The 144,179-nt window shown below is 37.8% G+C and overlaps 2 protein-coding genes across 2 annotated transcripts; one reads left to right on the top strand and one right to left on the bottom strand.

Moving 5' to 3' along the window:
* Nucleotides 1-30,813: 30,813 nt before the first annotated feature.
* On the top strand, nt 30,814-110,024 carry LOC126973065 (serine/arginine repetitive matrix protein 1). The gene is made up of 12 exons (XM_050820178.1): nt 30,814-30,885; nt 35,628-35,816; nt 36,177-36,340; nt 38,071-38,211; nt 40,468-40,564; nt 40,688-40,774; nt 41,904-42,331; nt 50,487-50,637; nt 53,835-54,020; nt 54,935-55,205; nt 101,179-101,252; nt 110,010-110,024. Exons 2-12 carry the CDS (start codon nt 35,673-35,675, stop codon nt 110,022-110,024), a joined length of 1,758 nt encoding a protein of 585 aa, XP_050676135.1. The 5' UTR covers nt 30,814-30,885; nt 35,628-35,672.
* A 6,634-nt stretch (nt 110,025-116,658) lies between these two features.
* LOC126973063 (ionotropic receptor 75a-like) lies at nt 116,659-139,635 on the bottom strand. The gene is made up of 13 exons (XM_050820177.1): nt 139,528-139,635; nt 137,970-138,123; nt 136,480-136,569; nt 136,324-136,403; nt 135,185-135,312; nt 134,501-134,558; nt 132,032-132,147; nt 131,234-131,442; nt 129,493-129,540; nt 126,531-126,715; nt 124,373-124,511; nt 119,418-119,580; nt 116,659-116,851 (listed from the first exon to the last, which is right to left on the bottom strand). Exons 1-13 carry the CDS (start codon nt 139,633-139,635, stop codon nt 116,659-116,661), a joined length of 1,671 nt encoding a protein of 556 aa, XP_050676134.1.
* Between the last annotated feature and the right edge of the window lie 4,544 nt (nt 139,636-144,179).

Here is a 144,179-nt window from a genome sequence, read left to right as displayed (position 1 = left end):
TATGTCGGTTACTTTTGTGTTATAATGATTCGCGCGCATTTTAAAATTTCATTCTCATGATTATTTCAAAACGCGTCTAAAGGAGTATAACTTCAAAAACATATATGCTTACAAGTACCTAATAATGGATAAATGATTTGGTATAAAATTATTATTATATAACACTAAGAAATATAATTATTATTACTACATTTGATTCCCTAAACTTACATACAAATATTTTACGAACTTTATGGACAGAAGACGTGAAATTAATATCGATGTAGGTTATCACAATAATATGTGTTAACCATTTTGCACAGCCTTGCACAGGTATAGGACAGTTCGCTCCAAATAAACATACATGAACCGGAGGAACTAGCGGAACAATTGACGACTCATATAGCCGAGGAGCTAGAGGTCCCGGGTTCGAATCCCGGTAGGTGCAATCATTTATATGATGAATAAGGATGTTTGTTTCCGAGTCATGGATGTTTATATATATTTATATGTTTAAGTAAGTATATTGTATTAAATATATCATTGTCTTGCACCCACAGTACAGGCTATGCCTAGTTTGGGGCAAGATAATTTGTGTAAAAGTGTGTCAATATTATTATTATTAATTTGCTTCCGGAGATACTAACTAGAGACACGAAAATTTATTTTATTCTGAAGTTCAGGACAGTCACTCTTGTCATTTAAAAGATTTAATACAAAGATAAGATCGATTAGACTTTTGATGTATAATTTTGATATTTATCGCATTTTTTTGACAATTATTCTTCAATATGTAGTAGGTACCGAACTCATATTAACACAATCAATTATAATAACTTGAAGGTTTACCTAATATTAAGAGGTGACAACCTGTTCTGAGCTAAACCTGTGACGCAGGACTCAATGAAGTCGACCGAGCCCAAATATGTCACTTCAACAGCAATGTCTACGAATATAGAGGAAACTCTTAGTATAATATTTTATCACTTTCCGTTAAACGACCTGATATAACTAAACCTACATATCCCTTTCTAAATTATTGACTGAAGGAAACTACAGTGTGTGGGGAGTCGGAGTTATATATTTTGTGTTCCTGTATTTAACAGTTAGTTATCGGCAATAGACTAAAAAAAAGGTCGCAAGGAGCAGCTTACATAACATAACATACGGTATCTCACTTTATCTGTCCACTTTGAATATGAGCGAAGTGTTACCATTAAAATATATAAATAGTTATTATTTATTCTCTATAACTCTCGCAAGATTTAAATTAAACTCTACTGTTTACAGTGAGTTAACGCCTCCGCGCCACACCTACATGTTGAAAATTAATTATTGTTCATCATATAATAGAATAATAGTATGCTAAATATGTGAGTTACGAGTAATTAAACGTCTAATGACATGGTAATTAGTAGTGTGTCAGTTTATCATCAGATACCGACTGTATACTACTAGTGTTGAGATTTTTCCAAGTAATTAATATTAATTGGATGTATGTGTGTGTACTCAGCTTTACCTAATAATACTTACATACCTAGAAGTATTATCTCGGTAGCGTGACGTTATAAAATAATTTGGTATGTTTTTAGGTGTTAATGGTTGCCTTAAAAATACTTGAGCATACTGTTTTGAATGGCTGATGAACATAACGTATTTAAATTTAATTTGTACATATATTAAAATTGATAATTTTAATTGGTTTAAATTTGATATAAATTAATGAATAAAAATATATTTTGTATTTTTTCATTGAACAACATTATAATCGTGTTCGGTTTTTCATTTTATCTTTCGTTGAAGAGGTCGGATTAGTTGACGAGAGTAGATACAAACACGATAGTGGCCGATCATAATAATAATATTGACACACTTTTTACACAAATTATCTTGCCCCAAGTTAAGCATATAATATAGCCTGTGTTGTTATTTAAGACAATGATATATTTAATACAATATACTTACTTAAAAATACATAAATTCATATAAACATACATAAATACATTTAAACGTCCATGACTCGGAAACAAACATCCATATTCATCATATAAATGCTTGCACCTACCGGGATTCGAACCCGGGACCTCCAGCTTAGTAGGTAGGATCGCTAACCACACGGCTATACAGGTCGTCATGGGCGAACTACCGCAGTCAACCTCAAATCTCAATTCACAAGTCACATTGAACTGTACCAGCCAATTGTCGGTTATTCAGTTGCTTATTTAATCGTCGTGGCAACTCCATTATTGTATAAACTAATTTCATAATTCACACCTTATCTAATTCATTGCATTTTTGGCTAAAACACGTGTACATGTTACGATGAATATAGAAGTAGGACATTTTTTTTTCTATTATCATTGGTTTCCGCTGCGCACACGATGACAGATTTTTTATTACAAATTTTTTCACACCCTGGGTTATATTATAGCATTTTTATTGGGGACTTCAGATGTTTTTTAAATGTTATATAGCCTATTTTACTCAGTAAAGATGGAGCTTTCTGATGATGAAAGAAATTTTGAAATCAGTCCTGTAGTTTTTGTGTGAAAACATTACAAATTCCTTGCTTTGATAATAGATAATATCTGTTACACTAAGTAAAAAGTTTGAGGTGAAACCTGCGAACAATTGCGTCGACAACAAAGCCTTAATTGAAATTTTCACATTGTGTGAGTCGAGGGCGGCGGGTGGCTTCTGTTGTGGATCACGTCGTCATAACTTTTGTTTCTCTTGTTTTCACCAACAACGGTGTAATTCACCGCCGTGAGATCTTGTTTATTGAATGTACAAAGTTAAACAACCGCGCTACATTTGATTGTTTTACTGATAATTTTTATAATCATAAAAACTCAACCTAGATCGTGTAAGAAATATAATCCATTTATCTGTAATTATGCAGGATCTAATTTAGGCTATTTCTCTCCCTTGAATAGAATTACCAGGGAATATAATAGTCATCACGATGAAGTCGACATATTTGATCACAACTTACACAAATTTAAAAAATATATTAAAACGGTTCTTACAAGGGAGGGATGACCTCAATCGTTATTATTCGATAATATTTTGTGTAAATTTATATTAAGATTGTATTCGTAGATATATAATGTATTATAGTTCTTATTTTATTTTGTGGCTTAATTTAATTGAATAACATGTCAATTTCGCCTATAATTGAGGCATCACTTACCTGTACCTTACATAAATACTGTTACAATGAAAAATAAACAACGTTTTACATTTGAATTTGGAATCTGTAATTTTTATATGATTGTTCATTGAGTTTTCTCATTTTAACGCCAATACATTGAACAATATTTTGCGATATTAAAATAGAGTGGGGTGATAAAGAGAACCGAATCGCTGTGATTGTATAACATAAAGTAGGTATTGAGCCAAATGCAATTTTTAAAACTCTCCATACTCTTATATGTAGTAAAATGTTTGTGTTAAAACCGGGCTAGGAGTTATAAAATTGGTGTCAGATTTCGTTCGAGTCTCAACATGGCGAAAGCACTAGTAAGATCTTACTAGTCGTAGTTGGGCTTTCTGACAGCGCTAGGTTTAGTGGTCACAATATTGTAGAACCTCTTCACATTATGTGTACAATATCTAAATATTTTCTATTATGTTATTAGGTACCTACTTGTACCTAGAAGCAGACAAACCAAAGTATTAGGTTGACGAAATGGTCCGGAAACAATATACGAAACACAACCTACTTCAATACTTTGAGCTCAAGCCCAAGCGCTGTCCGACTAAAGTGCAAATACGACTAGATAGTATAGTCCTTGCTAGAAAACTAATGCACGCCACTATATCTAGACATATCTATTAGTTAGCTCAAAACGCGAAAAGGTTGTTGTGCATTACTCTTTACGTCCACATCACTTTCTATGTATCTTTTGTAAGACTACTTTTTTATTTGTTTAGTAAAGAATATTCTAACTAGCGAAAATAAAGGCTTAATTTTAATTGACCAGGCATCATATTTCAACTGACAGATCCACGAGAGTGAATGTAAAATATTCCAAATATTAAAGGATCAAAACGGCTTAAGGCTGTAGCATGTTACAATATTATATAGCTACACGACATCTTCGGACTTTCGCACACACGCGACTACCTACCTTCCGTGTGTGTGTACCGTATTTTTTATATAAGGCCTCTTAATAACACGAACATTCCTACATTTAATAAATTAAATATTCGGAATCTATTATTAAATAAGAGTTCTGGTTTATTGAACACCCTACAGGTTTTGGTTTGCCTGCGGGTTTCCGTTCTCAGCCAAGGCAAAAGAGGGGTTGTGGTAGATATTTTTCGACCTGGTACCCATACGGCTGCAGCACAATGGCTGACAGTGATCATGAATCTTCACACATTATTATAAATTTCCTTTCCTCGAGAGAGGAGATCGTGTCCCATGAACCGGAATATGAAAATTCTGGGTACTTTTTCTTGGCAATTTCTTCCAGCTTTGGTAATTTTTCTTGTCCTCCAAAATTGGGGCGAGCATTATGAACCACCACTTAACGAGTTGACCAATAACAGCATATCTTCCGCTGTGGTCATTCGGCTCTGTCTGCCGGACGACGTAAGGGAGAACAACTGACAGGCTGTAGCTGTCTGGATATAGCAAGTGCGGGTCGCGAGTCGCGGGTCGCCTTAGAGCCTTACTGAGTGGAATTCGACTGCAGTAAATGCGCGTGCGCATGGGCGGGGCGCAACGTCGCGAGGGACCACGCCTCTTGGCAACCATGCTAACGATACTTGTGTGATGTGTATTTAGTATTAACCAATAAAAGCCTGTATGGGATATGCGGTGTTTAACTCAAGTTTAAAGTTAGTTCAGGATCCAGCACACTGAACCGAAATAGGAACCATGTTCACTTCACAGTCACATTTTTGTCAGGACTCGGGATGAGAGTTGATCGAGTCTCACTCTTCAAAATATAATTTATTTATTGTCCAATTAGCACGGTAGTGCCACTTACACTAATTAGGCGAAACAATAAAAGCAAAAATTACAAATAAAGAAAGGATATTAAAGAATAATTGAATTAACTATACAATTTCAATGCTCTCCGCGTACCCTAGTATTGCAGAAACTAGGGAAGTCCACCGATCATGAATGGATTCCATTGAGCATTATTGTCCAAGAGCGCGTTGAAAGATACCAATGAACGCGGTATAGGTGTCATGATGCGATGAAGCGGTAATACGAAAAGTTGGTTTTCGTGGTCGAAGATTATTGAATTTAGATATATATTGTATACGACACAATTGCTCATGAAGATCTGGAGCATCAACGTCTCCTCGTAGAATTCGACACATAATTTTTAGCTGGTCGCAATCATTATGTGAATACCATAGACTTACTAACGTACAGACAAACAAAGTGTGCGAGAAAGAAGAACATCTTTCAAGGAGATAAAGTGAGATAGAAAAGGTAAGCAAATCTTTTGTTACTGTAACCGATTTTGATTGACAAGTCGTAAACAGTCAGCCACGTTTGGCATTAGCTTCTTAGTATTTGGAATATTACTTAGTATTAAGGATTGGTCTCCGCTGCGCTCAAGCAAGATACCTAAAAATAATAGCTTTTTTATTACGACAACTATTAGTTGCTTGTGTGTGTGGCATCTTTCAAATTTTGTACCATACGCTTCGTGTTATTTTACATTGAAATTAATAAAATACAAAATGCTCACTGATGTTAAGAGATCCCAGTGGCCTTCATATTTCCTTTCGTATGTTTTTTACAAAGTCTAACTACGCAACCCGCATTTTCGTTTGAATTATCAGAAAAGTTTAACAGAACATGTGGCACGTCATCGTCACACATTGTCCGAGACTGGCTCGAGTACGCCCACCACGGCGTAGTATTAGTTGCCACACTTTGCAACTACACCTTCGGTATCTATTTGGAGCGAAGACCAATCGTTAATCTAAGAATCTAAGTCTATCGTAAATATACCCAATTAGCCATCACCGAACTTATTTTCACAAACAAATCCGTAACAGATTCCCTTCTACATAGTAAGTAGGTACCTAAACTTTTGTGTCTGAAAGATTTTTAATATCGTCTAGTCACACTTAGATACAAATCTTAATATATATAAATCTCGTGTCACAATGTTTGTCCTCAATGGACTCCTAAACTAATGAACGGATTTCAATGGGGATTACTTCATGGAGTGCAGTTTAGTCCAACTTAAGAGATTGGATAGTTTTTATTTCGATTTGGGACCCATAATTATTTTTATTTCCAATATTTGTTTTGTTTGGACATATTTTCTGTGAGAGTATTTTTGACGCACGGTTTGACAGTTCTGCTGTGAAACAATTTCATTATAACAACAAGGAGCATATTATTATGTTGAAAAATTATTGACAAATTCATCAAAAATGGTATTTTATTTATTATCTACAGAACAACGTCTGTCTTGTCAGCTAGTAATATTTATATTAATAATATTGATACACTCTTACACAAATTATCTTGCCCCAAACTAGGCAAAGCCTGTACTATGGGTACAACAAGACGACGATATATTTAATACAATATAGATACTTATACATGTAAACATCCATAACGCGGAAACAAACATCAATATTCATTTATTATAAATGTTTGCACCTACCGGGATTCGAGTCCGGGACCAATACCCGGCTGTATAGGTCGTATAATACAAGCCTCCTACTTAAATAGGAATACATAATAAATAGATACCTATTAATGTAGACATAAGTAGGTAAGTAGATACCTATTTCAATTTAGGTATAGGCAATATGAATTGAGTAGGTATTATTACGTACGTACCTATCTACTTTTAAAGTGATTGAGAATTGGGCTAGTAACATCTTATAAGGCGTAGAGTTGGTAATATAAAATGAAAATGAAAACTATCAACATTTAATAGAACTAGTTATTAATCTACTGATCAAGACTCGAGCATCAGAACAGGCGCCACGTGGCAGATATGTTCTACAAGCAATACCTAGATTAACTCTGATTTCAAAGAGGGTAAATAATTATTACAGATTTATTAAGGATGTTAGGTATTATTATTTCTATTTGAAAATTGTAATTTTCCTTCCACAACTTGTCACATTCATTTTATAATATTTTGATCGTTATAATAGGTTGGTAGCCGGCAGCCAGTATATTAGATCAGTAGAAGAAAGTCTTTTTTCTTCTTCTTCTTCTTGAGGTGCCATCTCCTACCGGAGGTCGGCTATCATTAGTGCTATTTTTTATCTATGACACAGCAGCTCGGATCAGGGATCCTGTGCTCAGGTTGAATTATGTCCGGAGATTCTTAAGCCACGAAGTACGCCTTCTTCCGGCTGGACGCTTTCCCATGATTTTCCCTTGCATGATGAGTTGGAGCAAGTCGTATTTAACATTACGTATTATGTGACCAAAAGACCTGCAGCTTGCGTTTCTTGACATTTTTCAAGATCTCTACCTTTTTGTTCATCATCTGCAAAACTCTTTCATTCGATATTCTATCCGTCCACGATATCTTCAGAATTCATCTATACACCCACATTTCAATGACCTCTAAGCGGTTGCTCATATTTTGAGTAAAGGTCCATGATTCCACACCGTACAAAAGAACCGAAAACGAGAAGAGCAACGTGCCATATGCACTCTAATAGATATCTTCAACGATCGATTGCAGAGAAGATGGCTTAGCTGAACTCTTTTTTGCGGCATGTTAATTAATAGTATTTTCTTTAATTAACGCGAGTGTTACACATTTAAATAAAACACTTTTAAAGGATTAAAACGCGTGTAATTGTAACGGTTTTACATTAGATGTTTGTGTACTCGTAAAAGTTACATTTTTAATTTAATTAACCCGACGTTTCAAGACCTTTCCAGATCTCGTTTTCAGGGGGACTGCAGATGAAGTGAGTCAAAGATAGTATTTGTCATAGTTGTCATTATGAAGATTAGCGACATTTATTTCCTCGGAGGTGGTATTTGTCTATCCATCTGTGTACAGCAAATGCCACCTCCGACCTCTAATGTAAAACCGTTACAATTACACGCGTTTTAATCCTTTAAAAGTGTTTTATTTAAATGTTAATTAATGGTCACGGCGGGCTAACAAGTCAGTGTAAGCACATAGATATTAACACAGATTAGGGAATTGTTTAAACTCTTTAAACTGTTCTGTGGGTATTAATGATGTATTTTATCGTAGCGTTCCTACAGATTATGTACTACAGTTAACTATTTCAATAAAATAGTGCACTAATAATACATTCATAATATATTCTAACTTCATTATAACAAATTGTATGTGTGGCGGTCCTCCACAGTGCGGTTTTCAAGGAGCTTTCTTCCACGTACTACAAAGCTGTGGAATGAGTTTCCTTGTACGGTGTTTCCGCGACGATATGACATGGGTACCTTCAAAAAATGCGCATACTCCTTCCTTAAAGGCCGGCAACGCTCTTGTGATTCCTCTGGTGTTGCAAGAGAATTCGGCGGTGATCACTTAAAAACAAGGGACCCGTACGCTCGTTTGTCCTCCTATTCCATAAAAAAAAAAATCGCACGTCGACTACCAATACGCTGCTGACGGCGACCGCTGTCGCGCTTAAATTTTTTGTACAGTTTTTTTCCAGTTTTAATTCCTCAGAAGTTATATAATATTATAACATTTTCTTGTACGTACCATACATAGTGGCACGTACCATACATTTAACAACACCCGACCGTACGGTCACCTGTTGTTAAGTGATCACCGCCGCCCACAATCTCTTGCAACACCAGAGGAATCACAGGAGCGTTGCCGGCCTTTAAGGCAGGTGTACGCGCTTTTTTTGAAGGTACCCATGTCGTATCGTCCCTGAAACACCGCACAAGGAAGCTCATTCCACAGCTTTGTAGTACGTGGAAGAAAGCTCCTTGAAAACCGCACTGTGGAGGACCGCCACACATCCAGATGGTGAGGATGATATCCTAACTTGTGGCGTGTCGTGCGAAGGTGGAATACGGCGGCAGGAATCAGGTTAAACAGCTCTCGGAAGCGACGTCTCTACGCAACGCCAAGTGATCCAGCCGTTCACAGAGCACTGGGTCCCCGACAATTCGAGCTGCTCTGCGTTGCACGCGGTCAAATGGATCGAGCTGATACTGGGGTGCGCCAGACCAGAGATGACAGCAATACTCCATGTGTAGCCGGACCTGCGCTTTGTATAGCGCTAGTATGTGGGCCGGCTTGAAGTATTGCCGTGCTCTATTAATGACGCCCAGTTTCTTTGAAGCCAATTTGGCTTTGCCTTCCAGATGACCACGAAATTAGTAATCGCTCGAGATTTCGAGACCCAGTATTCCGATACTAGGCGAGACTTTGAGGGAAGTGTTGTCGAAGAGCGGTGATACGACAAATGGGGTTTTTTTAGAGGTAAACGCGCAAACTTGAGTCTTCTGGGGGTTAAATTGGACAAGGTTCAATTTTCCCCGTTCCGCCACCTTCTCAAGAGAGGACTCGATAGAAGACACAAGTTTCTCCCGGCACTGGTCGACGATTTCCCGAGAGAGACCTGCATGGCCCGTGTATATGGCATCACCAGTGCTGTCGTCTGCATAGCAATGAATGTTGGAGGTGTCCAACATATCATTGATATGCAGAAGAAACAGCGTGGGAGACAGCACACAGCCTTGGGGCACTCCAGCATTCACGGGCTTCGGGTTCGAGCAATATCCGTCGAAAACGACCTGTATGCTACGCTCAGTGAGGAAGCTGGAGGTCCACTTGTACAAGCTCTCAGGAAGCCCAAATTATGGAAGTTTGGAGAGGAGCGCCTTTTGCCATACACGATCAAAGGCCTTCGCTATATCCAGGCTAACTGCCAGGCCTTCCCCCTTGCTTTCAATAGCCGCAGCCCATCTATGTGTCAGGTATACCAGAAGATCACCTGCCGACCGACCATGGCGAAACCCGTATTGTCGGTCATTGATCAACTGGTGACCCTCTTGGTATACCAAGAGCTGACGGCTAATTATGCTCTCCATGATTTTGGAGAGCAGGGAGGTAATAGCAATAGGCCTGTAGTTTGCCGGATCCGAACTGTCTCATTTTTTTGGATCGGATGGACAAGGGCAGACTTCCATGAGTCAGGGACTACGCCTTTAGAATAAGAGTGCCGGAATAAACGCTTATGAGAGATTGTGGGCGGCTAATGCTAACGCACCGGCGTCAACTCAGGGGCACACGTTCTAAGCACGATTGGAGAAATGCCATCCGGCCCGCTCGACTTCCTGACGTTCAACGAAAACAGAGCTCGCCTAACAGTTTTCTGTCTGAACCGTACTTCAGGCATAGAGCTCTGACACCGCGGGATGGTCGGCGGTGTTTTTCCGTTGTCGTCAAGAGTCGAGTTGGAGGCGAAAAGAGTGCACAAGAGATCGGCTTTCTCTTTTGCCGTATGGGCCAGGGTGTCATTCCTCATGTGCAACGGCGGCATGGACGGCTGGCTGAAGTTACCAAGAGCAGCTTTCGACAACGACCAGAACTTGCGTGTTCCGGTCGGGTAACTGGAAAGCTGCTCGCCGATTTTGACGACGTGTTTTGATTTTGCACGGGTGATTTGCCGCTTAAAAAATCTGGAGGCACGGTTGTATTTCCCCTTAAGAACTATGCAGTTCGGATCCTTTGTGCATGAACGCATCCTATCCCAATCTGCTGACTTGTAGTGCCAAACGCAGCGGGTCGCTGGTGGTCTGTGACGTTGGCGTCGGATAGGCACAACACTCCTGACCAGGTAATGGTCGGACGTTCCGAGAGGGGCGTCGACAAAGACCTGGTAACCATCGGGATGTGTAGTCAGCAGAAGATCCTATAAGGACGGCATGTGGCTATCCAAATCCAGGAGCCGCGTTGGCGACTCAACCAATTGGGACAGACCATACGCCAATGCAAAATTATGCACAGATCGCCCTGCGTGGTCTGTGGTACGTGATCCAAGCCATTCGGCATTGTGCCCGTTGAAATCACCCAAGACTACGATTTCAGCGGAGGGGATTTGTGCAAGTACGTCGTCAATTGCCGCTTGAACGCAGCCCATGAGATGATCGGTTTCTGCGTTACCACTATGGGACCTGTAGACACACGCATAGATGCGGACGCGGTCCTCTAAATCTACGCGGAGCCAGAGAGTGGACAGGTCCCTACCCTCAAAATTGCCGAGACGGTGACAGCAGATATCTTCCCTAACGTACACACATACCCCGGCATGAGGCAAAAAATTGTGCTCAATTTTGTACCCAGGGTACGTTAAATATGACGTATCGCTAGGTCGAGATATCTGCGTCTCAGTAAGGAAACACAAGGCCGGCTGCGCCGTCTCAAGGTGGTGGTGGACGGCGTTTAAATTGGAGTGAATTCCCCTGATATTGCAAAAGTCCACGTTGAGTGTGGAGCGGGGTGCCGTGGTGATACTGCCTCGTTTGTCCTTGGTCATGCGCGGTTCTGTGCCCACCCCAGAATACGAAGGGCAGCCCGAGCTAGAGTGCCCGGGAAGGGATTCTCCAACTCTGGTAGAGCCGGTACCCTCCTGGGGTAAAATCTTTTTTAGTACCGCTGTCATATTCGGGTGGAGGGGGTGGGGTGAATGTCACCGGTCCTCGACACTAACCTATGTGAAACATAGCGGCACTAGGCCGCTACTTCACGCCGGTATTCTGTGCGAGTGTGGTAATTAACCCGTACGAGTCTGGCCCGATTGTGCTGACGTCAAAAGACGGCAGCGTGACTCTCCCACTTCTAAAAAGCCCTTAGTCGCCTCTTACGACACCCATGGGCCTGGGACTCCCCTATTCTTTTTACGCCCCGGGAAAAGTACAGGGCATAAATGTAGAAATATTTATGTATGTAGAAATGAGAATCATCAAATGAAATATGCTAAGTATCAAGTGAACGCATGGCGACTCTATATTCTGCTAACACTACGCTGCCTCACCGCCGTCTGTACCTACTGTAGCGCCGGTCACAAGCTGCATACAAACTTATACCAGTGGGAGGCTCCTTTGCACAGGATGCCGGCTAGATTATGGGTACCACAACGGCGCCTATTTCTGCGGTGAGGCAGTACTGTATAAACATTACTGTGTTGCGGTCTGAAGGGCGCCGTAGCTAGTGAAATTACTGGGCAAATGAGACTTAACATCTTACGTCTCAAAGTGACGAGCGCAGTTGTAGTTCCGCTCAGAATTATTGGGTTTTTCAATAATGCTGAGCGGCACTGTATTGTAATGGGCAGAGAGTATCAATTACCAACAGCTGAACATGCTGCTCGTCTCGTCCATTATTTTCATAAAAAAAAACTAATTCATTACAAATGGGGCTTTTTATTTAGGTCGGAGCTTCGGTCTGGTCACGGGCCGGGTCAGCAGTTATACAACAATACCCCAAAAGACAGGTCGGAGTGCACATAACTTTTTAGATAATAGAAAGGTTACCTACCCATTTACGCCTGAAATTAATAATCAATCCTAATCCAGTGTTTGGTATCCGCGATTGATATTTTAATAAATATCTTGAGTTAAGCATGCTAGTAATTAATCCATAGGTAGAGATTTTAATCTTAACAATCACACAATCTCTTAGAGGACGGATCATAGATTAAAGATTGTCCTCTGTTCGAAAATGGCAGTTTTGCGTTGTCAATAAACAATCGGACTATTCTGACATGTGTTTTGATCGGTGAAAACATCGGTGCTAATCATGTGCCCCCAATACCACGCAGGTATTTATCTATCTACATGGCTCGTTATGCTCGCTCGTGTGCCATAAGTATTCTGTTTTTCAAATTCCGCGTGTTATCAACGGCTGCAGTTTATGTTTGGGATCGCAGTCGCCGAGCCGCGCGTACCACGTCGGAATCAGGTTAACAGCTCGTAAAGCTGTCACCGGCTATCACCGCGTCCGAGCTCGGTGATAAGAGGCGGTAGTCATCTGCTGTCGCCGATGATGACTCAACAACAACCAGGTTGCTCGTTAACGGGTCTTATCTAATCAGAGACATAAATAGGTACTATTTAATTTATGGGCCTCGTTCACGTTCCATTATAACATAGGTTCTTCGTAAAATTATTTAATTTTAGTTGTTTTTTACAACCGATATGAAACCGTTTGTTAACTTTCGAGCAGGGAAAGGAACTATTATGGCGACAGTGTTATATACCTGTCCTACAGATCATAGAGGAGCAGCCATGTCTCACTTCTGATTCCTAGATACCTCATTTTGTAATGATTAAAAATATTTTCATTAAAATTTTTTGATCTACCATCGTTGTGTCATTATATGAAACGTACGTGTTGTTTTAACTCCATTTAGATTTATTCCTCGTTGTTGTAAAATTGGTATCGGACTCGAATTTCTAGAGTTCTAGACTCGAGTCTTGGACTGGAGTCAATTCAAAAATTTGAGTACTGGGCTCGAACCGCGTATTCGAGTCATGATTCGAATACCGTATAAATCGACTCGATCCACTAAAACAGCGACTCGGCACATCACTAAAGATAACCGATGTAGGTGTCTATATAGTATACAGGTAGTAAATAAATATTTTTTAATCAAAAACTACAAATAGTAGGTACACTAGCAAAGAGGACGTAAATACTACCTACGTAATAACACTAGTAACAAGTTAAAGCTAATTCATTATCCGTTGTATATTTTGCTCAACGTAACGTTTAAGTACCTACCGGTCAAAATCTTTTTGTTTCAGTTGATAGACATTTGTTATTTCTCAAACCTGCCTTCCAAATGAGCTGTATGAATAAAAAAATTACATATTTCAAGTGTGATATGATTTACCTATGAAAGAAGATATTTTTGATTTGATTTGATTTTGATGACACAACATCAAACATAAACAATTTGTTATGTTTTTAAAGTGATAATCCTCACTTCTGGGATTAATACACAAATAAAATTTGAAAACAAAATTTTATGAAGGATGCGGGACTCGAACCCACGACCTCTCGCGTTCCGTGCGAGTGCTCTCCCAACTGAGCTAACCGTTCAATCTGTCATAAAATCTTGTAAGCTTTGTTCAACTCTCAGGTTGTGGTTTCATCTACAGGATCTACTTTACAATTGATTACATGTTCAACCCCAATATTTGCATATTAGGAAATTGACTTGAGATGTCGCTCTTGCAAATCTAAACAATTATTATTATTACACTTTAAAAACATCCAACTTGTGTGAAAAGCGAGTGTGAGTAAAGTTTGCAGTGTTAGCAGGAAGTTGTGACGATGCACGTTATCCTCAATTAATTAGACGAGGGTCCGTCCGGCGATCGGGCCACCCACGAGATCGCTAGGTTCCGCGTCTGACCTTTTTTTATACCCTAATTAAGCTAATTTATAGAGACAATAAGAGAAATTATCGGTGGCCGGGCCTCGGGCGGTTACTGCCCGCTTTATAGAGGTATTAAATTGTCGGGTTTAGGAGAGCTACCGCGCTACACCGGCCGGTGAAGCCCGAGGAACGTGTGCCGCGCCAACGGCCCAATAAATATAATACAGATTGTTGGAAGATAACGAGTTACTCGCCGCAGCTGGAATGTGTCTATGATGTGTAGAGATAGTGCAGTGCCGCGTGAGCTAATGCTCTCGTGAGCGCTCTCCGTACGGATCACGGCCAATACTTAGGTAATTTCCAAAAAGCGGAGACCAGACGTGCTGGCAGCGGGACTCTAAGCTGTTATCTGTACCTGCACGCACTACTCGCGATCCGACTTGCGCTCGGCAAGTTCGGCTTGAGATACGTGCCACGTGGACCTCTCAGCTAATAATTAGTCTATTGCTTTTAGTAAACAGTGTGTGTGTACTTATGTATGCACGCAAGAAGTTATATTTCTTTGGCCTAACAAAGCAAAAATCCTTAAAATTATATATTCCTCGTGCTATTCTACGTTTGTAGAAACAACAATAGTGTAAAAATCTTGCAACGACGGCTTTGACAATTAATTATTAAATAACGAATACGGCTGTACGGGCTTGAACCCTTTGCCTATCCTAATAATGGATGAGGAAACCAAAAAAAATAAAGAATGATGCAAACGTCAGAAAATTTTAGGAACCAACTTCATCCTGTTACTTATGTGTTACAGTGATGCGCGCGCATCTTAAAATTTCACTCTCATCATATTATATTCATAACGCGCCTAAAGAAGTATACCTAACTTTAAAAAGTTCTCGGGATAGCATCGACTAGAACCGGAAAGAACTTGTGTCTGAAATCATACTGTTAACACCAAGAACTAACACAAACTTGTTTTGTCTTCTACTTTTTAAGGTTGAGTTTTTAAGTCCTTTGTTGGGCGATGTATATGCTTTCACAACAACATAAATGTATTACGATTCAAAAAAATTGTTAGAAAATTTTGTGTGGTAAAGGTAAGATAATATATATAATAATAATAAATAAAATAAAAAGTCTTTTATTTATTGCCAGTTACAAAATTAAGATTACTTCACATTACACTTAAATTAAACAAATACAATAACAAAAAACTTAAGTTTACTTAGAGGCTGTTTCACAATGTCCAAGTAAAGTTAACTAGCAGGTAACGGCCATTTAAATGGGTTGGATGCAGTAGCAGCTATCATAGTTATCTGATGGATCGCCTGACAGAGTGACAAGCATTTAACAAAGAATAGCAATTTATTACAATGATATGGGAACCCAAGAGACTAAAATATAGGGATTTACTCGATCGTCGTGGGCACTTATTGAATTGTGTATGATGCTAAAAAGAAGAGAAGTTTATTTGATGTGTTACCTGTCACTGGTGGGGGGAGCGGGTACAACAATGTAAAAAAGCAGGCATAAAGAAATACTCAAGCGCTTCAGATATTAATAATGTAGGTGCCCCACATGTTACTGATAAGCAAAAAAATATTTAATCTGCCGGTTTGCATGGTGGCGATGGCCAAAAAAGGTGTAGAAAATAGGAATAAAAACTTATTTTATATAAAACATATTAAATCTCCCAATCTTGCCACCTCTGACAGGCCTATAATATCAGCTCGATCCATTTGACCGCGTGCAACGCAGAGCAGCTCGAATTGTCGGGGACCCAGTGCTCTGTGAACGGCTGGATCACTTGGCGTTGCGTAGAGACGTCGCTTCATTGTGTGTCTTGTACCGCATTTATCACGGGGAGTGTTCGGAAGAGCTGTTTAACCTGATTCCTGACGCCAAATTCCACCTTCGCACGACATGCCACAAATTAGGATATCATCTCCACCATCTGGATGTGTGGCGGTCCTCCACAGTGCGGTTTTCAAGGAGCTTTCTTCCACGTCCTACAAAGCTGTGGAATGAGCTTCCTTGTGCGGTGTTTCCGGGACGATACGACATGGGTACCTTCAAAAAAAGCGCGTACACCTTCCCTAAAGGCCGGCAACGCTCTTGTGATTCCTCTGGTGTTGCAAGAGAATGTGGGTGGCGGTGATCACTTAACACCAGGTGACCCGTACGCTCGTTTGCCCTCCTATTCCATAAAAGAAATATATAATTTTTATTGAAAAGTAATAACTCAAGTAGTCGTCCTGAGAGGAGAGACTCCTCACGTTATGTGTTATCATTTGGAGTGGTGGTCGCAAATCTCCGCAGTGACCAGCTGTATTGGAGATATTTTTATTTTATTTTATTTTATTTATTAGGAGCAACAAACAACTATACATGACATCTTACTTAATAATTACAATTCTTACAATATAAATACATGTATAATCAACTACGTTATCCACAGATTACTTATTTGTGTTGGAGAAACAAATTCACTAAACTCACCTTATCCCAAAGGTTTTAAAATACATACATATACACATACATAGAATCATACAAATATATATATATATTAAAACTTATCCACATTATATAACAATATTAGTCACAAAGATTACGAAAGTATTTTATGCAACTTCTTTTCTTATTCAATATCAGTTTCTTAAAGGTACCTCTTGTTTCTAGTATGTCAATGTCAAAAAAGTTTTGTGGTGTTATTAGTGGAGAAATTCGTGCTAGTTGCTATTTATTAGATGTTGTCTTCATCGAGTGTTTTTTGTTTGTGGTTTGGATATTTGTTGTTGTTTCATTTAATGTTGTATAGAATTTGGTTCATTTTCACTGATATCATAAGATAGTACTGGTTTTGCTTGTCGAAAAAGATAATTTTCCAAATTCCTATGATTTATAATTATAAAATCTAAAACGCATGTGTAAAGGCTCAAACAAGTCTCGGATGAGAGGCGACAGGCCTGCGCCACCGATGCTCGGTTTACCGGGAAACAAGTTAATGTGTAATCAATATAAACAGTTAAAGTGACGTGTGACGGTATGAGAAGTCATCGTAAACAGAAAGTGGCTCCACACGATACAGGTTTGAGCGGATTGTCTTCAACAAGCTCATGTCCCAATATGGACAGAGACTTAGATAACTTAGGTCACAGTCCTGTTGGTAATAGTCTACATATGTCCACCATTTTGCTGATAAATCATTCAAATTATATAACTCTCACTAGCTGACTCGACAGACGTCTTACATAATAAATAAAATACTGTTTTTTTTTTATTTGTCAATAATATTTCATAAAATGAAGAATAATTTGCTCCCTTAAAATGCTCCCTGTTGTTATAATGAATTTTTTTTACAGCAGTACTATCAAGCCGTGCATCTATAAATTATCATATAGAAAATATGTCCATACAAAATAAATATTGGAAGTAAAAAAATTATGGGTTCCAAATTGAAATAAAAACTATCCTATCTGTCAAGTTGGACTAAAGTGCACTCCATGAAGTAATCCCCAATAAAAACTGTAAATTTGGAGTTCAAATTAAACACACATTGGATTTATATATTTTAAAATATGAATATGATGATCATGTAGCCTACGTCTTTGTTGCTAGTATTGATCCAGTCATTAGGTATCCCCTACGTCCTGTTACCTCTACGTACCTACTATAGGGATTTCTATAATATATAAGGTGTAAGCCTGCACTTTTGAGGGAAGTCGAGAGTTCTAAGATAGACACGACTACATGGGCACCTGTTATCAACAAGGCCGAAGAACCAAGAGCGAAATTATCCCGGCACTATACCGAAATTGCTCCTCATATGATGTGATTTCCCCAAAACAGTAATGTTTTTTTTTTCATAATTAGGGATCCGTAATAAAATTGCTATATTGTAACACAAGGTGTAAAATCGAAAACCTATTTTTGCGTGCGCTGCAAAAACTATTGACAATAGAACAAAATGATGTACAGGCTATAATATAGGCAATATTTTATTACTTATAAAACTATCGCGTGAATTATACTTTATATGGCAAAACAACGTTTGCCGGGTCAGCTAGTGTATTATAAAAGGAGAAACAAAATATAAATTTAGAATTTAATAAAAATAATAATTAATAATAATAACAATTATAATAGTATAAATTTAGTAGCAACAATTTATTTTTTTACTGTGTTTGCGTTGAAGCAAGATTTACTTGGCTTGTGCAGACTTCCGAGGCGTGTCATAAATGGATTCCAAGTCCCTGTCGTACTCTTGAGGTCTATCTATGTATAAAGAAAATTCATTCTTACTAAGCACTAATCGTATAGTAAGCAATCTGTGAATTATTGACCAAGCAAAGCAAGATCTCCGAGTTTCCCAAACCAAATTGGGGTACACAAACCCCAATTTGGTTAATAATATTTGCACGTATGTTTGTTCTGTTGAAACGTGGTAAGTAGATGTATTCTGAAAACCGCATTAAGATTTTCACACAAAAATAGAAAAATAAAACCAATAAATTTTTCGGGTTCCCCATACTCAGAACTGTGGGATTTAAATGATGTTGAGGTTTCATATATTATATTTTTTTTCTAAACTGAATAGTTTGCGCGAGAGACACTTCTAAAGTGGTGAAATGTGACCCCCCCCCCCCCCCCCCCCCGAACCTCTAAAATAAGAGAATGATAAAACTAAAAAATATATGATGTACATTACCATGCAAACTCCCAACAAAAATTTTGGTTTGAACGAGATCTAGGAAGAAGTTTTTTTAATACGTCATCATAAATCGTAAACCGCAATTTAACTTTTATTGAATCAACTCAAGTATTGTTATTATTATTAGAGAAGTTTTATATTAAGTTACTTGCTGCTACGGAGCCCTTCATGGGCGAGTCCGACTCGCACTTGGCCACTTGTTTTATTCAACTATAGGTCAGCGTGTGACTACAATATCACCTAATGTTAAGTGACGATGCGATCGAATGTAGAAGCAGGTTGATCCAAGACGGCGGAAATAAATTCCAACCCTGGCTTTACTGAACGTCGTACCGGTACAAGAACCTTAATTAATCGTTTGGAGATACAAGTTTGTGCAGCCGTGTCAGTTTTTTGACAGCTCGACGACTGTTTATTATTAAAATAGACATGGTATAAAATTATTACACTCATATTATTTCAACATTCAGTGTTCAGTTGTCAACTCGTTACAGTAAAGACAATAATAATAATCACTTATTCAATATTAATAATATGGTTACAGAATGTTTTGCATCCCTCCCTCTGTAGTAGGATACCCTGAGTTGCAGAGGCTAGGTCCTTCCAAAAGCATAAGACATATTTATTAGCAAACTCACAAAAAAATTATACTCTTTGGTTGTCAGATGTCACTAATCGGTGATTTTCTACATATTATTATACTCTTTTACTGGTAAGATCGTTCAATGTTCAATGTTCGTTGAAATCCAAAACACTTTGTGTGTTTTGCAAATACCTCGGAACTAGCCGCCTACTTTTGTATTGTTCTATCTGTCTACGACTAGCTTAAACTTTAAAGTGCTCTGTGATTGTGGGTTACATTCTCTTTGGTTCATTGTTCATTGTTCGCTAGAGTAAAAAGTGTTCACTGTTCTGTGTTCATTGTATTGTTGATGATGATCTATATTTATTGAGTATTGTAACAATATTTTGTGAGAAAGTATGCAGTATACAAGAGTTCTCCGTATATTTTGTTTGTTCATAAGATGAGTTCATTAAATATAAGTGCATGGTCGCCAGACCAAGTCGTAGAATGGATGTCAGGTATAAAACAGTGCTATGCACATTCTTACAAAAAACCCTCTTTATTGGTGAGTCACATAGTGATAGTGGAATGTTTTGATGCAGGTTTGGGCCCGAAGGTTGCACAGTATTCGCCGGAATTCCAAAAAAACGGCGTCAACGGCTCGAAGCTACTGTCGCTGCGATGTGATGACTGTGAATATCTCGGTATTCACATTATTGGTCACCAGGAGCTGCTGCTGGAAGCTGTGGAGCTCCTGCGCAATTTCGTATGTTTAATGCAAATTTTATAGACAAAAAGACTACTTACGAACTGTCTTCCTATAATCATAATATTCCTAGCAAATTTTAACTAAATTACATCTTACTGGATTGCTTAAAATTTCAGTAACCAATAATTATTTCAGTCATTAGTTGTGATAGCAAAGTATCAGTCTATAATATATTTAGTGATGTGTGCTTTATGAAAGATAAGACTTGCTGCAACAGGATATGTTGATAGCTGACACCTGCCATATCTCTGTTACTGTGATACCCACTTTCATTGCTATTGTGAACATTAATGAAAATACAAGTTGTAACATTATAATACAAATGTATATATTATGTGCTGTGACATTTATGATAGGAGATAAGAATATTATTTGTTTCACTTTTGCCCACAATGCATATTATATTTATCACCACAATTAAGTTTATAGCCGCAATACCATAACATGAATGTTTGACAAGTTGTGCATTGTTCATTGATTTTGTTAAGTATTTGACTGAACAATTTTGAAGTAAGGAGTTAATACCTACTGGCAAAAGGTTGATGGGTTTATAATTATTTATGTAATTTTTTGCATAGAATTATTGTTTTTCAATCTGATAACTAGTAAAGAATGGTGTCTGTTAAATTATTGCGGTTTTATAGGAAGTATTAAGAAACTTCTTTGATGTTCAGAAAACTAAAATTAACTAAAAAGCATTCTAAGCCACCTTAAGTGACAAGACTATTACCAATGAGACTCCTAAAGAATACGAAACATATCTGAACCAAATAAATCAAGAAAATATCAAAGGAGCCAGTATGGTATCAATCTGTTAAGGTCGGATTGGTCAGCCGGTCCCCTGACACGGACCCACAAATGCTAGTATCACACAAGTCCCATGTTTATTATTATTTTTTAAATATATATATTTTATTCTTTACACTGTTTCTTCTGCATATTAATGATATGCTGCCATACAGCAGCATTGATTGCTCTGCTGGTAACAGGGTATGCATTTTAAACCGGCTGTGCTGACATCGCTCAGGGTAGTGTCTGACATCTGAGAGATATGCTGTGCAAAGTCTTGGAATGGGGCCTGCAAAATCCCTAAGAAGACAGGAGGCTGTGTGTTCACTGCTAAGAAGTCCTGCTTAGTCATATTCATAGATTTGAAAACATAATCTAAATCCTATAACTGCCACAGCTTGTATCTGCATAATCTGCATTAATGTATCGAGCAACATTCAAGCAACTCCCATGGTCACTTGGAAGACAAGCCAGATTGACCTCTAAAAAGCTTGAAGTATTCAGTAAGGTGAGAGAGTACTTCATTTCAAGCCAACACCTGCAACTATACACTGTGTTCAAATATTCCAGTACTATATTTCAAAATCAAAAATAGTTTATTGACATACAATCAAACAGATTGCTTGTTAATGTCAATCACTCAAAATATATATCAAGTACATACAATAATCTCACAAAAGTTTATAAATAATTTGTTTTCTAGAACAATATGTACACTATTGCAAAGCAGTCATGGGGAAAATAAAAATGGATTTTTTTTTTCTCAATTTAAAAATATTGACTATCAATGGAAATTGCTTGTGTTAGGAGCAATTCTTCAAAAAAAAACATTGATATTATTATATTTATTGATTTATGAATAGAGGTTAATTATATTGACTTTTATTTACATATTCAGTGTAAACTCTATATAACGACACTGAAGGGACTGCATTTTATGGCTTTACAGAGAGTCATTAAATGGAGGGAAGAAAAATCTGAATTAGAAAAAGAAAAAGTTTATTTCCAACTAGTGCTAGTAGTCATGTACATAAAAATAAATAAAAAATAATCCTATTCGAACGCTATTGTGTATAGTCTGTTATTTTTATCTGATGTCTTTTGCTGCACCAGTAATTTTGGTGTAGTTTTTTACTTATTTTATTCTTGCGATATTGAGGCATCTTGGTGATAAAGGAAGTAATTTCCCAATAATTTAGCTGCTTTCAGAGCTTCTTAAATGCTCGGCAGAGGCTCAGGCTCATCCATCTCGTCTTTTTCATCTCTTTGTTCTTGATTCTTAGTTTTTCTCACTGAATCCAAAATTTCTTTGTCTGTGAGTGAATACATTCTAAGCAGGCAGTCGTCTACTTCGATGTAGGTTTGATGATATACAGTATTTCCTGCCATGTTGAGCTGTTGAATCTACTCAGTTAATGGAAGGTTGTCGTTCCTATCAAACCTAGGTTCTGTTTCCACTTTCCGAGGCTTTAGGTAAAAATTTTACTGCATGCAGCATATTGACTGAAGTTTTACCCTCAAATTCGACTAGCTCCATCAATAATTTCCTTCTGTAGTGACCCTTTTGAGGCTTTTAATCACACTGGTCCATTGGCTGTTATACACTAGTCGTATTTGGAGGAAGAAATGCCAACTCTATGTTTTGAAGGTTTGATATAAACATGTGGGCATGGCAGTTATCGACAAGAAGTAAAAATTTTCGTCCCTTTAATTCTGCATCCCACTTTCACACTTCTTCAAAAAGTTGACTGGTCATTCAAGCTGATTTATTAGCTTTATATGTCACTGGCAATTTATTAATGTTTTTAAAACAGCGCGGACTTTTCGATTTGCCTATTACCATTAGCTTTTTTTTCTGTGCCATCCATATTAGCAGCCACATGCACCGTAATTTATTTTTATTTTATTTAATATTTTTAAGAAAGCCAACAGCTGGTTTTACATACATTAAAATAATTAACAAACATAATTCGTTCGAGCTAATAATAGGCTTCCACATGTACATAGGAACAAGTATAATATTATTAAATGTAACATATTAATTACAAACAAACAACACAAGTATAATTAAAAATTATTAAATAAAACTTCATAAAATTATTAAATAAAATCTTCTCGCACTCCTATCGCCAGTTGAGAGCATGATCAAAAAAGAGTAATTTCATTCCGAAAGTTAATTTGTTAATCACTGCTAAATTGTTTTACCAATTGGGCTCTAATTGAATTAATACTGGAGTTAAAGAGATCAATATTATCCGTGTCATAAAAATGATTGAATGACTGCATAGCTCTTAAAATAAATGTGTTCCTTCTATAATTTGTGCGACAGAATGGTACAGCAAAGATATGCTGTTGTCTTAACATTCTACTAGGGGCTGCCAGACAGACTTTGGTCAGTAATATAGAACAGTCAATCATACTTCTTAGTATTTTGATTAAGGTGATTATATCAGAAATATCTCTATGAGCTTTAAGTGGTAGAAGGTGGAAGCGCTTGCAGCGTTCTTCATAGCTTACATTAGGTATTTTAAACTTAAAGCCTAGATATCGTGTAAACTTCCGCTGAACCCTTTCAATTCGATTAATGTGTTCAGCATACATTGGGTTCCAAATTTGTGAACCATATTCAAGATGGCTGCGAACGAAAGAACAGTAGAGAATTTTTAATGTTTTCATACTTTTGAAAGGTTTGGCTGTACGTATTATGAAACCTAGTGCTTTAGACGCTTTAATGATAGCCTGATCAATATGTGGTACGAAAGTTATTTTGCTATCATGGAAAACACCTAGATCATTTGTTTCGTTTACCACAGATAGAGGTTCCTGTTTTAAAATATACGTATGAGGGAAAGGGGTAGGCTTAGTAGTGTAATGCATGTAGAAACATTTGGATACATTTAGGTCTAATTTGTACACGGTACAATAGTCATCCAGTCTATACAAATCTTCTTGAATGCGTAATGCATCTGTCTTATTATTTGCTATACCAAAAATTTTCATATCATCTGCAAACAAAAGGTAATTCGAATTTTTAATGAATCGTCCGATGTCATTTATGCAAATTATAAAAAGCAGAGGTCCTAGTAATGATCCTTGAGGGACCCCAGAGGGTATATTTTTCCAAGAAGAGCAGTAGCCATTGAGAACAACAGCCTGTTTTCTATCAGAGAGATAAGATTTAAACCAATTGTATAAATCGTCACGGATACCAAGTGCTGTAAGCTTTTTGAGAAGAATACAATGGTCAATTCGGTCGAATGCTTTCGTATAGTCCATGTATATAACATCAACTTGATTACCCTGTACCATTTGTTCAGATATGTAGCCATTTAGCACTGCTAAGTTTGTGACGGTAGAGCGTGCTTTTAAAAATCCATGTTGACATTGATCAAAAGCCGAACTAAATGTTTTGTAAACTTGCGTGAACACAAGTCTCTCAAGAACTTTTGCAAATAAGCTAAGTTTGGATATTGGCCTGTAATTTTCTACATTTTCCCTTGAACCTTTTTTATGTATTGGAGAGACATAAGCAGTTTTCCATTTGAGGGGAACCAAACCTTCGTTGAAGGATCGCTTAAACAATAATGATATTGGTAATGACAGCTCGAAGGCACATGCCACGATAAATTCAGCTGGTAAATGGTCAGGTCCTGAAGATTTTTTCAGATCTAATGACTTAAGGAGTTCATATACTTGTTTGCAACTGACTTCTAGGTTCCCCAATTCAAAGGCCGGATTTGATGATGGTGGAGGCATTTGAGAGCTAGGCGATGAGCTGGATAAAAAAGTAGTATAAAAATAGTCTGAGAACAGCTCACTAATATCATCTCCTTTAGTACAACTTTTGTCTTCAAATGTCATTATGGATGGAATGGTACCACGCTTACGCCTATCTAGGACGTATGAAAACATTTTTTTGGGATTAGTACATATGGATTGCTCAATGTTGTTCATATAATTATCATAACATTCCCTTTCAGTTGCATCAACACGTTCTCTGAGAACTCTGAAAGAGGCTTCGTCTGATTTGTTTCCATAGACTTTGAACTTTCTAAAGAATTTGAATTTTTCTTTAATCATTCTGATTAGAGATGAAGTATACCACGGGGGATATTTAACATTGCGCGACTTACATTTAGGGACAAACTCATCTCGCAATTTATATATTATTTTGTAAAAAGAGTCAAGTGCTTCATTAATGTCGCCTGAACAGACAATTTCCTCCCAGTCGACCTCTGACAATATTTTACGAATTTTGTCGTAGTTGGCACGCTTGAAACAGTAAAATTCGGTTTTTTGAGGTGATAAGGGCTTAAAATCCAGGGAAGGCACTACACATATAGCTTTGTGAGGCGAGTCCTCAGGTACAAGCGGAGTAGCACACTGGAATACTGATACAGAGTCATTTGAAAGTACGAGATCAAGTATACGGCCGATATTGTTTGTTACGTGATTATATTGTTTCAAACTACACATATTAATATTATCAGCAAAATCGAAGTAAATCTGTTTGGTTAGATTATGCGGAATAAGTCCATCCTCAGAAGATGAAGAAACCCACTGAATTTCACTTAGATTGAAGTCACCTAGTACTAGAAATTTGTCATCTTTGTAGGTGTTAATAAGTGTGAGTAGCTGGTTTTGAAAGTTTGCTAACTGAACATTAAAGGAATTACCTTCCGCCTGATTACAGAGGTAGACTGAACATAAGTGAATGTGGGTGGCTGTGGTTGTTCGAGTACGAGGTATAAATAACGTAACCCACAGATCTTCAGCTGATGAACTCCAGCTCGGGCTGCCCCGGGCATGTATTGTGTTCTTAACAGCAATGAGTACACCTCCACCCTTTGTTTGACGAGTGAGATCGTAGTTACGGTCGTTTCGCCACACATTATACGTTTCATTAAAAAGTTCACTGTCACAAAACATATCGTTGAGCCAAGATTCAGTTAAGACGATAATATCATAATCGCTCATACAGACGTTGCGATAAAAAACATCCGTCTTTGTCCGCAGTCCTCGAACATTTTGGTAATATATTTTTAAGTTACCCATTTTAATAGTAAATTATAATAGCTGTATGACACAAACTCAAATAAGGTGTTAATATAACAGACTAATGCAATAAAAGGAAATACAAATAATTTACTATAATAATAACAAAACTGGTCACTGACAACTAGGTAAATAGCACGATCGTTAGTCTTGAATGGTAAGTTGTTAACAAAATAAAAAGTCATCGTTAAGTGTAGTTTAAGTTCACTATCTGATTTATAATCTGACCGAGTGTTTACGACACACGAAAACTCACTCAATGAATATAATAGGTATAAAAGTAAATTCAGATTTAAATTATATTTACGGATAAACATCACATACACAAAGAAGCACCCAGAAAATAAATTAAGAATTGTTTGTATTAGTACGAAGTGATTAACAAATAAAGTGTCTATCGTTAGTGATTGAATAAAACTTCGATAGGAATGCGAGTAGTCATGAAGAAAAGAGTTACAATGTTGGTTATTGGTTACTATACACAGAATTAAATATACTAATTGATTTTTGATAAGTCTTTCTCTGATCTTATATGTAAAGGGGGAGAACTGTCGGTGAAACGCACCAGTATTTTGCCATGCTGTACCCAAATATACTTGTAGTTTTTTTCCTTTGCTAGTGCCTTGGTCTGTGAAAGGAGCTGTTTATTCCGAGCTGTAAGATGGTCGTTAATAAAGATGTGCTCCTTTCCTTCGAATCCTACGTCCGATATATTAAGACCCTTATAGGCACGCCCGGCTGCAACGAAGTCTTCTTTAGCATATCGGTTTATGAAAGAAATAATAATTGGTTTGTTTTTGGTGTTGTTTCCCTTGCGTACTGGTACTCTGGTTATAAAGTTAACTTTTTCTTTGGACACTGGATACAATATTTTAGTGCCAATTTTTCCTAATAAATCATAAAGATTTTCGTTCGGCTTTTGTGGGAGTCCTTTAATTTCCACATTATTGGTTCTTAGCCATTGCTCTTTGGAATTGAGATCTGTTTCCAATTGGAGAACCTTCTCCTTGAGGTCTTTGATCTCTGAATGAGATTTCTTCATATCGGAGATAGATTTCTCAACGGTCATGATCCTGCACTCAAGCCTATTTACTTTCTCAGTGTTATCATGGACAGTTTTTTTAATATCAGATATGTCCCCTTTGATGCTCTGAACCTCGGACAGAAGGGTAGTGAGTGGAACTAGTTGAAGCGCTAAGCCATCGAGACGTTCCATTATCTTCTCTAGACTTGGAGAACTAGGAGACGAACACATATTGGATTTGCAATCAGGGCAGCGCCAAGTCTGTTTTCTTTCCCCCAACTTCCTATATCCCGTTTCGGTTATTCCTGAGCATTGGAAATGAAAAGTTTTCTGACAAGCGCTGCACTTAGGTCCATCCGAAACATACTCGTCGCATCTTCCACAGTTAACCATTTTTGCGCTCGTTAAGCAAAAGCAAATAAAAAAAAGAGAAAATATATATTGGACTTTGGGTTTCAAACTACGGATCACTCGGTGATTTCAAGTGTATATTACTCGTACCCAGTTTGTAACGTGATCAGCTATAGCCGTAACACGTCAGGCATTTATTTTCTCAAAATTGATTCCTTTAGAATTCTTTTTGATGTCATTTCTTATACTACTAGATACTACTACCGCTTCGGAAACAAATGGCGCTCTGAGAGAGAAGAAGCGGCGCAAGAAACTCTCCCAGCATTCTTTTTTTTTGCGCTCTTTTCAATAAAAATATACAATATTGTACAGTTGCTATAAAATAATCACAATCTAGTCCCAGGCTGTCCGATCATTTAGATATTCAGCAGTGGAGTAATAGGATTTACGACAGAGCCATTTTTTTATAAAACATTTAAATTTATTTATAGACAGTGCCTGAACAGTGGCTGGGACTTTATTGTAGAAGTGTATACATTACTACGTCACTTATTACGTCACTATGCAATGTTACTAAAGTGAGAGTTACCCTCAATTTTATTTTATAATAATATCAGCTGTTATACACAAGAAACTAATTAGTTGTTCTGAATGTGAGATATTTAGTATTTGTGTGTTTACTTGTTGGAAAGTTATTGATATGTGTTATATTTGGATTTACACTCAAGGTTTGTAAAAAAATTTCATATCACTTACTGCCAGCCTATTGTTGTTTTTTATGAGAGTGGCGATGATAAGACTTTGAGATCACTTTAAGAACACAAATCTAGACTTTTTTATTAGCATAACAATTTCACGAATACTTTTAACACTAATCAACTTGTTTACAATAGTATATCGTAACTTTTCTCAATATAATTTAATTAATCAATAATAGAATAACGATTATGATGTTACTATGAGCAAGTACGAAAAAAAACTGAAATACATACGTTCCTTGGAAAGCTTTCCTCCCACACACTTTTCCCCTTTAAATTTAAGAGTTTGATCTGGAGTCAACTTATAGAAAATTCCAGCTTCATCAGCATTGACGGTATCACTTGGGGCGTATTTTTCTGGAAAAGGAGGACAAACGAGCGTACGTGTCACCTGTGGTAAGTGATCACCGCCGCCCACATTTTCTTGCAACACCAGAGGAATCACAGGAGCGTTGCCGGCCTTTAAGAAAGGTGTAAGCACTTTTTTTGAAGGTACCCTTTTCGTATCGTCCCGGAAACACCGCACAAGGAAGAAAGCTCCTTGAAAATCGCATTGTGGGGGACAGCCACACATCCAGATGGTGGGGATGATATCTCCTAATTTGTGGCGTGTCGTGCGAAGGTGGAATTCGGCGGCAGGAATCTGGTGAAACAGCTCTTCGGAACACTCCCCCTCATAAATGTGGACACACAATCAAGAGACGTCTCTACGCAACGCCAAGTTACTTGTTGAAGGTGTATCACAAAAAGAAATATTTGCTAAAGGCTGCTGAAGGCCTGCCAAGGAGGTGTAATGGAGCCTGTTCTGTTAGTTAGTGTTGTAACGTAATATTATTCCGTTCCAGCACTATGAGCTGACTCGCGAGTGCGTGCAGCAGCTGGCGCTGCGAGTGTCGACGGCGGCCGCGTCCCTGGCCCGCTCGCTGCGGCTGCACACGGACGCCCGGCTTGAGACCCAGATACTGGCTGACGTGGCGCGCACCGTGCAAGCCGTCAAGCCACTCGTGTGCTGGCTGGATAGGCACGTATTTAACTACATCATATAAGGCTATAATGCTTCGCTCCTAGACGATTTATTTTTACCATTACGCATGTTATTGCTCCAGCTAATCTAAATACAATCGTAAATTGAAACCGAATGTAGAATTTTGCGCATCTCGGTGTGTGAGTGATGAATTTTTGTGTTGGACGTCTTCCACAGTGATGTCTATATGATACCAATACAATTTACAGAAGTTGGTTTAAAGTGAGGGTTCATTAGCACACTTTTGTATTTCAAAAATCAACAACTGAGCGCGATTGTTATGTATATCAGCAAAATCGATAATGCTGTACTCATTACCCTAAAATGTTTTGGTCTTACGTTAAAGGCAATCGTTTGAGAGACAACTTTCCCTCACAAGTATCCATCCTATAGAACTTATGTTACAGACTCAGTACCTGAAATATGTGAACTTTTTTCTTCGTATTTTCAATCCACTTTTCTGCAGGCGACGAGCCCATTAAACATTTCGACTGAATGTACTATGTGATCTATATTCGATTGTGTTTAAGTCTGAACACTTGCTTAAACTGATTGTCTCACTATATCAAAGCAAATCTACCGGTCCAGATCTTTTGCCGCCGGTATTTCTGGTAAAATGCACTGCTGAGCTTGCCACTCCGGTGACACTATTATTCCAGAGATCCTTGAGTGTAGTTATCATGTCATCTTGTAGGAAAGCAGCTTTTATATTTCCAATCCATAAAAAAGGTCTTAAGGATAAAGTAGAAAACTCAAACCCAGACCGATCTCTAAGCTATGCTCGCTAACTAAAGTACTAGAACGTATAGTTGTTTAATATATGATAGCTTATCATCTTCTTTTAATGCACAGCTACATAGTTCTGAGAGGCAGGTTAACCACCATTAATCTCGTTTTTACTAACCATTTAACTGAAGCTATGGATATCAATACAGATTATAGCAAAGCATTTGATAGTATAGACCATAACATTTTACTCAACAAAATACTCTGTCATGGTATTAGAGGTGACCTGTATTATTGTCTGTCAGCCCCCTGGCCCCTAATATAATAGTATATTACGCACCTAGGGAGAAAAGTAGGTTAATCTCACCCGCGGAACATTCACAATCGCGGGTGGCAATGTCCTACTTATCTCGCGTGGTGCGTAATATATGGATCTCACTTGGATGAAAAGCTCGCTTTTAGTCCCTGGTACTGTCACGGTTCAACTGTAGTATAGTAGTCTAGTTCCGGAAATGTCATCTTGCTGGGAGAGAATTGGCCACTTTTTTCCCTCGTACCAGGGACTAAAAGACAGCTTTTTATCGAGGTGGGAAAATAATACATTTTGTTCGTGTTGTAGGATGCCGGTGAGCACGGGGTCGCGCGGCGCACTGAGCGAGCGCAAGGCGGCGCTGCTACAGCTGTCGCTGGAGGCGGCCACGTGCGCGCAGCGGGACCGGTTCGCGGAGGCGCCGGCGCGGGCCGTGGGCGCAGCGGCGGCAGCTGCGGCGGCCCTGGCCGACCACATCGTGCAGGTGGGACCGATCTACGAACGCGTCAACACGACACTAACATTCGCTTTCACAACTCGAACGCTATTTCATCTTTTGTCTGACTTGATGGAAACTTAAGTTAGCGGCAGCCCTTAAAATAACCAAAAGGTCTCGCTTACAATAACTAGAAGATCTTGGAGATTTCTACATGCCAATGTTTGTCGCGGAGTCAGACAAGTCCGCGTCGAGCCGGTAATAGTCCTCGCGACGTCGATGTCAACCGCACGATGATGAAGAACTTTTAAATTCTTTTGAAGGTCGCATAGTAAAATCTAACAATTTCAGTGATTTTTTCATTATGTTATCTAAATGTGGGATAAAACTTAAAGTGCTATTTAAATGATCCCGAGGTCTCTGATTTGGCTGACTTGCTGGAGAACATTCCAGTGAATACTATATTCAAAGTTAACATTTTTAACTTTATTTATTTATTTACTTAGAGACTTAAAAAAGTGAACACCATTTACACCATAATTTATAGACCAAAGCATTAGACTAAAACTTAAGGCTGGTGATTGCAACTGGCGCTGTCCAAAAATCCTCGACCTAATTGTTAAAAAATAAAATATTAAAGTTTTCTAATTGAATCTAAAATTTTAATCTTATGAATTATTTACCTAACTAAACTTAATTGTTATTAGTTTTATTTGGATTATCATACATATATAAGAAACAATAAGAAAAGTAATAAAAAAAAAATATTATATATAAAATATAAGTAATATTAGTGTACCAGTGTTATTGTATTAAGTTTGAATTATAGTTACTTGTACATAGTAAATATGATAAAGTGTCCGTGATAAATACAAATAGCATTAACATCAATAAATCTTATCATAAAGACATTTAAAGTTTTCAAAAGAGCAGACTAGCAAATATTTCTTCATATCCAACTTTAATTTTTTTTTTTCGAGAGGGGTTTCGAGCACATAGAATTACATTAGTTGCCTCCAGAGGGAGGTTGTTGAATAATTTTGGCGCCGCAGCTGAAAAACGTCTTTTTACGAATCCAGACGTTTGCAGTGGAACCAAACATCTTTGTTTTCTTCGCCTAAGGTCACTCTGAACTTGCTCAAGTGGAAAGTCATCAATATATTTTGCCATATATAATTGCTAATTGCCATACTTATTGCTAATTGCCATACATATAATTTTCTTGGAGTTAGTACTTTACTCAGTTTAATTAACTCTTCCATTGGAAACCTGCGATTCTTTTTAAGATAATTTTGAGGTTAAGTTTTTGAGCCTTATTAAGTTTTTCTAATATAGATGAGCCACATGAACCCCACGCTATAATGCCATACAAGATTAACGACTGAGTTAAGGAACTGTACACTCTTAATAATAGGTCAGTACTCAAAATATTTCTTTAGTTGTTGTATATATAGCTCAAGTTTCTAACTTTCTTTGTCAGCATTTCTACGTGCATAAGATGTTGGTCAACTATAATACCAAGATAAGTGGTGCTTTGGGTGCATGATAATGTTTTGCAGTTTATACAGTCAGACTTATTGAGACAGAAATGGACTTTAATTTTTTGAGTTTCAGTCGGAAGACCGGCTGTAGTAGGAGAGAAGCACATAAATACAGTTTTTTCTTCGTTTAGCGTTAACAAATGATTGTCATACCAGTCTTTAGCCAGACGAAGGCCACATTCCGCTTTTTGGATGGAATTATCCCATGTCGAGGCTGTGAATAACAAAACAGTATCATCGGCAAAACACAATGACTTAGAGTCTGTCTGTCTGTCCGTCAGTAAAGAACAGAAGTCGTTAAGATAAATATTAAACAAAATTGGGCCTAGCACGCTTCCCTAAGGGACACCAAATAATAATAATAATATAATAATAAAAATATTTTTTTTATTTGCGAAAAACTGCCACCAAATTTTTTACAAGTACAATAGATATGACAATTAACATTGTATAAAGAAAAGAAAAATAACAATACAAATGTTTAAAAAACAATAAAGAAAGAGATATTCATGCTTTAAAACTAACTATGTAGAATGATAACAAACCAGGCAGCAGCGCGATTCGCAAAAAGGAAAGTTCTCAGCAAACGTTAGGACGTATTTTCCTAACACTGATATTATGATACTACATTACATAATACAATTTCTGGTCCATTTTCAGCACTAACTTGATTTCCGATCCGTACAAATTGTTTTCGATTCTTAAGATAACTAGCAAACCATTTTAATGCATTTCCCATGAATCCGTATAACTCCAATTTTTTTAACAATAACTTATGTGAAATGGTGTCAAAAGCTTTAGCTAGAGCTGAACACGGCAAATGTTTTGTTTTTACTTTCATGATTCAAGACTATCTGTTTTGTTAAATCAGCAATAGCATCACTGGTTCCTATTCCCTCTCTAAATCCGTATTGATTATTATGCAAGACATCGGGGGTGTACGCGTTAATTCTAATTTTCATAATTTTTTCAACTATTTTTGAAGTAATAGGCAAAAGAGAAATAGGACGGTAATTTGACATAACGTTAACTGGCCCTTTTTTATGTAATGGCATAATTATGGCAGTTTTTAATGTCTGTGGAAATATTCCTGATTTAAATTAATCATGGTTGAGAGAGGAAAAGCAATTTCATTAATCAGTAATTTTAAGATTTTAGAAGTACCTAATGCCGTCGTGCCCACAAGATTATGTATTTTTAAGTGTTTTTATGCTTTTTGCTAACCTCTGCTGGGCTTGTAGATTTTAAATAAAAAGTTTTTTCTATACGGGGAGACTAATTTTGCTACATAGGGCTTTCTCTGTAGCTCTTACTTTATCTAGATGCTTTTGCGCAAAGTCATGTCCTATTGAGCAGTAAAATCCGTTAAGAGCGTTTGTTATTTTATTTGCCTCTGAAGAAAAATTTGCAACTTTATTATTTATTAAGTTCCAGAGAAACCAGGAGGTGGTTGAAATTTTTGTGAATACTTCTTATATTCAATGAAATTATTTTAAATGAATTTTTCACATTAATATATTCACTACATATAGTAAAGTTATCTGTACTAATACTGTATTAAAAGTATGCCATAATTTTAAGTGTGACAACCCTAGTATGATAAAAATAACAAGATGGTTTATTGATGCACATGCCATGTTATAATAATAATATAATATTATCAGTAAAACACTGTTGCACGGCTGATACTGTGTGAACGAACTTTTCTACTGAATGTTATATTGTTACATTTTAAATGATTTAAAATTAAATCTGTATGCCGAAAGTCTATCTAAATCTTGTTGTGCTTTTATAGAGTCAATGGTGTCTTCTATACTTTTATATATTTTAATATCATCAGCATATAATTTAAATTGACAGTGTTTGAAACACTCAGCTATATCATTTATAAAAAAATCCATACAATATTAGGCCAAGAGTGGATCCCTGTGGTACTCCTGAAGTAGCAATAAACGTTCGTGACTGATAATCTCCGACAACTACATTCATTTTACGATTTACCAAGCAATTTTCAAGCCCTTAATAAGATTGACAACGTAGCCACTACGTTTTGTGAAAAAACTATGGTGATCAACAATGTCAAATGCTTTGACCAAGTCTGTATAAACATAGTCTATTTGTTCAGAATTATAGAATGCCATCGACCAACAACTATCGCCAAATTCAACACGGTGGATCCGGTTTTGACAAAGCCATGTTAATTCTCTATCATTGCTGCTGATTTTATGTGCCATGTAAGCATCGGACAAATCAACGACTCAAATATTTCATAAAAGTCTGACAATATACAAATTTGCCGTTCATTCGATGTATGCTGTCTATAACTGTTTTTAAATGTAAGGACTACTCTACATACATGGACCCATAGTGATTTATTAATCCTTATTATTTATTCCTTGATTGGCCATATTTAGCCCGTTTTACATTGAATATAATTGGGGTTTGAGGCTTTTAAATTATATAACCAACTGGGCCAGCGAGTCATTGCTGTCTGATTACCTTTCTTGCAATCCTGAACATCGAAAATGATGTGATCCACTACAATATGTACACAACATATCATCAATATCTTCTCCCTCAAAAGCAACGTAATAATACTTTACGCGTTGACATTTCAACACAGCGATTACACCGTGCCGATAATAAGTAATTAGCCAGTCGATATAACCGGTCGCTAGCGCGCTCGACTGAAGACTGAATATTATATTTATTATTACACAGCCCGAGGGCGGTCGCTCCAGTTTCAATCTTTGGTATCATTAAGAAAGGCATTAATGTTATACTATAACTTTAACCTTAAACATACCATTGTTTTTTAACAATTCTTTTGAGTTTCGTTATGAGATTTGAACGTTTCCTGATATCGTTTTGTGAAAGTATGATTAATATAAAACGCCGAACAAAAGACTTAGTAACTCAAATTAACTGAATAGTAGGCATTACACGTTTATGTTTGTTACTTATGTTTACATTATGATTATCACAGTTTCTAACAAATTTGCTAATGTGCCGAAGAACATTCATAGCATTAACATGCAACAGTTAAAATGTTAATATCTTTAAATTTGTCTCTGAATTATTCTTTAGGACCAAGGCTATTCCAATAGTCGAATCTTAAGAATTACTCGTGCAGATCCAGATACATAAATACCTTGTCATTTTTACTATGTCGTCGATGTGAATTAGAATGGGTTGATGTTTGGTGGAGGCCGGGAAGGACGCGTCATGACCGCATGTACCTCGTGACAGGACGTGGCGGACCCGGCCGTGCTGCAGCCCGCGGCGCTGGAGACCATGTCGGTGCGCGGGGCGCCGCGCGGTGCGGCCGGCTTCCACGTGCTGGCCACCTTCTGTGGACACCTGCAGCTGGCGCACCCGCATTCGCCGCAGGCCGCCGCGCCCGCGCCGCTCGTGCGCTACGGAGATGAGATCGTTCAGGTACTGGCATGGCGAATACGGAAGGGTGACCTATAATTGACGTTGCTTGTCATACCTACTCTGTCGCCAATTGTAGCCATTGCCCTTTAACACGTACCGCAGCTGTGTCAATTCTGACTCTAGAAATTGGGAACACTACACTCACTGTAATTGAAAGATGTCCAAAGGGTCGGAAACTAGTACTAGGCACCAACACCGATCAACCGCGATTGAAGCCGATTTAAACAAATAAAGTTTAAGACGTTGCTAGAGCTAGCAATAGCTTGCTTTGAGTATATCTGCGATAGCAATTTCTAATGTATTCCGTTAGTCGGATCAGTGTCCGTGGTTCCGTATGCCAATGCCGGGTCGTGGTGGCAGGTGGGCGGCTGCTGTGTGATCGGCTGGAGCGCGGGTGAGGTTCAGCGCGCGTGCGAGCGGGGCGGCGCCCGCGGCGGCGAGCTGGTGCTGCGCGTGCGCCGCCGGGGGGCGCTGCCCCTCCCCGCGCCTGCCGCGCCCAACGTGCGCCCGCAGCGACCGCACAGGTACCCGCACTTTATATATTATATGAAAACAGATTCGAAACTAGTAACTTTTGATGTCATACATATCTTAACCGTTAAATCTTCAGAAAAATAGGGGTGTTATTCTGAGAACTTTCGCTTTCCTTTTGCATACTTTTAATAATAATAGCCTTATACAACTGTTACAACAATCAAAAGCGATGCACTTAAGCTACTGTTATTTAAAAATTTTAAAATAAAAGTATATGCAATATGAATGGTAGTGCCGTGTTGGGTAATTAACGGACACAGCCGAATTAAGCCAGGTCGCCTAGTGTCTCATTCGGTGTGTGGGCTATTATTGCTTTTAATACACCCAATCCCTAAGAAAGGCGTACCGTATCCGTCCAACTACTACTAATGGAGTCGATTATCAACCGCGAGCTCTTGGGATACCTGGAGGAGCACCAGCTGATCAGTGACTGCCAGTACAGTTTCCGTCGTTCAGCTGGTGATCTTCTTGCATATCTCAATCATAAATGGGCAAAAGCGGTTGAGTCGAAGGGAGAGGCGTTGGCGGTGAGTTTTCGACATGGTGAAGGCCTTGGATTGGGTGTGGCTAAACCCTTATAATGAAATTGCCATCATATGGACTTCCCGAGAGGTTGTACAAATGGGTCACTAGCTTCTTCCGATCGGAGCATCAAGGTTGTTATCAATGATGCATGCTTCGACTTAAAAGACATAAACGCTGGTGTCCCGCAAGGCTATATTCCCTATACTGTTTCTTCTGTATGTCAATGATATACTGCAAATCAGCAGTATTAATTGCTATGCAAACGGCAGCACTGGGTATGCTTCGTTCACCGGTCGTGCGAACATGCCCGGGATAGCATCGACGAGAACCGGAACAAACTTGTGTCTAAAATCTAAACTATGCTTTGCAAAGTCTCGGAATAGGGCCTACAAAATTTAGTCCAGTTCAACCTCAAGAAGACACAAGTTTGTGCGTTTGCCGCTAAAAAGTCACAGATTCAAGATCAGTCCCCTAGCTGCCATAGCCTGTATCGACATACTTGGCGTCGATATATCGAGCGACGTTCAGTTCCGTGGTCACTTGGAAGAGAAGGCCAAACAGACTTCTAAAAAGCTTGGTGTACTCAGTAAGCCGAGACAGCACTTCACTATAAGTCACTGCCTGCAACTATATAAGGCGCAAATCCGGCCTCACATGGAGAACTGTTCTCACTTCTGGGCGGGTGCGCCCCGGTACCAGCTTCTTCCATTTGACCGCATATAACGGCTCGAATCATCGACGATCAAGTCATCTCCGATCGGCATGATTCTCTCTGAAGGGTTCTCTATGCATCCTCTACAGCATTTATCACGGGGAGTGCTCATAGGAGCTGTTCGGGTTGATTCCAGCTGCTGAATTCCACCACCGGACATCGAGTCATAATGCAATACCACCCGCATCACGTTGACGTCTGTTATTTAACAACTGCACGTTTTTCAAGAAATTTCTTGCCACGCACAGCCAATTTGTGGAATCAATTACCGGCTGCTGTTTTACCGACCCGACACGACTTAGGACCTTCAAGAAAAGAGCATACTTCTCTCTCGTGAGCTTCTTGCCCGTTTGCCTCCTTGCCTTGTTTTTGCCAAAAAAATGCAAACGAATGAAAATAAATTTAGGTTATTTTAACTAATTGAAGTAAAAGAAGACATGAAACAATATGTAGCAAGCTCTTGAACTGAAGCGATGTGAACAGATACGAGGGTGAAGCGCCGCAGCCCAGGCAGCCCGCGCCGACGGCGGCCAAGGCCGACTCCTCGTCCGACGAGAGCGAGCCCATCTCGCCGCCCGCCTCGCCCACGACGCCCACCTCGCGGGCGCACCTCGACACGGCCAGGTGGGACAGGGACTGTAACACATGGGTAGCCTCATGTAACGTCCATGTTGGATATTGAGCACATATTACTACACTTCCGGCCAACTTTGGTTGTAAATTTTTATATAATTTATTTATTAATTTAATTCATATAGGAAGACCAACAGCGTACAATAGTTTTAAATAAAAATCTAATTGTGAGGAAAAGCCAATTAAAGGTCAGCTCATGGATAGCAAATTATGAGTTAAGTTAATACTGTCAACGATAGTGGTAGAAATAAATGGCTCTAAAAATTTAGTCAAACAATTCGTTACTCAACATCTGCCTGGCCGATGATATGCTTGTGCAGAATAGATCTAAGTCTGCTCGCTTATCAATTTTATTAAAGTTACTGCTCACTCGATATATGTAGGAATTTTGTTTGTTTTTGGATTTAACTAATGGTGTATTTATAAGAGGATTGAAACGCAAAAGACTAACAGGGGTATTTAATTTTATCACGCTTAATAGCTCGGGACAGTCCATTAAATTGGAAGTAATTTTAAAGAGAAAAGATATATCTCTTATTTCTCTTTTCATGGCGAATACTCCCTGTATATGAAATCGTTTGCAAAGATTATAATAGTTTTCTGATTTAAAATATAAATACTTAATAAATTTTAATTGTATTTTCTCAGTTCGTCTAATATATGTATCGTATTGTGGGTTCCACACCTGGGAAGCATATTGACTAGAATATGCTGCACATGTAGTTTACTTATACTGCGTACGAATGTGCAGTAAGGAATTTTAAATGTTTTTGAACGAAGCACAGGTGCGTTGTACAAATCCCAGGGCGCTCGAAGCTCTCTTAACTATATGTTCGATACGATCATCAAATAACAGTTTAGAATCTTATAAAACTCCAAGATCTTTTCAATTTATAAGCTGATGGTATAATGTTGTTATATTTACATGTAAAAGTAACCACAGATTTGGAGGGATTAAGATCAAGCTTATTGGTTTGGCAATAGTTGTCCAGTCGATCTAGGTCAGCTTGAAGTTTCTCATCATTAGAGTCGCAATGATATTAAATATTTTCATATCATCACCAAAACAGTGAGTGTTAATGGTTACTCAGCTCGAGATATAATCACTGATTACCACAGCTTGTCACTTTTGGTCAATATAAGATGCAAACCACCGAAGCAAATCCCCACCCATGACAAAACATTTGAATTTTTGATAAAAGAGTCTTATGGCCTATTCGTTCAAAGACTTTGCTATAATCGGTATATAGTACATCTACCTGACTACCATTGTCCATGGCTTATAAAAAATTTGGCTTAGAAAATATTATACTCTTTTTAGATAATTTTGAAAATTGTACCTAATAACTATAAGTTGTATACTTGAAAATTTTTCCTTTGTTGAAGCTGTATAGTACTCATTGTCTATAATAATTTTACCTGTATTATGTATATGTATAACTTGTTCAAGACCGTATGTTTGCTGAAAATAAATAAATAAATATTTTTTTGACTTAAAAATAGTGCGTACACATACTTACCTAAAAGTCCAGCCAATATCCTGTGATTAGGTATTGTGGTGTTGCATGAAGGTATAGTTGGCGGTGATAACTTACGTTCTTATAGTGTGCGCCTACGGCCTGCGCGATATTTCTTCTTAATTAGTCACTCTTGTCAGAGTGGTCGTGGTCGCTAAGATGATGCAACATTAGTCGCCGTTGGTGTCTTTAGTTATGGGTCGCCGCCTTCTCGATACACCTCCACTTTTGACGGTTTGTAGCATTACCGGAGCACTCCCATCACAAGTGTCTGGTCTGGCTTTGATAAGATCCGTCCCTCGGGTGGGTGAGCGTCCTCTCGCACTTTTTCCCCTCCATCTGGCCCTGCACTATCAACCGCTCAATCGATCCTACATTTCTGGAGATGTGACCAAAGAACTTCAGAATTCGTAGTTAGACAGTCGATGATAGCCTTTGTTTTATCGTCAGTTCTTTTTAAAAAGGGAATTGTTGGTTCGGAAAGCCGCCCAAGGGATCTTCAGGAGTCGCCTCCAATACCACATCTCTAAGGCATTGATTTTGCGGCGGTCTTGCAGTCTAGGGGACCAGGTTTCAGTCCCGTAGAGGAAGATTGGAAACACAAGGCACCTTATAAGTTGAACCTTGAAGGTTTTGGTGATCTTTCTGTCCTTCCAGTTCTTCTTGAGCGCGATAATAACTATTACAAGTATCCAGCCATGTCCTAACCGCAGTGGTTGGTCGCCAGCAGGTTGTACGGGCCACGGCCGCGCGTCTCGTCGCAGCGGCGCCACTCGGTGAGTTGCGGCACTCCGCGCGCCCGACGCTCGCACCTCGCCATACAGCAGGTACAGTCAGTACGCCGCGTATACAACTTTCTTCTCTGCCCTGTGTTTTGTGACAAAATATTAAATGTATGGATATCAGCTCTGCTATAATAATATTATATTTATTTTTGTGTGTGTGCACAGTTTTGGCAGGAGCTGCGGCAACACCGCGACCGCGGCACCACACCTGAGGACGAATCGGACGACGCGACCTTATACCGACGCGATAAGGTAGGTTTTTGATTACACACGCCCTTACTACACTGATAACATCAATTCTCGGATACTTCAGTAACATTCGCCATATATACGCTTAGGAATAGGTGTTTAAGGTTAAGTTTCAACACGTATCCTTACATTTATGTATCATATATACATACAATTTGTATGTTATTACAACTTATGTAATAATACAAACTACAAATATTACTCGTTATTAATTTAACTTTAATATGTAGATATTACCTAGTTTTGTTTGCACATAATATATGCCTTGTGGGAGAACTTTGTGTATCATGATTCAAGAAAATCTGTGAAGGCATATTGTATTGCTTCTTGAGAAAAAAATATTTGCCATATAAAAAATATCGGAAAATATGGTAGTCGGTAACCAGTTCCTGCGAGTACGTAAGATCTCAGGGGGTATCTAAGTACGGTAAGTAGTACGGCCCTGTACTAGAGTTCAATGATTTGTTGAGCCGTGTGAGGTTTTGGCTTATAAAGGAGCAATAATGTTAAAGATCGGTTCACGAGTCGGGACTGTCTCACTGAGCTTCGCCATCATTGCTAGAATTTTAAGTTCAGAACAACGGACATCTGCTGCAATTGCTTGATCTGGACCGGAGGAAGCTGTAGTAAATTACACCATGGTGTAACTGCCATACAATTATTTATCGATTTAGTGCAATTCAATTAGTCGTTCATTTTGTAGAGATTCATTCTACAAGATAAGGCAAGTTTTAACGCATACTTCTCTCTGAAGGTCAATTAAATTATGGAGCTCCAATATTTCAGTATTTTTTATTTCCGATTTGATGCAAATGGGTCATTATTGTGATTGTGCTAACATTACCCATGCTGCAGAGTTCTAGGTAGTATATCATCGCATTCAATTCTCCATTATTTACTTGATTAGTGGATCTTCCTCAGGGCTCATTCTTCAAGTCGAAGTTTTTTCTACGAAGGAACCGGAGCCATTCAAGGTCAAACAAAAACAAAAACTACTACAAAGCTGTGGAATGAACTTCTATGTGCGGTGTTTCCGGAACGATACGAGAAAATAGTCTTCAGGTCGTTCGATTGAATACGTGTCAATATTTTGTTGGTAGTTAAATATAATTTTGGGTATTTGTGTACGCAGGCGGTTTCGTGTAGCACGGGGCTGCAACTGTCTCCCCGACCTCGCACGTGCCTCGGAATGACGTCACCCGTACGCAACCATGTGCCCCCCTCGCCACCCACAGAGCCACCCAGGGGCAAACTTGACAAGAGTCACTCCACGCCCGCTTACGAGCTCGACACAAACTCAACACTCGCCCCCCTCACGGATCATCCCATCCCTGAGTCCCCCACGACTCCACCTGTGCATAAAAGTAATAGCAAGATTAAGAAAAGTGACGAAGTAGAACTGGCGTCAAATAGAGAAGTGCTCAGCGAGGTGGAAGGAGAGGCGGGGGGCGTGGAGACGACGAGTAAACTCGCCGACATCCGACATATCGACGACGATGACGTGCCCGAGACCGTCAACCTCGTGCTGGCGGCGGACGCGGCGCCGGACTGCGGCCGAAGGTAAACAATATGATAATGCATTATATACAAAACACACGTTAGCTGATTAATAGCATGATTTTTTCAACTTACTCGCACACATACAAAGTGACGCCAAGAAACGAAAGGTAAAAATCACTTACGTATGCTAACATAATAATAGTAATAATACTGATACACTCTTACACAAATTATTTTGCCTCAAATTAGGTATAGCCTGTAAGACAACTATTTATTATATTTAATACAATATACTTACTTAAGCATGCATAAATACATATAAATCTAAATATCCATGACTCTGAAATAAACATTCATATTCATCATATAAATGATTGCACTACTTGATTACCGGGATTCCAACCCGGGACCCCTAGACAAGCCGTGCGTACAATGCTCACGCCAGTTATTCCCACTTAGTAAAAGTAAATGATGACGAAACACTAGCGTAGTAACCACAGGAGCATTTTGTAATTGCGTTGCACCTTCACCAAATTTTTTTTATTTCCTAGACATAGATATACTGAAATATTTATTTATTACTTACAGAAACTTTATCATATAATATTACATCATATTTGGTTTACACTAGGTGCAGCATGTCCTGTAGGCGACCAATTTATATTCTATGACTAACAATAGGAATAGAAAGGTCAAAAAGTGCACTCTGTATGTGTGTGTGTGTTTTTTTTTTTCTGAGCGGAAAAATATTTTACTATAAGATCAAGATCGTATTGATCTCGTATGTCAAGCTCGGTTTGAAGGCCAATACCGACTAAAAACCGCCTCTTCTTCTATCTCCTTAGTCCCCATGGAATCACCGCAAGGCATTTCTTCACGGGGGGAGAATCTAGCTTTTGCTATTTCCAACTCAAAACTATAAATTTACTACAGTGGCTTTTCTTGCCCTCTCTAACCTACGCAAGTCTTTTAGTATTTCTGCAGCGTATGCACTAGTTGCATCCCATGCTACTTCAGAAGTAAGCATTACGCTGATAAGGTTATCAGGTGTAATGCTTGTACCTACTGTCTTCTCCCATTTGTCCCGAGCGGTTATGTATCGATGGCATTTAAAAAATACATGATTCGCATCTTCGATTGCGTCTGTGCAGTTTGGGCAATCTGGGGAGTCCTCGTGTTTCTAAATCTGTGGAGGTATTGTCTGTAACATCCGTGGCCAGAGATCATCTGGGTCAGGTAGTAGTTAACCTCCCCATGCTTGCGGTTGCAACCCATAGCGCAATTTCGGGTATCAGGCGGTAGGTCCAACGTCCCTTACTTGAAGTACTCCAGCGTTCTTGCCATCGTTGCAAACTCTTCTGTTTTTGTTTGCTTTTGAGTTCAGCTGGCAACATTGAGGTTTCCGTCTTCCTGTGATGAAACATCGCTCTACGTTCTTCAGCCAGTATGTCTGGGGGTAGGGTTCCAGCTATGACAAATGCAGCTTCGCCCGAGACTGTACGGAAAGCGCTCGCTACGCGGAGAGCACTCAGTCTGTAAACTGGTGTGACTTTGCGTTGTACCTCTTGCTTTGCTAGTGCTTCTGACCAGGTAGCTACTCCGTACATCAGTATTGACGTAACTACCGATGCAAGAACCCTTCTTCTTTTTTGTTTTGGACCACCTACATTTGGCATGAGCCTGGCTAGCTTTGGTACCACGGCAGACGCTTTGTCTGCAGCATACTCGGCCTGCTTCTTAAAATTTAGGCGTGTGTGTATCATCAACCCGAGGTATCGTATGAAAGGTTGAGAGGTGATCTCGTAGTTTCCTACTTTTAACGATACTGTTTCTTTTCTTTTTCTACTGGTGATGAGGACGGCTTCAGTTTTGTGCTTTGCGAGCTTAAGGCCTACTTGGTCCATCCATTTACGCACTACACCAAAGGTCTCATGAAATCTCCACTCAATTTCCTCCACGTGTTTTGATACGATGACAATAGCCAAGTCATCTGCAAAGGCAACAAGTTCTGTATCGAGTGGAAGATCCTTTTTAATAGCCCATCGTACATTATGTTCCAAAACAGCGGGCCCAACACAGAGCCTTGGGGGACGCCTCCTGTGATCTGGTATTGTAACAGTCCAGACTCGGTCTCATATTCAAGGACCCTGTTTGAGAAATAGCTGGCCACTATTCTTTGTAAATACATCGGGACATTCATTTCAGCGAGACGGTACATGATAACCTCCCAGCGGGCTGAATTGAATGCATTTTTGATGCCTAAGGTGGCTACAAGGCAGTATTTCTTAGTCCCTCCTGGAAAGGAGGGACTAAGAAACTCTAGGTGGAAACCTAGAGCCAGAGATTGCTTGTTTTGCTGTACTTACAATCCGGCAATCCGGTTAACAGCATCGTGGGTGGATCGACCTTACGGAAGCCATATTGGTTGTCTGTCAGTTGAGGCTCTGCTATGACATCGATTCTTTCGAGGATGATGCGTTCAAAAGTCTTCCCCAAAACTGTCCAGCACGCACAGTGGGCGGTACGAGGAAGGATCGTCTAACGGTTTGTTTCCTTTAGGATAAAAAGTGCGGGTGAAGATTTGATAGCACATTTAAGGGCTACGTTAGGGATGCCATCAGGCCCAGGAGCCTTTTCATTTCCAATCTTATGGCAAGCACGTAATACTTCGTCCTCTGTCACTGGCGGTATAGTTGAATCTCCCATTTGCATGTTGGTATACTCAAACCTGTACAGTTTCTGTTTGGGAAAAAGGGTAGTTACAATGTCACTGAGTAACTTCGGGCATTTCCGACTAGGCGACGGCTGTCTTTTCAACTGTGACATTACAATTTTATAGGATTTTCCCCACGGGTTCGTTTCGAGCTCCATCAGTTATTCGTCCCAAGACCTTCTCTTGCTCTCCTTGATTGCTCTATTCAAGCGTCTTTTTTTTTTCTGAGGGGAAAAATACTATTACGTATCGTGGGGTCAGGATGCCAGGGACCCCGTATGTCGGACTCGGTCTGGTGACCTAAACCGACTAAAAAACCGCCTCTTTCTTCTGTTTCCTCGTTGTTCCCCGCGGGATTGCCGTCAAGCATTTCTTCACAGGGAGGGACTTAGCTGTTAGCAGCTACTTCCACTCGATGCTTGACTTATTTGGGCTCTTTCTCTCTCTTGGGTGCGTAGCTCCTTTAGCACTTCGGTTGCATAGCCGTTTGTAGCGTCCCAAGCTTCCTGTGATTCCAGCAGTATGGTTATAATATTTTCTGGCTAAATCCTGGTTCTGCTTTTTATCGCCTCTTCCCATTTACTTCGGGCAGCTTCAAATCGTGGACAGACAAAGAATACGTGCTCCGCGTTTTCATTGGTCCCAGTGCACGTAGGGCATTCCGGAGAGTCGTCATGCTTAAACCGGTACAGGTATTCGCGAAAGCAACCATGTTCAGAAAGCATTTGTGTGAGGTAGTACCCAACTTCCCCGTGTTTGCGGTTTAACCATACTTCTACTTTTGGTAAAGGGCGATGAGTCCATCTCCCTTTACTTGAGGCGTCCCAGCGTGCCTGCAAATGACCCAGGCTCCTTTTTCCTTCCTTACACCTCAGTTCGGTTGGAGTCAGGTGGGAGCTATCTCTTCTGAGGTAGTAAAGAGACCTTCGTTCTTCGGCGAGTATTTGTAGAGGTAACATACCAGCAATGAGGACGCAGTGGGTATCACTGCGTCCTTGGAGACAGTTCGGAACGCACTTGCTACCCGCAATGCACTTAGTCTGTACACAGATGCAGCTTTAAGCCGAGATTCCTGATTAGTAAGTGCATTTGACCAGATAGGAGCGCCATACATCAGCACTGATGTAGCTACTGAGGTCAGCAAGAGTCGCCTTTTCTGTTTTGGTCCTCCGACGTTTGGCATTAGTCGTGACGGATTGGCCACCACTGCTGTTGACTTTGCTGTTATGCTTTCAAAATGTTTCTTGAAACTAAGACGGGCGTCAATCAGTACTCCAAGATACCTAATAAAAGGCTGTGTCGTAAGTGTAATATTTCCGACTCTGAGTTGCATTGTTTCGGTCTGTTTCCTGGATGTGATGAGGACGGCTTCCGTTTTGTGATCTGCAATGTTTAGCCCGACCTGCTTCATCCAGTTTCTAATGACTTCGTAAGTTTGGTCGAAAGCCCAGTTGATCTGTTCGATGTATTTAGCAACTATTACGATAGCCACATCGTCCGCGTAAGCAAAAAGTCCTGCTTTGGCTGGAAAGTCTTGTTTCAGTAATGCGGAAAATACATGATGTTCCAAAGCAGAGGGCCCAACGCTGACCCCTGTGGTACACCTCCATTTACTCTGTACTCTTTAGGTCCAATGTCGGTGTCATACTTAAGAATGCGGTCCGAGAAGTAGCTCGCTACTATATTCTGCAGATAGATAGGTACATTGAACTGGGCTAATGCTTCCATAATCACATCCCATTTGGCTGAATTGAAGGCATTTTTGATATCTAGCGTTGCAACCAGACAGTACTCTTTTGTGCCCCTTTTCCATCTGGCTCCAGAAGTTGCCCGCTGTGCAGTACTGATCACCAGGTCTATTGCATCTAGGGTAGATCGGCCCTTTCGGAATCCATACTGGTTATCAGCAAGTTACGGTTCTACAACGCTTTCTATGCGTCTGTGTATGATACGCTCCAGTACTTTTCCGGCGGTATCTAGCATGCGTAGTGGCCGGTATGATCATGGCTCACTTTTTGGCTTGTTTCCTTTATAGTGAAGCACTAGTCTTTGTGCTTTCCATCTTCTTGGGAAGGTTCCTTCACGGAGACAGGTGTTGTAGACGTTCAGGAAGAGTTCTGGGGCCGTTTTAATGGCAGTTCTTAATGCCACGTTTGGAATCCCATCTAAACCAGGGGCCTTAGTGTACCCTATTCTTGAACAAGCTTCAAGAAGTTCATCTTGTGTAATAGGTGGTATAGTGTTATGTTCCTGCCGCTCCACAATGTATTTTAGCTCGTTCTGCTGGGGAAAGAGCACTGTTACGATCGTTTGTAACAATTCAGGGTCAATTGGCGAACAAGGTGGTTGCCTCTTTAGTCGCAACATGACCATTTTTGTAGGGTTTTCCCCACGGGTCATGCTCAACTTCCTCCAGAAGATCATTCCAGCATTTCTTCTTGCTGTCTCGGATTGCATTCTTAAGCCTTCGACGAGCTTCTTTATATTTTTGCATCATCATGTCGAAGTAGGTGGTAGTCTTCTTTCGCGCGCGTTGTGCTTTTCTTCTAGCTTTGATACACTCTTTACGGTGCGTGGCTATCGTGTCATTCCACCAAAATACTGGTGGAAACCTGTTCGGACATCGTTTTCGCGGCATAGAAGTATAACAAAGCAGATATCATTCTCCTAGTGATGGAAGTTGCTTTTTCGTTGGCATTGCATATTTGACCCAATGGCTGACCATCGAATGCAATCTGAAATGTTCTTAAGTCAAAAGCGCCAGTTTTCCACCCCACTGGATTTGTCTTCCTGGATAGAGAAGTTAGAACATCCCAGTATATGGCTTGGTGATCACTGGCTGTGTAGACCTCAGTGGCCTTCCAGGAATAGTTACCTTTTGTCAGGTGGGTGCTTACAAACGTTAGATCTACAATAGAGATAGCTTCCCCTTTTTTGTATGTGGCTTCGTTATCAGTATTAAGTAGCACTACATCCAGTGACGCCATAATTTCCAAGACGAGCAGTCCCCTGGCATTTGTTTGCCTACTGCCCCAGTCAGTTCCCCACGCATTAAAATCTCCTGCAATGGCCACAGGAGCGTGGTCTTTGACATCTTCTGGGAGTCTTTCCAAGAAGTCCGTATATTCCTCCAATGTGAGACTGGGTGGTGCATAACAACTAAGTGTATGCCGCCTAGCTTTGCTCTTACAAATCCAGTGTTTACGCTCAATTCTTGGAAAGCCTGGGACTTGCAGGACCATGCGGCGGCTTTGCCGCAAGTGTCGGTAACCCATGAGCTGTTACATATATTCTTATATGGTTCCGAAATTAGAACCAAGTCTATTTGTATTTCATGTGCAGTCTGGGTAAGAAGATCATCTGCAACTTCGCAAATGTTAAGGTTGAGTTGAATGACCTTTACCATTTTTGTTTCTTTTAAACGATCTGGAGGGCAGCTCGAAAAACTGGGCATTTGCCATAACCCGCAACATGGGCGCAGTCTTTTTTGCTAATGTGATAGACACTATAAGAATAGCTTTCATGTCTGCATAAGTGAGTGTGTGTAACCATCTCTGTATTTTAAATTTGACCTGATGGACCGAGCAATTTTTAATAGAACATTTTTAATTTACCTTGTTATATATAATAATTCGTGTCGTCCAGAGCCCCCCGGCCGCGCATCACCGAGCGGTGGAGGGCAGGCGAGGTGCCCCCCGAGCCGCCCCCGCGCCGCCCCCGCGTCGCCCCCGCGCGCCATATATAATAATGTTATATATAACAATGTTCGTGTCGTCCAGAGCCCCCCGGCCGCTTTTCACCGAGCGGTGGAGGGCAGGCGAGGTGCCCCCGAGCTGCCCCCGCGCCGCCCCCGCGCCGCCCCCGCGCCGCCCCCGCGCGCCGAATTTAATAATGTTATATATAACAATGTTCGTGTCGTCCAGAGCCCCCCGGCCGCTCATCACCAAGCGGTGGACGGCAGGCGAGGTGCCCCCCGAGCCGCCCCCGCGCCGCCCCCGCGCGCCGTATATAATAATGTTGTATATAACAATGTTCGTGTCGTCCAGAGCCCCCCGGCCGCGCATCCCCGAGCGGTGGAGGGCCGGCGAGGTGCCCCCCGAGCCGCCCCCGCGCGCCGTATATAATAATGTTGTATATAACAATGTTCGTGTCGTCCAGAGCCCCCCGGCCGCGCATCACCGAGCGGTGGAGGGCCGGCGAGGTGCCCCCCGAGCCGCCCACGCGCGCCGTATATAATAATGTTGTATATAACAATGTTCGTGTCGTCCAGAGCCCCCCGGCCGCGCATCACCGAGCGGTGGAGGGCCGGCGAGGTGCCCCCCGAGCCGCCCCCGCGCACCGTATATAATAATGTTGTATATAACAATGTTCGTGTCGTCCAGAGCCCCCCGGCCGCGCATCACCGAGCGGTGGAGGTCCGGCGAGGTGCCCCCCGAGCCGCCCCCGCGCACCGTATATAATAATGTTGTATATAACAATGTTCGTGTCGTCCAGAGCCCCCCGGCCGCGCATCACCGAGCGGTGGAGGTCCGGCGAGGTGCCCCCCGAGCCGCCCCCGCGCACCGTATATAATAATGTTGTATATAACAATGTTCGTGTCGTCCAGAGCCCCCCGGCCGCGCATCACCGAGCGGTGGAGGGCCGGCGAGGTGCCCCCCGAGCCGCCCCCGCGCACCGTATATAATAATGTTGTATATAACAATGTTCGTGTCGTCCAGAGCCCCCCGGCCGCGCATCACCGAGCGGTGGAGGTCCGGCGAGGTGCCCCCCGAGCCGCCCCCGCGCACCGTATATAATAATGTTGTATATAACAATGTTCGTGTCGTCCAGAGCCCCCCGGCCGCGCATCACCGAGCGGTGGAGGGCCGGCGAGGTGCCCCCCGAGCCGCCCCCGCGCACCGTATATAATAATGTTGTATATAACAATGTTCGTGTCGTCCAGAGCCCCCCGGCCGCGCATCACCGAGCGGTGGAGGGCCGGCGAGGTGCCCCCCGAGCCGCCCCCGCGCGCCGTATATAATAATGTTGTATATAACAATGTTCGTGTCGTCCAGAGCCCCCCGGCCGCGCATCACCGAGCGGTGGAGGGCCGGCGAGGTGCCCCCCGAGCCGCCCCCGCGCACCGTATATAATAATGTTGTATATAACAATGTTCGTGTCGTCCAGAGCCCCCCGGCCGCGCATCACCGAGCGGTGGAGGGCCGGCGAGGTGCCCCCCGAGCCGCCCCCGCGCGCCGTATATAATAATGTTGTATATAACAATGTTCGTGTCGTCCAGAGCCCCCCGGCCGCGCATCACCGAGCGGTGGAGGGCCGGCGAGGTGCCCCCCGAGCCGCCCCCGCGCACCGTATATAATAATGTTGTCTATAACAATGTTCGTGTCGGCCAGAGCCCCCCGGCCGCGCATCACCGAGCGGTGGAGGGCCGGCGAGGTGCCCCCCGAGCCGCCCCCGCGCACCGTATATAATAATGTTGTATATAACAATGTTCGTGTCGTCCAGAGCCCCCCGGCCGCGCATCACCGAGCGGTGGAGGGCCGGCGAGGTGCCCCCCGAGCCGCCCCCACGCGCCCCGCCACGTGCAGCGCCCCCGCCGCCGCCCGACCGCGCTCGAGTCCCCCTGCCACGCCTCGCGTCCTCGCCCGACGCACAGGTAACAAAGAAAAAACTAAATTATTTTATTTGATGTGTGATCAAAAAAAAAACATCAGATCAGCTTAAAACACTAGAATGAAATTGACAAAAAATATAAACAATAAAACAATACTAATCATAGCAACAAATGAAGCAACCATAATTGTGGTATGTGAGCAAATACAGGTCTTTAACTCGGCATTGTGCTGGAGCAAGCTGCAGCGCTGGTTTGCAGTGGGAGCCTTACTTGGGTGTCATCACGGATACTGGCTGCCTGGTCAAGTTATCAAACAATCTCTCAATTACACTCATCTCGTGTTATAATAAATATCCGGACGACCGAGCCTTGCTCGGATATTTAAGAACGTACAAAACATAGACCAAGTATAGTAACTAGACTAATTGATAGCTTCCGTCTCACTCACACGAGAAAAAGAAAAACTCATGCGAGTCTTATGTAAAGAAATGAGATAGATATTGATTAGATTTTTGTTTAGCTTTATGTGCCGGTTTTTTTAAGGTCAGCACACCCGGTGTGCTAAACAAACTTGACAGCGCTGCACAGATATTTAAAATTTAAAATAAGCTATTATTGTTGTGAAACGTGTGAAATATCCACTATTTATTCAACATCAGTGACAATTTTAAGTAGATTCGAAGGAAATATGGTGTGTTGTTGTGTTTTACGATGTAAAAGTGATAGTGAAAGAACACTTGTGTTATATTATGTACCTATTGCGCCTATATTTATATATCATAAATAGGATATTATCTGTCTCATGTTGGCCACGCCAAACCGATGTCTAATAATTACTATACTTGGTCTATGGTACAATACTTTAACAAAAAAACTAAAAGGACATCTGAATTCGAACCGGGGTCTACTGCTTTCCGGATCACCCAATGTCCCATCTGGGCTATTATAGTCTGGTATATAGTGGCGAAATTTACCTTTGTATTCTAATGTTATGGTAGCTGTTTCTGATTAAAACAAGGATAAAACTACATTTTTTTTAAATTGAAGCCTTGCTAGATCGATTTATCGCCCCCGAAACCCTCTGTATTCTAAATTTTATGAAAATCGTTGGAACCGTTTCCGAGATTCACAATATATACAAAAATTGCTCGATTAAACATATAAGATATGTATAGGAAAACGCAGACCGACATTGATTATTTGATGTCTGTTTATTTTTAACCGACTTCAAAAAAGAAGGATGTTCTCTATTTGACTGATTTTTTATGCTTGTTAGCTCAGAAATTTCTACTGGGTGAACCGATTTTAATAATTATTTTTTTATTTGAAAGCTGGTGTTTCCCGTGTGGTTCCATTCAATTCACAGAGCTGTACATACCTGTGAGAAAGCTATTCTGTTCATAATGTTCGTTTTATATGTTTCTTATTTTTGTTTAGTTTAGAATAGCTTGTTGGTGTGTCTATTATAAATAAATAAATAAATTCGGTTCATTTCTCAAAATGGGATGTATGAGAAAATCATATACGTATTAAATTTGCATTAAGTATGTGCTCGACAAATGGATGAATAACTCAATATAATTTTTTCTAGTATAAAGATAAAAAAATTTCATGGATTTTTCACGTGCTTTTGAAACTTTAAATATAAATATCCTACTTTCCAAGCTAGCCTACTATAGTTTTAGTGAAAATAGTATTAAGTTGTTTGAAAGTTATCTCACTAATAGAACACAGACGGCCTCAGTGATAGATGAGCAGGGTTACATACATTTTTCAGAACGTGCCAATATAACTAGGGGAGTTCCCCAGGGCTCTATTTTAGGGCTCCTTATTATTATTCTATACATTGCTGACATAATTAAAAAAATAAAACACTGCAATTATCAGATTTACGCTGATGATATACAGCTTTATTTTTCTTTTCCGCCACACGAAGCCCAATAGGCAATGGATATTATAAATGCTGATGTTCGTGAAATATTCATGTGGTCTGAAAAAAACTCATTGATTTTAAACCCGGACAAAACAAAATTTATGATCTTCGGCAATTGTAATGGCTTAGAACTAATTATTGAATACAATATACGACCAGTCATTAATGATAAGCATATCGAACGCGTAAAAGAAGCTCGCTTGGGTTGATAATAGATGGAATCCCCAAGATTTGAGAAGCATATAGATAAAGTGATTTCCAACACTTTTTAACAGATTAAAAGTTTTGTACCAAATTAGTCCATTTATAACCACCGAATTGCGCATACGCTCTTGTTCTATCCAAGTTTAACTATACCGATACATTGTATGGTCCGAGGTTGCTTGGCAGAACAAGAAATTCATTACAAAGAGTACAGAATGCATGTGCTCGTTTTTGCTGGGATATGCCGGCCCGACAACACATTTCTCCATATCTCAAAGAAACAAATATTTTAAATATGGATGCTCGCATACGACTACATTTAGCCACGCATCTTTTTGGTATTATTATGACAAAAACGCCAAAATATTTATATAATAAATTGGAATGGCTAGTTCAGCGCAGTCAGTTAAATTTAGAAACAAGGTTCGCTTTCAATGTTCTGTCCTCTTTTAGTTTTAGCTACAGTGCTACCAAGTGTTGGAATGATAGACCACCACCGTTTCGCAGCTTGAAGAGTGTTGGGACTTTCCGGAAAAAAGTTAAAAACCTTATTCTTATGTTTATTTAAATTATTAAGTATCTTATTATTACATATTATGTCTATTAATAACACACAACAATTGGGATTGAACTTTTTGTTTTTTTCTGTTACTAATATTTCTAAAATTGCTATTATTTTTATATTTATGTACCTATATCAGTAGTACAAAATTTCAAATTATTATCTTTAAAAAAAATATTAATAGGAACCTTCAATAAAACAAAAAAAAATATTTAACAATTGTAGTTACACAATGGATCACCAGAGGGCTACTGAAAATCAGCGCTGTGTTGATATTATACCAACGCAGCATGACGCTGAGTTAGCTCCTTTTGATAGCAATAATTGCCACACAGTACTTTTAAATTGTGATAATTATTATAACATTATGCACATATTATTTGTATTTTCTAGTTTTTGTATTTTTTGTGTTATTTATACTTAATTATTTTTGTTTCCTCTGTCTTAAGTCTTTTTTACTTGTATTATTCGGTGTGGTTTGTCTTTGTTATTAATAAAGTTTTCATTCATTCATTCAAAATATTGTGTACAATGGGTTAGAGTCCGTCGAATTCAGCGGCAGTGCGTGCGACGTGGGAAGTGCTATCGTGTGGCGTGGTGGGGGGCGGGGGCGTGGGCCACGCCTCCCCCCCTCGTGAGGCTGCGGCACACTACCCCGCGCTGAGGATGATCCCGCGCCCACTCGACACACCGCTCAAACCGCTGCGGCTGCCAGACCCGACGCAGGTACACTGAAACACCACCCACTACTTATCATATCAAATTAATAATCTGTTAGTCATCGATAGCATGAACATGATTTCAAATGCTGAAATTGTTAACAACCTAGTTTGACGATCTGTATAGCCGAGTGGTTAGCGATCCTACCTATTAAGCTAGAGGTCCCGGGTTCGAATCCCGGTAGGTGCAAGCATTTATGTGATGAATATGCATGTTTGTTTCCGAGTCATGAATATTTAAGTGTATTTATGTATGTTTAAGTAAGTATATTGTATTAAATATATCATTGTCTTGTAACCCATAACACAGGCAATATAATATGCTTAACTTGGGGCAAGATAATTTGTGTAAAAAGTGTGTCAATATAAAAAAAAATTGGTTGTCTGTAAAGTCGGTTTACTGACGATAGTTGAACGTGAGAACGTCTTAAGAAAATAATGATGGAATGGTAGCATTTTTCAAAAGAAAATTTTAATTTCATTTGTTTAATAGATTTGTATGTATATAGAGAAGGAGGTAATTGGAAATCACAATGAAATTGATCAAGTTAGATTTATTTGTACGCACAAATACAATTATGTCAACTTTTTTTTACAATTTTATAGTTTTTACAAGTATAAATGTGCGTTGAGCAATTGTTTTACAACTTTTTAACATGTGTAATATTTAATTACTTACAATATGTGTTATTCTGATGTCGAACGCTGCCGAACGCAAAGGCCGATTGTGCTTCTTTGTCGCTCGTTCCGCGCTCTCGCTTGCACTTCAAGCCTTACATGGAACGCCTCAGAGCGAGGTAACGCCGCATGAGTCATGTTTTTTCGTGTGTGCAGCCGGCTCTATCGAATTATAAGACGTTGTCACGTCAAAATGTTCAACAACGTTAGCCCTCGTACTGCTGATGTAAGTTCCGTTTCCAGCTGTCGCCCGCGCGGTCCCTCACCAAGCACGACATCAAGGTGCTGGGCGCAGACCGCCGCGAGCTGCCCGCTATCAACGGTTCGCCCGAGCCGCCGTCCCCCGCGCCCCCCGCGGCCCCCGCGCCCCCCGCGCCCGCAGACATCGTGGCGTGCGCACGTGACGCGCAGGCGGCGGACGCGCTAGCACTGTCGCCCACTGCGAGCGCCGTCCGCGGCATCTTCCCCTCGTCCAAGTCCAGGAGTCTCAAAAAGAAGAACTCCATATTAGCGAGTGAGAACTACTTAGTACCTACTATCATCAAATGAAAAAATAAAACTCATTTATCCACTTAGTTACTTACTATAAGCCGGCGCATATTTCTGCCGCGAAGCAGTAATGTAGCTGTAGGTAGTGAAATTACTGGGCAAATGAGACGTAACATCTTATGTATCAAGATGACAAGCGTGGTTGTAGTGCCGCTCAGTATTTTTGGGGTTTAACAAGAGTCTTGATCGGTACTACATTATAATGGGCGTATCAATTACCTACAGCTGAACGTCCTGCTCGTCTCGTCCCTTATTTTCATAGAAAAAAACACCTTTGGTTTAAAATATTGGATATATATGGAATACATGCAGCATTGTATATGAAGAAGCAGTGTATACTTGCCATCTATTTACGGTCTGTGGTCTGTGTGAAATATGTCATCCAACACATAATGTGTCAATATGTCATTAAATGTCAATCCAGCTAGGACATGCGGAAAACCATTGTCACTTTGAATAGAATATTCTCAATGTTTTCCCTCTCGGCATATAATATCGCTTTTATTTCTGTGTACAACCGTTATATTGATGTGCCTCCGGAAAACATACAGCATTGTATATGAAGACGTGTTTTTTATCTGCTGGTGTATATGTCGCAGGTGTATGTCAAAGCTGTGATATAATTAAACGATAGATTGTCAATCGACTTCATTTCATACAATTTGACACCCTGGTCTTAGTGACATTGTATTTTTTGTACAATTTTACTGGTCGCTAGTTTATGAGGCCGTCTCTGATTGGTCTGTATTTATTCTATACTCATTATTTTTTAGTTATGCACAAGTGTAACCAACTAATTTTATGTAAGCAAATCAGCCTTTGTTTACTAGTAGGGCCCAGAAACAAATTTACACTGTTAGCACAACGCACGAGCCAAGCGTAGCGTGCCGCGGCAACGGCTGGCGAGATGCCAGAACCGAATCGGCACTTGTTCACTACTATTTCAAATACGAAAATTACATACACGCTAAAATGAATTCAATATTGTCAAAATACATATATCACTTTGATAGAGCCTCCTGAAAAAAATGTACTAGAATGCTTTGGCAAGTGCCATCAAAAGTTGGCGCTTTTAATTTTTCAAAATGGTACAAAACTGGGTTAATTCTAAAAATATGGGTAGGTAATAAATAAAAAAACTTGAAGTTATCCGATTTTATACCAATCCGGTTTACTTAGCTAAAATGTTTTTGATTTGCACGCACTCTTTGGTGATCCTTAATTTTACGGCAGAATGATTTGCGAATTTTGGTTGGCTATTGGCTAATTTGTTTGCTGATGGTGTTTTGAAATAATGCTGATTTATAATAAATAAAAATTTATAACTCTTCGGAATTTGTAAAAGTGAAACCTCTCATCAAATCTTTGATTTTGATGAAAATACAGAAATCTCACGGTGTTAGGTCGGGGGTATGTGCAGGATGGGTGTTGAGTTGTACTTTTTCGGAAGCTAAAAATGACCCAGCGGCTTTTTGGTCGTATTATGCGAACTTTTTTTTAACTCCCTGTGTAAACAAATGGTAGAATACCAATCAGCATTAAAACTCTTTTAATCTTCAAGTGAAATTGTGCAGATGGGACCGGTAGCTGAAAAAAAAAATAGGATCGTTTATTTCCCATCGTTTCTCGCCTGCCTTACTTTTGTTGGCCTGTTCTCATTTTGAAATACCCATTCATAAGATTGATGTTATTTTTTTCGGGTTCAAAACAATAAATCCATGTTTCGTCTCCTTTGATAATGTCATAAACAGCATTAGAATGTCCGTGGTCATACTTCATTATCATCTGTGAGCATCATCCACGCGAGTCCGCTTCTGCTCCGCTGTCAGTTCATGCGGGATCCAACGACACCAGAGTTTTCGAACTTTCAATTCTTTGTGTAAAATTTTCTGATTTTGCCTCATACTAATCCCCAATATTCCTCGAATTGTCTCATAGGTAATCCGCGGGTTTTCTTCAATTAGCCGCTTAACAGTAGTCATATTATTTTCGTTGATTGTAGTTGAAGGCCGCCCTTCATTCAATTCGTCTTGTAAAGAAACCCGACCTTATTTAAAGAGTGACATTTTTAATCAGTCCGTTAATATGAATCACGTGACCAGTTTTGTGTTCATAACTCAATTTCGACATCATTGTGGTTTGGAACGTTTTTCTGGGATTACGTGCAATTGATATAAGGTATTTAGTATTTTCTTTGATTAACGCGAGTGTTACACATTTAAATAAAACACTTTCAAAGGATTAAAACGCGTGTAATTCTAACGGTTTTACTTTAGATGTTTGCGTAAATCCTGGTAGGTGCAATCATTTATATGATGAATATGGATGTTTGTTTCCGTGTCATGGATGTTTATATGTATTTATGTATATTTAAGTAAGTATATTGTATTAAATATATTGTTGTCTTGTACCCATAGTACAGGCTATGCCTAGTTTGGGACAAGATAATTTGTATAAGAGTGTGTCAATATTATTATTATTATTTTATATAAAACTGTTACAATTATACGCGTTTTAATCCTTTAAAAGTGTTTTATTTAAATATATAGGCTAGGGTTACTATGGATGCGAGTTCTGACGAAAATTTGTTCTGACGAGTACGTCCGAAATCCTCGTCAGAACAAGGCGTTTACACTGTGTGCGTTTTCGCGTTTGTTAAATGGTGGAAAGACAAAGCATGTCAATGAATTATTTTCTATAAAAGACGACGAAGGAGAGTTCCAAATGTAGAGTGTTGAGTTCTGTAGCAACCTTCTCCCTCTTTTGCCGAGAAATATATCTGTAGTGATAATTTTTGTCTCTCATATCCCACAAACATCTGTTCACGTACACGAGATTGATCAATTTATCGTTGTCCATGGTGGAAACCAAATCACTCGAAATTCGCAGACGCAGGTCGTGCGAAAAAATCAAACTCGTTTGAACGCTCGAGTGGTACTGACGACGTCGTGTATGTTCTGACGCGTTCGTCGTTGCCAGTGTAAACACTGTCATTGGATACCAGGCGTTTGTTTCTTCTGACCAATCCGTCAGAACTCGTCAGAACAAATTTTCGTCAGAACTCGCATCCATAGTAACCCTAGCCTAAGGCGTTTGTTCGGTATCGTTCGCAGAGCGTCGCGCAGTGACAGCGCGCGCGGTGGCGGCGCGGGGCGCGGGCGGGTGGGTGTGGCAGCGCGTGCGCGCGGGCCCGGCGGCGGCGCCGCGCTGGGCCGCGCGCTACCTGCTGCTGGCGCAAAGCCTGCTGTACGCGTACCGCTCGCCCGAGGTGAGCGCCGACAGCCCAGAAGGCCTATTAGCGATTCAATTCCGATGCAATCGCGCACGCCACAAGTTAGGATATCATCCCCACCATCTGCATGTGTTGGGGTCCTCCACAGTGCGGTTTTCAAGGAGCTTCATTTCACGTACTACAAATCTGTGGAATGAACTTCCTTGTGCGGTGTTTCCGGGACGATTCGACATGGGTACCTTCAAAAAAAGCCGGCAACACTCTTGTGATTCCTCTGGAAGAGAATGTGGGCAGAGGTGATCACTTAACACCAGATGACCCGTACGCTCGTTTGTCCTGCTATTCCATAAAAAAAATCGCTAAGATTCGTACCACGTTGTGCCTATAACTGAATAGAGATTGAATCGCTTATGAACGAAACGAAATTTCTCTGTGGTCCGTGGTGTGAGAAAGGGATGACGCTGTACAGTCGTTGCATAAATCTCTCTCCTGAACCATATGCGTTGCGTTTCGAAACCTAAAATGATATGATTTAAGCGGTTTTTTTTGCGTAGAAATTACTATATATATATATAGTTCTTTGAATTACAAATTATAGTTTTGTTTAGGTGTTTTCATAAACTGATTAATACGAGTTATGAACGCATCTCCATTCATGTTTGATTTGCCAGGAGCACAAAGAAAATGTTTTTTAATTCGTTAAAAATTTCACTTTCCGCTAAGAAATAGCAACTTTTTTTGAATCACTCCGTTTGATACATAAGCTACCCAGTTTAGCTTGAAATATAACATTATGATACGAATAAATGAACAAACTAAAATAGCTTGCGATTCAATTTCCGACTTGATTTAACGTCAACCTAAATTGCATAGCTCTAATGGCGTCGTGGTATGAAATAGCATAGCAGTTCATTTTAGGTCGTCAAACGAATCGCAATAAAAGTTCATAATAGACCCGCAGTTCCCTGTACCCCGCCTGTTGACTCACTGGTTCGTGTTCCCAGAGCACCCGCGCTGACTGCATGATCTACCTGGAGGGCTTCACGGCGAGCGCGGCCACCGAGGTGAAGTCCCGCGCGCACTGCTTCAAGGTGTACCACACGGGGAACGCGTTCTACTTCGCTTGCGCCAGCCACGATGCCATGCTGGCGTGGATTCAGCTCGTCCACCGCGCCACGTTGCTGCCCGCAGTCACCATGGACAAGGCAAGACAAGATTTTTTTTAATGAAAATAAGGGACGATAATGCAGTGCCGCTCCGGATTGTTGATAAACCCAAAACACTGAGCAGCACTACAATTGCGCTCGTCACCTTGAGACATACGATGTTAAGTCTCATTTGCCCACATACACGAGCAAATGATACTTACTAATAATAAGATACACCATAACTCTAAACAAAAAGTATCTTAAGCATCGTGAGTAGCATCATAATTAGAAATTCAAAAGGTTACTTTTGGATCTGTCTTTTGTAAAAATAAATGTAAAAGTTAGCCTATGTGTGATAACAGATTACACTATTATAAAATGAAAGCTCTGAGTGCTCGTCGTAAGTTTTAGATTAAAATATATCCTTATTTGTACTGATGTGTGGTTTCCTGAATTGTGCGGAGCTGCGAAAAAAAAAATGCGTGGCCTTGTACAGTGTGTTTTTGTAAGTGTGAGACTTTTTTTTATTAAATTTGACAAACTGTTTCTGCCCATATTTCTTGTTCGTTTACAATGAAATGACAGTTTTTCTGTATGTTTTCTGGATAAAAATATCCACATACTGTCCCAGTATATAAAAGACACTGTATATAGATTTAACAACGGACTTTTTTGTAGGTAAAGATAATTCATTTATTATGTCTAGTGAAATAGTTGTTTAATGGAACAAAGGAACAAACATAAACTTGTTATGCCTACTACTCGGTTAAGTCGAGTTAGTAAGTCTTTTATTGGCGATGTATATGCTTCTACAATATGATCCCAGAAAATGTACAAAACAAATGTGTTACGAAATTTAAAAGAATTGTTAAAATACGTTTGTGTGGGAAAGCTAACTATAGCATAACGATTTTCTTAATGATACAGACTGGGAATGAAGCGGACACCCTCAGGCTCTTTAATTATAAATGTTTATTGTACGATATCAAATTCAAAATTGAAATAGTTTATTTCTTAAAATAGGATAACCGCATCACTTTTTGAAGTCACGAAAATATACAAATAATAGATTAATACAGTCCTACTGCTTATAAATTAAAATAGTATGCAGACCTTAAAATTATTTACATTGCTTTAAGCAGTGCATGCACTTTTATCTGTTATATAATCTTTAATTGTATAATAAGCTTTTTTTAAAAGTTTCTGTTTAATAAATATTTTAAACTTTTTAAATTGTAGTTTGCAAATTTCTTCAGGGATTTTATTATAAAAACGGACACATTGTCCTCTGAATGATTTGTCTATTTTCGTTAGCCTTGTGTGAATCAGAAAAGGATTATGTCTATTTCTAGTGTTGCAGTTATGAATGTCACTGTTTTTTTTAAACGATCTATATTTTTATGCACAAATATTAGGTTTTCAAATATGTATTGACATGGTACTGTTAATATGTTGATCTCCTTAAATTTATCTCTCAACGAATGTCTACTGGACAGATTGTAAATTGCTCGAACAGCTCATTTCTGCAGCACAAAAATCGTTTAAATATCACTTGTCCCCACGTGTCCCCACAGTAATATACCGTAAGACCGTAAGAGCTGGCGAATTTTCCTTACAGCAAATGCTGCAGAACTAAGTCTATTCGCCAAACCAGCTATACGTGGACGCCATTGGAGTTTTGCGTCTAAAGTAATACCCAAAAAAACTGTGGTGTCTACAAGTTCCAAGTACTCCCCATTCACAAGTACATTTGAATTCACCTGACTGACATTTGGGGTTATGAATTTAATACATTTAGTTTTCTTACTATTCAAAAGCAAATTATTAGCATTGAACCAATGAACAATTTTGGACAAAGCATTGTTTACATCATCCAAGACTGATTAACGTCTTTTAATCTTAAATAAAAGGGATGTGTCATCAGCGAATACAACAATTTCATGATTATCCTTAACAACATATGGCAAATCGTTTATATAGATCAAGAATAGAAATGGACCAAGAATTGAACCCTGTGGAACACCCATTTTTATGGTTGATCCAGGGGCGCGCATTCCATTTATATCAACAGTCTGAATTCTATTTTCTAAATAAGAACTAATAAGTGTCAGCGCATTGTTCCTGATGCCATAGTGTTGTAATTTCCTGATAAGAGTCTCGTGTTGGACGCAATCGAATGCCTTAGATAGATTACAAAAAACACCGAGAGCATCCATTGAATCCTCGCAGGCATCATAGATATGATGAATAAGCTCAACACCCGCATCAGTTGTTGAGCGACCTTTCGTAAATTCAAACTGTTTACACATCAGCAAAGTACTAAAGTGTGTCTTCATTTGATTTAAAATAAGTTTTTCAAAAATTTTACTGAAAACAGGCAATACAGATATAGGTCTAAAATTTGAGAGATCACTAGTATTACCTGATTTAAAAACAGGTATTGTCTTACTGTATTTCATCAGATCAGGAAAGGTACCTGAGTCAATACATTTATTAAATATTATTGCTAATTGTGGAGCTATGGCAGAGATTATAGTTTTAATTAAACTGAAAGAATGACCCCAGAGGTCGATTGTATTTTTTAATTTTAAAGAGTTATATACTTTAACGACCTCAGTATAGTGCACATATTGATATTAAGAACATTCTTCGACATTTTCTTTCAACAAAGTTTCAGCTATCACATTGTAATCCATATTTTTTATATAAAAAAGAAAAGCCCGCTAAGTTTCTTGCGCCCGTGTTTCTCAGGTCTGAGGTAGTCTATTTTGAGTGGGTGGTACTTTTTGACGTTCAATAAGTGATTTTGAATTCTATTTTGAATAAAAATATTTGAATTTTAATGGTTTTGCAGGCTGAAGTGCTGAAACAGTTCTCGGAGACGGATTATTCTGAGACCGAATCGGATCCCGAGAGTCCAGACAAACGGGATCGGGATAGAGACAGAGAGAAAGATAAGAGTAAATTCGGTTCATTGAAGAAGCTGACACACCGCGGAGGACGAAGTGACTCGCATGAAAACGTCAGCCACGTGGGACACGCGGCCGTCGCCCCGCCGGCAGCCTCCACCAGTCTGGACAGGAAGTATCTTAGGTTCTTCTCGAGGGCTAAGACGAAGGATGACTCCAAGAGTAAGGTTAGTATTCCTAATGCAGGGCTTGACTTTTATATTGAACGCACGAACGGGTGGCCCGAGATACAGGTCTAAGTTGATGATGACATTTTAGACTTTTTCCTTAAATATTATACGTCTGTCGTTCGTTGCTTAGACATCGTGTGAGTTGATTCGTGTCAACACATTGGGTCGAGATACTAATATCGTCGTTCTGAAAATCTTACGGATGGTGGAATAAAATTGGCTGTTCAAATGGTTTAAGAGAGTACAGCAATGCTTGAAGATGAATTGTGGACTTCCAGTTCTGCTCTGTTCGGTACACATATTATCTTGTGCAGGAGTCTTCATAACACGGCTTTTAGGTTAGACTAAGAGTGTGGATTTACTAGTTAAGCTGCAGCCGCTCCTTATGTAAAGAGATTCTCTGTACGAGTACGATATCTGGTGGTTGGTTTTTTTTATGAAAGTAAGGGACGAATCGAGCAGGCCGTTCAGTTGATGGTTTTTGATAAGCCCCGCCCATTACAATGCAGTGCCGCTCTGGATTCATGAAAAACACAAAAATTCTGAGGGGCTCTACAATTGCGCTCGTTACCTTGAGACATAAGATGTTAAGTCTCATACGCCCAGTAATTTCACTAGCTACAGCGCCCTTCGGATTGAAACCCAATAATGCTTATACATTAGAGCTTCACGGCAGAAATAGGCGCCGTTGTAGTACCCATAATCTAGTCGGCATCCTGTGCAAATGAGCCTCCCACTGGTGCATTTCTTCCTGATGGTGTTGCCAGTCGATGGGCTTAACTAATACTGACTCTTTTTTATTAGTTTTCAAGATCGGTCTATTTATATCGGTAGCCGGTTACCTTTGCCGATAGTTTTGCGAGCGCTATCTGTACAGCACATTGTCGCGGTGTCCACAGAGCAAGCAGCCCGTGCCGGTCGCGACGGAGCACTACCGCAGCTACCGGCGGGCGCCCCCCTCGCCCCCCGCGGCCGCCCCCTCCGCGGCCCCGCGCCGCCCCAGCCCCATCGACTACATGCACGCCTCCAACCCCAACCTGCTCGACTTCGAGAGCGAGTTCGTGACGAAGCCGGCACTCACGCCCCGCCCGCGGGACCGCGAGAAGGTGGTGGGCTTCGTGACGCTCGAGGAGTTCATGCTGCGCAAGCAGGCGGAGGAGAGGCGCGGGGCCGCCGCGGGGCTGGCGGCCGGGGGCGGGGGCGGGGGAGGGCGGGGCGAACTGCAGCGCCGCCTGGATCGCATCGTGCCGGACGTGATCTACGGAGAGCGCTCGCAAGCCGGCGACGGGTGGGTGTCACTTAGGCCTATTGCAGATGACACACTGTTTACTATATCTTGAATCAACATCGATACATCGATGTCTAGCGACATGATACACGTCAATTACTAGCTAGTGCAGACTACAGACTAGAATGAGCATCGTCTGCATTAGTTAACGCGAACGCTGTATTTTTTTGGCGCACTTTTTGTACGGCGCGGTCTGTCAGATCGACGAGGATGTTTTGTGTGTCAGACTTTTTGCGCGTTCTTTGCGATACTGCACATTATTTTTTGTTTTATTATCACAGACTAAAAAGTGTGTCACGGATAGTCTGTCGTCTGCGAGAGGCTTTATGAGACACGACTGACACGCGGCCCGCACCGCTCGTCATTCGATGAATACAAAAGAGAATGGTTTACTTATTTTATGTAAAAGCAGGACACAACTAACATACACATGATTATGGATCATCTGATGGTATGTGGTCACCGCGACCCATACTCCTCCAAAAGAATTTACTAACTGCCGAATAAAAGGGCTCAACCCATTACGCCATCGATGATTCTTCATTGCTTGCGCGAGCGAGTTGATACGGTGATCGGCTTTGACGGTTTTAAAATAACGTTATTTAATCTGTTGTCATTTGTTAAAACAAACTCAAGTTTTTAAAGACAATGAAAGATTTGGTTGTCATTTTTACGTATTAAAATCAGATTTTTTTTTATAAAAATCCCTTTTTTTACCGACATAACCCGACGTATTCCGAGCACTCTAATCCTATATAATATCCCATGAATACCAGGCGATTTATGCCCGCGTAGTTTTGCGAGCGACAGTGTATCTATGCGTATTATTTTCTAAAGAATCTCTAAAGGATGTAAATAAATGAAGACAGTAAATGTTCCTTACTGTGCTTATTTCAGAAGCCAACTTAAATATGCCTCAGATATATAGAATCCTCGCTATAATATATATAAACTAGCTGACCCAACAAACGTTGTATATATATTAAAATCGCGATACAAAAGTAACTGTTGATCATAGATGGGTGAAAATTTGAAGTTGTATGTATTTTTTAATGCTGACTCATAATCAAACAAATTTAAAAAAAAATGTCAAAAAAATTAAAAAAGAATCGTGTGGACCACCCTTAACATTTAGGGGGATGAAAAATATATGTTGTCCGATTCTCAGACCTACCCAATATGCACTCAAAATGCCATGAGAATCGCTCGTTTCGGAGGAGTTCAAAGTTTAACACCATGACACGAGAATTTTATATATTAGATAAACGCAATTGAACACATACACAAAAATAGTTTACCTGTTTTTTGATGTACACATTTCACTTGCCTGAACAAATTTTATCTAATTCCTTTGCACCTACGCCGTAATCTCGCTGACATCAGCTTTTGGAAACCGCCTCTGCTTCACATCCCTTAGCACCAAACGCAGTATCGATCAAATTGCTTTTATGTAGAACCTCTAATGTATGCAATATCTTGTACAATAGTGACAATATTGAAATTGATTTATTTGCTAGTAACATAAAACCGATCTGTATAGCCGAGTGGTTAGCGATCCTACCTACTATGCTAGAGGTCCTCGGTTCGAATCCCGGTAGGTGCAAGCATTTATATGATGAATATGGATGTTTGTTTCCGAGTCATGGATGTTTAAATGTATTTATGTATGTTTATATGAATTTATGTATTTTTAAGTAAGTATATTGTAATAAATATATCATTGTCTTGTAACCCATAACACAGGCTATAGATGCTTAATTTGGGGCAAGATAATTTGTGTAAAAAGAGTGTCAATATTATTATTATTGTAAAAAGTACTAGGTGTGCACTTAGTACATATTATCTGTTGACGCTAGATTATATTTATTTTATTATTCAGAATTATTATAGGTATAATAATAATAAGTTGAAATAGTTTTATATAGTCAGAAATATTTTTTCCATATGTGGTAGCTTTTAATTGGTCTTTTGTTAATTCACATGTTTTAACTGTATAGTGTTTGTGGCTGTAAGCTTCCCTCATAAAATAAAATGAAATAAAATATCTCTATCTCTAAAAGAAAGTGTGAATGTCACTGAACTCCTAGACGGCTGGACCGATTTTGATGATATTTTTGTGTGTTCCAGGGAATTTGAGATTGGTGTGTGTCTTCAGGTGGATTCGAGAATGGTTTAGATTCACAATTAAACTACCTCCTAAACGGCTGGACCGATTTTGATGATTTTTTTGTTTGTTTCAGTGAATTTGAGATTGGTTTAGATTCTCTATTCCGTCCATATAATATAATTCTCCTGCTCATGTGTATGTTAGTGAACTCCTAACGGCTGGACCGATTTTAGACGTGTGTACAGGACAACGTCTGTTGGGTCCACTAGTATCTTATATATCTTTTCTTATATAGCTTCCCGCACAATACACGCTATGAGCCCTCGGGTTTATAATAAACTCCCGGACTATAACACAAGCGTGTCAAATATTAAAACTTTTAAGTACAAACTTAAAGGGTGGCTCATTGAGCGCTCTTTCTACTCATACAACGAATTTATAAGTTAACTTGCTGACCCGGCAGCATTCGTACTGCCACAATCGATATATAAAAGACGTAAACTTTTGTATAAAATAAACTTAAAACAAACAAAAGGAACCTTTTTTTGAGTGTTATTTACCCGTGTTTTGGGGAAGTTTAATTTTTACCTCCTGAGAAAGTTAGAAAGATATGAAAATTGTAATTATTTATTCATTTTAAACTATTATTTTTATTTGATTTGACGACTTGATTTGATTGAACGACGGGACACATCCAAGGAAAATAAAAATTGTTGTTTTTATTTCATTCCGGGTATTTTCATATTTATTTAACCTTTTAAACCTTCTCTGGACTTCCACAAATAATTCAAGACCAAAATTATCCAAATCGGTCCAGCCGTTCTCGAGTTTTAGCGAGACTAAAAAAAATTTATATATATATATTGTTTTGTTAAGTATGTATGACGTGTAATATACGAATAATGTGCCCTCCTTTTTTCTTAAAGACGGATTATTAACAGTTATTAATTATTATTAATAGTTTTCTATTTATTTCAGATATGAGAAGATAGATTACCCGGAGGAGCGAGCGGAGAACACCAGGCTGGATGCGATCAAGAAGACAGAGCGGGTAGGTAGTGACGCCCTTTTAATAATTACAAATAATTGAATAAATGAAATAAATTCCGGCGGCCTGGCGTGGAAGCGCGCGTTTCCATTATTCTTACTTAGTATTATAGTATGCTAGTAGTGTCCCGTTGAATTCGCGTCTAAAGGTTTTATGTCAAATGTTTAAGGCGCGGTCATTCCTCAATATCCATAAAACTTGGTTTCTTAGAGATTCAATTGCAACATAACGCAATCAAAATATTCCAACGCAAAAAGTACAGTGCACAAAGAAGGACTTTAAGAAAAAATTAAACCGAATAGAATATTTATATAAAGTTTGAAATAACTAATTTGGAAGTTGCTTCCCAAAAATAAACTTTGGAGTAAAACATCTTTGAATTTTTAGCGATAACAACATTCTTTTTTTAAAGAATATGATAGAATTAGTACTTCTCTAAAACTTAAACCGAACAATAATTATTCAATTTCATATATAAATTTTGAATAAACAAAAAAAAACAAGTAAAATTAATGCCCATTTGCAGCATAGCCACATAATCAACACAATTATTGTACCGTTGGTTGTAGCGTTTACAATCCTAGTCAGTCCGCGCCTTAAATAGGGATAACAGAGAGAGTTTTCATACTGAAACATGCAGGGCAAGGCAACGATATCCCATTCTGCACGGACGCACCCCAAGAAATTGAAGATAGTAGTAGGATTCACAAGTTGCATGTTAAAAGCAAACTTTTCACGTTGTTAAAATCATCTCAATTCATATTTCGAATTCTTAACACGACCGTACCTAGTATAATATGAATAATTTTAATGTCAGGGTCACATTTTGATGTAATGAGTATTTCTTGAGTGTTGATTCCTCTAAGCTTTGTTTTTCACCAATTCGACACGTGTTTCGCCTCTACACGAGGCAGCTTCAGGAGATGTTCACTCATCGGATTCTGAAACGAGAAACCCAGTCTCGTGAAAGGCAATGCTCTTAGCGGAATTAACACTCAAGAAAAATTATAATATTTGGATAAAATTATGGATATAAAGTTTTTAAGGTGACTATATAAATAACACAATATGTTTGTGATACAGGAACAGCCGCGAGCGCCGCCGCCCGCTGACAGGTGAGACTAATAATTCGTGCATCATTTGTATGTTTTATTTATTTTTATGAAAATAATGGACGAGAGTAGCAGGACGGCCAGTTGATGGTAACCGAACCACCCTGCCCATTACAGTGCAGTCAGGATTCTTGAAAAACCCAAAAATTCTGAGCGGCACTATGAATGCGCTCGTCATAAGATGTTAAGTCTCATTTGCTCAGTAATTTCACTAGCTACGGCGCCCTTGCGACCGAAACACAATAATGTTTACACATTACTGCTTCACGGTAGAAATAGGCGCCGTTGTGGTGCCCATAATCTAGCCGGCATCCTGTGCCAAGGAGCCTCCCACTGGTATGTATAGGAATAAGTGACTAGTTGTCCACAGTAATCCAGATGATATCCGAGTCGTGACGTCCACACTCAGGTAACTTACGAGATATTGGCATGGCATTAGCATCCGCCACTTTTCCCTAATGGCCGTTAGCCCGGTACATTTGTTCAATGGACCGCACATAGCAGACTTAATTTGGTCGGTCCATCGCATGGGCGACCTTCCTCTCCCTCTGATGCCCTCCACTTTGCCCTGCACGACAAGGCGCTCAAGGGACTCACTCTCGCGCCGGGAGACGTATCCGAAGAACTTAAGAATGCGACTCTGTACTAACACCATTAGGCGTTGATTTATGCCAAGTTCTTGAAGAATAGAGACGTTGGTGCAAAAATTATGTAACCTTTTTTTTGGTAGTCTGAAGAAGTGTTACGTGTTTCCGTCAGTCTACGGAGATCCATCCATCAAAAATTGATAAATGACTTTAAACTGTTCAGTATAGTGACACCACGTCTCTCATGAACGTATTTTTGAATATGAATTTTGTTATCCACACTTACGTGTGACGTCATCCTTACAGAGGGGGCGTGGCTGGAGGCGGTGCCAGCGTGTCTCGTCTTCGGCTCATGTTCTCGGGCCGCCAGGTGAGTGATACTCCCAGTTGTCGGGTGATATTCAGTGCACTCGGTAAGAAGTGGTAAGGAAACATAAGTTGAAAAGGATGTGCAATAAGTACCTTCTCCTGTCTGTAATTTTAATAAAATTGCCACATTAACCTAGCTAAAATTTAAAGCTTCCTTATTACTTCCTACTCGTATTTGCAATCAATATTGTTTGCGGACGACACTTCACTGATTTTCAAAGTGAAAAGAAACCAAGCTATGTATGACAAAGTGAACGATATTTTATCTGACATCGTGTACTGGTTTTAGCGCTAATATCCTATTGTTAAATAGCAAGAAAACTAAATACATTAAATTTACCGTACCAAATGTCAAAAATATAAATGCAAATGTTTTGTTAAACGGAGAGGTGATAGAACCGGTGGAATCTGCTATATTTCTTGACATAATATATCTAGATTACAAATAACAATGGGGCCCCCATATTGAAGGATTGGCGAACAGACTTAGTTCTGCAGCATACGCGGTTAAAAAGATTAGACAATTAACTGACATAGATACGGCGCGACTAGTATACTTTAGTTATTTCCATAGTATTATGTCCTATGGTATATTGCTATGGGGCAACACTGCTGATATTAATACAATATTTGTGCTGCAGAAGAGGGCTATTCCCGCTATTTATAACCTAGGTCCTAGAGAATCATTGAGAGCAAAATTCAAAGAAATTAACATCTTGACTGTTGCTTCTCAATATATTCTTGATAATGTAATGTATGTTCATAGGCACATAAGTGAATTTACCAGAAACTGTCATAACCATAATGTTAACACCAGGAACAGACATAAACTGATGATGCCTACTACTCGGCTAAGTCGAGTTAGTAAGTCTTTTGTGGGTCGATGTATATGCTTTTACAACAAGATCCCAGAAAATGTTCAAAACAAAAGTATTACGTTATTCAAAAGAATTGTTAAAAAAACGTTTGTGTGGTAAGGGTTACTATGGCATGAATGACTTTCTTAATGATACCACAGATTGGGAATGGAGCGACCGCCCTCAGGCTATTAAATAATAAGTTTAATTGTACAATGTTACTTTGTTACTTTGTAAATGTTACTTTAATTGTAAAACATATTTTTGATGAAAAAAAAGGCCCGCTGAGTTTGTTGCGCCCATTCTTCTCTGGCCTGAGGCATTCATTTTGGAATGGGTGGTAGTTTTTTGACTTTCAATAAGTGATTTCACATCCTGTTTTGAATAAAAATATTTGAATTTGAATAAATTACAAATCTGTATTTACGTAGGACGTCCAGTAAAAACGCGGAAAGAAATCCTATACTTTCATGCAAACATTTTGGATCCAAAAGTGTAAATGGTGACTGGTAATGCTGGGGTACTGGTTGGGTCTTTGGTCACAGTTGATGCATGAATTTAAACTTGTAAAAAAAGGTTTCGATAATCGAAAAAAATGTCCCAAAGACTATATTGTAGGGAAAGTATTATAATATAACCCGCCCCATGGCAACACCATGTTTTATTTTATTTATTTATTTAGAGCTTTCTTTCCTTACTTTTATAAGATTTAGATATTCACTTATAAATTGTATTTTGTTAGTATGTGTTAGTATTTCACTATTTTAAATAAAAATACCTACTTTGTTAGTATAATTAGCAGGGGCGTGCATTGATTTTCTAGCAAGGTAGGCACTGTGGATCTAAGTAATCGTAATTTAGCTTTGGAATATAGGCTTACCGTAGGTATCTAGTATCTAATGGTAGGAAAAATTTATGAGTGGGTTTACAATAGAAGTTTGGTTATAAAATAACGGAACCAAATTAACTTAAATTAACTTCAACACTAGTGCTATATTTATTTAGGTTTATAACGAGGTAGGCACTGCCTAATTGCCTATATGACTCTGATAATTAGTAATTATTTTAGACATAAGGACTCAGAAGGAGTAAAAGCCTCCTCCATTTATTTTCACTCGTTCCTGTCTCTTGCAATTCTTGTCCACATCTTTCCTGCTGTTTCTACTATGTCACACCATGTATGCAATGTGTTAATATGATCGCGGTGCCAATACAACATAAAAAGATCGCTTTACATTAGAACCAATAATATGGAGAAAGTCGAGAATTTTAACTGAGTAAAGCAAAAAAATGGGTTAGTGTTGGAAAGATTTAAATTTTATGATATTAAGACGATAACGATGTATTATATTATTGTGTAGGGCAGTAATGCAGTCGCGAGCGCGTGTGAGCCGCGTGCGGCAGTGTATCCGCACCTGCAGTGTCCGCCCACCTTCCGTGCGGAGACCTACTCGCTCACACTGGCGCCCGACCGGGACCGCTCCTGAGCACTCAGGTAACTGACACAGCTAAACATCTAAGACTATGGTCTCCTATTTTATACCGTACGCGGCCTCTGGCGTTAGCGTCAACGTCCAATTACGTGGCTTCCAACGTCTGGACGCAACGCACAGCTTCGGAGGTCAATTATACGTCTGTCGTGAGTCGTGACGCAGGTGGCTCAGTGGCTACTCGCGGGCGGTCACGCGCGGTTGTGTTTTCGCGATGGATTTGGTGATATATTTGTTACTAGAAGAAGAGGCACGAGACGACCGTATAAGGAGAAAATTACTAAAAAAAACTAATTTTTTCCGAAACATTGATGCTTTTAAATATTGTTTTTAAGATTCTTGTCACTTTTATCATACACTGCATTATAACATTTTATTGATTCAATCAACATCTCGTCGTTTCCTTTACCAAACCTAATCATTTTGTGTGACGCGAGTGACGACCTTCACTCTGCAATGGTACGAAATGACTATGTTCGGATGCCGCGTACGGCGTCAACACGAAGTGTGAAAGAGACCACAACAGTACATTTATATAGTAAGGATTGTGACGCATCGTACGGCGTAACGAGACGTCGCGTACGGCGTTAAATAGGAGACCATAGCCTAACTGTAATTGACATCGAACAATGAGCGTAATCTACGATGTTAATATCTAAGTGATCCCACAGCCTTGTAATTACTGACTGTATAAATACTACTTGACAGGCTGCTCCATATGTTTGACAGCAAATAATGAAGCGCCACTCGCGAGCGTCCAGAGAACTAATTTTGACGTATAATACAAATGGCCGCGAAGGAACCTACAATACCCTGAAGTATTTTAGCATTTTTAATTAATTTCATTCGTTTTCCTTGTTATTTATTCTTCAAGAGTGGAGATGGGGTGGTGCTATTCTGGTGCGACACCACGCACAAAGTAGGGGCAGTAAAGTCCTCTATTGGCGTACCAGAAGACGCAGTGTTGGTAGGGCCCCCACAGGATGGACCGACGATCTGGTCAAGATCGCCGGAATACGTCGGATGAGGGCAGCGCAGGACCAATCGTCGTAGAAATCGTTGGGGGAGGGCTTTGTCCAGCAGTGGTCGTCTTCCAGATGATAATGATGAAATTAAAAGTGATAACTTGCAAGTTTATAATCAGTTTTTGATTTGATTTTCTAGAAACTTTCAGTTTGTAGCAAAAGCAAAAACTGTAGGTACCCATATTGTGATTATGTATTTACAATGATATTGTTTTGAATTGCAGCGAGGTGAGGCCGCCAGCAGTAGTATGGGGCTGTTATGCTGACCCGACGAGCTAAGCTCTCATCGTCCACTGTTATATTGTCAGATAATGTCGTGAGATGTACACAGTCACAGTCCTTGACTTAAACTGACGAATCAAAGAGGATGTAAATACTACGTAATAAGAGGCGGAACTGCCTAAGTAAACATTGAAATTTAGTTTAGTATGAAACGTGCAGTAATTTGACATAAGTTTGAAATAGTAGTAATGATAGTATGGCGATTGGCGACTAAGTATAATCCGGCTAAGTTTGAAAGCGATTTCGGCTATCTTCGTTCTTTACAAGATTATAGCCGTCATCTATCAATAACTGCACGTTTCATACAATCGAGTGAATCGCTTTCTTCTTAGAGAGTTTCTCTAGGCTGTTACGAATAATGAACACGTTCCTCGTCATATATTTTGTAATGCTCGGCGAACATTATAATATATTTATATAGTTTTTTCATTTTTAATTATATAGAGTTGACGTATAAGACAATTCTCCTGTATTATATTATAATATAATTTGCAAACGTGAGGCTTATAGTCAGTACTGATCTTTATTTATGATGGTCGGTCTTAAAGAAGTAAATCTTAATAAGAAGGTACTATAAGTGACATCGCCGCGTTAAACATGTCGCCTCACACGTGACTTATAGACCATCTACGAGTTAGTAGTGCAACGACACCACGCTAGTATGGTTTGCAATTCTTAATGTGTTCTTATCGCCGTCATTTTGTAGACTATTGCTGCTTAAGTCATTCAATATCCGGAGCGTTGTAAGTGTAATGTATATATGTATATGCCACAGTCGTGTCGCAGAAATAAGCATTTATATTACCTTCTCATTAAGAGCTGCTATTGTCGAAAGTGTACTTTTTTGATTGGCGATACTTGTATAAAGTTTTAATGTCTGAAGAATGACTCTACAAGTTATAGGTTCATTGTGTAAATAAATATATATCATAATATTAATAAGTAGTAATATGTCATCTGTTAATTGTTTTATCACGGGCCTATTTAAATTTGAGTGGCTGTGACTGTATCACTGACCTGTATAAATACCATTGGAAAGGCTTTTCCGTCTGTTTGACAGCAAATTTTTTGTGCCTATTTGAAGCGCCACTCGCGAGCGTCCAGAGAACTAATTTTGACGTTTAATACAAATGGCTGCGATGGATCGTACAATACTCTGAAGTATTTTTGCATTTTGAATTAAGTTCGTTCGTTTTCCGTCTTATTTATACTTCAAGAATCAACGTTATAAAGTTTCCCACTATCTATCGATGTTTTCTGAGGTTGTCATCACTAGTTTTAGTACCGCAAACTCTCGCTATGGCGAACAGAGCCAAAATGGCGAATATGAAACAGGCACAAAAGCACTTTGACAGCCTCCAGTAAAGTGGTATATAGTAGAGTGGACTGTATTCATCGTTGTGTACAGTAAAACACGCACACTAATCTCTGTCAGCTACGAGTAGCCGACTCCTTGTAATAAACTTTACATTCTCTATATTTAGCGTCCATTATTGTCCTAGTCGAGCCGTCAGTTCTGTTATATATAAAAATGTATTTATTTTTTTGCATATGCATCTTATATTAACAAAACGTATATGTACTTATTATATGATGTCTCGGCAATAAATAAAAATAATTATATTTGAAATAACTGCATTAGGCTTTTTTGCAGGTCTTTAATCTGTATGGCCACTATTAATTGGATTTAGAGACTTTGGCGTATTTATTTTATAGCTGGCCATGTCTCGTAAAAGTGACCATAATTTGTTATCTATAGGGGTTTAGGTCTGGGATTGGACATTGACTGCCAGCTAAGGTTGGATAGTACGTGCCTTGTGACCAGAATATATATGGCTACACTAGTTATAAGTACATAATAACTGTGTTTATAAATACTAACGTAATACCAGTTCATCTGTGGGAGGCTCCTTTGCAAAGGATGCCGGCTAGATTATGGGTACCACAACGGCGCCTATTTCTTCCCTGAAGCATTAATGTGTAAGCATTATTGTGTTTCAGTCTGAAGGCCGATGTATCTAGTCAAATTACTGGGCAAACGAGATTTAACATCTTATGTCTCAAGGTGACGAGCGCAATTGTGGCGGCGCTCAGAATATTTGGGGTTTTCAAGAATCCTGAGCAATACTTCATTGTAATGGGCAGGGCGTATTAAATACCATCAGCTGAAAGTCCTGTTCGGATAGTCCCTTGTTGTCATAAAAAAAAACTTCACGTAAACTCATACCCCCTTATTCATAATAGTAGCAGACTATTTTACTAACTACTTAAAGCATTGCTAATTCTCACTCTGTCTTCTTCTATTGACCTAAGTCAGAATGACAAAAAAACATAAGCGGCTGTTTAAAGTTAGCGGACCATTATGAATAAGGGGGTTAATTTCTTATTGCTGCTTGTGTCAATCGATTTCCTATAATTTCTTTATAAATATAATTTAAGTAATTATAGTTCTATTTACATTGTTAAATAAATCTATACAACGAATATTTTTTAATAAAAAAAATGAGTTTCAGTAAGTTTTAAAAATACTATTGTTGTGAAGCTCGGGGTGATGGGTGATGAGTGATGAATTATTGAATGTGTCCGTTAGGTTGTAACGTAGTTAGTGAAGGAAACGTAGATAGTGATCAATAATGTTTTTTTTTTATATATTAGAGCGGGCAAACGATTTAGTGGCTAATTTGATGTAAAGTATGCAGCCGCCTCTGGACATTAACTGACAGAGGCCGAGTGTGTGAGATGTGAGATGTAACGTGTGTGTGTGAGGCGTTTTATTGTGAAGCGCGCGGCTGTGGAATGACAAACAGTAACGTGATTTGGGTGGAATGTCGCATAATGACGTAATGACTGGTGTTGAGAATTGACTAAAGGTATGAACCTGAACAATTCCCCTGTGCACTCTTCGTGATATATGCGGTAGAAGATGCAGAGACTCCATATATCTCTACTCAACGCCAAAGAATCAATCTGATAGAAATAATTTGATCGTTGGTAATTCGAGCTTCTCGTCGTGCGGACTAATGGAAGGAGCTGCTGTTGAGCCCTCAGGGGTGATGACAGTACTCCCTGAGAGCCGCATTTGCGCCTTATCTTATCCTTAAAGCCACCGAGTTTTTTTGAGGCTAATTTCACCTTCTTATCTAAGAGACCAGCTAACTTCGCTCGATATACCGACGCCAAGTGTGCTAATATTGGCTGTGGCAATTGGGCGAGTATTCTCTAATCGAGGAGATATGAAACGATCTTTCTCGGGCGGAAGTTATAGATTACATCAGTAGGTTTGCTACTATTTTTTCTTTTCTTGAATTGTTCAGGCAAAAGCGCATATTACGAAGTTTCTGTTATTAATCATTGCAAACATATTGTGTTATATCCAGAAGTAGTAAATATTGGCGAAAATATAATAATACTAGCTGATCCGACAGACATTGTTCTGTACATAATCAATAATACAGTTTTTTTAGGAATTTGTCAATTATATTTCATAACATCAATAATTATTTCGTCAAATATGCTGCCTGTTGTTATAATGGAATTGTTTCACAGCAGAACTGTCAAACCGTGCGTCAATAAATTCTCTCATAGAAAATATGTCCATACAAAACAAATACTGGAAAAAAATTAAGTATGGGTCCCGAATCGAAATAAAAACTATCCTATCTCTCAAGTTGGACTAAACTGCACTCCAAGAAGTTAATTCCTATTAAAATCCGTTCATTAGTTTATTAGTTCACTGGGAAGAAACATCAGAACACTGGATTTATATTATACTAGCTGTCTCGGCGAAATTCGTTCCGCATAACAATCGATTCTTTAATTCAACGTAGCCTAAGTTACTCCTTGTCACATCAGCTACCTGCTAATAATAGTGCCGTCAAAATCGGTCCAGCTATTTCAGAGATTAGCCGGAACAAAGACAGACAGACAAAAATTGTAAAAAATGTTATTTTGGTGTATGAACCATACCTATATATATTCATATTCATGTAATAAAAAATGGTTGTTTCAATATTACAAACAGGCTCTCCAATTTTATCTATATGTATAGATTAAGATATTAAACGTACTCTAATACGCAGTTTTTAATGTATCGACGATGTTGACGTGAGCTTTATAACGCAAGAATTAAATATATGTCATAAAATGAACAGTATGTATGTAGCTCCGTATACTAAGGTAACATGTTAAGTTATAGTACTTGTTACACAAACCTTCGATCTCCTGAGGAGCCCACCAGTTACCATTTACACTAACGTTAGATAAACATTTACCCCCTTATTCATAATAGTCTGCTAACTTAAAGCATTGCTAATTCTCACTCTGTCTTCTTCTATTGACCTTAGTCAGAATGAGAAAAAACACTCTTAAGCAGCTGTTTAAAGTTAGCGGACCATTATGAATAAGGGGGTTACTCTCGAGGTTTGTCATTAGAAGGTATGCATTTTGTCCGCGTTGTACTGTAACACACCCCATGTTACCGGCGCCGGATCAAGAATAACCATTAAGATTCTGTTGGCGATTGTATTCGATTGGAAACTCTAACATACATATCTCTATCGTCAATCTTATATAATGTCGACAACCGCATCTACCCATCCGCCAGGTGAAGATATTTCAGATCGGGGCCGTGTGAGAATGTCGATATATATTGTAAAACTTGTTTTATATATCTCTTTATTTTAAATTTTCAACGGATTAATTGAATAAATTCGATTTTTATATGAAATGAGTTGATTTTTATTTGTTACCCTTTTCATAATATTTGCTTGGTCTACTCCCCCCTATCGTCACGACACGTGTTCGTTGCTGGAGTGGTGCCGGCACCGGAGGATGTGAGGTGCGGGTGCAATCCTTTAATTTGTGTACTTCGTCCGTACTCGGTTTATCAACATGTCGAACAGAACCCCTCGTGAAGGATGTTGCGTTCTCATGAGAGAACGAATCTCGCTGAGAAGCAAGCTGTCTGCTATACGAGGTATTTATTCCTTATCTGTTCCAGTCGATAAGGAATAAATACCTCGTATACAGTACGACTATAGGTACACGGTGTAACTAGCGGGGTGGATCAACCGTGTCCCAGGGATGGGGGACCTCAATACCTACCAAAATAACCCTTATTTATGTTCAGCATTGTAGTAGTTCTGGAGCTATTTGAGAAATTATGTTTATTTTTTTTATTTTAAATCAGATTCGCAGATAATCTGCTTTTTTTATAAATAAATCAGAATCTCAGAGAAAATTTGAAAATACAGCGTAACTGATAGGTCTACGGTCGTGATTTTTTGTCTCAACTTAACTCCACAGTAGGCCTTTTGTATCATCCAACCGCTGTAAATAATTGCTTTTATAAATGGATATAATTTTGAAACAATTCGCTGTTTTTGTAGAAATTCTAATAAGAATGTTGGCTTAGAGGGGTCGTAGAAGAAAACACAACCTTTTTTTTTCAACGCACCACCACACGCATAAAGACGTTAGACAAAGATACGTCGTTACGCACTGATGTCATTTAACTTTCTCCGAAGTATATCGTCGTAAGTCTAAGTTAAGATGTCACAAACTTATTTTAGAACAGGCACAAAGTCGTAATATTTATATAAACAGAAATATAGGCAAACTGTCGTATGATATCGTTCACGACCTGTGATTTGTTGGCACGCGGTCCAACCACACAACGCATAACATTGTAACTAGAGATCAGTTCCTTTGCGCAGGACTGTGTCCATGTTACGACTATCGGTGTTTCTATAAAATCGAAAAAAATGTAATTTATTTAGTAGAATTTATTTTGTCTTTTTTTCAGGAATGCTTTTAATCATTTAAGTAAAAAGATTATTTTAGTGTAGTTTAATTTTATTCAAAAAACGCGTTAAGACGTTTGTCGGGAGTATGGAAATAATGTCAGAAAATCGTTTGGCTAGCAGTACGACAACATGTAACACAAGTGGTCGAGTCTGAAAGCAGGCATTAAATCTTTTTAAGGAACGTTATCTATTCTCGAGAATCGTATTCTTGCGAAGTGTTTTGTTCAGATAATTAACGTTATTTGTTTTTATTGTCCGTTTACCAGTGGAAGGCTCCTTTGCACCGGATGCCGGCTAGATTATGGGTACCACGGCGCCTATATCTGCCGTGAAGCAGTAATGTGTAAGCATTATTGTGTTTCGGTCTGAAGGGCAACGTAGCTAGTGAAATTACTGGGCAAATGAGACTTAAGATCTGATATCTAAGTTTTTTAAGAATCGTGAGTGGTATTGTAGTGTTATGGATAGGGCGTATCAATTACCATCAGCTGAACGTCCTGCCCATCTCGTCCCTCGTTTACATAAAATAACAATTGTCGGTTTATGCTTAAAAAAGCGTAATCAGGGAATTGCAGGTATTATGGTTATGGCCAGCTCAATAAAACCCCGCCCGCTGCTTGAATGTATCGGGAGCAACTTGTTAGAAGAGGTGAGCCTCAACCCGAGGTTAACCCAGAACCCGTTTCTAACACGTACAAGACACGGTAGTAGAACATACCTACGCGCTGCTGTTTCAATTAGTGGATGAGTTGAAGCAAGGTGATCATAATTTACGCGGCATTTTTATTTAGTTCATTATAATATTATAATTGCACTTGAAATAATCTTATTTCAACTATTCAGACGAATAGCTTAGCATTGTCACTTAAACGCATACGTCGAAAAACATCTGTAGTAATATTGCGAAATTGAAATAAGGCATCACAACTTATGTTATCTCAACTAAATATCTAATAATTAATAATATTTAAAAAAAAAGCATCACCAATTTGAAGCAGTAAATTCTGATCATCGTAATGTTTATGGAGATATCTGAAGACGGGTGGTGGAAGTGTAAGTAGGTATCTATATGACTGGTACAAAAACTTCGATAACGTTTGTATGGAATTGTCCTCTACCTCACGGGAAATGTTTCGATTAGATGTATGTATGTCTAGATAGCTCAGTTTGTCATTTATTATTATTATGCACATCAGTCATGCATTATCAGTGAATAATAACTGGAGGAGGTTCTCAAATCAAATTTAAAATCAGGTTTTTAATAAAAAACAATACACTTGGTTCACTACCAATTTTCGAATACAAATTTTTAAGTGTCTGTGAATGAAGCAGGCATGTGTCAAAGGCAGTTCTTACATATTCGTATGTCTTTGGAGAGTAGTAAAAGTAAAAACTAGCAAGGCCGGTGAATATTTCTGTTCAAATAATGTCCCAGTGATTTCATTAAAAAAATAGAGAACGCTATAGAAACGAATAGAGAAACGCAAGTTAGTTTGCCACGTAGTTATTTAAGTCGTTTGGTGCGGAGATCATGAGTTTGAATGTCTTTTACCTGTTCTGTGGTTTGTATTATATACATAAATTATTCTAGCTGACCCGACCGACGCTGTTCTGTCAATACAAAAATATTATGTAAGTATTCGGGGATAATGTAGTCTAAAGCCATCGGAAATGTGTAATCAAAGTTATTTATTTAAAAATTTCTCAAAGGGTTCAGACAGCGTTTTTGATGAAAGCTCCCAGTCGTTATTTTTTCCGACACCTTAAACAAATGTCATTAATGTATACAAAACTTTAAATAAAAACTTAGCAAGTTGTATACTTCCTCCTTCCTCGAGAACCACGCTATCCATTGGTGAAAACAGCTTCAAAATCGGAGCAGTAATTTTTGAGTTTATCGCGAACAGACAGACGGACGCGGCGCATGGTTTTTTCTTATAATATTATGTAGTGAGATATTTCACGAAATAATTAATTTTTTTACAAAGAAACAAGTAAATCTTATTAAAACATTTTTAATGACGAAATGTTAACTAATATAGATTTATGGAAGAAGATAAGTTACTTTGCTTGTCCAATAAAATCTAATGTAAAACCACAGTTATAATTACACGCATTTTAATCCTTTGAAAGTGTTTTATTTAAATAATATATCATATTTATACATTTAGTAGTCTTTATCAGTGCAATCTCAAGTTGAATAACAATTATGTATTTAATTATTTGATCGTAGCGAGCTCGGGCGCGGGGCGACCACTCGGCTCCCCCAGGCAGTGCCAGGTGCACCCGTCATAATCCAATTACGTCGCTTGGATAGAATTAAAAACGATGTTCATTGGGAGCTTGGCGAGAACAAAGAAGTGCTTTATGACCTTATCTCGGCTCGTAATTAGCATAATTAATAAGGGGAAATAGGACACTGAGATTTAATTATCTGTGAGCTCTGCGGACGCTGGTGTGCTGCAATTGGCGGCGCGATGCCGCTTGCGAACTGCGGAAGTGTAATGATAACTTCCTTTACAGTAATTATTCTTTTGTCTCTATAATGTCCAAAAATCAATTTAAAATATTTAAAATAATATGATTGTGTTGTGTGGCGATTGCAAGTTTAATTCAAGTTTAATTATTATATTGTTCCGGAAAAAAATTAATTAAGTGCCGTAGTTTTAATTTTAGATCCTAGTTTCACAATTATTTGTGCTCTGTGCTCATAGATAATTAGTAGTTTGTAAGCCTTCGTGTGATAGGACTGCGCTCTCTGGGTTTCCACGGAAGACCAGCGTTGTGGATTCTTTCGAAACCACAACTATGCTGAGTTGGAGGCCCATTGGCGTCATTAGATCATAATTAGAATAGTATAACTTTAAGAATTATAATCAGAATGTATAATGACGTCAATAAACATTTTTTCTTTCTTTCTTTTATTACTTACAAATTTACTTAAAAATTATTAATACGAGCGCGCTGTGGTCTGAAAGAAGATGTCGTGACAAGGATAGAACACATGTTAAGAGAAAAACAATAAAAGTGGTCTAAAATAATAACAGATTGGTATCCTAGAGCTGGTAGTAGAAGAGAAGGGAGACAAAATAAAGATTGGTATGATGAAGTCAAAAGGGTCGCTGAGCCTAAATGAGCCCAAATAGCGAAAGACAGAGAGGCGTGGAAATATTTAGAGGAGGCCTTTTGTCGAAAGACAAGATGCTTAATAACGCCTATTATATAGATTTAAGTTTATATTTATATTAAAAATCATTTTATTATATTCGTGAATAGCAATGAAGACTTATTTTATAATGTAGCCTATACTTAAATCTATATTTCATAAAATACATGAGTCAGCGTTATGTTTTTTTATTCACAATAACTTTACAATTAATACGTCTACATAGACTGTGACAGCAGTGGACAAGTCGAAAAAATAGTGGCGAACTGTTAACCTCTATTTTCAGCAACGCAAAAACGAACAAAGTGACTAAAGTATCGTTAGTGTAAGATGTAGCTGTCATGCACATTAAAGTACTAAGCCTGGTCTAATATCATGCGTTGACTAACATAACATAACAACAGTAAGAGGCTCTATCCAGACGTTTAATTTTTTTATGACAATACGGGGTGAGACGAGCAGGACGTTCAAATGATGGTAATTGATACACCCTACTTACTAATGCAGTGCCGCTCAAGATTCTTGTAAAACCCAAAAATTCTGAGTGGCACTATAATTGCGCTCGTCACCTTGAGACATAAGATGTTAAGTCTCATTTGTCCAGAAATTTCACTAGCAACTGCGCCCTTCAGACCGAAATACAGTAATGCTTACACATGACTGCTTCACGGCAGAAATAGGCACCGTTGTAGTTCCCATAATCTAGCCGGCAACCTGTGCAAAGAAGCCTCCCACTGGTAAAAAAATATCTAAGCACAATTATACATTGTTGAGGTTACATCCTAGTTATGTAACTTCCGGGAGTCCCGTGGGCACAGGATGGCTCTAGACGCGGACTGCATCGCCGCATCTCTCACTCTGTAATAAAGTAATAAATTCGGTGTTCATTAATATTATGCAAGTGAGTTTGTTCAAGTTAAAACGTTTTGTGAAGTTTGCTGACTCGATGCTACTTTAAATTCAAAACAAGTATAAGTTGAACTACCAAGTTAGATACAACTCGGGAATTTATATTAAGCAACTAGCTACCTATGTGTGTAGGCAATGGTTTTGCAAACGACTATGTCGGTTAACTCACCAATTCAATAAATTTAAACAATCTGTATAGGAACATCTTCGATTTTCCAGTAAATTCATTGCGATCAAAAAAATAACTTGAAATAAAGCCAATTCTCGCAACACAGCTCTTCTACCGTAAAAAGTTGTGAGATCTATGTAATACCCTGTCTGTCAATTTATTTAGTTCTTACCTAAGGGTCCTTCTGTCTTAAGTGATTACATACAGCCAGGTTATTTATTAAAAACATAAAATATTCTCAATATTAATATGTCACTAAAAGATGTTGTTAGGTTTGCTAATTATGTAAACCAGAAGGACTCTAGACCTACATGGATCTCACAACTTTTTACGGTAGAAGAACTGATTTGCGATGGTATCTCATTTCTTTTAGTAGATAATCCAACTTATTCCTTTCTTGTACTTTCTACTTCTTGAATACCAACAACAGGATCTTCTTTAAGCCCACTGTCGGTCTTATGACCTTTTCTTATTTTTGTAGGTAGTCTTCCTGTTTTTCTTTTCCGGTGCTACTTATTGAGCTTCAAGCTAAAGTTTATCTCAAAGCCCGTCTCTGTGGGTTTTTCTTGGAGGACGTTCAGTTGATGGTAATTTATACGCCCTGCCCATTACAATGCAGTGCCGCTCAGATTCTTTGTGCCGCGTTTGCCGCGGTTCTTGAAAAACACAAATTCTGAGCGGCATTACAATTTCGCTCGTCAACTTGAGACATGTTAAGTCTCATTTGCCCAGTAAATTGACTAGCTACGGTGCCCTTCAGACCGAAACACAATAATGCTTACACATTACTGATTCACGGCGCCGTTAATCTAGTCGGCACTCTGTGCAAAGGAACCTCATCATTCCCACTGGTAATGGGAGTGATGTTACAATTTTTAACAATTTTGGACTGTAAATGCTTCTCAATCTATTATATTCACAAATTCAGAATTCCTGTGCCTTAATACTTCTAAACTCGACATTAGTGTGTTGTGACTGTGACTTTCGAAAGTGCCATATAAACTTGCAAAACAAACACCGACTGCATAAATAACGTTGTAATCACAGATGGTAAAGTAACTGTTTATGAGGAATTCAATATTTTTACGAAATCAATGCTATCGTTGGGTATGTATGTATGCAGTTACGTAGGTACGTAGCTGTTACTAAGTTTGCTGCGTTTCTTTGTAAAGACCTCATACGTAGGTACGCGCGCGGCGACACGTATTGTTAGCGCAGCCGCCTGCACGCACTCAAGCGCATAGGTCATGTCTGTAATACGAGCCATCTGTCTTCTAAACTCTGTACTGGAGGTAGCACTACAGTGTGATTTATTTGCCAGCTCGATGGGATGTTTGGTCACAGAATGTAAGAAAAGATTTGAGAGTGTGATGCCTGTAAGCTCTATAAAACAAGATAACAAGTTTATAATTTTGATTGTTTTCTTTCTTTAGAATAGTATCTTTGTAACGCGTTAGATTTAATCTGTCATGTTACATTGTATTTTAATAAATAAATAAATGTATTCGGCAATAAGTTTATAAAGTGGTACATATTGAATTTCGAACGATTAGAATAGAAATGTTGTTTTACATAGAAATAAATATTTTGGATACTGTAAGTGAAGAGGTGTTTGTATACTTACTCGTGTAAGGCATTGACTATTTGACGTTTGAGTATGTTTGTTGCATCCTTTACATAATATTGTAATTGAAATGATTTGTAAATCGATGAAAATGTAAATCTTCATATAAAAGAGTGGCAATGTGTTTCTTGCTACTTCTTATCATTCGCTCAACCCTTTACGAAGTAGCGGTAATTTCAATAAGAAAAATATTTTCATAGACATTCATAAGTGTCACTTCCGTCACCTACATGAATGAAGTGATTTTGATTTGATTTGATTTATACACGCTGTACGTGGCTGGTCCATTATTGAGAGTGAGTGCTCTACAATGGTCGGCTCTCTCTCGAGATGTCAGTGTTCGCTCGTCAGCCGTGAGCGGACGGCCTCGACCCGCCGGCCGCCCTTTGCCATTCGTGTTCGTGTCCGCTTCACGCACTCATTGTTCCGGCCCGTCCGCCTCAGCTACTGCGAGGCTGCTGCTTACATAAACAAAGCACCGAACATATTCTGTTATGCTAATGTTTCTGTGTTTCGATGAAATAATAGCCAATAATAATGGCGCCGTAGCTAGTAAAGTAGGCAAATGAGACTTAACATCTTATGTCTCAAGGTGACGAGCGCAGTTGTAATGCCGCTCAGAATTTTCGGGGTTTTCTAAGAATCCTGAGCGGCACTGCTGTATGGGCAGGGCGCATCAATTTCCATCAATTGAACGCCTTCTCGTCTCGTCCCTTATTTTCATAAAAAAAAAAATTAAGATCAATTATTAATCGAAATCCCGGCTTACAACTTTTTTGAATAGTCAATACGCCTACCCTAGTACTTTATTAAATCGAGGTTACCTCAAAAGTTCTGTATCCAAATGTTTGATCAATTATTTTTACAATGTATTAGTTTTAGACATATATATAAAACAATTTAAAATATAAAAAGCTTATTCGAAATGGTCTCCATTGGCTGCAATGAAGCACGCACTCCTTACATGGGAAAATTCTTCACTGCCAATTGTACGGATTGTTTTACTCTAAATTATTATGGCGATAGAGCAAGCCGTAATCTCTAAAACTGACCATAAATGATAATCCAGCGGATTAAGATCGGGCGAATCCAGCGGATGAAACGGGGCCAGTATTTCGACCCCCATACCGACTAAAAACCTCCCCTATGCTGGTACCCGAAAGCCTTTCCAGCGACACCTATGTCGGACACGGGGACTGTGGAACTACTACGCAAACTGGCTGTGTGCTGGGGGTAGAAGAGAAGATCGCTTACTATAATATGATTTGATAGTCTGATGGACTTTGATAAAAGAAATAACACACTTGGCAGCAAGTGCGGTGATGTATAGTGTAATATATGTCTGTGTATAAATGCTGTTGTCAAAATTCATACGTGATATGAAATTTCAGCCTCTCCTTGAGGAATAATCAACAAAAATGCACTATTTGGTTCATCGATTGCTCGACAGGTCATTTCTTTGCTATCGCACTGTGATACGAAAACGCGAATAAATTGTACAATTTTTGCGATTGCTTTTGCTTTTCCTTCTTGCGTAATAAGGCCGACGGACATGAGCATGTTTGCGAGGCTCTGCAGCTCGTCGATCTCGCACTGGGCGGCCTCGAATATGATGGCAATGGCGCCTTGCCTTCATTGACTGACGACGCGAGTGCCGTTGGTATCTAGCGGCACTAGTAGCACGGGTGCAGTCTCCTTGGAAGGAGACTTTTCCCGTGCACTCATCTTGGGTGGCGGGGCTGGAACGGAGGCCTCTGGCTTCTTGTTCAGCCCCTGAGCCTGAATTGACCCCTGCGGCGCAAGAAAGTCCCAGCATTCTTTTTTGCGCTCTTTTTAATGAAATATACAATATTGTACTGTTATTGCTACTGCTATAAAATAATCATAATCTAGTCCCAGGCTGTCGAATCACTTAGATATTCAGCTGTGGAGTAGTACGATTTACGACAGAGACATTTTTTTAATAAAACATTTAAATTTTTTAATAGAATATGCCTAAATAGTGGCTGGGACTTTATTATAAAAGTGTATCGATTTACCCTTAAAGCTATTATTGTAAACGTATATTAAATTTTCACAAATGTACACTGACAATGAACAGTCATAATATTTATTTCTTTAAATTTTTCTTTGAGAGACTATCTATAACCAAACTGTACATAGCGCATACAGCTCTCTTTTGCAGAGCAAACACTATATCAATGTCAGCAGCATGACCCCACAGTAAAATACCGTACATCATAATGCTGTGAAAATAACTGAAGTACACTAATCTAGCGGTCGCTACAGGTTTATCCGAAGACCGTTTGCCATTTACATCGACTAATATATTACGTGAACCCTTTCGCTTTAATATGATTTTAACAGATTTAGGGCTGTATGTTTTACTCCATAATGATTTATTTAGTTTTAGGAGTAATGTCTCATGATGGACGCAGTCAAATGCTTTCGACAAATCACAAAAAATGGGACCAGGCGTCAAAGATGTGTTCAATAAGTATAGTACCCGCATTAATTGTTGATAAGCCCCTAGTGAAACCAAATTGATTTTTGTTCAATAATTTAAAAATGCATTTGTAGCAGCTGAAGCAAAAGTTTTTCAAAAATTTTACTAAAACAGGCAGCACTGAAATAGGCCTGAAATTAGCAGGGTCAAAAGAACTGCCCGATTTAAACGAAGGTATAACTTTGCTGTATTTCATGAGGTCAGGGAACACACCCTCATCTATTCATTCGTTAAATATTATTGCTAATTCAAGTGCTATAATGTCAAGTATGTTTTTGACAATATAAGTCGAATGGCCCATTGGTCCTTTGTGAATTTTTTAGATTAATTGATTTGAAGATTTTCAGTATATCAATGGTCGTGATAATTGGGATTTCAGAGAAGTATTTATCAATTTCATTTGCAATTTCGATTTCCGAATTTTTAACGCGATTATGAATATTTAAACACATAGAAGTGTTACGGCAATTCGATCTACCAGTTTCATTATTAATTACATTTCAAGTTGCTTTTACTTTTACGTGACGTATTTAATTTTATCTGCAGTAAAATGTGTCTTCGCTTCATAACAAACTACTTTAAAGAGCTTGGAGTTTTTTTTTAATAATCATTAAAACAATGTTTGTTGTTTACTGTTACCGTTATTGGAGTAACAATCCCGCCAAATTCCTTACAGAAGGAATTGAAGACTATGTTATAGTGAAAATTAGCAGTTTCGCCACAGTGTAAAAATGGTGTGGTATTTACCAAATTGTTTCTAAACCCCTCAAGACGGGTACCAGTAACTGGTATAATCGTGACTTTTTTGGTCTGACATTGTCCAATATTGTATTTACTTTTATAAGTTGCCCACTATGGTCGGACTGAAGATTTTTAAGGTTTCCGCACTGCGAAACGAGCTATTGTCTGTATAAAGATTGATACTTACTTCAAAATAATGCAAGTACAAACCAAATGATCGTAAATGATCATTATATATTCATTATTAATATTAAAAATTAGTACCTAATAAAATTAATTAAGAAGTACCAAATAATTAAAATTAAGTGACTGTAATCATAGATAGAGTCGATAGAGTTTGGGCCGAGTTTCTAATATCGGGCGGCGGCTATTTGCAGACAGATTGGGAATAATTGAAACTCAAACAATCGGGAGCGACTGCCGTCTTTGTCGGCACGTTTCAATCGGAAAGTAATCCCGCGGCTCACGTTAAACATTCGAGCGGCTCAGTTGAGGCGTTCCGTGTAGCGACCCATTATCATTGATATAATAAGACGTAGGTACGTTGGATTAGGATTCAGGAAGTGATATGGAGACCTGGAGACTATTAAGAGCAATCCATGCATGACATCGTGTTGGTACTGGCTTAGCGCTAATAACCTAATGTTAAATAGTAAGAAAACAAGTGCCAGGAGAAACTTGTATCTTCTATCTAGTCCTCTGTTGAGAAGGTCGCGGAATGGAGTAAATTGAACCTTGTCAAATTTAAACCCTAGAAGACTCAAGTTTGCGCGTATACCAGTAAATAAACCAGACTGTCGTATCAACGCTCTTTGACAACACCTCCCCTAAAGCCTCGCCTAGTATCGGAATACTGGGTCTCGATATCTCGAGCGATTGCCAATTCCGCGTTCATCTGGAGGGCAAAGCTAAATTGGCTTCGAAGAAGCTGGGCGTCATAAATAGAGCACGGCAAAACATACTTCAAGCCGGCCCACATTCTAGCGCAGGTCCGACCGCATATGGAGTATTGCTGTCATCTCTGGTCTGGCGCACCTCAGTATCAGCTCGATCCATTTGACCGCATGCAATGCAGCTCGAACTGTGGGGACGACACGCCACAAGTTAGGATATCATCCCCACCATCTGGATGAGTGGAGGTCCTCCACAGTGAGGTTTTTAAAGAGCTTTCTTCCACATACTACAAAGCAGTCGAATGAGATTCCTTATGCGGTGTTTCCGGGACGATACGACATGGATACCTTAAAAAAAGCGCGTACACCTTCCTTAAAGGCCGGCAACGCTCCTGTGATTCCTCTGGTGTTGCAAGAGAATGTGGGCGGTGGTGATCACCTAATACCAGGTGACCCGTACGCTCTTTTGTCCTCCTATTCCATAAAAAAAACCCACAAACAAATGTTAAGTAAAACCTTAAATTAATAATAAAATCGAGTGTTCGAAGTAAATCCATCGAACAGCATTATATTACAAATATTGCTCAGTAGATAAAATTAATTACTTGTAACCATGTGTAGCCTTCAGTAAAATTTATATATATATATACAAAATATATAATACTTACAAAATATATTATATTTTAAGTATCCCAAGGAGTACAATAGGTAAGTAAATTGATATATATCAATATATATTGTACTCCTTGGGATAGTTAAAATATAATATATTTTATTTTTCTCATATTATTCATGCATACAGTGCAATAAACAACCATATTAATATTATAATAGGTACGTGTGTCGTGCTAAACCTGAGATTGTCTCTCTCTCTATCTCTGTGCAATCGTTCGGTTATGATTATTTTATAACAATAGCAATGACAGTACAATATTGTATATTTCATGAACACAAGAACACAAAAAATTATACTACGAGAGTTTCTTGCGCCGCTTCTCTCTAAAGGAATCAATTTCAAGAAAATAAACGCCTTTTATGTCTTTTAATTGAAATGACTTGTAAAACGATAAAAAATTTAAATTTTGATTTAAGAGTGGCAATGAGTTTCTTGCCACTTCTTCTCAGTAGCTCAACGGTAAATTCAAAAATATTATTTTATGTGTAATAATATATATAATAATATATATAATACACTTATGTGTAATTTCCGTGACCTACATGAATAAAGTGTTTTTAATACGATTTTTCGAACGTTCGATAGGCTTAAAACATGTTTTATTATAAATAAGGCGGTTAGAATATGCCTGACCACTTAAATTTGTCAATTTGTGCGTTAACTAGTGGTTTAATATTCAATATATATATAAATGTTAATTTTATATATATAATTAACTATTAATCACATTCGACGCTTGTAGTAGGTTCACGGTAAAACCTATACCGCTATGTATATATTATGATATAATGATGATATAATATATATATATATTGTATATGTCGGCGATAAACCAGGGTTTCCTTGAATTGTCCATCATGAAGAAATACAACACTAAGAATTTCTCAGTTTATTGAAGCACAACTGCTAGTATAGATATGAACTTGAACTGAACAGTCTTTACATGAAACAACCGCTTTTATAGCTACCTTTCAATAGATAAAAGTAGATACAACTTTTTTTAAAAGAAACAAATAAAAATAGGTACTGTAAAATAATTCCTAAATACAGCTTAATATTTATAATAAATGTTTTAGTGAATTTATATAACTTCAAATGATTTATATAATATGGTTTGTTTATTAAATTTGAATAAACATTAGTAAGTAAGAAGATGGCGCTGAAAGCAAGATTCGAAATGCAATTAAGAAAGACTTATTGCATAAAATAATAAGGTTTGATACAGAATAATTATATTATTTCTAATACAAATTAATTTAAACATTTACACATTCAATTAAGTATTTTAACAATAAATGAACCATCAAACATCTTCAAACAGTCAAATAGTGTCTATTGAATATCAAACCTTACTAAATAACGGTTTTATGTTTACAAATAGCTATCTGTTATTAAATCCTATATATTCCAGATATATCTATAACATTTTAATGATAAACTAAAACATAAATATCAATAGTTATCAACTATTGACGGTAGGTGGCATATTGCGCCCATATATATTATATAACTTCAACATTACAATAACTATATAATTGAGCTAACCTTAGACTAATACATAAATACATAAATTTTGACTGGTATGAAAACTCCTTGTAGTAAACTTTTAATAGTCAGTAGCTTTATAGATCTCCACGATACACTAAAGCAATTTATAATAATATAATAATAATAATATTGACACACTTTTTACACAAATTACCTTGGGGCAAGGGCATGTATAGCCTGTGTTATGGGTTACAAGACAATGATATATTTAATACAATATACTTAAAACATACATAAATACATTTAAACATCCATGACTCGGAAACAAACATCTATATTCATCATATAAATGCTAGCACCTACCGGGATTCGAACCCGGGACCTCTAGCTTAGTAGGTAGGATCGCTAACCACTCGGCTATACAGGTTGTCTATGGAGCGTACTTAGATTTTTCTCAGACTTTACTTGCGTAATACTTTGCTGAGATCAATGAAACGCGAACTTGAATTTTGCATTTTGCTGTCTTAGCTATTATGAAAATTCATCAAGTGACTATAAAACGAAATAAAAGATTATGCCAAGCTCTACACTTAGGTAAGATTTACGTAAGTTAAGTCTGAGTAAAATCGAGTTCGCTCTATAGATCTCAGCTCTAGAGTAATCTTACCTTAAATTATAATTTAAATAAATAATAAATAAATTCTTTATTGCCATACAAATCATTACAAATATAAAATGAACAATTAGGGTACGCGATTAAACAAAAGGCAAAAGGAAAAGGCTTAGCTTCACCTGACATGGAATCATGGATTTATGTTTACATGCAGCGCTGTTTTTCAGCCATCCCCTCCTCCCTAAGGTGTTGAGCGAGAGTGGATGTATTGTGGCTCCCCGATTACCTACTTAAGCTATCTTTTTTTTTTATAAAATGTAATATTAGAAAAAAAAATGCTCCGATTACCCTTGCAAGTGTATGTAAGTGTGTGTGTGAATATGTGTGTTTGTGTTTGCGTATGTGCGTGAGTGTGAGCGTGTGTTTATGTCCGTACACAGAAAAAATCTTTTAGAGAAAGATATTTCCAGTGGAGATGGTTCAATTTCTTCGCAGCAAGTTGCTTTTTTAGAAGAGCAAAACGGTATTTTTTTTTAAGGACTCGATACTCATTTGTTTCTTTAGAGGAGGAGGTAAGTCATTCCATATTTTTGCTGCATAGAATCTGTAAGATTCCCTAAACCGAGCTGTTTTGTGCTTAGGGATTATCAGGCCAAGTTGTCTGTTTGCACGCAATTTAAGTTTAATTTTTTTATATAAGAGGAGGCAAATGCGCAAGAGACTCACGGGATAGGAGTGGTGAAGCAACCGCCCATGGACATCCGCCATAACAGGTGTCAGGAGGATACCTTGCCGCTTTAAGGGAATATGTTCTTTTCTTGAAGGTGCCTAAGTCGTTTCGGTGCGGGAAAACCACAGAACAGCTTGACTTATTCTGTGGGAAAACAGCAGCCGGTAATTGATTCCACACAGTGGCTGTGCGAGGCAAGAAATTTCTTGCAAAACGCACGGTTTATGCTAAATGTTATAATACAAACTCATCACTGGTACAAAAGGCTTTATAAATACTTACTTGAGAAAACCCCATGACCGAAATTTCGAGATGATTGATTCGTTATTTTTTGCTGCTTTTAAGGCCTGAACTTATATACCTACAATCCATTCAAAGTTTATGGGTCTTCAGAATTATGATGATTGTATTGTAGTAGATCACAACTAGACAATTTTGACCTACTGCTATTTGGGAATAGGTAAAGATGAAACGCGTCTTCTTAGTCTCCAAACACACTTGGTGTTACAAACCTCGAATAACATAAGGGTTTTTTTTCAAATGACATTAAGGGATGAGATGAGCGGGACGTTAAGCTGATGGTAATTGATACGCCCTGCCCATTCCAATGTAGTGCCGCTCAGGATCCTAGAAAAACCCAAAAACTCTAAGCGGCACTATAATTGCGCTCGTCACCTTGAGACATAAAATGTTAAGTCTCATTTACCCAATAATTTCACTAGATACGGTGCCCTTCCCACCGAAACACTATAATGCTTGCACATTACAGCTTCACGGCAGGAAAAGGCGCCATTGTGGTACCCAATCTAGCCGGCATCTTGTCTAAAGTAGCCTCCCACTGGTAAAAATGAAACTCAGACATATGAAATGATGAATCAAAAAAATGATTTTGTTAGTATGTGACAAATAATTTACGAATCAGATTAATCTAATATATAAAATTCTCATGTCGCGGTGTTTGTAGTTAAACTCCTTCGAAACGGCTTGAAACCGATTCTCATGAAATTTTGAGTGCATATTGGGTAGGTCTGAGAATCGGACAACATCTATTTTTCATCCCCCTAAATGTTAAGGGTGGTCCACGCCAAATTTTTTTTTATTTATTTTTAAATTTGTTTGATTATGAATGCATTAAAAATATATACAACTTCAAATTTTCACCCATCTACGAGCAACAGTTACTTTTGTATCGCGATTTTAATATCGGCAATACAACGTTTGCTGGGTCAGCTAGTAATTCTATAAATATGCCAATAATTATCTAAAGCCCTGTTATAAAAAAATCAATAATATTAATGTAGGTTATAATATGTATAGGAGTATCAAAACATCGCCCTTTTTATCGTATGAACAAGCTGCCAGCGGTGAATTTAATTAAAATGACAGCACCTCCATTGAAGCACAGCCACGAAGAGAATTGTGATGATGCTCCGGGAAAATATATCTCGCCTCATTAAAATACAGAAACTCGCTCCATCCATTCAGATGAATGTTCGCAGAGCTTTGAAATGTATAGGATTGTGAATTTCCCTTTTAACTTTTGCTTAAAGTAAATATTATTAATTAATAAGTAATTATGATTAGTTTACTATGTAATTAGATACTGAAATTGTAATCGAATAATAATGTTACTAATACGACCGAGGTTCGCTCGAATTTATAAGAATGTACATAACTTAAACAAAACAAAACTCATCGGGATTCGAACCGAGGTTTTCTGCTTTCCGGATCACCCAATCCCATCTGAGCTATTATAGTCTTGTATATAGTGGTGAAATTTACATTTGTATTGTAATGTAATTGTAGCTGTTTCTCATTAAAACACGGATAAAACTACATTTTTTTTAATTGAAACCTAGCTTGATCGATTTATCGCCTCCGAAATCCCCTGTATACTAAATTTAAATGAAGAACGTTGGAGCCGTTTCCGAGATTCAGATTATGGCAAAAGTACTCTAAACTAATGAAAGAAAATGGATCTTCAGATCAAATGTCAAAATACGAGTTTTGAAATGATTCGGTGAAATTGTTTCAGATGTCATCCCATATCGGATAATTTATTAAAATTTCCATTTTCATTTCCTGTTTCTATATTGCACAATCTTTATTGTATTAATTTTAATACGTATTAACGTTCCATCCATTTCAAGGTCGAATTCAAAATTTAAATGGATATTTGTTAAGAAACTGTGAGTTTAGTTTTTTTCAAGAAAGACAGAAGCCATCAAAACCATTACTTGTATAAAAACCAAGCATTTCTAACGCTTTGATACAACGCAAGTAAAATTATACCGTAGTGTGCAGGACAAACTGTACCGGCATGCGAAACAGTTTGGTTAGACGAGTGAGTACGATCGGATCCTGGTTGGACGGCATTAAAAAGGTGTGACGAGGATTTAAAATATGTTCATGTGGTATAAAGTGGTCCAAAAAACATAGGGATCGACGTCTCAAGGATAATTGAATCACTTTTCACGTGTAAGTAGACCAATAATAATTAAAAATACAATTCAATATTTTTTATTTGATTATGCACACTGCAGAAGCACATTTTACTATTTTGCCTCGGGAAGCCCAAATAACGAAAGGTTTGACAGAGGTTCCATTTGTCATACACAATCGAAGGCCTTCGCTATATCCAGAATTCGCCTTGGTTTTGATTGTTGACACCTATGTGTTAGGTTGTATGTATGTCTACCTTCGACAAACAATGCAGTTAGGCAGGTCCAATTTCACGAAAGAGGTCACTCGTCGAATCCACTTTGATGGGCAGCGTTTGGGAAGCTCCGTAAAATCTTCTCGACCCGAATACCACAGTGTCTTAAGACGAAGGTTTTCAACCGGTGTGTGTTGCCAGTGATGACTTACGGTACGCAGACGTGGTCGTTAACTATGGGCCTTATGAGAAAGGTCATGGTCGCTCAGAGGGCAATGGAGAGGGCTAAGCTCGGAGTTTCCCTGCGAGACCTTTATGTCACTGCTTGTGGCGGCGACATGGGATGGGTCATCCCCTTCCCTAAAATATGGTTGAGGGAGGCGATGGCTGGCTCATACGTCATGCTCGTGAACGGGCGCTGCTTGCGGTGGCAGGATGATCCTGTTGCCGGAGACTCAGTTTCAGATTCTTAAAAGTTATTGTGTGTATATATATGTATGGATATATACATATTTATTTATTTATAATCGCTTATAAAATGATCACAGAATACCTTTATTTATTTATGATGTATGTGGATGATGCAGCTACTGCACTCAATAATTTTTGTATTAATTTACATTTACTTTTTCGACTTACTCGTGTAAGACATTGACTATTTGACGTTTGAGTGTGTCTGTTGCATCATTTTACATTTTATATTGTAATTTGAAATTATTTGTAAATCAATGTACTTAAATTTAAATCTTGATATAAAAGCTCAACCCTTTACGAAGTAGCGGTAGATTCAATAAGACAAATATTTTATTTTTTTTGACATTCATAAGTGTCATTTCCGTGACCTACGTGAATAAATTGATTTTGATTTGATTTGAACCAAAGTTACCGACATAGTCCAAATGATTGCGAAACTGAAGTGGGCATTGGGCAGTTCACATAGTTCGACGGACAGATGGCCGATGGGGCAGTAAAGAATGACGACCACGTACTGGAAGACTCAGTGTTGGTAGGCCCCCAACAAGACGGATCAACGATCTGGTCAATATCGCCGGAATACGTTGGATGAGGGCAGCGCAGGACCGATCGTCGTGGAAATCTTTGGGGGAGGCCCTTGTACAGCGGTGGACGTCTTCCGGCTGATGATGATGGTGATTATGTGTTAGGTATACCAGTAGATCGCCCGCCAACGAACAACGGTGAATGCCGTACTGTCGTTCGTGATCCTCTAGTTATACCAGAAGCAGGTGGTTTGTAAAATATTTCGGGAGAGATTCATTATCGAAAACGAACTTATAAATCAGACATCCTTAGCCAAATTACTAGTATTTTCCATACACATATGACGCTTAGAATTGTTGGGTTTAGAATCCTGAGTGGCGCTGCATTGTAATGGGCAGGGCTTATCAATTAACATCAGCTGAACGTTCTGCTCATCTCGTTCTTTATTGTCATAAAAAATCATATACCATCAGTTGCAGCTTGCTAGCCTCTTCCATGTCATCCCAGTCATGGTCCATTTAGTTTTAGTTCACATTGAACTGATTACTGATGTGTACATTTGCACGGACGGCACGCTACATTTTCGCTGTCTGTACGTCAGCTTTTATGCTGTTATACATAGGCTTAAGAGCTTCCAATAATATATGATGTCTAATAAAAAAAAGAAAAGATACAATAATATCTTTGTAATTCTTTGATATCTTGAAAGATTCGGATACTCTATATGAACGAAAATCCATTACATTATCTACTTAATATTATTAATGTCACGTCTTTTAGTCCTTTGAAAGTATCGGGCCTTCGAAAAACCTTTAAATATCTGATGATTAAATTGATAATGTGGCTTTTTTGTAAGATTGGCCCAAACAGTTCTTATCGAACAAAGCTCTTTAGAAAGGACCTATAGAGGGCTTAGGAGCGAACCCTTTCAAAAGAGAGATCAATGCGTCTCGATGTTAGCCCTGCCCGTGATCAACAATACACACGCTTAAGCGATTTATTAAAAAAGTTTCATAAGAGAGCAAATATATAATATGCCGCTAGCACACACTGATCCATTTCTTGCAAGATATTACTGCAAACGGTCTTCGGGTAAACCTTTAGAAGTAAGTGTTCCGCAGAGTTCTATTCTCGCTCCTTTCTTGTTTCTTATATATATATTAACGATTTACCGTTTATGGTAGATGATAGCCATGAGATTTTATTGCTTGCTTATGATACTTCACTTAGTTTTAAAGTGAAGCGATGTGCAGATATTGATGACGAGGTAAACAATACACTTTTTTGCTTGATTGCATGTAACTAATTCTAGTAGGCTTCATAAGATACATGATAGCTTTAAGGGTAAATGTATACACTTTTACACTTTTATAATCAACCAAACCACTGTTCAGGCATTATAAATAAATAAATTTAAATGTTTATTATAAAATGGCTCTGTCGTAAATCCTACTAATCCACAGCTGAATATCTAAGTGATCGGACAGCCTGGGACTAGATTATGATTGTTTTATAGCTATAACAATGATAGTACAATATTGTATATTTTGTTAAAAAGAGCGCAAAAAAAGAATGCTGGGAGAGTTTCTTGCGCCGCTTCTTCTCTCTCAGAGTACTACTTGTTTCTAAAGCGGTAGTAGTATTAGAATTGACATAAAGAAGAATTCTAAAGGAATCAATTTTGAGAAAATAAAGGCCTTTTATCGTGAATTATATGTATACCTGTCTCAGAGTTATGGGACATGAAGGGAAAGTACCTTAAATATCGAAGATAGGCTATTTTACTGAAAGACGACTTTATGTTATTTTTAAAAGTTAGTAATTCTGAATTCAAAGAATTTCTAAAAATTACTTGCCTCGTCTGGGAATCGAACCGACTTAAATTTAAAAAAAACACAAATTCACCATAAAATGGTAAGAAAATCAACAGGCAGCGGACTCATTAAAAGATTGGCGATTTGCGTAAGACAAGAGATAGCAAATTTTGAGCATTTAATTAGTTAATTTACAACTTAACTTAAGACTTTACTTAAGAAGAGTTATTAGTTTTTGGCCATTCTTTCGATTGGCATCATAAAAGTAGGGGTGTTTTTTTTTTTACATTTCAGTCGGTTCGATTTCCAGACGAGGCAAGTAATTTTTAGAAAATCTTTGAATGCAGAAGTACTAACTTTTAAAAATAACATAAAGTCTTCTTTCAGTAAAATAGCCTATCTTCGATATTTAAGGTACTTTCCCTTCATGTCCGATAACTTTGGGACAGCCTATATAATGTCATTGATTATAGTAAACAGACAGCGGCGGTGAAGGATGCTTCATACTCGATTGAAATGTTTTAAATGCATGTCATCGATATGATCTAAGTCATTCGATATTTTATTAGTCCGTTTCTTCAATTAATAATCTTGCATCCACATTCTCCTTTTCTCGCGTTTTTACTTACTGGACGCTAAATATGCCATACTGTTAGCTACAAGTTCTGCGGTATAGACAATTAGCTGCACGCGTTTTACAGAATATGTAAGAGTTGAAACGCTAAATGAAAATTAAAACGCACTCGTATAGACATAATGTAGCTGTATACTATGAAGATTTAAGGTGGCAAAGGGTCTTAAAGGGTTAATCTGGCCATAAATACTGTTACAATAAAAAATAAACAAAATATTACATTTAAATTTCGTATCATCAAAACATAGGCACAAGTGTATCAAGATACCATTCTTGAGAATATAATGAAGCCCCTTAACGACACCATGTTCCATAACCAAGAATGGTCCTTCCAGCAACACTCGGCGCCGGGTCATAACACGTCTATGCAGTCTTGGTTGGAAACCAACGTTTCGGATTTCTCCTTCTAAATCCGCTGGATTATGATTCATGGTCAGTTTCAGAGAGTACGACTTGCTCTAAACACCATGATAATTTGGAGTCCCTAAAGCAATCCGTACGGCAGTGAAAAATTTCCCATGGAAAGAGTGCGAGCTTCTATTGATAACTGGCCTAAATGTTAAAAGGACTGTCAATACAGTCTTGCAGCCAATGAAGACCACTTCAAATAAGCTTTTGATATTTTAAATTATTATATATTTATGTATTAAACTAACAACTAGGTTTCGGTGATTTATTTATTAATACGGCTTTACACACGATTTATCGGGTACCGACTAGTTTCGGACCATTCGGATGTCCTTCATCAGGGTGTGTGTTCAGTTCATACATTTTGTGCCCCGTGGACACCATTAGTGACAAAGTTTCAGTGATGCCATTATCGCCACCGATGCACACCACGCAACCCGCCGTGTCCAGCCGCGCACTACGAGCACAAGTCCGCATTATGAGACGGGCCGTTATCACGAACCCACTACACTCACCCTGATGAACCCTCCTAATGCTCCGAAACTAGTCGGTAGCAACTCTGACAAACCAAGAGTAAAGCTATATTAATAAATAACTTAACAATATCTAACGAAAGTTTTAATAATTAAATAGGTTTCGGTGAGCACATGCTACATAATAACCATACAAAGACACAAAGATAATCACTTTCTAGGCGTAGATTAGACTTGTTGTTTTAAAAATAGTATTCGTACATATTAAAAGCTTATAAACAGAATACGCTGTAGCTTGTGAGTTAGCGCTAGAGCTGGAGTGATCGAATCTGATACAACAAGGTCACAAAGAACACGGTTACAAAGTGAAAAGCCGCGGCGAGCTCAACTGCGAAGCCCGCGACCGCTCCAATTTCTGATGCTTGATACTCTGTGGTGGTTCTGTGGCTCTCAAACAAACACATCGGCCGAAACTGTGACACACTTGCTCAGCGCCCTCTATACAAGTTTCATTTACTGCGACCCTTGAACGGTGCTTTTGCATTGACTTTGAATCTCTAAGCTATCCAGACACAATCTCTAAGTAGTTATGTTATGAGGTGTTCAGGTAACACAACAAAGGAAGAGAACATTATTGCAAACAATTATAATTGTTTTCAAATATCTGGAGGTACGGCAATGCCCCCGCCAAGCCGAGCTAAAACAAGCGGCACGGCCGTTCCATCCTTTTCTCGAAGCAGTTCAGGCTATTTTCGACCCCCTATTAGACATTGTTTAGTGCGATGGCCACGTCAATCTATTTATTTAAAACATACAATATTTTCAATATTGATATGCTCACTATAAGGTGTTGTTAGGTTAGCTAATTATGTACCTAATCGCTTGAGACAAAAGGACCCTTCAGTAACTAACTAAATTGACAGATTTGGTATTTCATGGATCTCACAACTTTTTACGGTAACACAACAGAACTCTGTTGTTGCAAGAATAGGTTTTCTTTAGAAGTTATGTTTTTAATGGCATACTAATAATGTTCCTTAATAATTAGTCAATTTGGGCTAACTAAATAAGCACCCTAAGAAACTGTTTCTTCGTATTTTTCTGTATAAAACCTTATATTAATTAACTAACTGTTAACAGCTGGATCGCTGGGCATTTTTTTTATTAAAGATATTTCTTCAAACAAAAAAAATCTTATAACTATATTTACAATACTATGATTACATTAAAATAAAACTATCATTATGGAGAAGCGAACAGCATTCGCGCGTTGGATAGCTAGGCTGATCCGTTGGCCGAAATAGCTGCCAGCGCTTGGGTTTCCCAATGAAGATAGTACTGTGTACATTCTCCGCGCCTCTGGGCCCTACGAGTCAAGTTTCTCGACACACAAACGGCACAAAGAAGATACAACTTTCATTTAATATTGAAGAAGAATATTATTAAAAGTAACTTACATTTAAAAATCAGTAATAATGTCGGTGTGAAAGTTTTTGCTTTGCTGATTTAGGAAATGTGAGTCATGCACACTTGAACGCACTTCGCAATTTTTATTGTCATCAGTCGACCCGACCTCCTTCTCTTTAACCCCACACAGTATAATGATATCAGTTTGAAATTAGTTAACATTATTTTTTTGAGGAGCAGTGGGTCAGTTGTAACTGAGCAACTACTCTTAATGATGTTATGTATGTACATATTCACATAAGTGAATTTTCTAAATACAGTCATAATCAATTTTTACTGTGCAACAATTTTTATGAAAAAAGGAAGACCGTTGAGTTTCTTGCGTTCGCATTCGCACGTATTTTCAGGTAGGTAAAAAAGAACAAAAACCGCCCAGAAAGGAGTGTTTTGGAAGTGAAATTCAAATGACCTTAATCGGATCTTTGACTGGTCGAAATCCAATGGATTGCTATTAAATTCGAAAAAACGAAATATATGGTTATAGGTACTCGGCATCAAGTTAAAAAAGTAGTAACTGGTAAACCCAACATTAAAATTAATAATGAACAAATAGAGAGGGTAACCGAGGTCCGAAATCTTGGCTTGCTCGTAGACGAAAACTTACGTTTCGAAAAATATATACTTCAGATTGTTCGTAGTTGCTTTTATAGACTGAAAGTACTATACCGAATCAGAAACTCAATAAAAAAAGACCTACGTGTACTCCTCTGTGAATCTTTGATTCTTTCCAAATTTAATTATATGGATGCAGCCATAGGTCCACGCTTATTGGAGCGTACTAAACGTCTCATACAACGTGTTCAAAACGTTTGTGCAAGATATTGTTTCTCCATTCCGCGGCGAGACCACGTTACCCCTTATTTAAATAGAGAGTCATTATTAAAAATGGGGAGTCGTATGAAATTGCACTTTGCTACCTTACTATTCGGTATAATAAAGAACGAAATCCCTATTTATCTATTTAAAAAGTTAAAATGGAGAAGTGATGCTAACATTCCACATAAGACCCGCGCTTCGCACGATTCTTTAAATATACCCATCTTCCACACAACCGCATTTCGTGGTAGCTTTCGCTACGGAGCCACTAAGTGTTGGAATAACCTGCCACCACCACTTCGAAATTTGCACTCAAAGGAATCTTTTAAGAATAACTACAAAAAGCTATTATTGCAAGAGCAAAAACTAAATTAATACATCCACTGTAGTGAGGATGGGTATCATAATGGATATATTTTATCTATATAATATTAAATTACTCATGCATTTTTTATATATATTTTTATTATATACTTGTCTAGCTAGCGGGGATGTACGTAAATGCGTGTATACGCATCACTACTTGATATAAATATTTTCTTTTCAGATTTATAAATTTATTAAATTCTGAGCTTTGTTTATTAGATAGAGGATACGATAAATATTAAAATATTATAATTATTTGTTTCACTCATTACTGCCAAAATAGCTTTCACGGAAAAAAAAAATATAGGAAGTTCATAATATCAGTGTTAGGAAAATACGTCCTAACGTTTGCTGAGAACTTTCCTTTTTGCGAATCGCGCTGCTGCCTGGTTTGTTATCATTCTACATAGTTAGTTTTAAAGCATTAATATCTCTTTCTTTATTGTTTTTTAAACATTTGTATTGTTATTTTTCTTTTCTTTATACAATGTTAATTGTCATATCTATTGTACTTGTAAAAAAATTGGTGGCAGTTTTTCGCAAATAAAAAATTTATTATTATATTATTATTATTAAAAGTCAAAGAAAAAGGAAGTAATAACTATAATTCTTAATAATAATCCTCGGATGTATTCAATTTCCATTTTAGCATAATTTAGATAGAATATGTTTAGTGGGCAAGGTAATAGAGATTAATTCTTCTTTATTAAATGGTTGACACCAATTTCTACAGTATTATGGAATTAATATTTTTGTATAAAGAATATAATAATGTACTTATTTGAATACTACCGAAGCTGCTTATCTCGTCGCTCACAGTAAGTTAGGACCAACCGTTACCTCTGCTCTGTGTCGGCCGCGCCACAGCCGCGCGCCGTAGCGGGCAGACCGGTAGGTATCAATAAATCCACGATCCACTCACGTCAATATTGAAGTCCACGTTTATGACGCATAAAATTTTTACACACTGTTATAAAATTAATGTCCTGTGAATGATGGCTGTCGCGATCTTCTTTTATAAAACTTTATTCCGCAAAAAGACAATTTGATGTCATACTGTAATTGCTGAGAGATCGGCACGTTCAAATTCAAATACATATTTTGATTCAAAATAGGATATAAAATCACTTATTAAAAGTCAAAACCACCCATTCCAAAAGGTATGCCTCAGTCCTGAGAAAAACGGGCGCAACTTACTCAGCGGGCTTTTTTTATATAAAAACATGATTACAATGTAAAATTGTACAATAAATTTTATTTTTTAATGCCTGTGGACGGTTGCTCAATTCCCAATCAGTGGTATCATTAAGAAAGTCATGTATGTTCCAGTAACCTTTACCACACATACGTTTTTTAAAAATTCCTTTGAATTTCGTAATACATATTTTGTTGTGAACATTATCTGGGATCTTGTCGTAAAAATATATACAACAAAAGACTTACTAACTCCACTTAGCCGAGTAGTAGGCATTATAAGTTTATGTTTGCTTCTGGTGTTAACATTTTGGTTGTCATAACTTGCTCTTTGCAAGAAAATGTCATATTTTCTTGCAAATTCACTTATATGCCTATGTACATTCAACACATCATCAAGAATATATTGAGAGGCAACAGTCAAGATGATGATTTCTTTAAATTTTTCTCTCAATGATTCTTTCGTTCGTTTAGACAAACATGTTAACAGTATAAATAATATTATTATCTTTTGCCTTTTAAAAATGATAATTCACGTAATATATCATACTGAATTTAATTAAACTTAATTCTAGGAAGAGGCGTTTGTGGATGTTTTCGCTGAATTATATTTCAGAATACCAAATTTTTAAATTTGAATACCGTTATAATTAATAACGAGTCATATTCTTAGATGATACAGAAAGGAATTATTTTGGTTAAGATAAATATGAATACCGATAGATAAATATTTGGTCGGGAATGAAAGAATGGCAAGACATAAAGTACTGGTTGCTAGTGATGTCAGTCATAAGGTACTGAAAGTGGATGTCTCACTCCTTCCGAAAGATGTCAACTGCTGGACAAAGGCCTCTCCCAAAGATCGTCACGATGATCGGTCATGCGCTGCCCTCATTCAACGTATTCCGTTGCCATACCAGTGGGAGGCTCCTTTGTACAGGATGCCGGCTAGATTATGGGTACCACAACGGCGCCTATTTTTGCCGTGAAGCAGTAATGTGTAAACATTACTGTGTTTCGGTCTGAAGAGCGCCGTAGCTAGTGAAATTACTGGGCAAATGAGACTTAACATCCTATATCTCATGGTGACGACCGCAGTAATTGTATTGCCGCTCAGAATTTTTGGGTTTTTCAAGCATCCTGAGTGGCACTGCATTGTAATGGGCAGGCGTATCAATTACCATCAGCTAAACGTTCTGCTCGACTCGTCCCTTATTATCATTAAAGAAGTTAATAATTCTGTTAAATGAATATATCTAATCAATACCGAATTCCACATAGACAGATACATCGATCGGATATAATATTATTATTATAGCAATAGATCGAATGATGCTCACAATGTGAAACAAGACGTGATCACGGACGTGAGCTCTGAATAATTATTCTCCAATCAATTTCCAATTACAAGAGGGATATTCCGGCGGCGGCTCCATATTCACAAATACCAGCAGAATCTAATATCGGCTGCTATTCAATTAGCTTTACTTTAATATTGAAACAATTTGTGGGGAATTCTATTGTGCTTTAATTGATGTAAACATCATAGTTTAGTGAGTGTATACTCTCATATTATTGTCGCTTTCCAAAGTCAAATATTGAATTATAGTATGTACATAATTGTGGTCTTACTTTCGAAAATCAGGAAGTGTCATATGTCACTAGATTTTTCAGTTACATCAAAATCGAAAGCGCCGTACGGCACACTACGCCCTGATCAAGTTCTGACTCATTTTGTTTATAAGATGGTTTATTTTGCATGGTCTTATAGCTTGTTTCAATAGCTTTCTTATACATTCACTCAAATCATTCTTATTATCCTAATTATAATAATCTATTATCTAATAATCTAATACCGCGGCGCGGGGGCACTTACCGATTATGGCAAGGGGCAAGTAACTATCAAATTATAAAAAGAATTCTTAGTGATACTCACTGCTCTAATACTTCTATTATTGTTATGATTGGGAGAAGAGGGAATTTAAATAAAAATGTTCTACAAAAATTATACTATGAGTTAAATAGTTTAAAAATAGAAAATCTTATAATTTTCACACTGCCATTCATACAGGATTTGCCACAGGAAAACAAAGCAAGAGACAATTTGAATAATATGTTAACCCTATTGTCTCATTCAAATTATGTGACATATAATGGTAATTTATTATGTAGTAACACACACATAATTCATATTAATAATATAATTAATCATAAATGTAAAATGCTGACATTTGATAGGTTACACCTATCTAATTTTTATAAAAGACAGATAGCTAAATCGCTATCTTTTTATTTATTCTATAACACAGCCAATTATTTGGCAACCCGGTCCCCTGCTTCTATTGAGCAGGTTAGTAAGTTGATTAGCACTACTTCTATAGAGCAGTGTAATAGCTTGTTGGACTCGGCTCCTATTGAGCAAAGTAATTATTTGATTAACACTGCTTCCATTGAGCAGTCTTATAGTTTAGTTTCTGGGTTGAAGTATGTTCCAAATTATTTAAATTTGTCAATAAGACAATAGGAGACTCCCCTAGCAATATAAATACACAATGTACAAGTACTAAGAAACATAATAATTGTAAAGTCATAAACCTGATCTACCAAAATATGCAAGGATTGTTAAGTAAAGACCTGGAACTGGAGTTACTAATGAACCATGAAAATATCTTATCTCTTATGTCTTACTGAACACTGGCTTAGAAAATATGAGCTCATTTTTAACTTCAGTAGTCATCGGGTGGCAAGTGTGTTTAGCAGAGAAAAGGCAACACGTGGCGGCTCTCTTATACTTATAAGTAAATCATTTAAATTCAAAGACCGTTAAGATATTGTGGACCTCTCTGTTGAACGTACCATTGAAATAGCCTTTGCAGAGCTTGAGTGTGCCATTGTTGTAAGTATATACAGACCCCCCGATGCATTATATGAGTTATTTGAGAGTGTATTGGAGGAGGTTCTATCAAAATTATCAGAATCTAAGAAATATATTATGATTTGTGGTGACTTTAATATTAACTTATTAGAAAAATCCACCACAAGTATTAGATTCAAATCTTTGTTTAAATCATATAATTTATCAAATATTTTCTTAGAACCTACTAGAGTAACCAGCACCTCTAAAAGCTGTATTGATAATATTTTTACTAATTATAAACCTATTTCTCAGCCAATAATTAGTAAACTGAGCTCAGACCACTTTGGTCAATTAGCCTCTTTTAATATTGAAGTTAACAAATGTACTTCAACTAAAAAGTTTATGTTTGTTCCGGTAAACAATAGGCGAATGGAGAAATATAGAGGCAATGTTTCGGAAAAACTCTCAAACTTATAATATTTGAATTATAACAGTACTCCAAATGAGATGTATGGTAAGTTATTTAAAATAATTAAAACAGAGTTTGCTTCTATAATATTTACTTCGAAGACTGTCAACTCGGGTGGTCTCTTGTCATTTAACAACTGGGCAACATCTGGTATTCATAGGAGCAGACAACGGTTATATGAACTTATAGTGAGAGATCATCATGTAATCATGATGTATCTTTTCTTGTATATGAGAAAAAATATTCAAAATTATTCAAAAAAGTTTGTACTATTGCTAAGTCAATGTATATTAGAGAAATAATTAAAAATGCTTCAAATAAAATAAAAATGACTTGGAAAGTTATTAACGGGGAATCTGGAAGAGCGAAAGACTGCAAGTTTGTATATAATCTAATAATAAACAATACAAAAATCCACTCTGAGCAGGAAGTAGCTTCTGCTTTTGAGAGTTAGTTTTCTGACATTCCAGTTTCCATCTCAAGCACCCTTGTCTGCTCCACCAGTGTTGCCGAGTCACTTCTTTTGGAAAATGTTAAGGAATGTAAACAAAATTTAAAATTCAGTGTTGTTAGCCCAGCAGAAATAATTAAAACTTTCAGATCCTTAGAAATGAAAAAAACTGCTGATATATCTGTAAAAATAATAAGTTCTGTTATTGACGTCATATATTATATCTAGCACTAGTTTTTAATAGCTGTATTGAACATGGCGTGTTTCCTGACCTTCTGAAGGATAGTATAATTACACCAATATTTAAATCAGGACTCACTTCTGACCCGAATAACTATCGCCCTGTTTCAGTGTTGCTGACCCTAATTAAAATTTTTGAAAAAAATATTTTAACCCAAATGCTTACTCACTTTAACACTTATAAGTTACTTCATATAAAACAATTTGGCTTTACTAGGGGACGCTCGACTACGGATGTAGGTGTTGAACTCATCAGGAATATTTTTGAGGCCTGAGAGGAATTGCAGAATGCACTTGGTATCTTCTGTGATTTATCTAAGGCTTTTGATTGTGTTCAACATTCAACGCTGGTCAGGAAGCTATGTCACTATGGTATAAGAGGATCAGCACTCGATCTTCTGATCTCATATTTAAATAATAGGATTCAGAGGGTCGGGGTGAATGGCAGGAGATCTCCTGGGACTCCTCTCGGTATGGGGGTACCACAAGGGTCTATTCTTGGACCCTTCCTCTTCCTAATTTATATAAATGATCTACCTAACCTTGTAGAAAAAAAAACACAAGGTGGTAGGTATTGTTTGCGGATGATACTTCACTTATGTTCAAAGTGATACGAAGCCAAGTTTTATATGACGAAGTAAACAATGCTCTGATATATATATGAATCTGACATCGTGTACTGGTTTAGCGCCAATAACTTATTGTTAAATAGTCATAAAACCAAATATATTAAATTCACCGCGCCAAATGTCAAAAAACTAGATATTAATATTTTATTAAATGGAGAGGTGGTAAAACCAGTGGAATCTGCTGTATTTCTTGGCATTACTCTTGATTCCAAATTGCAGTGGGGCCCCCATATTGAAGGATTAGCGAATAGGCTTAGTTCTGCAGCATATGCGGTTAAGAAAATTAGACGGTTAACTGATATAGATACGGCGAGATTAGTATACTTTAGTTATTTTCATAGTATTATGTCCTATGGTATATTGTTATGGGGCAGTGCTGCAGAAGAGGGTTATTGGCGCGATTTATAACCTAGATCCTAAAGAATCAGTAAGAGAAAAATTTAAAGAAATAAACATTTTGACTGTTGCTTCTCAATACATTTTTGATAATGTTCTGCATGTACATGTACATTGAGGAATTTTCTAGAAACTTTGACATTCATAATATTAACACGAGGAACATACACTTGTTATGCCTACTACTCGGTTGGGTCGAGTTAGTAAGTCTATTGTTGGGTGATGTATATGCTTTTACAATATGATCCCAGAAAATGTACAAAACAAATGTGTTACGAAATTTAAAAGAATTGTAAAAAAACGTTTGTGTGGGAAAGGTTATTATAGCATAAACGATTTTCTTAAAGACATCACGGACTGGGAATAAAGCGAACACCCTCAGGCTCTTTAATTATAAATGTTTATTGTACGATATCGCATTGTAATCTTTATTTTATATATAAAAAAAGCCCGCTGAATTTCTTGCGCCCATTCTTCTCAGGTCTGAGGCAGTCTCTTTTGAATGGGTAGTTTTTGACGTTCAATAAGTGATTTTTAATCCTATTTTGAATAAAAATATTTGAATTTGAATTTGAATATGGAAGGTTAAATCGTTGTATAAAAAGCTGGTCCAAACATGGTCATTTCCGCGCACCAATTTTTTTTCCCTTTCAATTAGGGGACATAATAATATAATTATTATAATGTTGCCCCACTTGCATTACAATCTAGCCTTTACTTAGACTAATAAGTAATTCTACTTTAACTTAAACTGCTAGATAGATTAAACTAAGAATGTGTCCATTACCACATTTCTTAATGTCTCCATTAAAGGGAAGTCACTTTGTTCACGTGTCTTTTATAATATCACTATTTTTATATTTTATTACACTAATTCACTAGCACTACACTAACTCAAATGGTTTTGTTCGATTTAGTCTTCTTACTATATCAGTGTTGTCAAGGAGGTGGATTGCCTCGACGTTCACATGATGGTGAAGTCTATGTTGATGAGCTTCAGCATATTTTTGGATAACTTTGTCAACAAACTCAATGTTAAGGTCCCGATGGAGTTCGCTGTTTCAAATGTACCAGGGTGCGTTCACAATTTCTCTCAATACTTTATTCTGGAAGCATTGTATGATTTGAATATTTGTTTGTTTGGTGCAGCCCCACAGCTGGATCCCATAAGTCCATACAGGCATAAGGACTTGCTTGTACACTAAAACTTTATTTTGTACTGACATCTTAGAGTGTCTTCCTAGAAGCCAGTACATATTTTTAAAACGAAGTCCTAATTGTTCTCTTTTTTTCTTGATGTGAGCCTTCCAGCGGAGTTTTGCATCAAGAGTCATATCGAGATATTTAACTGTATTTTCGTATGGTACTATTGTCTTATTAATGTAATCTGGCTCGTAATCTGGTTTCTTTTTGCTAAAGTTTACATGAACAGATTTACTTTCATATATATGTTCTCCATTTTTTAGTCTACGTAACTACTGTGTTTACCGCTATTTGAACTTTCTCTGCTGCCTCTTTATGGTTACAACCCACGCCCATTAGAGCAGTATCATCAGCAAAGGTCGCAACAGCGTTATTTTCTATTTCAGGAATGTGATTTGTGTATAGTAGGTACAGGACCGGACCTAATACACTGAGGCCCTCCAGCTTTTATTTCCTTAATTTCTGAACATACATCCTCTTGTCGAATCCTAAAATATCTATTGGTAATATAAGATTCAAGAATATCTGCAAATGATGGTAAAGCCATTCTTAGCTTAGCCATGCTTAGGCCTTCATGCCAAACTTTATCGAAAGTCTGCGGCACATCCAGAAATATTGTGAAGCAGACTTCTTTATTTTCTATAATATTTGTAAAACTGGTGCTCTGGAATCAGATTATTAATCTCTATTATAGGACGCGCACCAATAAGAACCGTGATTGTAAAACTCTTACATGCGAAATGTATTTTCTTGTAATAAATATAAGTTTTCTATTAAAAGAGAGAGAATTCTTGTGTGTATTTCAAAATAATAGGAAAAATCCTACCACACCAACTTGAATAACTTGTTCCTCTATCTCTATTCGGTAGCATTTTCAAAAAACCACTAAATGAAAATTTATCGCGGGTTCGAGTCCCGTATCGTTCATAAATTTTGGTAACAAATTTAATTAATTTAATTCCGGAAGTGAGGGAACTTTACAAATATCAAATATTCATTATTCATTTTGTAACATTATTAGATTTTACAGTAAAATTAAGTAGTGTTGATGATATTAATTCGATTTAGTGATTTATACAGTGAGATTCGCACAATTTTCATAATTAAAAAATATTTTAACCGACTTCAAAAAGGAGGACTTTATCAATTCGGTCGGTAGTTTTTTTAATGTATGTACCCCGATTACTCTGAGATTTATGATCCAATTTTCGTAATTTTAGTTCGATGCAGAATAGATGCCATTTGGTCCCATAAACATTTTACATAGTTTGGCCCAGTAGTTTTCATTTTATGAACATTTTTTATGAAAATTTTTGTTTACCTCGATGATATAATTGATTTTTTGTGTACAGCTTTTTTAGGAGTGTTCATTCAGGTTGATTATATATTATAATTATTAACTGACACTAAAAAGTAAAAGATAAAAAAAAAACTACGTTTAAAAAACCGACTCCAAAAACTGAAAAGTATCACATAAATAAAAATTTAATTTAATGCACCTTTAGCTTTAATATTAATAAAATACTATTATTTGTATGTGCTACATATTCATATGCGGGATAGCTTCGTCTAGAACAAAACAACCCAAGCGGACAGACACGCGTGGCCAGACAACCTTAATAATTACAGTAAGTAACCTGTTTGTAATATTAAGTTATATTTTGTTAAGGGCTTGACTTAAAACCTATTAATAGGTAGCACATATAAATAATAGTATTTTATTTATATTAAAGGTAAAGGTGTATTAAATAAAATTTTTAGTTATTTGATACTTTTCCGTTTTAAGAAGTCGGTTTTTTTAAAAGGAGGTTTTTTGCAATTTAACCTCCTTCCTTTAAAAGTCTATTGAAATGATTCTTTTGTTTGGTATCTGTAAAACTACACTGGCCTTCAAAAGTAAGTATCACAATTTTAAAAAACGTTTTAAGTTCACAAGATATACTTTCGAAATAAAAAGGACTTCAAAGAGAATTTATTTTGTACATAAAAACTTTATAGTCGGCAACCTTCTTTTAAGAATTGGCTGAAAAAAAACTTCAAAAACAAAACCAATCCTTTTTCAAAGTGGACGTTTCCGAATTACAAATTTACCATTCACATTTTTCTTTCTGTTTTAAATTTTTTTCAAGATCGATTGGTCTTGTTTTAAAAATTTATGCTAAAAAGCACATAACATTTATTTATCATGCCTCTTTCAGTTGAAGAATGTGCTAGGATCATGGCTTTTCTGGAACTAGGCATCAGTATGCGTCGTACTGCAAGAATGGTGGGTGTGATGGTACGAACGGTCCAGAAGGTAAAGCGAAGGTACGAAGAGACTGGACACCATCTGAGGAGACCTTGTAATGGCAGACCCAGGTGTACCAATGCCCGAGAAGATCGTTATATTATTTCCACTGTGTTAAGAAATCGCCACCAAAATGCAGTTGAAGTCCAGCAACAGCTACTTCAGACCCGGAGGGACTACATTAGTGACAGTACAGTGAGAAGAAGACTTGCTGAAGCAAATTTGAAACCCCGAAGACCAGCGAGTGGCCCAAAACTCGAGAGACAGCATCGAGTAGCGAGACTGCGATACGCCCGTGAACACATGCAGTGGGATGAAGAAGAATGGTCAAGAATTTTGTTTGCAGACGAGTCTCGATTCTCCCTTTACACTTCTGATGGAAGGCGAAGTGTTTACAGGCGACCTGGTGAGCGATACCTTCAATCCTTCATCTCAGAAAGAGTCCTATACGGTGGAGGCAGTGTACATGTATGGGCTGGCATATATCTTAAGAAGGTCGCACAGAGCTAGTAGCCATAGAAAATGGCACCCTCACTGGGCAAAGATATGCTCAAGAGATTCTCAATGAGTATGCAGGGCCGTATTTAGCAAATATAGGTGATGGATCGATGCTGATGCATGATAATGCCCGGCCACACACGGCTCATATCGTACAAGAGTATATTCAGGAGGTCGGGATCAGCGTGATGGCTTGACCATCAAGAAGTCCTGATCTCAACTCGATTGAACACGCCTGGGATGAGCTTGGAAAGCTACTCAGAAATCGCAGACCACCACCTACTACCCTCAGGGCACTAAAGCAGGCCCTGGTAGAAGAATGGGAGAATATTCCCCAACATTGGCTCCGAAACCTAGTGTTCAGTATGTCAAACCGGTTTGAAGCTGTAATCAGAGCTCGAGGAGGCAATACCAGTTATTAAAAATTAAATAACATTTAGTTGAATTTTTTTTTACGCTAAACTAAAAATGTCTATTTTCATTATTTTTTCTTTTTTAAGTTAAAAATGTTACTAATGTATAATTTTACTTTCTAAGAATTAAAGCCTATAAAATTTGCAACAAAACGTTTTTAATCTTAAATCTCTACCTTCTATAGTTAAGAAAAAAAATTAATTTGAAAAGTGTGATACTTACTTTTGCAGGCCAGAGTAATTAAAAATAATTTCACTATACTGCAATGCTATATGATCTATCTTCTTATCTAGACTTCTATACTAATATTATAAAGAGGAAAGATTTGATTGTTTGTTTGTTTGCATTGAATAGGCTCCGCAACTAATGTGAATGTTTTATTCGTTAGTGGAAGACAAACGTAGTGCAGCGAGCGATATTGAATAGGAGCCCTTGGGAGTAAACAAGAATTGATCGCATCATTTATAACGCGAGATTTAGATAGCGCCGACGCCGGCGTCTCCATTACTCAACGCTTCTTTTACATCAAACATCGACGTGGTCTCTCCACACAGACGAAGCCAGCCGCAGCGTGCCACGCCTTGTCGATGTTTGTGATTTCTTTATTCAAATCATCAGGCGATCCTCAATTCCATTCTTTTATGGAATAGGAGGACAAACTAGCGTACCTGAGCGCACAAGAGAGGTCACCTGATGTTAAGTGATCACCGCCACCCACATTCTCTTGCAACACCAGAGGAATCACAAGAGCGTTGCCGGCCTTTAAGGAAGGTGTACGCGCTTTTTTTGAAGGTACCCATGTCGTATCGTACCGGAAACACCGCACAAGGAAGCTCATTCCACAGCTTTGTAGTACGAGGGAGAAAGCTCCTTGAAAAGCGCACTGTGGAGGACCGCCACACATCCAGATGGTGGGGATGATATACTCAATTCCATTAATTAATTATTAGACACATGGGAGGAGAATCATCGACTATTGCTCCCACAGTGGTAACAGCAGTAGAATATGACACTTGATACTTCTTGAGCAGATCCAAGTAAGATGCCTTCGCTGACTGTTGATTGTTCCTTGTGCGTTCTCTCGCGCAGCGTTATGTCAAAGCGTATTATTTTACGTGTAGCAATAGATTGCTTATAATTAAGATGATTTGAGTGAATGTATCAGAAAAATTTTGAAACAAGCTATAAGTCTCAAGTCATAAAATCTTATAAACAAAATAAGAGTAAGATCTTGGTGAATAAGTAGGATGCCGTACGGCACTTTCGATTTTGGTGTATCTGAAAAATCTAGTGCCCTGGGGCACTGCCGATTTGAGAAGCTTAATCGCTGGTATTCTGTAAGGGTTTGTGCCACCTGACTTGCTGATCCTTCTGGGCATCAATGATATGCTGTAATATTTGTAAAGTTCTGTATGGCAATAAATAGCCTATGTATTTATTTAAATCAACATCATTAATTGCTTCGCACACGACAGCACGCGGAAGTATATTTTATGGGGAAATCGATGAACAGTGCCAAAATAAAGAAGTGTCTTCTTTCGCTACTATCTACCGCTCTTCGACAAGACTCCTCTTAGAACTTTGTCACCTCGTCACAGCTAGTCTATTTTTCAGGGATACTCTTTGAATGATCGATCGAACTGGATTTCTTGGCGTATATAAAAGCAAAACTTCGAGAAAAACGTTTTATGTACGCCGAGATTAATAAATTCCATTGAATTATCAGAACCTATTATCTCGAATCTTAATCTAACTTTTTAAATGTTAAAAGGAAAAAACACGAATGCATAGTGTGCATTTTTAATTATTAGTCAATGTACATATTACTGAATACTTTAATATTACTACTATTGCTTCAACGCTGTGCTTATGAAGACACCTTAAGCGGGATTCTTGAAGTGGGGCCTTCCAACATCTTTTCTTTATTGTGTTTTTATACTCCTCGCAATAGATCGAGCGCGGAGCGACGGCGGTGGCGGCGCGGCAGGACGGTCCCGAGCGTTATGAACGATTGTAGAGCATATCCGCCCGCTTTTTGAGCCCTCGCCTGCGAATTATTAATAGATCTTAAATCCTTGTTTTTACTGGCGGGTGAGGTTGATGATAAATTATAAACAATTATACCAGAGACAGTACAGTGAGATCAAAGAAAAGCCACCACTACCACTCTTTTTTTTTAATTAATAATCTACTTATCTAGTTAAATATTATATTATCTGATTCTGTCGATATCAGTCTTCTGATCTCATATTAAAAAAATAGAATTTGGAGAGTCAACGTGAATGGTAAGAGATCTCCTGGAACCCCATACTGAGAGATACCACAGGGATCTATTCTTGGACCGTTCCTCTTCCTTATGTACAAAAATGATATTCCTAACCTTATAAAAAAAAATAAGATAGTATTGTTTGCTGATGACACTTCACTGATATTCAAAGTGAAAAGAATTCAAGTTCTGTATGACGAGGTAAACTATATACTATCCGACATCGCGTACTGGTTAAGCAGGAATAACCTAATGTTTAATAGCAAGAAAACGAAAAATACCATGCTAAAAAATTTAAAAATACCACCAATAAAAATACCGTGTGAAATGTCAAAAATGTAGATGCGAGTGTATTGTTGAACGCAGTGGTTATAAAACCGATGGAAACTGCTATATTTCTTGGCATTAGTCTTGATACCAAATTACAATGGGACCACATATTGAAGGATTGGCTAAAAGACTTCTACTCTGCAGCAATATCTGCAGCATACGCTGTTAAAAAATTAGACAACCGATGTAGATACGTCGCAACTAGTTTACTTTAGTTATTTTTCTAGTATTATGTCCTATGGTATATTGATATGGTGCAATGCTGCCCATATTCATACTAACATTTTGCTGCAGAAGAGAGTTTTTCGCGCTATTTATTAAGCTTTAAGAATAATTGGAAGCAAAATTTAAATAAATAAGGATTTTGACTGCTGCCTTTATTTTTGCATATATTGTTGATAATGTTATGAGTGTATATTAGGCACCTAAGTGATTTTTTTAGGTACTATCATAGCCACAATGTCAACACTAGGAACAAACATGAACTTATTATGCCTACTACTCGGCTAAGTTGAGTTAACAAGTCTTTCGTAGGGCGATATGAATACTTTTACAATACAATCCCAGAAAATGTTCCAAACATATGTATTACTAAATTCAAAAGAGTTAAAAGACGTTTTTGTGGTATAGGTTACTATAACTTTCTTAAAGATACCACAGACTGGGAATGGAGCACCGCCGTCAGGCTTTTTAAGTTATCAATTTGTTTCTATCGAAATTTATAAAAAAAAAGAAGAAGCCCGCTGAGTGACTTGCGCACGTTCTTCTCAAGTCTGAGACATTCATTTGCGAATGCGTAGTAGTTTTTGACTTTCAATAAGGTTTTTATCATCCTATTTTGAATAAAAATATATGAATTTGAATTAAAGATACAATAAATCAATTGTTACAGGGTTATATTTTAGTATTTTATATATTTAGGAATTACAGAATTGATTTGCTTTGAGCAAGTAATTTGACTATTAAATTTTAAATTTTAAGCGGGCCCACGCAATACTTATTTCGAACAGTAAATGAATTTTGAGTTTCTTTGAATTTAATTATTTATTTTCTCCGGACGGAACAATTAACACTAATGCCATTAAGAATATTTTATTGTCAATGCGTGCAGTCCGAAATGCGGATAACGATTACTAGTGTGGTAGGCTCCTTTGCACAGGATGCCGGCTAGATTATGGGTACCACAACGGCGCCTATTTCTGCCGTGAAACAGTAATGTGTAAGCATATTGTGTTTCTATCTGAAGGGCGCCGTAGATAGTGAAATTACTGGGCAAATGAGACCTAACATCTTATGTCTAAAGGTGACGTGTGCAATTGTAGTGCCGCTCAGAATTTGAGGGATTTCTCGAATCCTGAGTGGTATTTTAATGGGCAGAGCGTATCAATTCCCTGAGTGAACGTCCTGCTCGTCTTGTCCCTTATTTTCATTAAAAAAAAATGAAAATCGATTCGGAATAACAATATGGGCGGCAGAACTAAAGTATTTATTGGTTTAAAGTTTCGGGCGCGATTTGTCAGTAGAATACTTTGAATACTGTCAATGAGGCTACCGATGCGACAATATCTCCAGGAGCAGCACGAGAACGGCTGCCAGAAGCCCATGCAGCAGTACCGTGAACGCCGGCGCCGCCTGGCCGAGGGCCAGAGCCCGCGGACTGCTCCCCGAGCACCGAGACTCCACGCCGGCCAGTCGCGATTTGATTACCGATGTGAAACCTCGTTCTTTGAGCCGCAATAAACTGACAAAAAATCTGTGTTAATCATTAAAATCACGTAAGTCTTATATATACAAAATTAAAATCACGTAAGTCTGATTCTTTAGGACCAAGGTTATAAATCGCGTCAAAACCCCTCATCTGCAGCACAAAGATGGTATTAATATCAGCCGCTCTGCCCCATAAAAATATACCATAGGACCATAATACTATGAAAATAACTAAAGTACTAGACATAGATACGGCCCGACTAGTATAGTCGGGCCGTATCTATGTCAGTTAACCGTCTAATCTTCTTAACCGCATATGCTGCAGAACTAAGCCTATTCGCCAATCTTTCTCCATTTAATAATATATTCGCATCTACATTTTTGACATTTGGCGTGGTAACACTGAAAATGTTTAGAACTGGCCAGTTAGAAACATTGCTGGTGAAACCATTTTTTGAATTTCAATTTCAGAACTCTTTGGTAACCTAATGTAGTATATTGCATTCATTTCTCATTTGTTTTTGTGAATTGGTGGCAATCTAAAACTCTTGTTACACGTGAACCTAACGCAAGAAAATTTTCGGTCAATGATTTGTTATGACTTTCGTTGTGGGCTAACTCAACAACAAAGCTATGATAGGCTGCGATTAGCATTTCTTAATGAAGCCCCATCTCGTGCCACTATTTACAATTGACAATTGTTTAACGTGTTTAAGCGTGGACGTAATCTCAATGATGATCCGCGTGAGGGACGCCCTTTAACAGCGATTACTGAAGATAACACCTGGGCTGTGCGACGCATGATACAGGACGATAAGAGAGTGACCTATCAGCATATACGGGCAAGCCTAGGCATTGGTATGAGTCAAGTTCAAAAATATTACACGAACATTTAGGCGTCAGGAAGCTTTGTACCAGATGGATTCCTCATACTTTAACCGACGACCAGAAATAACTTCGCTTGGACTGGTGTCGTCAAATGTTAGATAGGTTCAACGGCGGAGACTCAAATGCTGTATTTGACATCGTTACAGGTGATGACAGCTGGATATAATGCTACGAACCCGAAACCAAAAGACAATCAGCTCAGTGGGTGTTTCTTTTCGAGAATAGGCCAACTAAGGTAAAGAAAGGAAGAAGTCAAGGAAAACAGATGATTGCCTCATTATTTGGTCGGAAAGATCATTTCGCGACAGTTGTGCTAGAAGATAGAAGGACGGTTACTGCAGACTGGTATGTCAATCGCTGTTTGCCTGTTGTCTTTGAAAAAATTCGACAGCAGCGCCCTTGAAGCAGGATCCTCCTTTACCACGACTATGCTTCAGCGCACTGCAAAACGGACTGTTGAATATTTGACAATGGCAGGTGTCGAGATAATGAGTCATCCGCCATACAATCCTGACCTGGCGCCCTGGGACATTTATTTATTCCCAAGAACTAAAGATGAAATTCGAGGCATTCGCTTTACGAGCCCTGAAGATGCGGTGAAAGCGTACAAAAATTCCATAGAAGAAACCCCTAAGGAAGAATAGGCCCACTTCTTTTCTCAGTGGTTCCATCAAATGCGACGATGTGTAGAGAGAAACGGAAATTACTCTGAAAAACAATAAAAGTATTGGCAACTTTCTACAACAACCCATTTTTCATTTTTCAGTTTAACAAAATTATAGTATTTATTAAGGTATAGCGTAGCAAGGAGGGTTGTTATCGTCTCTAAAATATATTTATATAAATATATTAAGCTCGTGAAACAGTCGATACTTGTGTGGCTTGATGATCCTATCAGCAAGAACCCTGCCTTTGTTGTTAAATGTAAAGCTATATTTAAATTTTCTTTATGTAGACGTCAAATGCTTAAAGTGTTTCTCTATATAAAAGGTGCTATACCTTTATTTATTTATAGTGTGCGTGAATTGATGCATGCACTGTACTTAACAGTTCAAATTTTTTTATGAAAAATGTTTTGTGTAAGGTTGAATTTTGGTATTAAACCCTTTTCCGCCACCTTCACAAAAGTGCTATCGGTAGAAAATACAAGTTTCTTTCGGCACAATTGAGTGATTTTCCGAGAGAGCACTACGTGTATGTATAGCATAATATGTCCATTACCGTCGTCAGCATACTAATGCTTGTTATAGGAATCCAAAATACCATAAATATGCTGCACGAATATTGTAGGAAATAGCACACAGTCAATTAAGGAAGTCAATAAAGGAATTGGGCTTTCAGTAGGAACAACCTTTATAATACCCTATCGGGATGTCCATATTATGATGGAAGTTTAGAGAAAATCAAATCAAATCAAAAACATTTTATTTCGTAGCTTAATTGCATTATACTTACTTGAAATATGTAAGTTTTTCATACAGCTCGTTCGGAAGGCAGATTTCCTTAGAGAAGAACGAGCAACAAACTCTACGGTGCTCTTTTTCAGAACAAAATGGTATTACTAGTTCTTATATTCAATTAACTTTACAAATCATTTTAATTACATACTAGATCAAAGTATATCCAGACTAACTACCGAGTCTTATTCTACAAATAAAATGCCGCTATCTGGTTGGGTTATTATTGCAAATTTAAAATAAGATTCATCTTACCTCCAGTCAAAGAACTCCTTGTAAGGGCTATGTTTCTGCACCACAACGTATGTGGGCACCATTGGCATCATGGGCAAGGAACCGAGCCGACAGTTCTCTGTGTCGTGGAATGTTCTAGAAATGTACTGGTAGGCGTTGTACGGCTCTGTATGATACGCGTAACCTAAATATAAGTTACAATTATAGTATGGATATTGTAATATAATTTAATTAAATATTTTAAATATAGTCAAGGAGCTTTTTTCCTCGTACTACAAAGCTGTGGAATGAGCTTCCTTGTGCGGTGTTTCCGGGACGATACGACATGGGTACCTTCAAAAAAAGCGCGTACACCTTCCGTGTTGCAGGAGATTGTGGGCAGCGGTGATCACTTAACAACAGGTTAAGTTGGGACATTCGTTTGTCCTGCTATTCCATAAAAAAAATATAAGTAACAATAGATAATATAGTGGGTATTTATTTAATTTTATTTCAAGAAACTATAGAAATTATTAAAGAATTTCAATTAATATGGAATCTAAAATTTTGAACAATATATTATGAGCATATTATAATTTCGTTCAGTTCCGATCGCGCTCGGAAACGTACATGCTCACTGAATTTACGAATATAATTTATATTCGCGATCTGCGCGGCAACCGCCGCTGCACGCTATTATGACTATGAGTTCCGAAAAACTCATAGCCAATGAATTTCTGGCATTCCTTCAGCACGCAATTGATACTATGGACGAGATCAGCATCATCCAGATCTGTGCATCAAATTTCAAGAGTGAGGAGATCATCAACGCCAAGACGCTCCTGTACGAGGTTTTGATGAGAACCGACCAGATGCCGTCCCGCAGGATGAAAGGGGAGAGAGAAGTCTTCAGGACATGATAAATCTCCTGAAGGTGACTGATCCTGACGACGTACCGTCTTTCGTGGCAAGGAACTTGAACAAGTTACCGCCCGTCACCTTCGACCATGTCGACGTCACCAGGTTGCTGAAGGACATCACAAACCTCAAGGCAGGCCTGGCAGAAGTAGTGTTGAAATTAGAGGCATCCCAAAACACCATCACGGACCTGCAAGCTGAAGTTGCGACTTTGCGCAACAATACCGTTGTAAGTAGGTCAATAGAGGCCAATAACATCAACACACGACGTGGGGCTTGCATTGCTTCGCCAGCGAGTATTGAATCAGCGAAATTCAACTCGACACCGGCCGCTGCGCCCGCACGTGTAAGCGGTAATGTACTTGCCACCCGTCTCTCACCTCCTCCCCTCTCGGAGGTGTCGCCTGCTGTCGTTACGTCAACACCTCAACGTGACTATGCTGCTGCCATCCGCCAGCAACCCAGAAAGCGGACAGTGCTGAGGACAGAGAGTGGAAGCGAGCACGCCCGCAACGAACCCGCTTGTAGAGCTGTGTCGAAGGGTCTGACCGATAAGGAGGGCTTCATTAAGGTGGAGCGGAAGAAGAGGAGACCTCCTAGTCATAACCAATGTGGCACAGCACCGATAGGACAGAACCAGCTCCTGCGTCCCGTAATCCCAGCGACGTATATCTACGTCTCTCGCTTTCACCACACCACCAAGGCCTCCGACATTGTTCAGTACTTGGTGGAGAAGACAAGGTTCCGGTTGGGTGTCGAAAAGTTGGTGACGCGTCACGCAGTAGACTTCAACTCTTTTGTTTTTCGCGTCCCGACAGAACATATTTCAACCTTCCTGGACGTGCAGCTGTGGCCGAAGGGGGTCGTGTTCCGCAAGTATCGCGGACGTCGCCGACCGCCGGAAGCTACCGAAACCGCGTCTCACATCGCCGCGAAAATGTGACGTAGATTTAAGTTATATATCATATGTATGTTAGACTATAAGGTATTAATTTTATGGGCCATGTAGCTTGAAATAAAGGAATTATTATTATTATTATAATTATTATATCGTTTAAGATCATACTAATTTGTCAAAATTCTGACAAAGTTTTTTTTTTCAAAAATTTAAACACCTTGTTTTATTTAATTATGTATAAATACGGCTTTACTCGCGTTTTTGTCGGTGTCGGCACCGACTAGTTTCGGACCATTTGGTGGGCCTTCATCAGGGTGAGTGTGGTGTGTTCGCGATAACGTCCCACCTTTTACTGCTGACTTGCATAATGACTCACGAATTTTAATAATTTAATTACCTTGTTTTATTTTTACTTTATACAATGGTATCTTATGATTTAGAATTAATTAAAGTCAACTTTTTTATCTAATAATAACTATATAAAATGTTTGCAGTATTAAATTATAAAGAATGAAAAAGTATAATAATAATAACAGTTAAATAATAATAATAATAATAAATTATTTATTTCGACCAACAAAGGATATTAAAAAAACTTCATCAAGGCGAGGTTAATACTACAAAAATACATTTTTTATGTACCGACTAAATAAATAGTTCAGCGCACCTGAAAAAACTTTCACTTCGAGAAAATATTACGCCAGTAGGTTGGAGATTTGATTTGCGTATTATATATATATATATATATATATATATATATATATATATATATATATATATATATTGTACGATAAGCATTGCCGAAGTAAAATGCTTCTCTTTTCCGTATATGTTAAGTTCTTTGTTTGTAATAGTACAGTTGGTATGCCTTGCAAAACTCTCTTAGAAAAAAGAGATTCGCTCAATCGAGTGATACGTGCAGTTATTGATACATTATAGTCCGGTCAATTTAGACATTCGAAGTTACATAAAGTCCCAACAAGCTGAAAATCAGTGAAATTGTTCAAAACCTAATTATAAACAATGTTTAAAATTTCCCCATCATTTTGGAAAATATTTTATTCAAGGTGAAAGGCGAAAAAATGAGTTTTTCGCGATTTTCAGCAAAACGGTAAGTTTTATCATAAAAGTACTCATTTTTTGACCTTTGTCCTTGAATAAAAAAATTTCCATACAAGGGAATGATGAGGAACTTTTAAAAATTGTTTATAATTATGTTTTGAACAATTTCACTGATTTTCAGCTTGTTGGGACTTTATGTAACTTCATTCTCATTTTTTGGTCTAAATTGACCGGACTCATTGACAGATGACGGCTATAATCATATAAAAACCGGAGATAGCCGAAATCCGTTACCGTTATCGCCGTTATCCGTTCGCTTTCAAACTTAGCCGGATTATACTCTGGCGCAAATCGCCATACTGTTATAACTACCTATTATTTCAAACTTATGTCAAATCACTGCACGTTTCATACTAAACTAAATTTTTACTTAAGCAGTCCTTATTACGTAGTGTTTACATCATCTTTGCAGTTGGCTTCCGACCTGCGTCCCGTTGAATCTCATGTGGACGGACGTACAGCGACTTGTAGCTTCACATATTTTTATACAATTTAAATATAAAGAAATTCCCAAAGAAGGAATCCAAAACCTATCTGGTAATAAATCGAAAAATTTAGTGGATCTCACCATAAAAGTAGAGAAAATTTATAGCGTATAGATTTTAGATTTTAGTTTTACAATTGTTAAAGTGACCGACTTAAAACGTAGCAAAAATTATGAAGCTGTTGTATTTTATAATTGAACTAGCTGACTCGACAGACGTTGTTCTGTGCATAATAAATAAAATACTGTTTTTTATGAATTTGTCAGTAATATTTCATAACACCAATAATTATTTTGTAAAATATGCTCCCTATCAATGACATTCTATATTATGTATAGAACCTACAATGAAATTGTTTCACAGCAGAACTGTCAAACCGTGCGTCAATAAATTCTATATTGAAAATCAAAATAATTATGGGTCCCAAATTGAAATAAAAACTATCCTATCTCTCAAGTTGGATCAAACTGCACTCCATAAAGAAATCCCCATTAAAATCCGATCATTAGTTTAGGAGTCCATCGCGGACAAACAACGTGTCACGTAATTTATATATATTTAGATTAACTCCTATCCATATTATTACTATATTTAAATGTGCATGTTAAGAGTCTAATTTGTAAGAGTTTGCTCTAATAAATAAATAAACATTGTTTTATAACAATCAGAACTTAGCTCATTTATAGGTCTAGATAGACTATGACAGCTGTGAAAACGACGAAAAAAATTGAGCATAAAACTAACCTCTATTTTGAGCAATTCACGCACAATAACATAAAGTGTCATACAAATCGCGAGTGTCACGCACACTAAAATATTCCTGGCATATTTTATTGGTTGTCTAACAGGAATAGACTCTATTTAGATGCATAAATTATCTAAGAGTTAGAACAGAAATGATAAAACAATAGTTATGTCATAATTGCGGACGGTTCTTCTCACAAATCATCTTTGTCTAATACAGATTACGACGATTTGTTTTCAGTTTAAAAATATTATGGGTACCACAACGGCGCCTATTTCAGTCGTGAAGCAGTAATGTGTGAACATTACTGTGTTCCGGTCTGAAGGGCTGGTGTATTGTCAGTAGCTAGTAAAATTACTGGGCAAATGAGATTTAACATCTTATGTCTCAAGATGACGAGCGCAGTTGTAGTGCCGCTCAGAATTTTTGGGTTATTGAAGAATCGTGAGCGGTACTGTATTGTAATGAGGAGGGCGTATCGATTACCATCAGATGAACGTGATACTCGTCTCGTTCCTTATTTTCATAAAAAAATATATAATTTCTTAAAGTTTAGTTTACATTATTTATTATATATTGTGTTGGTATTAATTTACTCCTTTATTTACTCATTTAGCGCTGGCAGCTGTGTCGGTCAACGGGTCAGCCTTGCTATCCAACGCGGTAATGCTGCCAGTATTCTTGGTACGCTTCCACGTAATGATAGTTTTAATTTTATGTAGTCGTAGTATTGTAAATATAGGTATAAGATTTGTTTTGTTTGAATAATAAATATAATAAATTTACTCCCAATATTATAATGTTGTGCATGAGATATACGAGCAGGTACCTCCGGTCCTAATGAGCTCCACGCCCTCGCGGACAGACTGAAACATTGGTGTTATTCGTTTTACATTCTGTACTTTCTTTTCCCTCAGCTCGTCTTCTTTTGTGTTTTTATACCCACTGTAGTAATAAAACCCGACATCCTGTAATATAAATATTTTACGGAGAATAATTGAAAATTATATTTTCCTGATGGATATAAATTAGGCATTCAATATTTTTAAAGATTTTATATAGCAGTATTCTTGAACAGCAGTATTACTCTTAATCCTAAATAACAATATAGCTCTAATATCGAATCAAATCAAATCAAAATCACTTTGTTCATGTCGGTCATGAAAATGACACTTATGAATGTAAAAAAAACAATTTTTCATCATTGAATTTACCGCTACTTCGTAATGGGTTGAGCTAATGAGAGGTTTTAAATCAACATTTACATTTTCATCGTTATACAAATCATTTCAATTACAATATAATATGTAAAGTGATGTAACAAAAATACTTAAACGTCAAATACGTTTATATGTTTACGCCGCTACGTTTCGCAAAAAAGGCCGGCAATGCTTCTGTGAGTCCTCTGGTGTTGCAAGAGAATGTGGGCGGCGGTGATCACTTAACACCAGGTGACCTACGCTCGTTTGTCCTCCTTTTCCATAAAAAAGCAGTCAATGCCTTACACGAGTAAGTCAAAAAAGTAAGTACAAAGCAAAAGTTATTGAGTATCACTGCATCAGCCACACACACCGTAAATGAATATTGAAGGATTATTTATTTACAATTAGTTCTGCAGCAAACACGGTTAAAAAGATAAGATGATTAAATGGCATAGATACGGCGCGACTAGTATACTTGAGTTACTTTCATCGTATTATATCCTATGGTATATTGTTATGGGGAAATGAAGCCGGTATTAATACAATCTTTGTGCTGCATAAGATGTTATTTCGCTCTATTTATAACCTAGGTCCAAAACAATTATAATGAGAAAATAAACATATTTTAATGTAAATATTGTATGTTAATAATTAATAATATAATTTTGAAACATGTTTTTAACTTGTAATACTATAATAACATTATTTATTGTAATATTTGGGAAATAAAGTTATTATTAGTAATTTTAATGATGTGAGTTTTCTTTATTTGTCTTTAAACAATTCGACACGTGTTTCGCCTCTACACGAAGCATCCTCAGGAGGTGTAGTCTCGCCAAAATCTGGCAAGTGATTTTTGCGAGACTTTTTCTACGACGAAATCATTTGAATAATCATTGATTTCCGTAAAGTAACGCCTATTTTAATAATATTTTTTTATTATCAGTTACTATTATTTTAACTGTCGTCTCTATATAAATATATTCTTGATAATATTATTAGGTATCAACAAAGGTAGGTTATGCGAATTTTCTAGAATCATAATGTTCACACCAGTAACATACATAAATCTGTTATGCCTACTACTTGGCTAAGTCGAGTTAGTAAGTATTTTTACAACATAACCCAAAACAAAAGATAGGTACTATTACGAAATACTAAAGTAATGTTAATAGACGTGGTATAACCTATACGCTATAACATAAATCGCTTCATGATACCACAGATTGGGAATGGAGCAACCGCCATCCGTTTAAATTATAATTTTGATTGTATCGAAATTTAATAAAAAATGATGACGGCCGATGAGTTTGTTGCGCCCGTTCTTCTCAGGTCTGACGCATAAATTTTTGAAGGTTTTTTTTTAATGAAAATAAGGGACGAGACGAGCAGGGTGTTCAGCTGATGATAATTGATACGCCCAGCCCATTACAATGCAGTGCGGCTCAGGATTCTTGAATAACCCAAAAATTCTGAGCGGCACTAGAACTGCGCTCGTCACCTAGATGTGAAGTCTCATTTATCCAATAAGTTTACTGGCTACGGCGCCCTTCAGACCAAAACACAATAATGTTTACACGTTACAGCTTCACGGCAGAAATAGACGCCGTTGAGGTACCCATAATCTAGCTGGCATTTGTGCAAAGGAGCCTCACAGATGGTAGTTTTTCACTTTCAATAATTGATTTCATATTCTAATATGAATAGGAATATTTGATAATATAAGAAATAATCGATCTTAATAGCACTAAACCTATAATGTGGACAGTGAACAGCGGCGCTTACCTCTAGCCACCCGCGCGTGTATCCAATGTCTTCAAATATAAGTTCGAAGTCACTATCAATGAGTTCATCAATGGTGGACAATGTCGGCGCCGCAGCGTTCAGCAGCCACGACACCACACTGCTCGTGTAGTAGTTGTACAGTAACACGCTCGTCAGGCCCGCCACTGCGAGCGTCACCTGGCGACCTGACCCGAAACATGTTTGTATTAAGGCGACACTAAATGCCAGCGACCTTGAACGATATGAGTTCACGGCTGCCGGCCCGCCATCTATGTAACAAAGCCAATATTTTCAAAATTCTTGGGTGGAAAACAGTTTATATGCTTACAATCCTTGTTATTCACTACTAATCTGAATAAATGAACCTACACAAAAATGTACAAGCTGTAAGAATAACTTTCTGAGAGAAGTACCAAAAAAATGCGTCACGCCATGCCAAAAAACTTGTTAAACTTCAAAGAAAAGTGGTAGTTCAAAAAGGCTCGGCAGTGTTAACTATAACCAACAGCAAGCATTAGCAACCTACAAATAAGACTTAAGGATATGTGTAACAGAATTAAGTAGTGTTAATTAATTAATAATTATACTTTCACCACAAAACTTGTCTAAAAACACCACGTTTGCGCGTTTTCTGCTTACTCATCACCTTAAGGCGCCTCTTCACAATCGGCGATTAAAGACGATTACACGCGAGGGCGATCGTATGGCTTATTCGCTTCTAGTCGCCGAACATCGCCTATAATAGTGATCGTGCCGATGACTTGTCGGTTTTTCGGGCACGCATCAAATTCACGCGTTTCCTTTTATTTACATACCGCGAGTACGATACAAAGACTACTGGGTGGTAAAATGAAGAAACACTTAAATTAATAGAAATTTATCAGAACTACCCACATATATGGAATCCCAAACATAAATATTGTATACTTAAATTAAATGAATGGTAGCAGCGGTTAAAAAAAGGATTGTGTGGTTTTTTGAAACCACGGTAAAAGTGAAACTTTTTCCTTTTTCTATAAGCACGTGCTCTGTCTTCGTTCTGTTTTTTACTGCGAAAAATTAATTCATCGTCATTCATTGTTGCACTAATTCTTTGCTTTTTCCTCGTTGATCTGTTTTTTGGACTCACTAGCTGTGTCGTTGTTTACCAAAAGGAAATAAAAGTTTCACTTTAATAAATAACAACATTTACATTAACACTGACAAAACAAACAAAACAGCGTGGAGTACTGGCACAAATGAGTAATAGTCTATAAACTACACGGTCAGCTGCTGCGAACTATAGGCACCGCCCGATTGTCACGCGACATGCAACACACAGACGAAAAAGTTTGAGACGATGTAATAAAAGTTTCACTTTAAAACTCCACTTCAATCTTGAAGTACTGCCGCTCAATAAATGATCACGGACGATCGTGTGGATGCTTACACAATGATCAGCGATTAACTTGCCGATGACAGACGATTATACAACTAGTAACGATCATCGCCGATAGTGGAGAGGAGTCATTACATCACTAGCATTACCAACGGCGCCACGACAGGACCACGATGTTCACAAGTTATAATCTTTTCATATATTCTAATCTATTTATATAATTATAATGATAACCTTTAAAGATTTGAAAAGTTGGTCGTTCTGTCCACGTTCCGTTATAACAAAATAGTTCATAGATTTCCTCAGTTTTCTAAAGAGCTAACAGTTGCAGTGATTGATCATCACGCTTAGAATATTCTTGAAAATAATAAAAAATCGCTATTTTCTTGCTTGTCTCAATATTAATATACTTAAAGTAAAGAAAGTATATAAACCTATGTACAGAATTGTATTTGAATTTATTTAATTGTGTTATATTATTGTACTTTATCCATATAATTATTATTGTTTCATACATTTTACGATTTGTACTGAAAAATTCAAATAATTTTTTTTTATTTAACATATTTATTTACTCAAAATATGATTACCATTTCTATCTATACATCGAATTTTAGAAGTATCCATCTTTCTTGTGTAAGCTGAATAAAAAAAAACAACTGATAGTCGATACTCAAATGTTGCACATTTTAAAAAAAAGAGCTACATAGGTACCATGTGAAAAAAGTCTCACTCAAAAATCTCAAACCATGAAGGTTCTATGTCAATTCGAAATACTAATTAGAATAAAACGGCAATTTCATAGTTTAACCCCTATTATTATTATAATTAAAGGTTATCCATTAGTTCATTTGATAGATTGAAATGAGAACTTTTCAATATGAAATTATATTATTGTAGTTATAGATGTTTGAAATACTATAATGATTAACGCGTCAAATATATTAATCTTATTGGTACAGATTTGTTTTATTTGCTGATTCCAGTTGCGGATATCCAGGTGATTTCACTTTGGAAGAAATTCATACAGAAACAACAGCTGGATATGGTGATCTCTGATATTTTGACATCAATAATACCAATAACAATAGCTATCTACTATCACGCACACTCGACAACTGTTAAAAGTATTGGCATTAATTTTCATCCCCTGTGTGTGGCCTTATTTTTTTTATTAATTGTATATCTGTTGTTTTCTTGGATTAAGGATTGGTCTCCGCTGCTCTTCAACTAGAGACCGCAGGCATAGTCGCAAAGTACGGCAACTTTTACTACCCCCAAATAGGCGTAATAAACTTTGCTAATACTTGAAACTAAAATGGCGTGTTGCTTAGTAAAACTTTGTGAAAATTAACTTCAAGAAATAAGAAAGATACTAGGATCACTTTATATTTTACTAATTTCAATGTAAAATAACACGAAGCGTATGTTACAGAATTTCAAAGATGCCATTGAGTGTCAAAATGCGACGCACACAAGCATCTAATGGTTGCCGTAATAAAAAAAACTATTATTCTTAGGTAGTGCGGTTTCTAGTTGGAGCGCAGTGGAGACCAATCCTTAATCTAAGGTCGTTTCACTTACTTTGACTAGAAATGTTAGAATTTGCAACAGTCACGCCCTCGTCAAACACTATAAAAAAGAAGTTTTGAATTAATTAAATTCTGATGCACGTTATATGATTTCACAAAAGCGGTATCTTGTTATTTAGAAATTGATTAAATATTAAGACATAATAATGTACTTGTTAACAATTGAATCATTTTATTATGTTAATTACAATTTATAGGCCGACCGTTTATCTGAGTCCTCGCCTGCAGGGTACAGGGGCGCGGGGGTATGCGCTTAGCGAAATGAGCGATTACAAAAATTCGTCCGCCGCCCGCACCTGTCTCAGTCCCCTTTGTCGTCATACCCCCGCGCCCCTGTACCGCGCAGGCGAGGACTCAGATAAACTCTATTCTATTTTATTCCAACTGGTTTTGACATTTGATAATGTGTGACTTATAATATTATCTATACTCAATTTACACGACTAAGGGCTGGTTGCGTAAGCTTTTATTATGAAAATAAGGGAGGAGACGAGCAGGACGTTCAGCTGATGGTAATTGATACTCTGGTGTCTGTATGGTGTCTAGTTTGGTAGCCAGTGGGTGGCTCCTTTGCACAGGATGCCGGCTAGATTATGGGTATCACAACGGCGCCTATTTCTGCCGTGAAGCAGCAATGTGCAAACATTACTGTGTTACGGTCTAAAGGGCGCCGTAGCTCGTGAATTTTCTGGGCAAATGAGACATAATATTTTATTTCTCAAGGTGACGAGCACAATTGTAGTGCCGAATTTTTTCGCCGCGGTTTTGCCGAGGTTTTTCAAGAACGCTGAGCGGCACTGCATTGTAATGGGCAGGGTGTATCAATTACCATCAGCTGATCGTCCTGTTCGTCTCGTTACTTATTTTCATTAAAAAAAATGCAATTCCTAGACAGCAAATAAGTCTATCAAGGATCTTTTTTTAGAAAAATGTTAACATTTCGGGAATTGGGACGGAAGTAATGAGGATTATAGTATGACGAGAAAATACGACGATGAATCGTATCGTCGTCGGCTTGTCTTGCCGTCATAATGTAGTAAAAATCTAAAATTGCAAATCAAATCAAATCAAAACCACTTACTCATGTAGGTCAAACAAATGACACTTATGAATGTCAAAAGTTTTCTTTTCAATTTATATTTACCGCCACTTCGGAAAGGGTTGCGTTTTAATGAGAAGAAGTAGCTTTAATGAGAGTTCTCTCATTAAAGCTACTGATAAATCTTCTGTTCAGAAGTGGCAAGAAACTCATTGCTAATCTTTTATTTAAATCAACATTTTCAACTTCATCTTTTTACAAATAATTAAAGTTACATAATAATATGTAAAGTGACACAACAAAAATACTCAACGCCTTACACGAGTAAGTAAAAAAAAGTAAATGTAAATTAATACGTAAAAACAAAAGTTATTGAGTACAGTAAATGCATCAATTCACGCACATTGTAAATAAATGAAGGTATTTTGCGATTTTTATTTGCGATTATAAAAAATATAATAACTTTAACTTTAAAAATATGAGGCAGGGTTTCTGGTAACGGAATCATCCTGCCACCTCAAGTAGCGCCCGTCCATGAGCATGACCTTCCAAAGGAACAACACGTCCCACGTCGCCGCCACAAGCAGTGGCATTTAAGCGAAATATTTGGCAATTCAAATAAGTGGCTGAAAGGCTCTTGCCATGACTTTCCAATTCAGCTCAGCTTTTTAATTAAATATTGAATTTGATATACCTTGTTGGGACATGATACTGATGATACTCAGCATAGCATACAAGCCTGAGAATGGCTTCCTCTCCAGGGAAACAGAAGCAGCGAGGACTGTTGAACAAGCGATGGCTGCAGCGAGGGTACACCACCACGCCCCGGGAGACAGAGGTGACAGGAATCGGTTCTCATAACTTCCAATTCCTTTATTTGGTATGAGGTAGAAGAATTTTGTACTAAAATTGAGAATATTTACTTATTGTTAACTTTCCATTGAATCATAATTTTTTACAGCTTTTTTACTTTTACCAGTGGGAGGCTCATATGCACAGGATGCCGGCTAGATTATGGGTGCCACAACGGCGCCTATTTCAGCCGTAAAGCAGTAATGTGTAAACATTACTGTGTTTCGGCCTGAAGGCGCCGTAGCTAGTGAGATTACTAGACAAATGAGATTAAGCATCTTATGTCTCAAGGTGACGAGTGCAATTGTAGTGCCGCTCAAATTTTTTGGGTTTTTCTAGAATCCTGAGCGGCACTGCATTGTAATGGGCAGAGCGTATCATTTAATATATCAGCTGATGCTGAACGTCCTCCTCGTCTGATCCCTTATTTTCATTAAAAAGACTTAAGGATAAGGTATAAAGGATTCACTTTTGTATATTATATACATTAATAGCTAATAGGTTTTAATTCAACAAGCTATCCTATTTGTGTAGTTCTTCATTATATTAATATCTCTACAATTTCATATTAAGTAAATTCCTATCTTCTAAAAACTAATATAAAATTACCATCCGCTACTTTATTCCACTAAGTACAAACCCTAAATACGAAGCAGGAGTCTGTATGAAGTCGATACCCTGCGACCAATTGCTAACCATCCTGATACTAGTGTACGAAATATCCTGTTCTTGCCAGTATAACATACTGCAAACCGACTGTGAAATAAAATATTGTATTGTTTAATTTACATAAAAGTACTCCATTGGTAAAGTTTTCTGTTTGTTTTATAAAAAAACTAGCTGACCCAGCAAACGTTGGATTGCCGATATTAAAATCGCGATACAAAAGTAACTGTTGATCGTAGATGGGTGAAAATTTGAAGTTGTATGTATTTTTTAATGCTGACTCATAATCAAACAAATTTAAAAAAAAATGCCAAAAAAATAAAAATAAAAAAGTCGTGTGGACCACCCTTAACATTTAGGGGGATGAAAAATAGATGTCCGATTCTCAGACCTACCCAATATGCACTCAAAATTTCATGAGATTCGGTCAAGCCGTTTCGGAGTAGTTCAAAGTCACCATGACACGAGAATTTTATATAATAGATGATAGGAAATTCGACTAATTGCAATAAGTATTTAATTTGGCTTATTGTTGATCGACATTTTATAACAAGCATTTATATAGTATATTATTATATTTAGATAAAAATAATAATCTCCCAGATAGTTTGTGTTCATATTTTCATGGTCACCAGGTAGTTAGAGGAAATTGGCGATTAAGTCTCACAAATTAATTAGACTAAATAAATTGACCGATTTTGTAGTACATGGATTTCACAACTTTTTACGGTATAAGAACTGAGTTGCGAGACTTGTTGAAGTGAAACATCTTTCCGCGCATGAGGGTAATTTTTTTACGGATGAAATGCAATAAAGTGTCACGAAAATTTTATCAGGAAGAGGAGTAGGAGGAGGTTTTTGTTCAAGGGAGAGAGCGATTGATACCGATTAAAGAAGAGTGGGAAAGGGCGACCGTAGAATGAAGCACATAACGCCGCTAGTCAGCAGAACATCTTCCCTACTAGCGTTGTATCGGCCGCCAGTAAGTAGAACATATTGCCTACTAGCCTGAAGTTCTACTTGAAGTGAAACTTGATTACAACAACAAAATTTTAATTTCAATGAAAAAATTGATTTATTAAAATTTTTACAAAACAGTAGATTTAGAGAATAAGAGATTTAAAAATTAGTTTTCCAAAGAAGTTTCACTTCTGACATGTGTACTTTGTATGCACGCCATTTTTTTACAATTAGTTTTGTTTTGTGTACCTGTTTGTAGTGTTCATTATGAAAAAATATGTAATATAAGATGGTAAAATAGTACTGAAGCTCATCGGGCGCATTAAGACTCGTCAGTGGTCACATATTGTCAGTAATACCTATAATATTAGATCATTTAAACGTCTAGATAGACTATGACAGCTGCTGTGAAAACCTCGAAAACATTTGAGTTTAGAACTAACCTCTATTTTGCGCAATTCACGTACGCCAACACTAAGTGTCATACAAATCGTAAGTGTAAGACGTAGCTTGTCACGTACACTAAACTAATATTCCTGGCCTGTTTTTATCGGTTGTCTAACAGCAAGAGACTCTATCTAGACGTATAAATGATCTAAGCCTATAATGTATTTTGAAATTTAATTTAATCTGTTTGTTCTTTTTATTTAAACAGAACAGAACCCACTGCATGATGGCGAACCATGTTGCTTGCTCTTTATAGTATTAATGTTATACCATTATTTATTAATACGGCTTTATTCACGTTTTGTCGGTACAGGTACCGACTAGTTTAGGACCATTCGGAGGTCCTTCATCAGGGTGAGTGTGGTGGGTTCGCGATAACGTCCCACCTCTTACTGCGGACTTGGGCTCTTAGTGCGCGGCTGTTCAGGGCGGGAGGCGCGAGTTGCACCGGTGATGACGAGCACGGTGTCACTATTGGTGTACACGTGTGCACAAAATGTACTGACAATGTCCACAACATCATTATCAGCACTATGGGTCTTATTACGAGACGCGTTTTGTAACACTGGTTTCCAAGTTGGTGGCAGAGCCTAACCCTTGTCTCTATTAAGCCGACTCCGACAAAACGTGAGTAAAGCCGTATTAATAATACATACACACACTCACGCCTTGTTCCCGTCGGGGTAGGCAGAGACAATAGAATGCCATTTGCTTCTATCCTTACAAACCTCACGCGCTTCCTCTACATTCATTACTCTTTTCATACATGCTCGCCGGTTGCGGGTGCTTCGGACCTCTCCTTTTCTCAAAACGTCCCGAATTTGGTCGACGAATGTTCTACGAGGTCTCCCGCGACCGACTTGCCCACACACACTTGCCTTATATATTTGATGCGTCATTCTTTCTTCACTATTATTTTTTCTTCCGTATTAATAAATAATTTAATAATGACTCACGAAAGTTTAAATAATTTAATTTTATCCCGTTTTATAATTAACATCTAATAATAAATAATATATTAGTGTTCAGTTTATACCGGAGTGGAGCTTCTCCCCGTGGGTCCAATCCACCGGCCAGCCACAGTATAATTAAATCTAAAAGTCAAAATCAAAGTAAATATTATTATGAATGATTCAGATCGAAAGTGAGTTGACAGTACGTTCAACATAAGGTCCACCGACCAACGATAATGAACACAACTTGATTCAAAACGTCGCGGCCGGCATCCTGTGCAAAAGCCTCCCACTGGTAAATTAAAGATGTAATCTTATGCTGGTATTTTTATCTACATATAATAATATTCTGATGTTTACCTATGAATAAACGTTACTAGATACTACAACATATATAATATATTACTTTTTGGTCCATAATACGACCACTTTTTATCGTTACTGTTCGTTATGAACTGTTAATTGAACTTTTGTACGGTGCTCAGAAATGAGTTATATAACCGTGACTGTGTAAGAGATGCACCTTGCTTTTATACGTGCAGTGCGATTCACGAATCACTTGCGTTTATACCGGCGGCCGGAAGGTAACTCGTAACTAGTCACGCCACTTTCCGTCGGGTGCGGTTAAGTTGTAAAATACAATATAATAGTGCGCTTGCGGGGAAGGGAATATGAACGAGGATTATGAATATTAGTTAATTGGTGCGAACAACATTAAATAGCGTGGTTATTGCCTACTTATTACAAAATAAATTATAATTATTTACCTAAAGTTATGAACAGATCTTAATATCTTCAACAGGTTTGCAGGTTCCTTGGTAAATTTACTCACACCATTCGTGTAATGTGAACTGGTGATAATTTCTTCGCTAAATATTTTATCTTCACCCAATATCTGCCACAGATAACACAATTATTATATTTTACCTACTAATCTAAATATAGCTAAGCATGAACCATGTAAGTATGTGTTTTACTAATTTGTTATAATCTTTATCGAATGATTCTTAACGCTTGTAAATAAACCCATACAGTTTATAAATAATCTGTTTCCGATCGCTCATCCTAACAACCACTTATAACTTTTACCACTTCCAAATATTATTTACCTGTCATGTATTGTACAAAAAAAAATTCTTATAACAAAATCATTTTAATTAATCGCCCATAACATTGAAAATTAGCCACCACCTCACATACTTCACACCAGATAAAATATCTGGGTTTGCACTAGTACAACTAGATGCAAAGAATCATGATCGCAGAAACCATTACTTTATTATATGCGAACATAATTTAAGAATAAATAAGCAAAACTGTATAAAATTTACTATTTCTTTAAAAATGCTTGTTGACTCATCTTATATGTAGAAAACATTTAATGATTATAAAAATTGGAACAACAGAAGTAGTTGATTAACGCGAGTGTTACACATTTATATAAAACACTTTTAAAGGATTTAAAACGCATGTAAGAATAAGAGTTACATTTGAATTTATATTCAAGTTCGCATTCCGAGGCAAGAAATGGCGCAAAATTTCGTAATGAAAACTATGACAAATACTATCTTTGACTCATTTTATCTGCAGTCCCATGAAAACGAGATCTGAAAAGGTCTTGAAACGTCGAGTTAACTAAAATAATAATAAAATAGCTACTTTTACGCAAACAACTAATGTAAAAAAAAGTTACAATTACACGCGTTTTAATCTTTTAAAAGTGTTTTATTTAAACAGAAGTAGTACATAGAAGTAGTAATCTCATGAAATGATTTCATAATATAATGATTTTCTTTTGTGAGATAAGAACTCGTAATATTTCTTAAGCGAGACTGATAATATTGTCACTGATGATATTGTCAATTATTTTTCTCAACAAAGTTATCAGTGGTTGCTTTATACTTACTACGGTGACGGCTCTCAAAGTCAAGTTATGAAAGTCCCATCGATCATAATATTTGAACTGGAACGGAGGAAAATGCAATCCTAAAACAACAACCTGCATTTAATATTGTTCGCCTATCTAAGACTCGTGTAGGTAAGTGTATTAGTTCATCATTACCATTTCTCCATACTCCCAGATATTTTCTCTCCAACTTGTTACCTTGGATCTTTCCAAAGTTGAAAATATCAGTTAGTATATATTCATTATCTGTAATATAAGTGTATATGTTATTAGCGAAACTAAATGTTACTCTGAAAACATTTTTTATGACAATAAGAATCAGATAGTAATTCATACGCCTTGTCCATTACAATGCAATGCCGCTCAGGATTCTTGAAATACCCAAAAATTCTGAGCGGCACCACAATTGCGCTGGTCACCTTGAGACATAAAATGTTAAGTCTCATTTGCCCAGTATTTCACTAGCTACGGTGCTGTTCAGACCGAAACACAATAATGTTTACACATTACTGCTTCTCGACAGAAATAGGCGCCGTTGTGGTACCCATAATCTGGCCGGCATCCTGTGCAAAGGAGCCTCCCACTGGTGTAATTATAATATTGAAATATAGTAATAAGATTTGTTTTGTATTGGTTTGTTCATAATTTATAATATTACCAAGATTAAAAGCTCTTCTTAGCATACTTAAAAGCGTCGCGCTTAAAACAAAAGCAAGAAATGTCAAAAGGTTGACAGTACGTTCAACATAAGGTCCACCGACCAACGATAATGAACACAACTTGATTCAAAACGTCGCGGCCGGCATCCTGTGCAAAAGCCTCCCACTGATAAATTAAAGATGTAATCTTATGCTGGTATTTTTATCTACATATAATAATATTCTGATGTTTACCTATGAATAAACGTTACTAGATACTACAACATATATAATATATTACTTTTTGGTCCATAATACGACCACTTTTTATCGTTACTTTTTCCAAATGAAATAATGAAGGTTTAGTGGAATCCATTTAGATCGTTCGATTCATGAGCCAAATAAATTTATTTATCAGTTTACACTTAGGTACATTCTATAATATTGAGTCGAAGATTGTTTATGGAATAAGAAGACAGAAACGACTTACGGGTTTCCGGGCCTTGTCAAATGATCACCGGATGTTACGTTCACGTTCATGATAGACGTTTTAGTTACAAAAAGTAAAGATCATTGACATCTACTATATACAACTGGACTGGCGGCTGTCAATGTGCTTTTGTCCCTGTTTGATATTCGCCATTTTGACGCTGTTGGCCATGTAGCGAGAGTCTGCGGTACTAAAACTAGTGATGACAACCTCAGCAAACAGCGATAGATGGTGGGAAATTATTTACAAAAAAAAAATTGTGTACTTTATTACGTTGATTCTTGAGGTATATATATAAATAACACGGAAAACGAACGAATTTAATTCAAAATGCAAAAATACTTCAGCGTATTGTACGTTCTTTCGCAGCCATTTGTATTATACGTCAAAATTAGTTCTCTGGACGCTCGCGAGTGGCGCTTCAAATAGATACAAAAAGGTTGCTGTCAATCATATGGAACAGCCTTTCCAGTGGTGTTTATACAGGTCAGTGGTAAAGAACAATCAATAAATATAACCATTGTATTGCGCTACAACAATATCAGCGTCGACGCTCAGGTTTGCTCGCTGCAGCCGAGACTCGATCGACATCCCACTAACATTACCATAACTGCCTGCATTCTCTATAATGAGCCAAATATGCGACGCGTCGAACAAACCGCCTTTCGATGCCTGCAACGACATCCTTACATTTTATTACACTTACTACTCCATTAGAAAGCTGTACATCAACAAATATTATTGTAACTAGCGTTCTGTGATTAATTTCACTTAAAAAAATGATAGAGTTAAGCACTCCAATAAGTAGGGTATTTGGCTCACGTCTGATTTTTTAATGAAACTACAGTAGAAATTTCATTCGTGAAACTTATCAACTATATATCTAACGGCATCACTCACGTTCAATCCCTGTAGGGACGGACTAGTTTCAGACCAATCGAAGGTAGTTTCAGACCAAATAGACCAATAAGGATGAGTGAGATGAGTTTTTTTAATGAAAATAAGGGACGAGACGAGCTTGACGTTCAGGTGATGGTAATTGATACGCCCTGCCCATTAAAATGCAGTGCAGCTCAGGATTATTGAAAAACCCAAAAATTCTGAGCGTCACTACAATTGCGCTCGTCAACTTGAGACATAAGATGTTAAGCCTCATTTGCCCAGTAATTTCACTAGCTACGGCGCCCTTCAGACCGAAACACGATAATGTTTACACATTACTGTTTCACGGTAGAAATAGGCGCCGTTATGGTAGGTACACATCATCTAACCGGCATCCTGTGCTTAGGAGCCTCCCACTGGTTTTCAGTCGCGTTAAATAATATAATAAATAATTTAACATTATATTGTGCACCCGAGAACACTTAACATATCCAACAACGCAACTATCCCCCAGGACTTGTGATCACCGCCGGCGAAGGCACCACCCCCCACCTGTAAAGCCGTGCTCTGTGAGCTTAAATACGCAGTGCTAAATTGGACGCTACTTCAAGGCGCGGTAAACCACCGCAAACCACTGGCACTCGTCACTCTGACGATGGCCAGCGGCCCGCAACCTAGATACACCACACATTATTTTGATACCCGACGAGACGTTAGTCCTCGTCCTGTAAGCGTTTCACTCCACTCACACTCACTCACGGACTGACATACACCACTTACACAATCACAAACACACTCCACAAACAGACACAAACACAAACATACATGCACACAAACATTTACACTACTTACATACATACAAACATACATACATACACTCATAAACACATACATACACACTTACATAACCCATATTTAAATACGAACATAATTAGTTACTCAAATGATAATCGTAAAATTTTGCAGCGATGATTTTAAAGCGATATCCAGGGGTACAAAAAAGGATAATCTTATATAGACATTTTTAAGACTACCCGTGGAAGAGCTCCACGAAATTAATGCAAACCAAATTAACAAAATGCATACCGAATACTTATTTAAACGTAACTTTAATTACAATGTGGTAATAATTTTATTAATATAATTGAACAGTATTTAAATTGCAAGCATGAAATATACAAAAATATGCATCACCTCTTCGAAAATAAAATCAACATTTCCACATGATCCATCTATTAAAACCCCGAGTGGCAAATACCATTGTGTATGTAAGGTGTCCCCACCAATACTTGGTCTGGTCATTGATATTATGGAAATCCTTACGTCACTCTCCATGAAAGCCTTCACATATATTGTGTTCGCTAAAATATAAATAACAAAAGATTAGCCACGTTTTACGTATCATAATAACGTAAGTATAACGAATTCATGTTGTGTTATACTTTGTTAAAGATGATGAGACAGACGAATAAGATGCTCAGAAATATAACCCGTCAGTGGCTAAGCTACCACAAAGCGCGTGGCACCCATGGCAGTCTTAAGCCGCCGCGCGTTTCCGACGCCAAGATCAACCGGCTCGGGTTCCAATAAAATTTATTGCTTTTGAAGTGTTTCGGCTTGTTAATAAAAACGAACGTCAATGCTTTTGTTATTAAACAAGCTAGCGCTTTGTTAAATAACATTAAGAATAGATACTGCGTAATTTAAACAAATTTCATTTAAAGTAGGGCTGTCAAGCATTTTTGTATGAATAACTAGCTGACCCGGCAAACGTTGTTTTGCCATATAAATTGTATTGATCTTGTGCTTGCTAGTTGATAAGAGATGGCGCTAGTTGTATTCATTAGTAACAATCACACTTCTTTTATATTTTGCATAATTCACTCTATAGTTTTATAAATTATAGCCTATTTGTTATTCTGGTGTGTAAACTATATTATTGTAAAGTTTCATCAAAATCTATTCAGTAGATTTTGCGTTAAAGAAGTTCAAACATACATCCAGACATACAAACTTTCACATTTATAATATTAGTAGGATGTGAAACAATATGAATTCTAGACTTCGTAGTGTTGAGCTGTGGCGCAATATTAACAGAACAGATTGCCAGCTTGGCAACGATTTGTGTTGCATTATTACATACTTTAGGGACAAAATTAATAAAATTTTAGGATTTGAATATAGCGAGTAGGTCACGTGCGAACATAATATAGTGATTTTCATTATTAATTATTATAACACTAGACATAAGGGATTGCTTGTAACTAATTTTAGTAGCTTTCATTAGATACATAATAGCTTAAAGAGTAAATATATACACTTTTATAATAAAGTCCCAGCCACTGTTCAGGCATTATCTGTAAATAAATTAAAATGTATTATTAAAAAATGGCTCTGTCGTAAATTCTACTACTCCACAGCTGAATATCTAAGTGATCCGACAGCCTGGGACTAGATTATGATTATTTTGTAGCAATAACAATGGCAGTACAATATTGTATCTTTCATTAAAAAGAGCGCAAAACAAGAATGCAGCGAGAGTTTCCTGCGTCACTTCTTCTCTCTCAGAGCGCCATTTGTTATCGAAGCGGAATTAGTATCTAGTATACTAGAAATGATATCAAAAAGAATTCTAAAGTAATCATAATGTTGAGAAAATAAATGCCTTTTTGCATTTATGCGTTTTGAACGTACAGCTACGACCTATTGTCATCGCTTAAACTATAGGTTGTAGTATTATTCATACTTGCTTGAGAACCACATGAGATGTAGGACACGAACCGCGTCCGTCTATTTTTGAAGTAGTCCACGGTGAAACTGATGTGTTCGCTCATTGTAGCCTGGACAGGGTTTGCATAAATAAGTAATAACCCCAGCATTTCTGATGTTAACCATCTCATACTAAAAAAATTAAAATTATTTACTCATAATATTATTGTAGTGATGTTGCTGATGTTAAGTGATTAACACCGCCTTTAACCCGTCTGGGATACTAGAAGAATTACAGGGTTATTTCCAACTTTTTTGAAGGTCCCGATGTCATATTATAGAAACTCCGAGTAAGGAAGCAAATTCGGCAGTTTGTTTGTACGTGGCAGAAGCTAATTGGACACTGTGCTGTGGAGGAACGTCACACATCCAGATATCGTTTCCAAGATTGCCAGGATAATACAGAACGATTTCTGTATTTTTTCAATCCAAGATGGCCGCTGAGCAATACTATGATTTCAATAATGTGGATATTGTTTCCAAGATTGTCAGGATAATATAGAAAGAATTTGGGATTTTTTCAATCCAAGATGGCCGCTGTGCAACAGGTAGGTACTATGATTTCAACAATGTGGATATCGTTTCTAAGAATCTCGAATTGTGTTAGAGAACTAATGAAGAAAAAAGATTTTGGGATCAATTTCGAAGTCAAACCGAGTAAAATTATCATTACCACAATATCGATATCGTTCTGAAGGGTCTTTGGATGGTTGAGACTTGAGATCAATTCCAACATAGTTATAGTGACTATTTTGCGCTACAATTGGTTAAAGCATACACACATACTTAATATATACCTACATATACGTCTAAGTGCAAAGATCTAGAACGATTGCAGTGTGACCTGGCTGTAAATTAATATCAAATTCTATTCCAACCATACCATTTAGCATTGAAATTTTTCTTAAAGTTTCCCGTGATCCCGTGGAGCGAGTGCGCGAGCGGCATAAGATAGTCATTCATAATTTACATACCAATTTTATTCAAACAAAACAAATCTTATAACTATGTTTACAATACTATGATTACATAATTTAAAAAATATTCTAAATAGGGTTACTGAATACCCAAGCGCTGGCAGCTATTTCGGTCAACGGATCAGCCTAGCTATCCAACGTGGAAATGCTGCCAGTATTCTTGGTGCACTTCCCTTTAATGATAGTTTTAATTTAGATACAAAAAGAAATAGCCCATACGACAATATTTTTCCTTTATTCACAGGCCTTTACATTGTAATTCGGGCACGAGTGAATTTTAAAATAATTATTTTATCACAAACCATTTTGTTTGAAAGAAATTTTAACAACGAACTGAAGTCTATCTCGAGAACACTTGGCACTTTCGAAAGATCTAGAATTTTGTTGACAGAGACGCCTTAGTTACAAAACTGCGTAGTTAGCTCAATGCCATATTGAGCACGCTCTTCGTATGATGCACCTAAAGATATTATTTTCAAATCGCTTAGCACTTTTAAAATTCCATCATCAAAACTATTATTCATGTGAATACTAGGTATTATTAAAGATTATATATACCTCTACTGATGATGGTTATGTTTTAGTGCACTCAATAATTCTTATATACTAACTAGCTGATTTACATTTACTTTTTTGACTTACTCGTGTATTGAGTATTTATGTTGCGTCATTACATATTATTATATTATAATTGAAATAATTTGCAAAACGAATTACCTGTAAATGTTGATAAAACAGTTTTTTTGATATGATTTGAATATCGTCACATTCAGTCGCGGATTATTCACGATGGTGGGTATTGGGGAATTAGTAAATGCTTTACTTATTATTAAAGTTTACTTAATTAAGGTGAATTTATATGAATATAAAAGTCAAAACCTATTTGTGTTGAGATAATGCAAGTTATATTAGTGATATTAAAAGGCTTAATTGGTATTACTACTGTTATTAGAATTCACATGGCAATTATTGTAAAAATAATCGTCAGGATGGACAGCGTGAAAAAAGGTGGCGTGATTTTTATAAATTACAGTGGATAAATTGATGAATTATTATTTACTAAATTAGCATTGAATGATAAATTTAATATTTAAACATTTTTTTTGCCCTGTAATGAGAGAGGTAATATTTATTTCATGTAAACATTACTTATGTAACAGTTACAGAAGGTAACAATATGACGTAAGATATATTATTCACGTTTCCACGCTCGACTTAATTTGTCCAACTTTTAATTATATTATTATGATAAAGTTATAACGAGATAAACTTGAAGGTAACATGTTTACAAAAATATTGTCCATTAGGTTTCAGTCGGCCAGGACAGTTCATTTACTCTTTATTGTCTTAAATGAGATCTTATAAAATATTTCATTTTGTCAAAAAATTAGTTTTGCTGTGATCTCGTTGGATGGAAAGGTTCTTAACACCTTCTTCTTTTAATTAATATATAATAGTTTAAAAATAAAATTACGGGTTGCACTCCGCACACTAAGAAAATCGGTGCAGTGGTTTATTTAATCGCGAACAGACAGACAAAGAGACGCGGCGGAGGACTTTGTTTTGTAATAATATGTCTATTATGATAATTCGAAGGTTCATATTAGCCGAGACTAAACAAATTATAAGTCACGTCTTGATTAAATTGCTGCTTTTGCTTTTTTAAATCTACGAGCTCTACAACAGTTTCCCTAAAATATATCCTTTGAATGTATTACATAGCGATAAACGACAAATATATAAAACTTAACTATATTTCGATATTATTCTCTTTCATTGAAATCGGAAAGGCCGATTGTACCTGTAATGTTTTCACACACAAATTCAATCACTTATCTGTACGATTACATCGAACTGTGAACATGTAATGGGCGATTTAAAGCTGCGAATATCCACCAGTCAGAAATGATTGGCAAATGGTTCGTGAGATCGCGTCCATAACATAATCGCGTCGATTTGCTCGTCAAGTGCGACAGCTCGCGCTGCGATCGTTGTCCCGCGTCACAGATTAATGAACAAGATATTCAATACTGCCTGGCCGGATCAATTCACTTTATTACAATATTTTGTTTCATGATGAAGTCAACTTACTTTGATGAC

This window comes from Leptidea sinapis, chromosome 28 (genome assembly GCF_905404315.1).
Source record: "Leptidea sinapis chromosome 28, ilLepSina1.1, whole genome shotgun sequence".
In the NCBI taxonomy this organism is placed as follows: domain Eukaryota; kingdom Metazoa; phylum Arthropoda; class Insecta; order Lepidoptera; family Pieridae; genus Leptidea; species Leptidea sinapis.
The sequence above is the reverse complement of the archived record's forward strand: the minus strand, read 5'-3'. Positions and strand labels throughout refer to the sequence as shown.

Bases quoted from the DNA above. Each gene is read 5' to 3' on its own strand.
- LOC126973065 (XM_050820178.1), top strand. From the start codon at position 35,673: ATGTCGGTGCGCGGGGCGCCGCGCGGTGCGGCCGGCTTCCACGTGCTG. The intron at 38,212-40,467 runs GTGGGACAGGGA...GGTCGCCAGCAG, and splicing joins GCGCACCTCGACACGGCCAG to GTTGTACGGGCCACGGCCGC. The intron at 40,565-40,687 runs GTACAGTCAGTA...GTGTGTGCACAG, and splicing joins CGCACCTCGCCATACAGCAG to TTTTGGCAGGAGCTGCGGCA.
- LOC126973063 (XM_050820177.1), bottom strand. From the start codon at position 139,635: ATGACCAGACCAAGTATTGGTGGGGACACCTTACATACACAATGGTAT. The intron at 136,570-137,969 runs GTTATATTTATT...CTTATATTACAG, and splicing joins TGTTGTAGCGCAATACAATG to ATAATGAATATATACTAACT. The intron at 134,559-135,184 runs GTAAATAATTAT...TTTGACTTTTAG, and splicing joins AGATCTGTTCATAACTTTAG to ATTTAATTATACTGTGGCTG.